Below are 142,237 nucleotides of genomic sequence, written 5' to 3' on the forward strand. Positions count from 1 at the left end.
CTCACAAGCACAGCCAGCAGCCAGGAGCCTGCCACTGGCCTAGGAGGCACACAGCCTGCTGTGACCTCACAAGCACAGCCAGCAGCCAGGAGCCTGCCACTGGCCTAGCAGGCACTCAGCCTCCTCTGACCTCACAAGCACAGCCAGCAGCCAGGAGCCTGTCGCTGGCCTAGGAGGCATTGAGGCTGCTGTGACCTCCCAAGCACAGCCAGCAGCCATGAGCCTGCCACTGGCCTAGGAGGCACTGAGGCTGCTGTGACCTCACAAGCACAGCCAGCAGACAGGAGCCTGTCATTGGCCTAGGAGGCACTGAGACTGCTGTGACCTCACAAGCACAGCCAGCAGCCATGAGCCTGCCACTGGCCTAGGAGGCACTGAGGCTGCTGATACCTCCCAAGCACAGCCAGCAGCCATGAGCCTGCCACTGGCCTAGGAGGCACTGAGGCTGCTGTGACCTCACAAGCACAGCCAGCAGACAGGAGCCTGTCATTGGCCTAGGAGGCACTGAGACTGCTGTGACCTCACAAGCACAGCCAGCAGCCATGAGCCTGTCACTGGCCTAGGAGGCACTCAGGCTGCTGTGACCTCACAAGCACAGCCAGCAGCCAGGAGCCTGCCACTGGCCTAGGAGGCACTCAGGCTGCTGTGACCTCACAAGCTCTGCCAGCAGCCATGAGCCTCCCACTGGCCTGGGAGGCAGTCAGGCATCTGTGACGTCACAAGCACAGCCAGCTGCCAGGAGCCTGCCACTGGACTCGGAGGCACTCAGCCTGCTGTGACTTCACAAGCACAGCCAGCAGCCAGGAGCCTGCCACTGGACTGGGAGGCACTGAGCCTGCTGTGACCTCACAAGCACAGCCAGCTGCCATGAGCCTGCCACTGGCCGAGGGGGCAATCAGGCAGCTGTGACCTCACAAGCACAGCCAGCAGCCAGGAGCTTGCCACTGGCCTAGGAGACAGTTAGGCTGCTGTGACCTCACAAGTAGACCCAGCAGCCATGATCCTGCCACTGGCCTAGGAGGCACTCAGCCTCCTCTGACCTCCCAAGCACAGCCAGCAGCCAGGAGCCTGTCGCTGGCCTAGGAGGCACTGAGGCTGCTGTGACCTCCCAAGCACAGCCAGCAGCCATGAGCATGCCACTGACCTAGGAGGCACTGAGGCTGCTGTGACCTCACAAGCACAGCCAACAGGGGGCGCTGCACATTATCGTATGAGGCACTGAGCCTGCTGATACCTCCCAAGCACAGCCAGCAGCCAGGAGCCTGCCACTGGCCTAGGAGGCACTGAGACTGCTGTGACCACTCAAGCTCAGCCAGCAGCCAGGAGCCTCCCACTGGCCTAGGAGGCACGGAGGATTCTGTGACGTCACAAGCACAGCCAGCAGCCAGGAGCCTGCCACTGGCCTAAGAGGCACTCAGGCTGCTGTGACCTCACAAGCAGAGCCAGCAGGTGGGGCAGCACACTAAAGTATGAGGCACTGAGGCTGCTGTGACCACACAAGCACAGCCAGCAGCCAGGAGCCTGCCTCTGGCCAAGTAGGCACACAGCCTGCTGTGACCTCACAAGCACAGCCAGCAGGTGGGGCTACACACTAACGTATGAGGCACTGAGGCTGCTGTGGCCTCACAAGCACAGCCAGCAGCCATGAGCCTGTCACTGGCCTCGGAGGCACTGAGGCTGCTGTGACTTCACAAGCACAACCAGCAGGTGGGGCTGTACACTAAAGTATGAGGCACTGAGCCTGCTGTGACCTCACAAGCTCATCCAGCAGCCAGGAGCCTGCCTCTGGCCTAGGAGGCACACAGCCTGCTGTGACCTCACAAGCACAGCCAGCAGCCATGAGCCTGCGACTGGCCTAGGAGGCACTGAGGCTGCTGTGACGTCACAAGCACAGCCAGCAGCCAGGAGCCTGCCACTGGCCTAGGAGGCACGGAGGATTCTGTGACGTCACAAGCACAGCCAGCAGCCAGGAGCCTGCCACTGGCCTAAGAGGCACTCAGGCTGCTGTGACCTCACAAGCAGAGCCTGCAGGTGGGGCGGCACACTAAAGTATGAGGCACTGAGGCTGCTGTGACCACACAAGAACAGCCAGCAGCCAGGAGCCTGCCACTGGCCTAGGAGGCACTGAGGCTGCTGTGACCTCACAAGCACAGACAGCAGGTGGGGCTGCACACTAACGTATGAGGAACCGAGGCTGCTGTGGCCTCACAAGCACAGCCAGCAGCCAGGAGCCTGCCACTGGACTCGGAGGCACAGAGGCTGCTGTGACCTCCCAAGCACAGCCAGCAGCCAGGAGCCTGCCACTGGCCTAGGAGGCACTGAGGCTGCTGTGACGTCACAAGCTCAGCCAGCAGCCAGGAGTCTGTCTCTGGCCTAGGAGGCACTCAGGCTGCTGTGACCTCACAAGCACAGCCAGCAGCCAGGAGCCTGCCACTGGCCTAGGAGGCACTCAGGCTGCTGTGACCTCACAAGCACAGCCAGCAGCCAGGAGCTTGCCACTGGCCTAGGAGACAGTTAGGCTGTTGTGACCTCACAAGTAGACCCAGCAGCCATGAGCCTACCACTGGCATAGGAGGCAATCAGGCTGTTGTGACCTCCCAAGCACAGCCAGCAGGGGGCGCTGCTCATTACCCAGGGGGCATTGATGCCGCTGTGACCTGCCAAGCACAGCCACCAGCCATGAGCCTGCCACTGGCCTAGGAGGCACTCAGCCTCCTCTGACCTCACAAGCACAGCCAGCAGCCAGGAGCCTGTCGCTGGCCTAGGAGGCACTGAGGCTGCTGTGACCTCCCAAGCACAGCCAGCAGCCAGGAGCCTCCCACTGGCCTAGGAGGCACTGAGACTGCTGTGACCACTCAAGCTCAGCCAGCAGCCAGGAGCCTCCCACTGGCCTAGGAGGCACGGAGGATTCTGTGACGTCACAAGCACAGCCAGCAGCCAGGAGCCTGCCACTGGCCTAAGAGGCACTCAGGCTGCTGTGACCTCACAAGCACAGCCAGCAGGTGGGGCGGAACACTAAAGTATGAGGCACTGAGGCTGCTGTGACCACACAAGAACAGCCAGCAGCCAGGAGCCTGCCTCTGGCCAAGTAGGCACACAGCCTGCTGTGACCTCACAAGCACAGCCAGCAGGTGGGGCTGCACACTAATGTATGAGGCACTGAGGCTGCTGTGGCCTCACAAGCACAGCCAGCAGCCATGAGCCTGTCACTGGCCTCGGAGGCACTGAGGCTGGTCTGACTTCACAAGCACAACCAGCAGGTGGGGCTGTACACTAAAGTATGAGGCACTGAGCCTGCTGTGACCTCACAAGCTCATCCAGCAGCCAGGAGCCTGCCTCTGGCCTACGAGGCACACAGCCTGCTGTGACCTCACAAGCACAGCCAGCTGCCATGAGCCTGCGACTGGCCTAGGAGGCACTGAGGCTGCTGTGAGCTCACAAGCACAGCCAGCAGCCAGGAGCCTGCCACTGGCCTAGGAGGCACGGAGGCTGCTGTGATCACACAAGCACAGCCAGCAGCCAGGAGCCTGTCGCTGGCCTAGGAGGCACTGAGGCTGCTGTGACCTCCCAAGCACAGCCAGCAGCCATGAGCCTGCCACTGGCCTAGGAGGCACTGAGGCTGCTGTGACCTCAAAAGCACAGCCAACAGGGGGCGCTGCACACTATCGTATGAGGCACTGAGCCTGCTGATACCTGCCAAGCACAGCCAGCAGCCAGGAGCCTGCCACTGGCCTAGGAGGCACTCAGCCTGCTGTGACCTCCCAAGCACAGCCAACAGCCATGAGCCTGGCACTGGCCTAGGAGGCATTGAGGCAGCTGTGACCTCACAAGCACAGCCAGCAGGTGGGGCTGCACACTAACCTATGAGGCACTGAGGCTGCTGTGACCTCACAAGCACAGCCAGCAGCCATGAGCCTGCCACTGCCCTCGGAGGAACTGAGGATGCTGTGACCTCACAAGCACAGTCAGCAGCCATGAGCCTGCCACTGACCTCGGACGCACTCAGGCTGCTCTGACGTCACAAGCTCAGCCAGCAGCCAGGAGCCTGCCACTGGCCGAAGAGGCACTCAGGCTGCTGTGACCTCACAAGCAGAGCCAGCAGGTGGGGCGGCACACCAAAGTATGAGGCACTGAGGCTGCTGTGACCACACAAGCACAGCCAGCAGCCAGGAGCCTGCCTCTGGCCAAGTAGGCACACAGCCTGCTGTGACCTCACAAGCACAGCCAGCAGGTGGGGCTGCACACTAACGTATGAGGCACTGAGGCTGCTGTGGCCTCACAAGCACAGCCAGCAGCCATGAGCCTGTCACTGGCCTCGGAGGCACTGAGGCTGCTCTGACTTCACAAGCACAACCAGCAGGTGGGGCTGCACACTAACGTATGAGGCACTGAGCCTGCTGTGACCTCACAAGCTCATCCAGCAGCCAGGAGCCTGCCACTGGCCTAGGAGGCACAGAGCCTGCTGTGACCTGCCAAGCACAGCCAACAGCCAGGAGCCTGCCACTGGCCTAGGAGGCACGGAGGCTTCTGTGAGGTCCCAAGCACAGCCACCTGCCAGGAGCCTGCCACTGGACTCGGAAGCACTCAGCCTGCTGTGACCTCACAAGCACAGTCAGCAGCCATGAGCCTGCCACTGGCCTAGGAGACAGTTAGGCTGCTGTGACCTCACAAGAACAACCAGCAGCCATGAGCCTGCCACTGGCCTAGGAGGCACTGAGGCTGCTGTGACCTCAAAAGCACAGCCAGCAGACAGGAGCCTGTCATTGGCCTAGGAGGCACTGAGGCTGCTGTGACCTCACTACCACAGCCAGCAGCCATGAGCCTGCCACTGGCCTAGGAGGCACACAGCCTGCTGTGACCTCACAAGCACAGCCAGCAGCCAGGAGCCTGCCACTGGCCTAGCAGGCACTCAGCCTCCTCTGACCGCACAAGCACAGCCAGCAGCCAGGAGCGTGTCGCGGGCCTAGGAGGCACTGAGGCTGCTGTGACCTTCCAAGCACAGCCAGCAGCCATGAGCCTGCCACTGGCCTAGCAGGCACTCAGGCTGCTGTGACCTCACAAGCACAGCCAGCAGCCATGAGCCTGCCACTGGCCTAGGAGGCACTCAGGCTGCTGTGACCTCCCAAGCACAGCCAGCAGCCATGAGCCTGCCACTGGCCTAGGAGGCACTGAGGCTGCTGTGACCTCACAAGCTCAGCCAACAGGGGGCGCTGCACACTATCGTATGAGGCACTGAGCCTGCTGATACCTCCCAAGCACAGCCAGCAGCCAGGAGCCTGCCACTGGCCTAGGAGGCACTGAGACTGCTGTGACCACTCAAGCTCAGCCAGCAGCCAGGAGCCTCCCACTGGCCTAGGAGGCACGGAGGATTCTGTGATGTCACAAGCACAGCCAGCAGCCAGGAGCCTGCCACTGGCCTAAGAGGCACTCAGGCTGCTGTAACCTCACAAGCAGAGCCAGCAGGTGGGGCGGAACACTAAAGTATGAGGCACTGAGGCTGCTGTGACCACACAAGAACAGCCAGCAGCCAGGAGCCTGCCTCTGGCCAAGTAGGCACACAGCCTGCTGTGACCTCACAAGCACAGCCAGCAGGTGGGGATGCACACTAATGTATGAGGCACTGAGGCTGCTGTGGCCTCACAAGCACAGCCAGCAGCCATGAGCCTGTCACTGGCCTCGGAGGCACTGAGGCTGCTGTGACTTCACAAGCACAACCAGCAGGTGGGGCTGTACACTAAAGTATGAGGCACTGAGCCTGCTGTGACCTCACAAGCTGATCCAGCAGCCAGGAGCCTGCCTCTGGCCTACGAGGCACACAGCCTGCTGTGACCTCACAAGCACAGCCAGCTGCCATGAGCCTGCGACTGGCCTAGGAGGCACTGAGGCTGCTGTGAGCTCACAAGCACAGCCAGCAGCCAGGAGCCTGCCACTGGCCTAGGAGGCACGGAGGCTGCTGTGATCACACAAGCACAGCCAGCAGCCAGGAGCCTGTCGCTGGCCTAGGAGGCACTGAGGCTGCTGTGACCTCCCAAGCACAGCCAGCAGCCATGAGCCTGCCACTGGCCTAGGAGGCACTGAGGCTGCTGTGACCTCAAAAGCACAGCCAACAGGGGGCGCTGCACACTATCGTATGAGGCACTGAGCCTGCTGATACCTGCCAAGCACAGCCAGCAGCCAGGAGCCTGCCACTGGCCTAGGAGGCACTCAACCTGCTGTGACCTCCCAAGCACAGCCAACAGCCATGAGCCTGGCACTGGCCTAGGAGGCACTGAGGCAGCTGTGACCTCACAAGCACAGCCAGCAGGTGGGACTGCACACTAACCTATGAGGCACTGAGACTGCTGTGACCTCACAAGCACAGCCAGCAGCCAGGAGCCTGCCACTGCCCTCGGAGGAACTGAGGATGCTGTGACCTCACAAGCACAGTCAGCAGCCATGAGCCTGCCACTGACCTCGGACGCACTCAGGCTGCTGTGACGTCACAAGCTCAGCCAGCAGCCAGGAGCCTGCCACTGGCCGAAGAGGCACTCAGGCTGCTGTGACCTCACAAGCAGAGCCAGCAGGTGGGGCGGCACACTAAAGTATGAGGCACTGAGGCTGCTGTGACCACACAAGCACAGCCAGCAGCCAGGAGCCTGCCTCTGGCCAAGTAGGCACACAGCCTGCTGTGACCTCACAAGCACAGCCAGCAGGTGGGGCTGCACACTAAGGTATGAGGCACTGAGGCTGCTGTGGCCTCACAAGCACAGCCAGCAGCCATGAGCCTGTCACTGGCCTCGGAGGCACTGAGGCTGCTCTGACTTCACAAGCACAACCAGCAGGTGGGGCTGTACACTAAAGTATGAGGCACTGACCTGCTGTGACCTCACAAGCTCATCCAGCAGCCAGGAGCCTGCCACTGGACTAGGAGGCACACAGCCTGCTGTGACCTGCCAAGCACAGCCAGCAGCCATGAGCCTGCCACTGGCCTAGGAGTCACTGAGGCTGCTGTGACCTCCCAAGCACAGCCAACAGCCAGGAGCCTGTCGCTGGCCTAGGAGGCACGGAGGATTCTGTGACGTCACAAGCACAGCCAGCTGCCAGGAGCCTGCCAGTGGCCTCGGAGGCACTCAGCCTGCTGTGACCTCACAAGCACAGCCAGCAGCCAGGAGCCTGCCACTGGCCGAGGAGACACTGAGGCTGCTGTGACCTCACAAGCACAGCCAGCAGCCAGGAGCCTGCCTCTGGCCTAGTAGGCACTCAGGCTGCTGTGACCTCCCAAGCACAGCCATCAGCCAGGAGCCTGCCACTGGCCTAGGAGGCACTCAGCCTGCTGTGACCTCCCAAGCACAGCCAACAGCCATGAGCCTGGCACTGGCCTAGGAGGCACTGAGGCAGCTGTGACCTCAGAAGCACAGCCAGCAGGTGGGGCTGCACACTAACCTATGAGGCACTGAGGCTGCTATGACCTCCCAAGCACAGCCAGCAGCCAGGAGCCTGCTTCTGCTCTCGGAGGTACTGAGGATGCTGTGACCTCACAAGCACAGTCAGCAGCCAGGAGCCTGCCACTGACCTCGGACGCACTCAGGCTGCTGTGATGTCACAAGCTCAGCCAGCAGCCAGGAGCCGGCCACTGGCCTAGGAGGCACGGAGGCTTCTGTGAGGTCCCAAGCACAGCCACCTGCCAGGAGCCTGCCACTGGACTTGGAAGCACTCAGCCTGCTATGACCTCACAAGCACAGTCAGCAGCCATGAGCCTGCCACTGGCCTAGGAGACAGTTAGGCTGCTGTGACCTCCCAAGAACAACCAGCAGCCATGAGCCTGCCACTGGCCTAGGAGACAGTTAGGCTGCTGTGACCTCCCAAGAACAACCAGCAGCCATGAGCCTGCCACTGGCCTAGGAGGCACTGAGGCTGCTGTGACCTCACAAGCACAGCCAGCAGACAGGAGCCTGCCACTGGCCTAGGAGGCACTGAGGCTGCTGTGACCTCACAAGCACAGCCAACAGGGGGCGCTGCACACTATCGTATGAGGCACTGAGCTTGCTGATACCTCCCAAGCACAGCCAACAGCCATGAGCCTGCCAATGGCCTAGGAGGCACTGAGGCTGCTGTGACCACTCAAGCTCCGCCAGCAGCCAGGAGCCTCCCACTGGCCTAGGAGGCACGGAGGATTCTGTGACGTCACAAGCACAGCCAGCAGCCAGGAGCCTGCCACTGGCCTAAGAGGCACTCAGGCTGCTGTGACCTCACAAGCAGAGCCAGCAGGTGGGGCGGCACACTAAAGTGTGAGGCACTGAGGCTGCTGTGACCACACAAGCACAGCCAGCAGCCAGGAGCCTGCCTCTGGCCAAGTAGGCACACAGCCTGCTGTGACCTCACAAGCACAGCCAGCAGGTGGGGCTGCACACTAACGTATGAGGCACTGAGGCTGCTGTGGCCTCACAAGCACAGCCAGCAGCCATGAGCCTGTCACTGGCCTCGGAGGCACTGAGGCTGCTGTGACTTCACAAGCACAACCAGCAGGTGGGGCTGTACACTAAAGTATGAGGCACTGAGCCTGCTGTGACCTCACAAGCTCATCCAGCAGCCAGGAGCCTGCCTCTGGCCTAGGAGGCACACAGCCTGCTGTGACCTCACAAGCACAGCCAGCAGCCATGAGCCTGCGACTGGCCTAGGAGGCACTGAGGCTGCTGTGACGTCACAAGCACAGCCAGCAGCCAGGAGCCTGCCACTGGCCTAGGAGGCACGGAGGATTCTGTGACGTCACAAGCACAGCCAGCAGCCAGGAGCCTGCCACTGGCCTAAGAGGCACTCAGGCTGCTGTGACCTCACAAGCAGAGCCTGCAGGTGGGGCGGCACACTAAAGTATGAGGCACTGAGGCTGCTGTGACCACACAAGAACAGCCAGCAGCCAGGAGCCTGCCACTGGCCTAGGAGGCACTGAGGCTGCTGTGACCTCACAAGCACAGACAGCAGGTGGGGCTGCACACTAACGTATGAGGAACCGAGGCTGCTGTGGCCTCACAAGCACAGCCAGCAGCCAGGAGCCTGCCACTGGACTCGGAGGCACAGAGGCTGCTGTGACCTCCCAAGCACAGCCAGCAGCCAGGAGCCTGCCACTGGCCTAGGAGGCACTGAGGCTGCTGTGACGTCACAAGCTCAGCCAGCAGCCAGGAGTCTGTCTCTGGCCTAGGAGGCACTCAGGCTGCTGTGACCTCACAAGCACAGCCAGCAGCCAGGAGCCTGCCACTGGCCTAGGAGGCACTCAGGCTGCTGTGACCTCACAAGCACAGCCAGCAGCCAGGAGCTTGCCACTGGCCTAGGAGACAGTTAGGCTGTTGTGACCTCACAAGTAGACCCAGCAGCCATGAGCCTACCACTGGCATAGGAGGCAATCAGGCTGTTGTGACCTCCCAAGCACAGCCAGCAGGGGGCGCTGCTCATTACCCAGGGGGCATTGATGCCGCTGTGACCTGCCAAGCACAGCCACCAGCCATGAGCCTGCCACTGGCCTAGGAGGCACTCAGCCTCCTCTGACCTCACAAGCACAGCCAGCAGCCAGGAGCCTGTCGCTGGCCTAGGAGGCACTGAGGCTGCTGTGACCTCCCAAGCACAGCCAGCAGCCAGGAGCCTCCCACTGGCCTAGGAGGCACTGAGACTGCTGTGACCACTCAAGCTCAGCCAGCAGCCAGGAGCCTCCCACTGGCCTAGGAGGCACGGAGGATTCTGTGACGTCACAAGCACAGCCAGCAGCCAGGAGCCTGCCACTGGCCTAAGAGGCACTCAGGCTGCTGTGACCTCACAAGCACAGCCAGCAGGTGGGGCGGAACACTAAAGTATGAGGCACTGAGGCTGCTGTGACCACACAAGAACAGCCAGCAGCCAGGAGCCTGCCTCTGGCCAAGTAGGCACACAGCCTGCTGTGACCTCACAAGCACAGCCAGCAGGTGGGGCTGCACACTAATGTATGAGGCACTGAGGCTGCTGTGGCCTCACAAGCACAGCCAGCAGCCATGAGCCTGTCACTGGCCTCGGAGGCACTGAGGCTGCTGTGACTTCACAAGCACAACCAGCAGGTGGGGCTGTACACTAAAGTATGAGGCACTGAGCCTGCTGTGACCTCACAAGCTCATCCAGCAGCCAGGAGCCTGCCTCTGGCCTACGAGGCACACAGCCTGCTGTGACCTCACAAGCACAGCCAGCTGCCATGAGCCTGCGACTGGCCTAGGAGGCACTGAGGCTGCTGTGAGCTCACAAGCACAGCCAGCAGCCAGGAGCCTGCCACTGGCCTAGGAGGCACGGAGGCTGCTGTGATCACACAAGCACAGCCAGCAGCCAGGAGCCTGTCGCTGGCCTAGGAGGCACTGAGGCTGCTGTGACCTCCCAAGCACAGCCAGCAGCCATGAGCCTGCCACTGGCCTAGGAGGCACTGAGGCTGCTGTGACCTCAAAAGCACAGCCAACAGGGGGCGCTGCACACTATCGTATGAGGCACTGAGCCTGCTGATACCTGCCAAGCACAGCCAGCAGCCAGGAGCCTGCCACTGGCCTAGGAGGCACTCAGCCTGCTGTGACCTCCCAAGCACAGCCAACAGCCATGAGCCTGGCACTGGCCTAGGAGGCATTGAGGCAGCTGTGACCTCACAAGCACAGCCAGCAGGTGGGGCTGCACACTAACCTATGAGGCACTGAGGCTGCTGTGACCTCACAAGCACAGCCAGCAGCCATGAGCCTGCCACTGCCCTCGGAGGAACTGAGGATGCTGTGACCTCACAAGCACAGTCAGCAGCCATGAGCCTGCCACTGACCTCGGACGCACTCAGGCTGCTCTGACGTCACAAGCTCAGCCAGCAGCCAGGAGCCTGCCACTGGCCGAAGAGGCACTCAGGCTGCTGTGACCTCACAAGCAGAGCCAGCAGGTGGGGCGGCACACCAAAGTATGAGGCACTGAGGCTGCTGTGACCACACAAGCACAGCCAGCAGCCAGGAGCCTGCCTCTGGCCAAGTAGGCACACAGCCTGCTGTGACCTCACAAGCACAGCCAGCAGGTGGGGCTGCACACTAACGTATGAGGCACTGAGGCTGCTGTGGCCTCACAAGCACAGCCAGCAGCCATGAGCCTGTCACTGGCCTCGGAGGCACTGAGGCTGCTCTGACTTCACAAGCACAACCAGCAGGTGGGGCTGCACACTAACGTATGAGGCACTGAGCCTGCTGTGACCTCACAAGCTCATCCAGCAGCCAGGAGCCTGCCACTGGCCTAGGAGGCACAGAGCCTGCTGTGACCTGCCAAGCACAGCCAACAGCCAGGAGCCTGCCACTGGCCTAGGAGGCACGGAGGCTTCTGTGAGGTCCCAAGCACAGCCACCTGCCAGGAGCCTGCCACTGGACTCGGAAGCACTCAGCCTGCTGTGACCTCACAAGCACAGTCAGCAGCCATGAGCCTGCCACTGGCCTAGGAGACAGTTAGGCTGCTGTGACCTCACAAGAACAACCAGCAGCCATGAGCCTGCCACTGGCCTAGGAGGCACTGAGGCTGCTGTGACCTCAAAAGCACAGCCAGCAGACAGGAGCCTGTCATTGGCCTAGGAGGCACTGAGGCTGCTGTGACCTCACTACCACAGCCAGCAGCCATGAGCCTGCCACTGGCCTAGGAGGCACACAGCCTGCTGTGACCTCACAAGCACAGCCAGCAGCCAGGAGCCTGCCACTGGCCTAGCAGGCACTCAGCCTCCTCTGACCGCACAAGCACAGCCAGCAGCCAGGAGCGTGTCGCGGGCCTAGGAGGCACTGAGGCTGCTGTGACCTTCCAAGCACAGCCAGCAGCCATGAGCCTGCCACTGGCCTAGCAGGCACTCAGGCTGCTGTGACCTCACAAGCACAGCCAGCAGCCATGAGCCTGCCACTGGCCTAGGAGGCACTCAGGCTGCTGTGACCTCCCAAGCACAGCCAGCAGCCATGAGCCTGCCACTGGCCTAGGAGGCACTGAGGCTGCTGTGACCTCACAAGCTCAGCCAACAGGGGGCGCTGCACACTATCGTATGAGGCACTGAGCCTGCTGATACCTCCCAAGCACAGCCAGCAGCCAGGAGCCTGCCACTGGCCTAGGAGGCACTGAGACTGCTGTGACCACTCAAGCTCAGCCAGCAGCCAGGAGCCTCCCACTGGCCTAGGAGGCACGGAGGATTCTGTGATGTCACAAGCACAGCCAGCAGCCAGGAGCCTGCCACTGGCCTAAGAGGCACTCAGGCTGCTGTAACCTCACAAGCAGAGCCAGCAGGTGGGGCGGAACACTAAAGTATGAGGCACTGAGGCTGCTGTGACCACACAAGAACAGCCAGCAGCCAGGAGCCTGCCTCTGGCCAAGTAGGCACACAGCCTGCTGTGACCTCACAAGCACAGCCAGCAGGTGGGGATGCACACTAATGTATGAGGCACTGAGGCTGCTGTGGCCTCACAAGCACAGCCAGCAGCCATGAGCCTGTCACTGGCCTCGGAGGCACTGAGGCTGCTGTGACTTCACAAGCACAACCAGCAGGTGGGGCTGTACACTAAAGTATGAGGCACTGAGCCTGCTGTGACCTCACAAGCTGATCCAGCAGCCAGGAGCCTGCCTCTGGCCTACGAGGCACACAGCCTGCTGTGACCTCACAAGCACAGCCAGCTGCCATGAGCCTGCGACTGGCCTAGGAGGCACTGAGGCTGCTGTGAGCTCACAAGCACAGCCAGCAGCCAGGAGCCTGCCACTGGCCTAGGAGGCACGGAGGCTGCTGTGATCACACAAGCACAGCCAGCAGCCAGGAGCCTGTCGCTGGCCTAGGAGGCACTGAGGCTGCTGTGACCTCCCAAGCACAGCCAGCAGCCATGAGCCTGCCACTGGCCTAGGAGGCACTGAGGCTGCTGTGACCTCAAAAGCACAGCCAACAGGGGGCGCTGCACACTATCGTATGAGGCACTGAGCCTGCTGATACCTGCCAAGCACAGCCAGCAGCCAGGAGCCTGCCACTGGCCTAGGAGGCACTCAACCTGCTGTGACCTCCCAAGCACAGCCAACAGCCATGAGCCTGGCACTGGCCTAGGAGGCACTGAGGCAGCTGTGACCTCACAAGCACAGCCAGCAGGTGGGACTGCACACTAACCTATGAGGCACTGAGACTGCTGTGACCTCACAAGCACAGCCAGCAGCCAGGAGCCTGCCACTGCCCTCGGAGGAACTGAGGATGCTGTGACCTCACAAGCACAGTCAGCAGCCATGAGCCTGCCACTGACCTCGGACGCACTCAGGCTGCTGTGACGTCACAAGCTCAGCCAGCAGCCAGGAGCCTGCCACTGGCCGAAGAGGCACTCAGGCTGCTGTGACCTCACAAGCAGAGCCAGCAGGTGGGGCGGCACACTAAAGTATGAGGCACTGAGGCTGCTGTGACCACACAAGCACAGCCAGCAGCCAGGAGCCTGCCTCTGGCCAAGTAGGCACACAGCCTGCTGTGACCTCACAAGCACAGCCAGCAGGTGGGGCTGCACACTAAGGTATGAGGCACTGAGGCTGCTGTGGCCTCACAAGCACAGCCAGCAGCCATGAGCCTGTCACTGGCCTCGGAGGCACTGAGGCTGCTCTGACTTCACAAGCACAACCAGCAGGTGGGGCTGTACACTAAAGTATGAGGCACTGACCTGCTGTGACCTCACAAGCTCATCCAGCAGCCAGGAGCCTGCCACTGGACTAGGAGGCACACAGCCTGCTGTGACCTGCCAAGCACAGCCAGCAGCCATGAGCCTGCCACTGGCCTAGGAGTCACTGAGGCTGCTGTGACCTCCCAAGCACAGCCAACAGCCAGGAGCCTGTCGCTGGCCTAGGAGGCACGGAGGATTCTGTGACGTCACAAGCACAGCCAGCTGCCAGGAGCCTGCCAGTGGCCTCGGAGGCACTCAGCCTGCTGTGACCTCACAAGCACAGCCAGCAGCCAGGAGCCTGCCACTGGCCGAGGAGACACTGAGGCTGCTGTGACCTCACAAGCACAGCCAGCAGCCAGGAGCCTGCCTCTGGCCTAGTAGGCACTCAGGCTGCTGTGACCTCCCAAGCACAGCCATCAGCCAGGAGCCTGCCACTGGCCTAGGAGGCACTCAGCCTGCTGTGACCTCCCAAGCACAGCCAACAGCCATGAGCCTGGCACTGGCCTAGGAGGCACTGAGGCAGCTGTGACCTCAGAAGCACAGCCAGCAGGTGGGGCTGCACACTAACCTATGAGGCACTGAGGCTGCTATGACCTCCCAAGCACAGCCAGCAGCCAGGAGCCTGCTTCTGCTCTCGGAGGTACTGAGGATGCTGTGACCTCACAAGCACAGTCAGCAGCCAGGAGCCTGCCACTGACCTCGGACGCACTCAGGCTGCTGTGATGTCACAAGCTCAGCCAGCAGCCAGGAGCCGGCCACTGGCCTAGGAGGCACGGAGGCTTCTGTGAGGTCCCAAGCACAGCCACCTGCCAGGAGCCTGCCACTGGACTTGGAAGCACTCAGCCTGCTATGACCTCACAAGCACAGTCAGCAGCCATGAGCCTGCCACTGGCCTAGGAGACAGTTAGGCTGCTGTGACCTCCCAAGAACAACCAGCAGCCATGAGCCTGCCACTGGCCTAGGAGACAGTTAGGCTGCTGTGACCTCCCAAGAACAACCAGCAGCCATGAGCCTGCCACTGGCCTAGGAGGCACTGAGGCTGCTGTGACCTCACAAGCACAGCCAGCAGACAGGAGCCTGCCACTGGCCTAGGAGGCACTGAGGCTGCTGTGACCTCACAAGCACAGCCAACAGGGGGCGCTGCACACTATCGTATGAGGCACTGAGCTTGCTGATACCTCCCAAGCACAGCCAACAGCCATGAGCCTGCCAATGGCCTAGGAGGCACTGAGGCTGCTGTGACCTCAAAAGCACAGCCAGCAGACAGGAGCCTGTCATTGGCCTAGGAGGCACTGAGGCTGCTGTGACCTCACTACCACAGCCAGCAGCCATGAGCCTGCCACTGGCCTAGGAGGCACACAGCCTGCTGTGACCTCACAAGCACAGCCAGCAGCCAGGAGCCTGCCACTGGCCTAGCAGGCACTCAGCCTCCTCTGACCGCACAAGCACAGCCAGCAGCCAGGAGCGTGTCGCGGGCCTAGGAGGCACTGAGGCTGCTGTGACCTTCCAAGCACAGCCAGCAGCCATGAGCCTGCCACTGGCCTAGCAGGCACTCAGGCTGCTGTGACCTCACAAGCACAGCCAGCAGCCATGAGCCTGCCACTGGCCTAGGAGGCACTCAGGCTGCTGTGACCTCCCAAGCACAGCCAGCAGCCATGAGCCTGCCACTGGCCTAGGAGGCACTGAGGCTGCTGTGACCTCACAAGCTCAGCCAACAGGGGGCGCTGCACACTATCGTATGAGGCACTGAGCCTGCTGATACCTCCCAAGCACAGCCAGCAGCCAGGAGCCTGCCACTGGCCTAGGAGGCACTGAGACTGCTGTGACCACTCAAGCTCAGCCAGCAGCCAGGAGCCTCCCACTGGCCTAGGAGGCACGGAGGATTCTGTGATGTCACAAGCACAGCCAGCAGCCAGGAGCCTGCCACTGGCCTAAGAGGCACTCAGGCTGCTGTAACCTCACAAGCAGAGCCAGCAGGTGGGGCGGAACACTAAAGTATGAGGCACTGAGGCTGCTGTGACCACACAAGAACAGCCAGCAGCCAGGAGCCTGCCTCTGGCCAAGTAGGCACACAGCCTGCTGTGACCTCACAAGCACAGCCAGCAGGTGGGGATGCACACTAATGTATGAGGCACTGAGGCTGCTGTGGCCTCACAAGCACAGCCAGCAGCCATGAGCCTGTCACTGGCCTCGGAGGCACTGAGGCTGCTGTGACTTCACAAGCACAACCAGCAGGTGGGGCTGTACACTAAAGTATGAGGCACTGAGCCTGCTGTGACCTCACAAGCTGATCCAGCAGCCAGGAGCCTGCCTCTGGCCTACGAGGCACACAGCCTGCTGTGACCTCACAAGCACAGCCAGCTGCCATGAGCCTGCGACTGGCCTAGGAGGCACTGAGGCTGCTGTGAGCTCACAAGCACAGCCAGCAGCCAGGAGCCTGCCACTGGCCTAGGAGGCACGGAGGCTGCTGTGATCACACAAGCACAGCCAGCAGCCAGGAGCCTGTCGCTGGCCTAGGAGGCACTGAGGCTGCTGTGACCTCCCAAGCACAGCCAGCAGCCATGAGCCTGCCACTGGCCTAGGAGGCACTGAGGCTGCTGTGACCTCAAAAGCACAGCCAACAGGGGGCGCTGCACACTATCGTATGAGGCACTGAGCCTGCTGATACCTGCCAAGCACAGCCAGCAGCCAGGAGCCTGCCACTGGCCTAGGAGGCACTCAACCTGCTGTGACCTCCCAAGCACAGCCAACAGCCATGAGCCTGGCACTGGCCTAGGAGGCACTGAGGCAGCTGTGACCTCACAAGCACAGCCAGCAGGTGGGACTGCACACTAACCTATGAGGCACTGAGACTGCTGTGACCTCACAAGCACAGCCAGCAGCCAGGAGCCTGCCACTGCCCTCGGAGGAACTGAGGATGCTGTGACCTCACAAGCACAGTCAGCAGCCATGAGCCTGCCACTGACCTCGGACGCACTCAGGCTGCTGTGACGTCACAAGCTCAGCCAGCAGCCAGGAGCCTGCCACTGGCCGAAGAGGCACTCAGGCTGCTGTGACCTCACAAGCAGAGCCAGCAGGTGGGGCGGCACACTAAAGTATGAGGCACTGAGGCTGCTGTGACCACACAAGCACAGCCAGCAGCCAGGAGCCTGCCTCTGGCCAAGTAGGCACACAGCCTGCTGTGACCTCACAAGCACAGCCAGCAGGTGGGGCTGCACACTAAGGTATGAGGCACTGAGGCTGCTGTGGCCTCACAAGCACAGCCAGCAGCCATGAGCCTGTCACTGGCCTCGGAGGCACTGAGGCTGCTCTGACTTCACAAGCACAACCAGCAGGTGGGGCTGTACACTAAAGTATGAGGCACTGACCTGCTGTGACCTCACAAGCTCATCCAGCAGCCAGGAGCCTGCCACTGGACTAGGAGGCACACAGCCTGCTGTGACCTGCCAAGCACAGCCAGCAGCCATGAGCCTGCCACTGGCCTAGGAGTCACTGAGGCTGCTGTGACCTCCCAAGCACAGCCAACAGCCAGGAGCCTGTCGCTGGCCTAGGAGGCACGGAGGATTCTGTGACGTCACAAGCACAGCCAGCTGCCAGGAGCCTGCCAGTGGCCTCGGAGGCACTCAGCCTGCTGTGACCTCACAAGCACAGCCAGCAGCCAGGAGCCTGCCACTGGCCGAGGAGACACTGAGGCTGCTGTGACCTCACAAGCACAGCCAGCAGCCAGGAGCCTGCCTCTGGCCTAGTAGGCACTCAGGCTGCTGTGACCTCCCAAGCACAGCCATCAGCCAGGAGCCTGCCACTGGCCTAGGAGGCACTCAGCCTGCTGTGACCTCCCAAGCACAGCCAACAGCCATGAGCCTGGCACTGGCCTAGGAGGCACTGAGGCAGCTGTGACCTCAGAAGCACAGCCAGCAGGTGGGGCTGCACACTAACCTATGAGGCACTGAGGCTGCTATGACCTCCCAAGCACAGCCAGCAGCCAGGAGCCTGCTTCTGCTCTCGGAGGTACTGAGGATGCTGTGACCTCACAAGCACAGTCAGCAGCCAGGAGCCTGCCACTGACCTCGGACGCACTCAGGCTGCTGTGATGTCACAAGCTCAGCCAGCAGCCAGGAGCCGGCCACTGGCCTAGGAGGCACGGAGGCTTCTGTGAGGTCCCAAGCACAGCCACCTGCCAGGAGCCTGCCACTGGACTTGGAAGCACTCAGCCTGCTATGACCTCACAAGCACAGTCAGCAGCCATGAGCCTGCCACTGGCCTAGGAGACAGTTAGGCTGCTGTGACCTCCCAAGAACAACCAGCAGCCATGAGCCTGCCACTGGCCTAGGAGACAGTTAGGCTGCTGTGACCTCCCAAGAACAACCAGCAGCCATGAGCCTGCCACTGGCCTAGGAGGCACTGAGGCTGCTGTGACCTCACAAGCACAGCCAGCAGACAGGAGCCTGCCACTGGCCTAGGAGGCACTGAGGCTGCTGTGACCTCACAAGCACAGCCAACAGGGGGCGCTGCACACTATCGTATGAGGCACTGAGCTTGCTGATACCTCCCAAGCACAGCCAACAGCCATGAGCCTGCCAATGGCCTAGGAGGCACTGAGGCTGCTGTGACCACTCAAGCTCCGCCAGCAGCCAGGAGCCTCCCACTGGCCTAGGAGGCACGGAGGATTCTGTGACGTCACAAGCACAGCCAGCAGCCAGGAGCCTGCCACTGGCCTAAGAGGCACTCAGGCTGCTGTGACCTCACAAGCAGAGCCAGCAGGTGGGGCGGCACACTAAAGTGTGAGGCACTGAGGCTGCTGTGACCACACAAGCACAGCCAGCAGCCCGGAGCCTGCCTCTGGCCTAGGAGGCACTCAGGCTGCTGTGACCTCACAAGCACAGCCAGCAGCCAGGAGCCTGCCACTGGCCTAGGAGGCACTCAGGCTGCTGTGACCTCACAAGCACAGCCAGCTGCCATGAGCCTGCCACTGGCCTAGGAGGCAATCAGGCTGCTGTGACCTCACAAGCACAGCCAGCAGCCAGGAGCTTGCCACTGGCCTAGGAGACAGTTAGGCTGTTGTGACCTCACAAGTAGACCCAGCAGCCATGAGCCTACCACTGGCCTAGGAGGCAATCAGGCTGTTGTGACCTCCCAAGCACAGCCAGCAGGGGGCGCTGCTCATTACCCAGGGGGCATTGATGCCGCTGTGACTTGCCAAGCACAGCCACCAGCCATGAGCCTGCCACTGGCCTAGGAGGCACTCAGCCTCCTCTGACCTCACAAGCACAGCCAGCAGCCAGGAGCCTGTCGCTGGCCTAGGAGGCACTGAGGCTGCTGTGACCTCCCAAGCACAGCCAGCAGCCAGGAGCCTCCCACTGGCCTAGGAGGCACTGAGACTGCTGTGACCACTCAAGCTCAGCCAGCAGCCAGGAGCCTCCCACTGGCCTAGGAGGCACGGAGGATTCTGTGACGTCACAAGCACAGCCAGCAGCCAGGAGCCTGCCACTGGCCTAAGAGGCACTCAGGCTGCTGTGACCTCACAAGCAGAGCCAGCAGGTGGGGCGGAACACTAAAGTATGAGGCACTGAGGCTGCTGTGACCACACAAGAACAGCCAGCAGCCAGGAGCCTGCCTCTGGCCAAGTAGGCACACAGCCTGCTGTGACCTCACAAGCACAGCCAGCAGGTGGGGCTGCACACTAATGTATGAGGCACTGAGGCTGCTGTAGCCTCACAAGCACAGCCAGCAGCCATGAGCCTGTCACTGGCCTCGAAGGCACTGAGGCTGCTGTGACTTCACAAGCACAACCAGCAGGTGGGGCTGTACACTAAAGTATGAGGCACTGAGCCTGCTGTGACCTCACAAGCTCATCCAGCAGCCAGGAGCCTGCCTCTGGCCTACGAGGCACACAGCCTGCTGTGACCTCACAAGCACAGCCAGCTGCCATGAGCCTGCGACTGGCCTAGGAGGCACTGAGGCTGCTGTGAGCTCACAAGCACAGCCAGCAGCCAGGAGCCTGCCACTGGCCTAGGAGGCACGGAGGCTGCTGTGATCACACAAGCTCAGCCAGCAGCCAGGAGCCTCCCACTGGCCTAGGAGGCACGGAGGATTCTGTGACGTCACAAGCACAGCCAGCAGCCAGGAGCCTGCCACTGGCCTAAGAGGCACTCAGGCTGCTGTGACCTCACAAGCAGAGCCAGCAGGTGGGGCGGAACACTAAAGTATGAGGCACTGAGGCTGCTGTGACCACACAAGAACAGCCAGCAGCCAGGAGCCTGCCTCTGGCCAAGTAGGCACACAGCCTGCTGTGACCTCACAAGCACAGCCAGCAGGTGGGGCTGCACACTAATGTATGAGGCACTGAGGCTGCTGTGGCCTCACAAGCACAGCCAGCAGCCATGAGCCTGTCACTGGCCTCGAAGGCACTGAGGCTGCTGTGACTTCACAAGCACAACCAGCAGGTGGGGCTGTACACTAAAGTATGAGGCACTGAGCCTGCTGTGACCTCACAAGCTGATCCAGCAGCCAGGAGCCTGCCTCTGGCCTACGAGGCACACAGCCTGCTGTGACCTCACAAGCACAGCCAGCTGCCATGAGCCTGCGACTGGCCTAGGAGGCACTGAGGCTGCTGTGAGCTCACAAGCACAGCCAGCAGCCAGGAGCCTGCCACTGGCCTAGGAGGCACGGAGGCTGCTGTGATCACACAAGCACAGCCAGCAGCCAGGAGCCTGTCGCTGGCCTAGGAGGCACTGAGGCTGCTGTGACCTCCCAAGCACAGCCAGCAGCCATGAGCCTGCCACTGGCCTAGGAGGCACTGAGGCTGCTGTGACCTCAAAAGCACAGCCAACAGGGGGCGCTGCACACTGTCGTATGAGGCACTGAGCCTGCTGATACCTGCCAAGCACAGCCAGCAGCCAGGAGCCTGCCACTGGCCTAGGAGGCACTCAGCCTGCTGTGACCTCCCAAGCACAGCCAACAGCCATGAGCCTGGCACTGGCCTAGGAGGCACTGAGGCAGCTGTGACCTCACAAGCACAGCCAGCAGGTGGGGCTGCACACTAACCTATGAGGCACTGAGGCTGCTGTGACCTCACAAGCACAGCCAGCAGCCAGGAGCCTGCCACTGCCCTCGGAGGAACTGAGGATGCTGTGACCTCACAAGCACAGCCAGCAGCCATGAGCCTGCCACTGACCTCGGACGCACTCAGGCTGCTGTGACGTCACAAGCTCAGCCAGCAGCCAGGAGCCGGCCACTGGCCTAGGAGGCACTGAGGCTTCTGTGATGTCCCAAGCACAGCCACCTGCCAGGAGCCTGCCACTGGACTCGGAAGCACTCAGCCTGCTATGACCTCACAAGCACAGCCAGCAGCCAGGAGCCTGTCGCTGGCCTAGGAGGCACTGAGGCTGCTGTGACCTCACAAGAACAACCAGCAGCCATGAGCCTGCCACTGGCCTAGGAGGCACTGAGGCTGCTGTGACCTCACAAGCACAGCCAGCAGCCAAGAGCCTGCCACTGGCCTAGGAGGCACTGATGCTGCTGTGACCTATCAAGCACAGCCAGCAGCCAGGAGCCTCCCACTGGCCTAGGAGGCATGCAGGATTCTGTGACGTCACAAGCACAGCCAGCAGCCAGGAGCCTGCCACTGCCCTAAGAGGCACTCAGGCTGCTGTGACCTCACAAGCACAGCCAGCAGGTGGGGCGGCACACTAAAGTATGAGGCACTGAGGCTGCTGTGACCACACAAGCACAGCCAGCAGCCAGGAGCATGCCTCTGGCCGAGGAGGCACAGCCTGCTGTGACCTCTCAAGCACAGCCAGCAGCCATGAGCCTGCCACTGGCCTAGGAGGCACTGAGGTTGCTGTGACCTCACAAGCACAGCCAGCAGCCATGAGCATGTCACTGGCCTAGGAGGCACGGAGGCTGCTGTGACCTCACAAGCACAGCCAGCAGCCATGAGCCTGCCAGTGGCCTAGGAGGCACTCAGGCTGCTGTGACCTCACAAGCACAGCCAGCAGCCAGGAGCCTGCCACTGGCCTAGGAGGCACTGAGGCTGCTGTGACCTCACAAGCACAGCCAACAGGGGGCGCTGCACACTATCGTATGAGGCACTGAGCCTGCTGATACCTCCCAAGCACAGCCAGCAGCCATGAGACTGCCACTGGCCTAGGAGGCACTGAGGCTGCTGTGACCACTCAAGCTCAGCCAGCAGCCAGGAGCCTGCCACTGGCCTAGGAGGCACGGCGGATTCTGTGACGTCACAAGCACAGCCAGCAGCCAGGAGCCTGCCACTGGCCTAAGAGGCACTGAGGCTGCTGTGGCCTCACAAGCACAGCCAGCAGCCATGAGCCTGCCACTGGCCTAGGAGGAGCTGAGGCTGCTGTGACCTCACAAGCACAGCCAGCAGGTGGGGCTGCACACTAACGTATGAGGCACCCAGGCTGCTGTGGCCTCACAAGCACAGCCAGCAGCCAGGAACCTGGCACTGGCCTAGGAGGCACTCATGCTGCTGTGACCTCCCAAGCACAGCCAGCAGCCATGAGCCTGCCACTGGCCTAGGAGGCACTCAGGCTGCTGTGACGTCACAAGCTCAGCCAGCAGCCAGGAGTCTGTCTCTGGCCTAGGAGGCACTCAGGCTGCTGTGACCTCACAAGCTCTGCCAGCAGCCAGGAGCCTCCCACTGGCCTGGGAGGCACTCAGGCGTCTGTGACGTCACAAGCACAGCCAGCTGCCAGGAGCCTGCCACTGGACTCGGAGGCACTCAGCCTGCTGTGACCTCACAAGCACAGCCAGCAGCCAGGAGCCTGCCACTGGACTGGGAGGCACTCAGCCTGCTGTGACCTCACAAGCACAGCCAGCAGCCATGAGCCTGCCACTGGCCTAGGAGGCACGGAGGATTCTGTGACGTCACAAGCACAGCCAGCAGCCAGGAGCCTGCCACTGGCCTCGGAGGCACTCAGCCTGCTGTGACCTCACAAGCACAGCCAGCAGCCAGGAGCCTGCCACTGGCCTAGGAGACACTGAGGCTGCTGTGACCTCACAAGCACAGCCAGCAGCCAGGAGCCTGCCTCTGGCCTAGTAGGCTCTCAGGCTGCTGTGACCTCACAAGCTCAGCCAGCAGCCAGCAGCCTGCCACTGGCCTAGGAGGCACTCAGCCTGCTGTGACCTCCCAAGCACAGCCAACAGCCATGAGCCTGGCACTGGCCTAGGAGGCACTGAGGCAGCTGTGACCTCACAAGCACAGCCAGCAGGTGGGGCTGCACACTAACCTATGAGGCACTGAGACTGCTGTGACCTCACAAGCACAGCCAGCAGCCAGGAGCCTGCCACTGCCCTCGGAGGAACTGAGGCTGCTGTGACCTCACAAGCACAGTCAGCAGCCATGAGCCTGCCACTGACCTCGGACGCACTCAGGCTGCTGTGACGTCACAAGCTCAGCCAGCAGCCAGGAGCCGGCCACTGGCCTAGGAGGCACTGAGGCTTCTGTGATGTCCCAAGCACAGCCACCTGCCAGGAGCCTGCCACTGGACTCGGAAGCACTCAGCCTGCTATGACCTCACAAGCACAGCCAGCAGCCAGGAGCCTGTCGCTGGCCTAGGAGGCACTGAGGCTGCTGTGACCTCCCAAGCACAGCCAGCAGCCATGAGCCTGCCACTGGCCTAGTAGGCACTGAGGCTGCTGTGACCTCACAAGCACAGCCAGCAGACAGGAGCCTGTCATTGGCCTAGGAGGCACTGATGCTGCTGTGACCTCCCAAGCACAGCCAGCAGGCAGGAGCCTGCCACTGGCCTAGGAGGCACTGAGGCTGCTGTGACCTCACAAGCACAGCCAGCAGCCATGAGCCTGCCACTGGCCTAGGAGGCACTCAGCCTGCTGTGACCTCACAAGCACAGCCAACAGGGGGCGCTACACACTATCGTATGAGGCACTGAGCCTGCTGATACCTCCCAAGCACAGCCAGCAGCCAGGAGCCTGCCACTGGCCTAGGAGGCACGGAGGTTTCTGTGACGTCACAAGCACAGCCAGCAGCCAGGAGCCTGCCACTGGCCTAAGAGGCACTCAGGCTGCTGTGACCTCACAAGCAGAGCCAGCAGGTGGGGCGGCACACTAATGTATGAGGCACTGAGGCTGCTGTGGCCTCACAAGCACAGCCAGCAGCCATGAGCCTGTCACTGGCCTCGGAGGCACTGAGCCTGCTGTGACCTCACAAGCTCATCCAGCAGCCAGGAGCCTGCCTCTGGCCTAGGAGGCACACAGTCTGCTGTGACCTCACAAGCACAGCCAGCAGCCATGAGACTGCGACTGGCCTAGGAGGCACTGAGGCTGCTGTGACCTCCCAAGCACAGCCAGCAGCCAGGAGCCTGCCACTGGCCTAGGAGGCACTCAGCCTGCTGTGACGTCACAAGCTCAGCCAGCAGCCAGGAACCTGGCACTGGCCTAGGAGGCACTGAGGCTGCTGTGACCTCACAAGCACAGCCAGCAGCCAGGAGCCTGCCACTGGCCTAGGAGGCACTCAGGCTGCTGTGACCTCACAAGCTCTGCCAGCAGCCAGGAGCCTCCCACTGGCCTGGGAGGCACTCAGGCGTCTGTGACGTCACAAGCACAACCAGCTGCCAGGAGCCTGCCACTGGACTCGGAGGCACTCAGCCTGCTGTGACCTCACAAGCACAGCCAGCTGGCATGAGCCTGCCACTGGCCGAGGACGCAATCAGGCTGCTGTGACCTCACAAGCACAGCCAGCAGCCAGGAGCTTGCCACTGGCCTAGGAGACAGTTAGGCTGCTGTGACCTCACAAGTAGACCCAGCAGCCACGATCCTGCCACTGGCCTAGGAGGCAATCAGGCTGTTGTGACCTCCCAAGCACAGCCAGCAGGGGGCGCTGCTCATTACCCAGGGGGCATTGATGCCGCTGTGACCTGCCAAGCACAGCCAGCAGCCATGAGCCTGCCACTGGCCTAGGAGGCACTCAGCCTCCTCTGACCTCCCAAGCACAGCCAGCAGCCAGGAGCCTGTCGCTGGCCTAGGAGGCACTGAGGCTGCTGTGACCTCCGAAGCACAGCCAGCAGCCATGAGCCTGCCACTGGCCTAGGAGGCACTCAGGCTGCTGTGACGTCACAAGCTCAGCCAGCAGCCAGGAGTCTGTCTCTGGCCTAGGAGGAACTCAGGCTGCTGTGACCTCACAAGCTCTGCCAGCAGCCAGAAGCCTCCCACTGGCCTGGGAGGCACTCAGCCTGCTGATACCTCCCAAGCATAGCCAGCAGCCATGAGCCTGCCACTGGCCTAGGAGGCACTCAGGCTGCTGTGACCTCAAAAGCACAGCCAACAGGGGGCGCTGCACACTATCGTATGAGGCACTGAGCCTGCTGATACCTGCCAAGCACAGCCAGCAGCCAGGACCCTGCCACTGGCCTAGGAGGCACTCAACCTGCTATGACCTCCCAAGCACAGCCAACAGCCAGGAGCCTGGCACTGGCCTAGGAGGCACTGAGGCAGCTGTGACCTCACAAGCACAGCCAGCAGGTGGGGCTGCACACTAACCTATGAGGCACTGAGGCTGCTGTGACCTCACAAGCACAGCCAGCAGCCAGGAGCCTGCCACTGCCCTCGGAAGAACTGAGGATGCTGTGACCTCACAAGCACAGTCAGCAGCCATGAGCCTGCCACTGACCTCGGACGCACTCAGGCTGCTGTGACGTCACAAGCTCAGCCAGCAGCCAGGAGCCTGCCACTGGCCTAAGAGGCACTCAGGCTGCTGTGACCTCACAAGCAGAGCCAGCAGGTGGGGCGGCACACTAAAGTATGAGGCACTGAGGCTGCTGTGACCACACAAGCACAGTCAGCAGCCAGGAGCCTGCCTCTGGCCAAGTAGGCACACAGCCTGCTGTGACCTCACAAGCACAGCCAGCAGGTGGGGCTGCACACTAATGTATGAGGCACTGAGGCTGCTGTGGCCTCACAAGCACAGCCAGCAGCCATGAGCCTGCCACTGGCCTCGGAGGAGCTGAGGCTGCTGTGACCTCACAAGCACAGCCAGCAGGTGGGGCTGCACACTAACGTATGAGGCACCCAGGCTGCTGTGGCCTCACAAGCACAGCCAGCAGCCAGGAACCTGGCACTGGCCTAGGAGGCACTCATGCTGCTGTGACCTCCCAAGCACAGCCAGCAGCCATGAGCCTGCCACTGGCCTAGGAGGCACTCAGGCTGCTGTGACGTCACAAGCTCAGCCAGCAGCCAGGAGTCTGTCTCTGGGCTAGGAGGCACTCAGGCTGCTGTGACCTCACAAGCTCTGCCAGCAGCCAGGAGCCTCCCACTGGCCTGGGAGGCACTCAGGCGTCTGTGACGTCACAAGCACAGCCAGCTGCCAGGAGCCTGCCACTGGACTCGGAGGCACTCAGCCTGCTGTGACTTCACAAGCACAGCCAGCAGCCAGGAGCCTGCCACTGGCCTAGGAGGCACTGAGGCTGCTGTGACCTCCCAAGCACAGCCAACAGCCAGGAGCCTCCCACTGGCCTAGGAGGCACGGAGGATTCTGTGACGTCACAAGCACAGCCAGCAGCCAGGAGCCTGCCACTGGCCGAGGAGGCACTCAGCCTGCTGTGACCTCACAAGCACAGCCAGCAGCTAGGAGCCTGCCACTGGACTGGGAGGCACTCAGCCTGCTGTGACTTCACAAGCACAGCCAGCAGCCAGGAGCCTGCCACTGGACTGGGAGGCACTCAGGCTGCTGTGACCTCACAAGCACAGCCAGCTGCCATGAGCCTGCCACTGGCCGAGGACGCAATCAGGCTGCTGTGACCTCACAAGCACAGCCAGCAGCCAGGAGCTTGCCACTGGCCTAGGAGACAGTTAGGCTGCTGTGACCTCACAAGTAGACCCAGCAGCCATGAGCCTGCCACTGGCCTAGGAGGCAATCAGGCTGTTGTGACCTCCCAAGCAAAGCCAGCAGGGGGCGCTGCTCATTACCCGGTGGCATTGATGCCGCTGTGACCTGCCAAGCACAGCCAGCAGTCATGAGCCTGCCACTGGCCTAGGAGGCACTCAGCCTCCTCTGACCTCACAAGCACAGCCAGCAGCCAGGAGCCTGTCGCTGGCCTAGGAGGCACTGAGGCTGCTGTGACCTCCCAAGCACAGCCAACAGGGGGCGCTGCACACTATCGTATGAGGCACTGAGCCTGCTGATACCTGCCAAGCACAGCCAGCAGCCAGGACCCTGCCACTGGCCTAGGAGGCACTCAACCTGCTATGACCACCCAAGCACAGCCAGCAGCCAGGAGCCTGCCACTGGCCTAGGAGGCACTGAGGCAGCTGTGACCTCACAAGCACAGCCAGCAGGTGGGGCTGCACACTAACCTATGAGGCACTGAGGCTGCTGTGACCTCACAAGCACAACCAGCAGCCAGGAGCCTGCCACTGCCCTCGGAGGAACTGAGGATGCTGTGACCTCACAAGCACAGTCAGCAGCCATGAGCCTGCCACTGACCTCGGACGCACTTAGGCTGCTGTGACCTCACAAGCTCAGCCAGCAGCCAGGAGCCTGCCACTGGCCTAAGAGGCACTCAGGCTGCTGTGACCTCACAAGCAGAGCCAGCAGGTGGGGCGGCACACTAAAGTATGAGGCACTGAGGCTGCTGTGACCACACAAGCACAGTCAGCAGCCAGGAGCCTGCCTCTGGCCAAGTAGGCACACAGCCTGCTGTGACCTCACAAGCACAGCCAGCAGGTGGGGCTGCACACTAATGTATGAGGCACTGAGGCTGCTGTGGCCTCACAAGCACAGCCAGCAGCCATGAGCCTGTCACTGGCCTCGGAGGCACTGAGGCTGGTCTGACTTCACAAGCACAACCAGCAGGTGGGGCTGTACACTAAAGTATGAGGCACTGAGCCTGCTGTGACCTCACAAGCTCATCCAGCAGCCAGGAGCCTGCCACTGGACTAGGAGGCACACAGCCTGCTGTGACCTGCCAAGCACAGCCAGCAGCCATGAGCCTGCCACTGGCCTAGGAGGCACTGAGGCTGCTGTGACCTCCCAAGCACAGCCAACAGCCAGGAGCCTCCCACTGGCCTAGGAGGCACGGAGGATTCTGTGACGTCACAAGCACAGCCAGCTGCCAGGAGCCTGCCACTGGCCTCGGAGGCACTCAGCCTGCTGTGACCTCCCAAGCACAGCCAGCAGCCAGGAGCCTGCCACTGGCCGAGGAGACACTGAGGCTGCTGTGACCTCACAAGCACAGCCAGCAGCCAGGAGCCTGCCTCTGGCCTAGTAGGCACTCAGGCTGCTGTGACCTCCCAAGCACAGCCAGCAGCCAGCAGCCTGCCACTGGCCTAGGAGGCACTCAGCCTGCTGTGACCTACCAAGCACAGCCAACAGCCATGAGCCTGGCACTGGCCTAGGAGGCACTGAGGCAGCTGTGACCTCAGAAGCACAGCCAGCAGGTGGGGCTGCACACTAATCTATGAGGCACTGAGGCTGCTGTGACCTCACAAGCACAGCCAGCAGCCAGGAGCCTGCCACTGCCCTCGCAGGAACTGAGGATGCTGTGACCTCACAAGCACAGTCAGCAGCCAGGAGCCTGCCACTGACCTCGGACGCACTCAGGCTTCTGTGACGTCACAAGCTCAGCCAGCAGCCAGGAGCCGGCCACTGGCCTAGGAGGCACGGAGGCTTCTGTGAGGTCCCCAGCACAGCCACCTGCCAGGAGCCTGCCTCTGGACTCGGAAGCACTCAGCCTGCTATGACCTCACAAGCACAGTCAGCAGCCATGAGCCTGCCACTGGCCTAGGAGACAGTTAGGCTGCTGTGACCTCACAAGAACAACCAGCAGCCATGAGCCTGCCACTGGCCTAGGAGGCACTGAGCCTGCTGATACCTCCCAAGCACAGCCAGCAGCCATGAGCCTGCCACTGGCCTAGCAGGCACTCAGCCTCCTCTGACGTCACAAGCACAGCCAGCAGCCAGGAGCCTGCCACTGGCCTAGGAGGCACTGAGACTGCTGTGAGTACTCAAGCTCAGCCAGCAGCCAGGAGCCTGCCACTGGCCTAGGAGGCACGGAGGATTCTGTGACGTCACAAGCACAGCCAGCAGCCAGGAGCCTGCCACTGCCCTAAGAGGCACTCAGGCTGCTGTGACCTCACAAGCACAGCCAGCAGGTGGGGCGGCACACTAAAGTATGAGGCACTGAGGCTGCTGTGACCACACAAGCACAACCAGCAGCCAGGAGCCTGCCTCTGGCCAAGTAGGCACACAGCCTGCTGTGACCTCACAAGCACAGCCAGCAGGTGGGGCTGCACACTAACGTATGAGGCACTGAGGCTGCTGTGGCCTCACAAGCACAGCCAGCAGCCAGGAGCCTGTCACTGGGCTCGGAGGCACTGAGGCTGCTCTGACTTCACAAGCACAACCAGCAGGTGGGGCTGTACACTAAAGTATGAGGCACTGAGCCTGCTGTGACCTCACAAGCTCATCCAGCAGCCAGGAGCCTGCCACTGGCCTAGGAGGCACGGAGGCTGCTGTGACCTCACAAGCACAGCCAGCAGCCAGGAGCCTGCCACTGGCCTAGGAGGCACACAGCCTGCTGTGACCTCCCAACCACAGCCAGCAGGGGGGGCTGCTCATTACCCTGGGGGCACTGATGCTGCTGTGACCTGCCAAGCGCAGGCAGCAGCCATGAGCCTGCCACTGGCCTAGGAGGCACTGAGGCTGCTGTGACCTCACAAGCACAGCCAGCAGCCAGGAGCCTGCCACTGGACTAAGAGGTACTCAAGCTGCTGTGACTGCACAAGCACAGCCAGCAGGCAGGAGCCTGCCACTGGACTGGGAGGCACTCAGGATGCTGTGACATCACAAGCATAGTCATCAGCCAGGAGCCTGCCACTGGCCTAGAAGACAGTTAGGCTGCTGTGACCTCACAAGTAGATCCAGCAGCCATGAGCCTGCCCCTGGCCTAGGAGACACTGAGGCTGCTGTGACCTCCCAAGCACAGCCAGCAGGGGGTGATGCTCATTTCCCATGGGGCACTGATGCTGCTGTGACCTGCCAAGCACAGGCAGCAGCCAGGAGCCTGCCACTGGCCTCGGAGGTACTGAGGCTGCTGTGACCTCCCAAGCACAACCAGCAGGTGGAGCTTGCCACTGGCCTAGGAGGCACTCAGCCTGCTGTGACCTCACAAGCACAGCCAACAGCAGTGAGCCTGCGACTGGCCTAGGAGATACTGAGGCTGCTGTGGCCTCCCAAGCACAGCCAGCTGCCAGGAGCCTGCCACTGGCCTAGCAGGCACTCAGGCTGCTGTGACCTCACAAGCTCAGCCAGCAGCCAGGAGCCTGCCACTGGCCTAGGAGGCACTGAGGCTGCTGTGACCTCACAAGCACAGCCAGCAGCTAGGAGCCTGCCACTGGCCTAGGAGGCACTGAGGCTGCTGTGACCTCACAGGAACAGCCAGCAACCAGGTGCCTGCCACTGGCCTGGCGGCACTGAGGCTGCTGTGACCTCACAAGCACAGCCAGCAGCCATGAGCTTGCCACTGGCTTCGGAGGCATTGAGGCTGCTGTGACCTCACAAGCACAGCCAGCAGGCAGGAGCCTGCCACTGGCCGAGGTGGCAATCAGCCTCCTGTGACCTCCCAAGCACAGCCAACCGCCATGAGCCTACCACTGTCCTAGGAGGCACTGAGGCTGCTGTGAACTCACAAGCACAGCCATCAGGTGGGGCTGCACACTAACGTTTGAGGCATTGAGGCAGCTGTGACCTGACAAGCACAGCCAGCAGCCATGAGCCTGCCACTGGCCTAGCAGGCACTGAGCCTGCTGTGACCTCCCAAGGAGAGCCAACAGCCATGAGCCTGCCACTGGACTCGGAGGCACTGAGGCTGCTGTGACGTCACAAGCTCAGCCAGCAGCCAGGAGCCAGCCACTGGCCTGGGAGGCACTCAGGCTGCTGTGACGTCACAAGCACAGCCAGCAGCCAGCAGCCTGCCACTGGACTCGGAGGCACTCAGCCTGCTGTGACCTCCCAAGCACAGCCAGCAGCCATGAGCCTGCCACTGGCCTAGGAGGCACTCAGGCTGCTGTGACCTCACAAGCAGAGCCAGCAGCCAGGAGCCTGTCGCTGGCCTAGGAGGCAGTGAGGCTGCTGTGACCTACCAAGCACAGGCAGCAGCTAGGAGCCTGCCACTGGCCTAGGAGGCACTCAGGCTGCTGTGACCTCACAAGCTCTGCAAGCAGCCATGAGCCTGCCACTGGCCTAGGAGGCACTGAGGCAGCTGTGACCTCACAAGCACAGCCAGCAGCTAGGAGCCTCCCACTGGCCTAGGAGGCACGGAGGATTCTGTGACGTCACAAGCTCAGCCAGCAGCCAGGAGCCTCCCACTGGCCTAGGAGGCACGGAGGATTCTGTGACGTCACAAGCACAGCCAGCAGCCATGAGCCTGCCACTGGACTCGGAAGTACTCAGCCTGCTGTGACCTCACAAGCACAGCCAGCTGCCAGGAGCCTGCCACTGGACTCGGAGGCACTCAGCCTCCTGTGAGCTCACAAGCACAGCCAGCAGCCAGGAACCTGTCGCTGGCCTAGGAGGCACTGAGGCTGCTGTGACCTCCCAAGCACAGCCAGCAGCCAGGATTCTCCCACTGGCCTAGGAGGCACGGAGGGTTCTGTGACGTCACAAGCTCAGCCAGGAGCCTGGAGCCTCCCACTGGCCTAGGAGACACTGAGGCTGCTGTGACCTCACAAGCACAGCCAGCAGGCGGCGCTAAACACTAATGTATGAGGCACTGAGGCTGCTGTGACCTCCCAAGCACAGCCAGCAGCCAGGAGCCTGCCACTGGCCTAGGAGGCACTGAGGCTTCTGTGAGGTCCAAAGCACAGCCACCTGCCAGGAGCCTGCCACTGGACTCGGAAGCACTCAGCCTGCTATGACCTCACAAGCACAGTCAGCAGCCATGAGCCTGCCACTGGCCTAGGAGACACGGAGGCTGCTGTGACCTCACAAGAACAACCAGCAGTCATGAGCCTGCCACTGGCCTAGGAGGAGCTGAGGCTGCTGTGACCTCACAAGCACAGCCAGCAGACAGGAGCCTGTTATTGGCCTAGGAGGCACTGAGGCTGCTGTGACCTCACAAGCAGAGCCAGCAGCCAGGAGCCGGCCACTGGCCTAGGAGGCACACAGCCTGCTCTGACCTCACAAGCACAGCCAGCAGCCAGGAGCCTGCCACTGGCCTAGCAGGCATTCAGCCTCCCCTGACCTCACAAGCACAGCCAGCAGCCAGGAGCCTGTCGCTGGCCTAGGAGGCACTGAGGCTGCTGTGACCTCCCAAGCACAGCCAGCAGCCATGAGCCTGGCACTGGCCTAGGAGGCACTGAGGCTGCTGTGACCTCACAAGCACAGCCAGCAGACAGGAGCCTGTCATTGGCCTAGGAGGCACTGAGGCTGCTGTGACCTCACAAGCACAGCCAGCAGCCAGGAGCCTGCCACTGGCCTAGGTGGCACTGAGGCTGCTGTGACCTCACAAGCACAGCCAGCAGCCATGAGCCTGCCACTGGCCTAGCAGGCACTCAGCCTCCTCTGACGTCACAAGCACAGCCAGCAGCCAGGAACCTGTCGCTGGCCTAGGAGGCACTGAGGCTGCTGTGACCTCACAAGCACAGCCAGCAGCCATGAGCCTGCCACTGGCCTAGGAGGAACTGAGGCTGCTGTGACCTCACAAGCACAGCCAACAGGGGGCGCTGCACTCTATCGTATGAGGCACTGAGCCTGCTGATACCTCCCAAGCACAGCCAACAGCCATGAGCCTGCCACTGGCCTAGGAGGCACTGAGACTGCTGTGAGCACTCAAGCTCAGCCAGCAGCCAGGAGCCTGCCACTGGCCTAGGAGGCACGGAGGATTCTGTGACCTCACAAGCACAGCCAGCACCCAGGAGCCTGCCACTGGCCTAAGAGGCACTCAGGCTGCTGTGACCTCACAAGCAGAGCCAGCAGGTGGGGCGGCACACTAAAGTATGAGGCACTGAGGCTGCTGTGACCACACAAGCACAACCAGCAGCCAGGAGCCTGCCTCTGGCCAAGTAGGCACACAGCCTGCTGTGACCTCACAAGCACAGCCAGCAGGTGGGGCTGCACACTAACGTATGAGGCACTGAGGCTGCTGTGGCCTCACAAGCACAGCCAGCAGCCAGGAGCCTGTCACTGGGCTCGGAGGCACTGAGGCTGCTCTGACTTCACAAGCACAACCAGCAGGTGGGGCTGTACACTAAAGTATGAGGCACTGAGCCTGCTGTGACCTCACAAGCACAGCCAGCAGCCAGGAGCCTGCCACTGGCCTAGGAGGCACGGAGGCTGCTGTGACCTCACAAGCACAGCCAGCAGCCAGGAGCCTGCCACTGGCCTAGGAGGCACACAGCCTGCTGTGACCTCCCAACCACAGCCAGCAGGGGGGGCTACTCATTACCCTGGGGGCACTGATGCTGCTGTGACCTGCCAAGCGCAGGCAGCAGCCATGAGCCTGCCACTGGCCTAGGAGGCACTGAGGCTGCTGTGACCTCACAAGCACAGCCAGCAGCCAGGAGCCTGCCCTGGCCTAGGAGGCACTGATGCTGCTGTGACCTGCCAAGCGCAGGCAGCAGCCATGAGCCTGCCACTGGCCTAGCAGGCACTGAGCCTGCTGTGACCTCACAAGCACAGCCAGCAGGCAGGAGCCTGCCACTGGCCTAGGAGGCACTCAGGCTGCTGTGACCTGACAAGCACAGCCAGCAGCCAGGAGCCTGCCACTGGCCTAGGAGGCACTGATGCTGCTTTAACCTGCCAAGCACAGGCAGCTGCCATGAGCCTGCCACTGGCCTAGCAGGCACTGAGCCTGCTGTGACCTCACAAGCACAGCCAGCAGGCAGGAGCCTGCCACTGGCCTAGGAGGCACTGAGGCAGCTGTGACCTGACAAGCACAGCCAGCAGCCAGGAGCCTGCCTCTGGCCTAGTAGGCACTCTGGCTGCTGTGACCTCCCAAGCACAGCCAGCAGCCAGCAGCCTGCCACTGGCCTAGGAGGCACTCAGCCTGCTGTGACCTCCCAAGCACAGCCAACAGCCATGAGCCTGGCACTGGCCTAGGAGGCACTGAGGCAGCTGTGACCTCAGAAGCACAGCCAGCAGGTGGGGCTGCACACTAACCTATGAGGCACTGAGGCTGCTGTGACCTCACAAGCACAGCCAGCAGCCAGGAGCCTGCCACTGCCCTCGGAGGAACTGAGGATGCTGTGACCTCACAAGCACAGTCAGCAGCCAGGAGCCTGCCACTGACCTCGGACGCACTCAGGCTTCTGTGACGTCACAAGCTCAGCCAGCAGCCAGGAGCCGGCCACTGGCCTAGGAGGCACGGAGGCTTCTGTGAGGTCCCCAGCACAGCCACCTGCCAGGAGCCTGCCTCTGGACTCGGAAGCACTCAGCCTGCTATGACCTCACAAGCACAGTCAGCAGCCATGAGCCTGCCACTGGCCTAGGAGACAGTTAGGCTGCTGTGACCTCACAAGAACAACCAGCAGCCATGAGCCTGCCACTGGCCTAGGAGGCACTGAGCCTGCTGATACCTCCCAAGCACAGCCAGCAGCCATGAGCCTGCCACTGGCCTAGCAGGCACTCAGCCTCCTCTGACGTCACAAGCACAGCCAGCAGCCAGGAGCCTGCCACTGGCCTCGGAGGCACTGAGACTGCTGTGAGCACTCAAGCTCAGCCAGCAGCCAGGAGCCTGCCACTGGCCTAGGAGGCACGGAGGATTCTGTGACGTCACAAGCACAGCCAGCACCCAGGAGCCTGCCACTGGCCTAAGAGGCACTCAGGCTGCTGTGACCTCACAAGCAGAGCCAGCAGGTGGGGCGGCACACTAAAGTATGAGGCACTAAGGCTGCTGTGACCACACAAGCACAACCAGCAGCCAGGAGCCTGCCTCTGGCCAAGTAGGCACACAGCCTGCTGTGACCTCACAAGCACAGCCAGCAGGTGGGGCTGCACACTAACGTATGAGGCACTGAGGCTGCTGTGGCCTCACAAGCACAGCCAGCAGCCAGGAGCCTGTCACTGGGCTCGGAGGCACTGAGGCTGCTCTGACTTCACAAGCACAACCAGCAGGTGGGGCTGTACACTAAAGTATGAGGCACTGAGCCTGCTGTGACCTCACAAGCTCATCCAGCAGCCAGGAGCCTGCCACTGGCCTAGGAGGCACGGAGGCTGCTGTGACCTCACAAGCACAGCCAGCAGCCAGGAGCCTGCCACTGGCCTAGGAGGCACACAGCCTGCTGTGACCTCCCAACCACAGCCAGCAGGGGGGGCTGCTCATTACCCTGGGGGCACTGATGCTGCTGTGACCTGCCAAGCGCAGGCAGCAGCCATGAGCCTGCCACTGGCCTAGGAGGCACTGAGGCTGCTGTGACCTCACAAGCACAGCCAGCAGCCAGGAGCCTGCCCTGGCCTAGGAGGCACTGATGCTGCTTTGACCTGCCAAGCACAGCCAGCAGCCATGAGCCTGCCACTGGCCTAGCAGGCACTGAGCCTGCTGTGACCTCACAAGCACAGCCAGCAGGCAGGAGCCTGCCACTGGCCTAGGAGGCACTGAGGCAGCTGTGACCTGACAAGCACAGCCAGCAGCCAGGAGCCTGCCCTGGCCTAGGAGGCACTGATGCTACTTTGACTTGCCAAGCACAGGCAGCTGCCATGAGCCTGCCACTGGCCTAGCAGGCACTGAGCCTGCTGTGACCTCACAAGCACAGCCAGCAGGCAGGAGCCTGCCACTGGCCTAGGAGGCACTGAGGCAGCTGTGACCTGACAAGCACAGCCAGCAGCCAGGAGCGTGCCACTGGACTCTGAGGCACTGAGGCTGCTGTGACGTCACAAGCTCAGCCAGCAGCCAGGAGCCGGCCACTGGCCTGGGAGGCACAGAGGCTTCTGTGACGTCACAAGCACAGCCAGCAGCCAGGAGCCTGCCACTGGACTCGGAGGCACTCAGGCTGCTGTGACCTCACAAGCACAGCCAGCAGGCAGCGCTGCACACTAAAGTATGAGGCACTGCGGCTGCTGTTACCTCACAAGCACAGGCATCAGCCAGGCGCCTGCCACTGTCCTAGGAGGCACTCAGGCTGCGGTGACCTTACAAGCACAGCCAGCAGGCAGCGCTGCACACTAAAGTATGAGGCACTCAGGCTGCTGTGACCTCACAAGGACAGCCAGCTGCCATGAGCCTACCACTGCCCTAGGAGTCATTCAGGCTGCTGTGACCTCACAAGCACAGCCAGCTGCCAGGAGCCTGCCACTGGCCTAGGAGGCACTGAGGCAGCTGTGACCTCACAAGCACAGCCAGCAGCCAGGAGCCTGCGACTGGCCTAGGAGGCACTGAGGCTGCTGTAATCTCACAAGCACAGCCAACAGCCATGAACCTACCACTGTCCTAGGAGGCACTCATGCTGCTGTGACCTGCCAAGCACAGCCACCAGCCAGAAGCCTACCACTAGCCTAGGAGGCACTGAGGCAGCTGTGACCTCACAAGCAGAGCCAGCAGCCAGGAGCCTCCGACTGGCCTAGGAGGCACTCAGGCTGCTGTGATCTCACAAGCACAGTCAGCAGGGGCCACTGCACACTCACGTATGAGGCAAGGAGCCCACTGTGACCACAGAAGAACAGCCAGCAGCCAGGAACCTGGAACTGGCCTAGGAGGCACTGAGGCTGCTGTGACCTCACAAGCACAGCGAGCAGCCATGAGCCTGCCACTGGCCTAGGAGGCACGGAGGCTGCTGTGACGTCACAAGCACAGCCAGCAGCCATGAGCCTGTCTCTGGCCTAGGAGACACTGAGGCTGCTGTGACCTCACAAGCACAGCCAGCAGCCAGGAGCCTGCCACTGGCCTAGGAGGCACTCAGGCTTCTGTGACATCGCAAGCATAGCCAGCTGCCAGGAGCCTGCCACTGGACTAAGAGGTACTCAAGCTGCTGTGACTTCACAAGCACAGCCAGCAGGCAGGAGCCTGCCACTGGACTGGGAGGCACTCAGGATGCTGTGACCTCACAAGCATAGTCATCAGCCAGGAGCCTGCCACTGGCCTAGAAGACAGTTAGGCTGCTGTGACCTCACAAGTAGATCCAGCAGCCATGAGCCTGCCCCTGGCCTAGGAGACACTGAGGCTGCTGTGACCTCCCAAGCACAGCCAGCAGGGGGTGATGCTCATTTCCCATGGGGCACTGATGCTGCTGTGACCTGCCAAGCACAGGCAGCAGCCAGGAGCCTGCCACTGGCCTCGGAGGTACTGAGGCTGCTGTGACCTCCCAAGCACAACCAGCAGGTGGAGCTTGCCACTGGCCTAGGAGGCACACAGCCTGCTCTGACCTCACAAGCACAGCCAGCAGCCAGGAGCCTGCCACTGGCCTAGCAGGCATTCAGCCTCCCCTGACCTCACAAGCACAGCCAGCAGCCAGGAGCCTGTCGCTGGCCTAGGAGGCACTGAGGCTGCTGTGACCTCCCAAGCACAGCCAGCAGCCATGAGCCTGGCACTGGCCTAGGAGGCACTGAGGCTGCTGTGACCTCACAAGCACAGCCAGCAGACAGGAGCCTGTCATTGGCCTAGGAGGCACTGAGGCTGCTGTGACCTCACAAGCACAGCCAGCAGCCAGGAGCCTGCCACTGGCCTAGGTGGCACTGAGGCTGCTGTGACCTCACAAGCACAGCCAGCAGCCATGAGCCTGCCACTGGCCTAGCAGGCACTCAGCCTCCTCTGACGTCACAAGCACAGCCAGCAGCCAGGAACCTGTCGCTGGCCTAGGAGGCACTGAGGCTGCTGTGACCTCACAAGCACAGCCAGCAGCCATGAGCCTGCCACTGGCCTAGGAGGAACTGAGGCTGCTGTGACCTCACAAGCACAGCCAACAGGGGGGGCTGCACTCTATCGTATGAGGCACTGAGCCTGCTGATACCTCCCAAGCACAGCCAACAGCCATGAGCCTGCCACTGGCCTAGGAGGCACTGAGACTGCTGTGAGCACTCAAGCTCAGCCAGCAGCCAGGAGCCTGCCACTGGCCTAGGAGGCACGGAGGATTCTGTGACGTCACAAGCACAGCCAGCAGCCAGGAGCCTGCCACTGGCCTAAGAGGCACTCAGGCTGCTGTGACCTCACAAGCAGAGCCAGCAGGTGGGGCGGCACACTAAAGTATGAGGCACTGAGGCTGCTGTGACCACACAAGCACAACCAGCAGCCAGGAGCCTGCCTCTGGCCAAGTAGGCACACAGCCTGCTGTGACCTCACAAGCACAGCCAGCAGGTGGGGCTGCACACTAACGTATGAGGCACTGAGGCTGCTGTGGCCTCACAAGCACAGCCAGCAGCCAGGAGCCTGTCACTGGGCTCGGAGGCACTGAGGCTGCTCTGACTTCACAAGCACAACCAGCAGGTGGGGCTGTACACTAAAGTATGAGGCACTGAGCCTGCTGTGACCTCACAAGCACAGCCAGCAGCCAGGAGCCTGCCACTGGCCTAGGAGGCACGGAGGCTGCTGTGACCTCACAAGCACAGCCAGCAGCCAGGAGCCTGCCACTGGCCTAGGAGGCACACAGCCTGCTGTGACCTCCCAACCACAGCCAGCAGGGGGGGCTACTCATTACCCTGGGGGCACTGATGCTGCTGTGACCTGCCAAGCGCAGGCAGCAGCCATGAGCCTGCCACTGGCCTAGGAGGCACTGAGGCTGCTGTGACCTCACAAGCACAGCCAGCAGCCAGGAGCCTGCCCTGGCCTAGGAGGCACTGATGCTGCTGTGACCTGCCAAGCGCAGGCAGCAGCCATGAGCCTGCCACTGGCCTAGCAGGCACTGAGCCTGCTGTGACCTCACAAGCACAGCCAGCAGGCAGGAGCCTGCCACTGGCCTAGGAGGCACTCAGGCTGCTGTGACCTGACAAGCACAGCCAGCAGCCAGGAGCCTGCCACTGGCCTAGGAGGCACTGATGCTGCTTTAACCTGCCAAGCACAGGCAGCTGCCATGAGCCTGCCACTGGCCTAGCAGGCACTGAGCCTGCTGTGACCTCACAAGCACAGCCAGCAGGCAGGAGCCTGCCACTGGCCTAGGAGGCACTGAGGCAGCTGTGACCTGACAAGCACAGCCAGCAGCCAGGAGCGTGCCACTGGCCTAGGAGGCACGGAGGCTGCTGTGATATCACAAGCACGGCCAGCAGCCATGAACCTGCCACTGGCCTAGCAGGCACTGAGCCTGCTGTGACCTCCGAAGGACAGCCAACAGCCATGAGCCTGCCACTGGACTCTGAGGCACTGAGGCTGCTGTGACGTCACAAGCTCAGCCAGCAGCCAGGAGCCGGCCACTGGCCTGGGAGGCACAGAGGCTTCTGTGACGTCACAAGCACAGCCAGCAGCCAGGAGCCTGCCACTGGACTCGGAGGCACTCAGGCTGCTGTGACCTCACAAGCACAGCCAGCAGGCAGCGCTGCACACTAAAGTATGAGGCACTGCGGCTGCTGTTACCTCACAAGCACAGGCATCAACCAGGCGCCTGCCACTATCCTAGGAGGCACTCAGGCTGCTGTGACCTCACAAGCACAGCCACCAGCAGGAGCATCCCACTGGCCTAGGAGGCACTGAGGCTGCTGTGACCTCACAAGCTCAGCCAGCAGCCAGGAGCCTGCGACTGGCCTAGGAGGCACTGAGGCTGCTGTAATCTCACAAGCACAGCCACCAGCCAGAAGCCTACCACTGGCCTAGGAGGCACTGAGGCAGCTGTGACCTCACAAGCAGAGCCAGCAGCCAGGAGCCTGCGACTGGCCTAGGAGGCACTCAGGCTGCTGTGATCTCACAAGCACAGCCAGCAGCCATGAGCCTGTCTCTGGCCTAGGAGACATTGAGGCTGCTGTGACCTCACAAGCACAGCCAGCAGCCAGGAGCCTGCCACTGGCCTAGAAGACAGTTAGGCTGCTGTGACCTCAAAAGTAGATCCAGCAGCCATGAGCCTGCCCCTGGCCTAGGAGACACTGAGGCTGCTGTGACCTCCCAAGCACAGCCAGCAGGGGGTGATGCTCATTTCCCATGGGGCACTGATGCTGCTGTGACCTGACAAGCACAACCAGCAGCCATGAGCCTGCCACTGGCCTAGGAGGCACTCAGCCTGCTGTGACCTCACAAGCACAGCCAGCAGGTGGGGCTGCACTGCAGTGAGCCTGCCACTGGCCTAGGAGGCACTGAGGAAGCTGTGACCTCACAAGCACAGCAAGGAGCCAGGAGCCTGCCACTGGCCTAGGAGGCACTCAGGCTGCTGTGACCTCACAAGCACAGCCAGCAGCCAGGAGCCTGCGACTGGCCTAGGAGATACTGAGGCTGCTGTGGCCTCCCAAGCACAGCCAGCTGCCAGGAGCCTGCCACTGGCCTAGCAGGCACTCAGGCTGCTGTGACCTCACAAGCTCAGCCAGCAGCCAGGAGCCTGCCACTGGCCTAGGAGGCACTGAGGCTGCTGTGACCTCACAAGCACAGCCAGCAGCTAGGAGCCTGCCACTGGCCTAGGAGGCACTGCGGCTGCTGTGACCTCACAGGAACAGCCAGCAACCAGGTGCCTGCCACTGGCCTGGCGGCACTGAGGCTGCTGTGACCTCACAAGCACAGCCAGCAGCCATGAGCCAGCCACTGGCTTCGGAGGCATTGAGGCTGCTGTGACCTCACAAGCACAGCCAGCAGGCAGGAGCCTGCCACTGGCCGAGGTGGCAATCAGCCTCCTGTGACCTCCCAAGCACAGCCAACCGCCATGAGCCTACCACTGTCCTAGGAGGCACTGAGGCTGCTGTGAACTCACAAGCACAGCCATCAGGTGGGGCTGCACACTAACATTTGAGGCATTGAGGCAGCTGTGACCTGACAAGCACAGCCAGCAGCCATGAGCCTGCCACTGGCCTAGGAGGCACGGAGGCTGCTGTAATATCACAAGCACGGCCAGCAGCCATGAACCTGCCACTGGCCTAGCAGGCACTGAGCCTGCTGTGACCTCCCAAGGAGAGCCAACAGCCATGAGCCTGCCACTGGACTCGGAGGCACTGAGGCTGCTGTGAAGTCACAAGCTCACCCAGCAGCCAGGAGCCGGCCACTGGCCTGGGAGGCACTCAGGCTGCTGTGACGTCACAAGCACAGCCAGCAGCCAGGAGCCTGCCACTGGACTCGGAGGCACTCAGCCTGCTGTGACCTCCCAAGCACAGCCAGCAGCCATGAGCCTGCCACTGGCCTAGGAGGCACTCAGGCTGCTGTGACCTCACAAGCAGAGCCAGCAGCCAGGAGCCTGCCACTGTCCTCGGAGGCACTGAGGCTGCTGTGACCTCACAAGCACAGCCAGCAGCTAGGAGCCTGCCACTGGCCTAGCAGGCACTCAGGCTGCTGTGACGTCACAAGCTCAGCCAGCAGCCAGGAGCCGGCCACTGGCCTGGGAGGCACTCAGGCTGCTGTGACGTCACAAGCACAGCCAGCAGCCAGGAGCCTGCCACTGGACTCGGAGGCACTCAGCCTGCTGTGACCTCACAAGCACAGCCAGCAGCCAGGAGCCTGCCACTGGCCTAGGAGGCACTCAGGCTGCTGTGACCTCACAAGCACCGCCAGCAGCCAGGAGCGTGTCGCTGGCCTAGGAGGCACTGAGGCTGCTGTGACCTCACAAGCACAGCCAACAGGGGGCGCTGCACACTAACGTATGAGGCACTGAAGTTGCTGTGACCTCACAACCACAGCCAGCAGCTAGGAGCCTGCCACTGGCCTAGCAGCACTGAGGTTGCTGTGACCTCACAAGCACAGCCAGCAGCTAGGAGCCTGCCACTGGCCTAGCAGGCACTGAGGCTGCTGTGACCTCACAAGCTCTGCCAGCAGCCATGAGCCTCCCACTGGCCTAGGAGGCATTGAGGCAGCTGTGACCTCACAAGCACAGCCAGCAGCCAGGAGCCTGCCACTGACCTCGGACGCACTCAGGTTGCTGTGACGTCACAAGCTCAGCCAGCAGCCAGGAGCCTCCCACTGGCCTAGGAGGCACTCAGGCTGCTGTGACCTCACAAGCTCTGCCAGCAGCCAGGAGACTCCCACTGGCCGGGGTGGCACTCAGGCATCTGTGACGTTACAAGCACAGCCAGCTGCCAGGAGCCTGCCACTGGCCAAAGAGGCACTCAGCCTGCTGTGACTTCACAAGCACAGCCAGCAGCCAAGAGCCTGCCACTGGACTGGGAGGCACTCAGCCTGCTGTGACCTCACAAGCACAGCCAGCTGCCCTGAGCCTGCCACTGGCCGAGGACGCAATCAGGCTGCTGTGACCTCACAAGCAGAACCAGCAGCCATGAGCCTGCCACTGACCTCGGACGCACTCAGGCTGCTGTGACGTCACAAGCTCAGCCAGCAGCCAGGAGCCTGCCACTGGCCTAAGAGGCACTCAGGCTGCTGTGACCTCACAAGCAGAGCCAGCAGGTGGGGCTGCACACTAACGTATGAGGCACTGAGGCTGCTGTGGCCTCACAAGCACAGCCAGCAGCCAGGAGCCTGTCACTGGGCTCGGAGGCACTGAGGCTGGTCTGACTTCACAAGCACAACCAGCAGGTGGGGCTGTACACTAAAGTATGAGGCACTGAGCCTGCTGTGACCTCACAAGCTCATCCAGCAGCCAGGAGCCTGCCACTGGACTAGGAGGCACACAGCCTGCTGTGACCTGCCAAGCACAGCCAGCAGCCATGAGCCTGCCACTGGCCTAGGAGGCACTGAGGCTGCTGTGACCTCCCAAGCACAGCCAACAGCCAGGAGCCTCCCACTGGCCTAGGAGGCACGGAGGATTCTGTGACGTCACAAGCACAGCCAGCTGCCAGGAGCCTGCCACTGGCCTCGGAGGCACTCAGCCTGCTGTGACCTCCCAAGCACAGCCAGCAGCCAGGAGCCTGCCACTGGCCGAGGAGACACTGAGGCTGCTGTGACCTCACAAGCACAGCCAGCAGCCAGGAGCCTGCCTCTGGCCTAGTAGGCACTCAGGCTGCTGTGACCTCCCAAGCACAGCCAGCAGCCAGCAGCCTGCCACTGGCCTAGGAGGCACTCAGCCTGCTGTGACCTCCCAAGCACAGCCAACAGCCATGAGCCTGGCACTGGCCTAGGAGGCACTGAGGCAGCTGTGACCTCAGAAGCACAGCCAGCAGGTGGGGCTGCACACTAACCTATGAGGCACTGAGGCTGCTGTGACCTCACAAGCACAGCCAGCAGCCAGGAGCCTGCCACTGCCCTCGGAGGAACTGAGGATGCTGTGACCTCACAAGCACAGTCAGCAGCCAGGAGCCTGCCACTGACCTCGGACGCACTCAGGCTGCTGTGACGTCACAAGCTCAGCCAGCAGCCAGGAGCCGGCCACTGGCCTAGGAGGCACTGAGGCTTCTGTGATGTCCCAAGCACAGCCACCTGCCAGGAGCCTGCCTCTGGACTCGGAAGCACTCAGCCTGCTATGACCTCACAAGCACAGTCAGCAGCCATGAGCCTGCCACTGGCCTAGGAGACAGTTAGGCTGCTGTGACCTCACAAGAACAACCAGCAGTCATGAGCCTGCCACTGGCCTAGGAGGCACACAGCCTGCTGTGACCTCACAAGCACAGCCAGCAGCCATTAGCCTGCCACTGGCCTAGCAGGCACTCAGCCTCCTCTGACGTCACAAGCACAGCCAGCAGCCAGGAGCCTGTCGCTGGCCTAGGAGGCACTGAGGCTGCTGTGACCTCCCAAGCACAGCCAACAGGGGGCGCTGCACACTATCGTATGAGGCACTGAGCCTGCTGATACCTCCCAAGCACAGCCAGCAGCCATGAGACTGCCACTGGCCTAGGAGGCACTCAACCTGCTATGACCTCCCAAGCACAGCCAACAGGGGGCGCTGCACACTATCGTATGAGGCACTGAGCCTGCTGATACCTGCCAAGCACAGCCAGCAGCCAGGAGCCTGCCACTGGCCTAGGAGGCACGCAACCTGCTATGACCTCCCAAGCACAGCCAACAGCCATGAGCCTGGCACTGGCCTAGGAGGCACTGAGGCAGCTGTGACCTCACAAGCACAGCCAGCAGGTGGGGCTGCACACTAACCTATGAGGCACTAAGGCTGCTGTGACCTCACAAGCACAGCCAGCAGCCAGGAGCCTGCCACTGCCCTCGGAGGAACTGAGGATGCTGTGACCTCACAAGCACAGTCAGCAGCCAGGAGCCTGCCACTGACCTCGGACGCACTCAGGCTGCTGTGACGTCACAAGCTCAGCCAGGAGCCAGGAGCCTGCCACTGGCCTAAGAGGCACTCAGGCTGCTGTGACCTCACAAGCACAGCCAGCAGGTGGGGCGGCACACTAAAGTATGAGGCACTGAGGCTGCTGTGACCACACAAGCACAGCCAGCAGCCAGGAGCCTGCCTCTGGCCAAGTAGGCACACAGCCTGCTGTGACCTCACAAGCACAGCCAGCAGGTGGGGCTGCACACTAATGTATGAGGCACTGAGGCTGCTGTGGCCTCACAAGCACAGCCAGCAGCCATGAGCCTGTCACTGGCCTCGGAGGCACTGAGGCTGGTCTGACTTCACAAGCACAACCAGCAGGTGGGGCTGTACACTAAAGTATGAGGCACTGAGCCTGCTGTGACCTCACAAGCTCATCCAGCAGCCAGGAGCCTGCCACTGGACTAGGAGGCACACAGCCTGCTGTGACCTGCCAAGCACAGCCAGCAGCCATGAGCCTGCCACTGGCCTAGGAGGCACTGAGGCTGCTGTGACCTCCCAGGCACAGCCAACAGCCAGGAGCCTTCCACTGGCCTAGGAGGCACGGAGGATTCTGTGACGTCACAAGCACAGCCAGCTGCCAGGAGCCTGCGACTGGCCTCGGAGGCACTCAGCCTGCTGTGACCTCACAAGCACAGCCAGCAGGTGGGCGGCACACTAAAGTATGAGGCACTGAGGCTGCTGTGGCCTCACAAGCACAGCCAGCAGCCATGAGCCTGTCACTGGCCTCGGAGGCACTGAGGCTGGTCTGACTTCACAAGCACAACCAGCAGGTGGGGCTGTACACTAAAGTATGAGGCACTGAGCCTGCTGTGACCTCACAAGCTCATCCAGCAGCCAGGAGCCTGCCACTGGACTAGGAGGCACACAGCCTGCTGTGACCTGCCAAGCACAGCCAGCAGCCATGAGCCTGCCACTGGCCTAGGAGGCACTGAGGCTGCTGTGACCTCCCAAGCACAGCCAACAGCCAGGAGCCTCCCACTGGCCTAGGAGGCACGGAGGATTCTGTGACGTCACAAGCACAGCCAGCTGCCAGGAGCCTGCCACTGGCCTCGGAGGCACTCAGCCTGCTGTGACCTCCCAAGCACAGCCAGCAGCCAGGAGCCTGCCACTGGCCGAGGAGACACTGAGGCTGCTGTGACCTCACAAGCACAGCCAGCAGCCAGGAGCCTGCCTCTGGCCTTGGAGGCACTCAGGCTGCTGTGACCTCCCAAGCACAGCCAGCAGCCAGCAGCCTGCCACTGGCCTAGGAGGCACTCAGCCTGCTGTGACCTCCCAAGCACAGCCAACAGCCATGAGCCTGGCACTGGCCTAGGAGGCACTGAGGCAGCTGTGACCTCAGAAGCACAGCCAGCAGGTGGGGCTGCACACTAACCTATGAGGCACTGAGGCTGCTGTGACCTCACAAGCACAGCCAGCAGCCAGGAGCCTGCCACTGCCCTCGGAGGAACTGAGGATGCTGTGACCTCACAAGCACAGTCAGCAGCCAGGAGCCTGCCACTGACCTCGGACGCACTCAGGCTGTTGTGACGTCACAAGCTCAGCCAGCAGCCATGAGCCGGCCACTGGCCTAGGAGGCACTGAGGCTTCTGTGATGTCCCAAGCACAGCCACCTGCCAGGAGCCTGCCTCTGGACTCGGAAGCACTCAGCCTGCTATGACCTCACAAGCACAGTCAGCAGCCATGAGCCTGCCACTGGCCTAGGAGACAGTTAGGCTGCTGTGACCTCACAAGAACAACCAGCAGTCATGAGCCTGCCACTGGCCTAGGAGGCACACAGCCTGCTGTGACCTCACAAGCACAGCCAGCAGCCATTAGCCTGCCACTGGCCTAGCAGGCACTCAGCCTCCTCTGACGTCACAAGCACAGCCAGCAGCCAGGAGCCTGTCGCTGGCCTAGGAGGCACTGAGGCTGCTGTGACCTCCCAAGCACAGCCAACAGGGGGCGCTGCACACTATCGTATGAGGCACTGAGCCTGCTGATACCTCCCAAGCACAGCCAGCAGCCATGAGCCTGCCACTGGCCTAGGAGGCACTCAGGCTGCTGTGACCACTCAAGCTCAGCCAGCAGCCAGGAGCCTGCCACTGGCCTAGGAGGCACAGAGGATTCTGTGACGTCACAAGCACAGCCAGCAGCCAGGAGCCTGCCACTGGCCTAAGAGGCACTCAGGCTGCTGTGACCTCACAAGCACAGCCAGCAGGTTGGGCGGCACACTAACGTATGAGGCACTGAGGCTGCTATGGCCTCACAAGCACAGCCAGCAGCCAGGAAACTGGCACTGGCCTAGGAGGCACTGAGGCTGCTGTGACCTCACAAGCACAGCCAGCAGGGGCCGCTGCTCATTACCCAGGGGGCATTGATGCCGCTGTGACCTGCCAAGCACAGCCAGCAGCCATGAGCCTCCCACTGGCCTAGGAGGCACTCAGACTCCTCTGACCTCACAAGCACAGCCAGCAGCCAGGAGCCTGTCGCTGGCCTAGGAGGCACTGAGGCTGCTGTGACCTCACAAGCTCTGCCAGCAGCCATGAGCCTGCCACTAGCCTAGGAGGCACTGAGGCTGCTGTGACCTCACAAGCACAGCCAGGAGGGGGCGCTGCACAGTATCGTATGAGGCACTGAGCCTGCTGATACCTCCCAAGCACAGCCAGCAGCCAGGAGCCTGCCACTGGCCTAGGAGGCACTGAGGCTGTTGTGACCTCCCAAGCACAGCCAGCAGCCAGGAGCCTGCCACTGGCCTAGGAGGCACTGAGGCTGCTGTGACCTCACAAGCACAGCCAGCAGCCAGGAGCCTCCCACTGGCCTAGCAGGCACTCAGCCTCCTCTGACCTCACAAGCACAGCCAGCAGCCAGGAGCCTGTCGCTGGCCTAGGAGGCACTGAGGCTGCTGTGACCTCCCAAGCACAGCCAGCAGCCATGAGCCTGCCACTGGCCTAGGAGGCACTGAGGCTGCTGTGACCTCACAAGCACAGCCAACAGGGGGCGCTGCACTCTATCGTATGAGGCACTGAGCCTGCTGATACCTCCCAAGCACAGCCAGCAGCCAGGAGCCTCCCACTGGCCTAGGAGGCACTCAGGCTGCTGTGACCACTCAAGCTCAGCCAGCAGCCAGGAGCCTGCCACTGGCCTAGGAGGCACGGAGGATTCTGTGACCTCACAAGCACAGCCAGCAGCCAGGAGCCTGCCACTGGCCTAAGAGGCACTCAGGCTGCTGTGACCTCACAAGCACAGCCAGCAGGTGGGGCGGCACACTAACGTATGAGGCACTGAGGCTGCTGTGACCACACAAGAACAGCCAGCAGCCAGGAGCCTGCCTCTGGCCAAGTAGGCACACAGCCTGCTGTGAGCTCACAAGCACAGCCAGCAGCCATGAGCCTGTCACTGGGCTCGGAGGCACTGAGGCTGCTCTGAGTTCACAAGCACAACCAGCAGGTGGGGCTGTACACTAAAGTATGAGGCACTGAGCCTGCTGTGACCTCACAAGCACAGCCAGCAGACAGGAGCCTGTCATTGGCCTAGGAGGCACTGAGGCTGCTTAACCTCACAAGCAGAGCCAGCAGCCAGGAGCCGGCCACTGGCCTAGGAGGCACACAGCCTGCTCTGACCTCACAAGCACAGCCAGCAGCCAGGAGCCTGCCACTGGCCTAGCAGGCACTCAGCCTCCCCTGACCTCACAAGCACAGCAAGCAGCCAGGAGCCTGTCGCTGGCCTAGGAGGCACTGAGGCTGCTGTGACCTCACAAGCACAGCCAGCAGCCAGGAGCCTGTCATTGGCCTAGGAGGCACTGAGGCTGCTGTGACCTCACAAGCACAGCCAGCAGCCAGGAGCCTGTCGCTGGCCTAGGAGGCACTGAGGCTGCTGTGACGTCCCAAGCACAGCCAGCAGCCATGAGCCTGCCACTGGCCTCGGAGGAACTGAGGCTGCTGTGACCTCACAAGCACAGCCAACAGGGGGCGCTGCACACTATCGTATGAGGCACTGAGCCTGCTGATACCTCCCAAGCACAGCCAACAGCCATGAGCCTGCCACTGGCCTAGGAGGCACTGAGACTGCTGTGAGCACTCAAGCTCAGCCAGCAGCCAGGAGCCTCCCACTGGCCTAGGAGGCACGGAGGATTCTGTGACGTCACAAGCACAGCCAGCAGCCAGGAGCCTGCCACTGGCCAAAGAGGCACTCAGGCTGCTGTGACCTCACAAGCAGAGCCAGCAGGTGGGGCGGCACACTAAAATATGAGGCACTGAGGCTGCTGTGACCACACAAGCACAACCAGCCGCCAGGAGCCTGCCTCTGGCCAAGTAGGCACACAGCCTGCTGTGACCTCACAAGCACAGCCAGCAGCCAGGAGCCTGCCACTGGCCTAGGAGGCACTGAGGCTGTTGTGACCTCCCAAGCACAGCCAGCAGCCAGGAGCCTGCCACTGGCCTAGGAGGCACTGAGGCTGCTGTGACCTCACAAGCACAGCCAGCAGCCAGGAGCCTCCCACTGGCCTAGCAGGCACTCAGCCTCCTCTGACCTCACAAGCACAGCCAGCAGCCAGGAGCCTGTCGCTGGCCTAGGAGGCACTGAGGCTGCTGTGACCTCCCAAGCACAGCCAGCAGCCATGAGCCTGCCACTGGCCTAGGAGGCACTGAGGCTGCTGTGACCTCACAAGCACAGCCAACAGGGGGCGCTGCACTCTATCGTATGAGGCACTGAGCCTGCTGATACCTCCCAAGCACAGCCAGCAGCCAGGAGCCTCCCACTGGCCTAGGAGGCACTCAGGCTGCTGTGACCACTCAAGCTCAGCCAGCAGCCAGGAGCCTGCCACTGGCCTAGGAGGCACGGAGGATTCTGTGACCTCACAAGCACAGCCAGCAGCCAGGAGCCTGCCACTGGCCTAAGAGGCACTCAGGCTGCTGTGACCTCACAAGCACAGCCAGCAGGTGGGGCGGCACACTAACGTATGAGGCACTGAGGCTGCTGTGACCACACAAGAACAGCCAGCAGCCAGGAGCCTGCCTCTGGCCAAGTAGGCACACAGCCTGCTGTGAGCTCACAAGCACAGCCAGCAGCCATGAGCCTGTCACTGGGCTCGGAGGCACTGAGGCTGCTCTGACTTCACAAGCACAACCAGCAGGTGGGGCTGTACACTAAAGTATGAGGCACTGAGCCTGCTGTGACCTCACAAGCACAGCCAGCAGACAGGAGCCTGTCATTGGCCTAGGAGGCACTGAGGCTGCTTAACCTCACAAGCAGAGCCAGCAGCCAGGAGCCGGCCACTGGCCTAGGAGGCACACAGCCTGCTCTGACCTCACAAGCACAGCCAGCAGCCAGGAGCCTGCCACTGGCCTAGCAGGCACTCAGCCTCCCCTGACCTCACAAGCACAGCAAGCAGCCAGGAGCCTGTCGCTGGCCTAGGAGGCACTGAGGCTGCTGTGACCTCACAAGCACAGCCAGCAGCCAGGAGCCTGTCATTGGCCTAGGAGGCACTGAGGCTGCTGTGACCTCACAAGCACAGCCAGCAGCCAGGAGCCTGTCGCTGGCCTAGGAGGCACTGAGGCTGCTGTGACGTCCCAAGCACAGCCAGCAGCCATGAGCCTGCCACTGGCCTCGGAGGAACTGAGGCTGCTGTGACCTCACAAGCACAGCCAACAGGGGGCGCTGCACACTATCGTATGAGGCACTGAGCCTGCTGATACCTCCCAAGCACAGCCAACAGCCATGAGCCTGCCACTGGCCTAGGAGGCACTGAGACTGCTGTGAGCACTCAAGCTCAGCCAGCAGCCAGGAGCCTCCCACTGGCCTAGGAGGCACGGAGGATTCTGTGACGTCACAAGCACAGCCAGCAGCCAGGAGCCTGCCACTGGCCAAAGAGGCACTCAGGCTGCTGTGACCTCACAAGCAGAGCCAGCAGGTGGGGCGGCACACTAAAGTATGAGGCACTGAGGCTGCTGTGACCACACAAGCACAACCAGCCGCCAGGAGCCTGCCTCTGGCCAAGTAGGCACACAGCCTGCTGTGACCTCACAAGCACAGCCAGCAGCCATGAGCCTGTCACTGGGCTCGGAGGCACTGAGGCTGCTCTGACTTCACAAGCACAACCAGCAGGTGGGGCTGTACACTAAAGTATGAGGCACTGAGCCTGCTGTGACCTCACAAGCACAGCCAGCAGCCAGGAGCCTGCCACTGGCCTAGGAGGCACGGAGGCTGCTGTGATCTCACAAGCACAGCCAGCAGCCAGGAGCCTGCCACTGGCCTAGGAGGCACTGAGGCTGCTGTGACCTCACAAGCACAGCCAATAGGGGGCGCTGCACACTATCGTATGAGGCACTGAGGCTGCTGATACCTCCCAAGCACAGCCAGCAGCCATGAGCCTGCCACTGGCCTAGGAGGCACTGAGGCTGCTGTGACCACTCAAGCTCAGCCAGCAGCCATGAGACTGCCACTGGCCTAGGAGGCACGGAGGATTCTGTGACGTCACAAGCTCAGCCAGCAGGCAGGAGCCTGCCACTGGCCTAAGAGGCACTCAGGCTGCTGTGGCCTCACAAGCACAGCCAGCAGCCATGAGCCTGCCACTGGCCTAGGAGGAGCTGAGGCTGCTGTGACCTCACAAGCAGAGCCAGCAGGTGGGGCTGCACACTACAGTATGAGGCACTGAGGCTGCTGTGACCTCACAAGCACAGCCAGCAGATGGGGCTGCACACTAACGTATGAGGCACCGAGGCTGCTGTGGCCTCACAAGCACAGCCAGCAGCCATGAGCCTGCCACTGGCCTAGGAGGCACAGAGGCAGCTGTGACCTCCCAAGCACAGCCAGCAGCCAGGAGCCTGCCACTGGCCTAGGAGGCACTCAGGCTGCTGTGACGTCACAAGCTCAGCCAGCAGCCAGGAGTCTGTCTCTGGCCTAGAAGGCACTCAGGCTGCTGTGACCTCACAAGCACAGCCAGCAGCCAGGAGCCTGCCACTGGCGTAGGAGGCACTCAGGCTGCTGTGACCTCACAAGCACAGCCAGCAGCCAGGAGCCTGCCACTGGCCTGGGATGCACTCAGGCGTCTGTGACCTCACAAGCACAGCCAGCAGCCAGGAGCCTGCCACTGGACTCGGAGGCACTCAGCCTGCTGTGACTTCACAAGCACAGCCAGCAGCCAGGAGCCTCCCACTGGACTGGGAGGCACTCAGCCTGCTGTGACCTCACAAGCACAGCCAGCTGCCATGAGCCTGCCACTGTCCTCGGAGGCACTGAGGGTGCTGTGACCTCACAAGCACAGCCAGCAGCCAGGAGCTTGCCACTGGCCTAGGAGACAGTTAGGCTGCTGTGACCTCACAAGTAGACCCAGCAGCCATGAGCCTGCCACTGGCCTAGAAGGCAATCAGGCTGTTGTGACCTCCCAAGCACAGCCAGCAGGGGGCGCTGCTCATTACCCGGGGGCATTGATGCCGCTGTGACCTGCCAAGCACAGCCAGCAGCCAGGAGCCTGCCACTGGCCTAGGAGGCACTCAGCCTCCTCTGACCTCACAAGCACAGCCAGCAGCCAGGAGCCTGTCGCTGGCCTAGGAGGCACTCAGGCTGCTGTGACCTCCCAAGCACAGCCAGCAGCCATGAGCCTGGCACTGGCCTAGGAGGCACTGAGGCAGCTGTGACCTCACAAGCACAGTCAGCAGGTGGGGCTGCACACTAACCTATGAGGCACTGAGCCTGCTGAAACCTCCCAAGCACAGCCAGCAGCCAGGAGCCTGCCACTGGCCTAGGAGGCACTCAGCCTGCTGTGACCTCACAAGCAGAGCCAGCAGGTGGGGCGGCACACTAAAGTATGAGGCACTGAGGCTGCTGTGACCTCACAAGCACAGCCAGCAGCCAGGAGCCTGCCACTGCCATCGGCGGAACTGAGGATGCTGTGACCTCACAAGCACAGTCAGCAGCCATGAGCCTGCCACTGACCTCGGACGCACTCAGGCTGCTGTGACGTCACAAGCTCAGCCAGCAGCCATGAGCCGGCCACTGGCCTAGGAGGCACTGAGGCTTCTGTGATGTCCCAAGCACAGCCACCTGCCAGGAGCCTGCCACTGGACTCGGAAGCACTCAGCCTGCTATGACCTCACAAGCACAGTCAGCAGCCATGAGCCTGCCACTGGCCTAGGAGACACGGAGGCTGCTGTGACCTCACAAGCACAGCGAGCAGCCATGAGCCTGCCACTGGCCTAGGAGGCACTGAGGCTGCTGTGACCTCACAAGCACAGCCAGCAGACCGGAGCCTGTCATTGGCCTAGGAGGCACTGAGGCTGCTGTGACCTCACAAGCAGAGCCAGCAGCCAGGAGCCGGCCACTGGCCTAGGAGGCACACAGCCTGCTCTGACCTCACAAGCACAGCCAGCAGCCAGGAGCCTGCCACTGGCCTAGCAGGCACTCAACCTCCCCTGACCTCACAAGCACAGCCAGCAGCCAGGAGCCTGTCGCTGGCCTAGTAGGCACTGAGGCTGCTGTGACCTCCCAAGCACAGCCAGCAGCCATGAGCCTGCCACTGGCCTAGGAGGCACTGAGGCTGCTGTGACCTCCCAAGCACAGCCAGCAGCCATGAGCCTGGCACTGGCCTAGGAGGCACTGAGGCTGCTGTGACCTCACAAGCACAGCCAGCAGCCAGGAGCCTGCCACTGGCCTAGGAGGCACTGAGGCTGCTGTGACCTCACAAGCACAGCCAGCAGCCATGAGCCTGCCACTGGCCTAGCAGGCACTCAGCCTCCTCTGACGTCACAAGCACAGCCAGCAGCCAGGAGCCTGTCGCTGGCCTGTGATGCACTGAGGCTGCTGTGACCTCCCAAGCACAGCCAGCAGCCATGAGCCTGTCACTGGCCTAGGAGGAACTGAGGCTGCTGTGACCTCACAAGCACAGCCAACAGGGGGCGCTGCACACTATCGTATGAGGCACTGAGCCTGCTGATACCTCCCAAGCACAGCCAACAGCCATGAGCCTGCCACTGGCCTCGGAGGCACTGAGACTGCTGTGAGCACTCAAGCTCAGCCAGCAGCCAGGAGCCTGCCACTGGCCTAGGAGGCACGGAGGATTCTGTGACGTCACAAGCACAGCCAGCAGCCAGGAGCCTGCCACTGGCCTAAGAGGCACTCAGGCTGCTGTGACCTCACAAGCAGAGCCAGCAGGTGGGGCGGCACACTAAAGTATGAGGCACTGAGGCTGCTGTGACCACACAAGCACAACCAGCAGCCAGGAGCCTGCCTCTGGCCAAGTAGGCACACAGCCTGCTGTGACCTCACAAGCACAGCCAGCAGGTGGGGCTGCACACTAACGTATGAGGCACTGAGGCTGCTGTGGCCTCACAAGCACAGCCAGCAGCCAGGAGCCTGTCACTGGGCTCGGAGGCACTGAGGCTGCTCTGACTTCACAAGCACAACCAGCAGGTGGGGCTGTACACTAAAGTATGAGGCACTGAGCCTGCTGTGACCTCACAAGCACAGCCAGCAGCCAGGAGCCTGCCACTGGCCTAGGAGGCACGGAGGCTGCTGTGACCTCACAAGCACAGCCAGCAGCCAGGAGCCTGCCACTGGCCTAGGAGGCACACAGCCTGCTGTGACCTCCCAACCACAGCCAGCAGGGGGGGCTGCTCATTACCCAGGGGGCACTGATGCTGCTGTGACCTGCCAAGCGCAGGCAGCAGCCATGAGCCTGCCACTGGCCTAGGAGGCACTGAGGCTGCTGTGACCTCACAAGCACAGCCAGCAGCCAGGAGCCTGCCCTGGCCTAGGAGGCACTGATGCTGCTTTGACCTGCCAAGCACAGCCAGCAGCCATGAGCCTGCCACTGGCCTAGCAGGCACTGAGGCTGCTGTGACCTCACAAGCACAGCCAGCAGGCAGGAGCCTGCCACTGGCCTAGGAGGCACTGAGGCAGCTGTGACCTGACAAGCACAGCCAGCAGCCAGGAGCCTGCCCTGGCCTAGGAGGCACTGATGCTACTTTGACTTGCCAAGCACAGGCAGCTGCCATGAGCCTGCCACTGGCCTAGGAGGCACGCAGACTCCTCTGACCTCACAAGCACAGCCAGCAGCCAGGAGCCTGTCGCTGGCCTAGGAGGCACTGAGGCTGCTGTGACCTCACAAGCTCTGCCAGCAGCCATGAGCCTGCCACTAGCCTAGGAGGCACTGAGGCTGCTGTGACCTCACAAGCACAGCCAGGAGGGGGCGCTGCACAGTATCGTATGAGGCACTGAGCCTGCTGATACCTCCCAAGCACAGCCAGCAGCCAGGAGCCTGCCACTGGCCTAGGAGGCACTGAGGCTGTTGTGACCTCCCAAGCACAGCCAGCAGCCAGGAGCCTGCCACTGGCCTAGGAGGCACTGAGGCTGCTGTGACCTCACAAGCACAGCCAGCAGCCAGGAGCCTCCCACTGGCCTAGCAGGCACTCAGCCTCCTCTGACCTCACAAGCACAGCCAGCAGCCAGGAGCCTGTCGCTGGCCTAGGAGGCACTGAGGCTGCTGTGACCTCCCAAGCACAGCCAGCAGCCATGAGCCTGCCACTGGCCTAGGAGGCACTGAGGCTGCTGTGACCTCACAAGCACAGCCAACAGGGGGCGCTGCACTCTATCGTATGAGGCACTGAGCCTGCTGATACCTCCCAAGCACAGCCAGCAGCCAGGAGCCTCCCACTGGCCTAGGAGGCACTCAGGCTGCTGTGACCACTCAAGCTCAGCCAGCAGCCAGGAGCCTGCCACTGGCCTAGGAGGCACGGAGGATTCTGTGACCTCACAAGCACAGCCAGCAGCCAGGAGCCTGCCACTGGCCTAAGAGGCACTCAGGCTGCTGTGACCTCACAAGCACAGCCAGCAGGTGGGGCGGCACACTAACGTATGAGGCACTGAGGCTGCTGTGACCACACAAGAACAGCCAGCAGCCAGGAGCCTGCCTCTGGCCAAGTAGGCACACAGCCTGCTGTGAGCTCACAAGCACAGCCAGCAGCCATGAGCCTGTCACTGGGCTCGGAGGCACTGAGGCTGCTCTGACTTCACAAGCACAACCAGCAGGTGGGGCTGTACACTAAAGTATGAGGCACTGAGCCTGCTGTGACCTCACAAGCACAGCCAGCAGACAGGAGCCTGTCATTGGCCTAGGAGGCACTGAGGCTGCTTAACCTCACAAGCAGAGCCAGCAGCCAGGAGCCGGCCACTGGCCTAGGAGGCACACAGCCTGCTCTGACCTCACAAGCACAGCCAGCAGCCAGGAGCCTGCCACTGGCCTAGCAGGCACTCAGCCTCCCCTGACCTCACAAGCACAGCAAGCAGCCAGGAGCCTGTCGCTGGCCTAGGAGGCACTGAGGCTGCTGTGACCTCACAAGCACAGCCAGCAGCCAGGAGCCTGTCATTGGCCTAGGAGGCACTGAGGCTGCTGTGACCTCACAAGCACAGCCAGCAGCCAGGAGCCTGTCGCTGGCCTAGGAGGCACTGAGGCTGCTGTGACGTCCCAAGCACAGCCAGCAGCCATGAGCCTGCCACTGGCCTCGGAGGAACTGAGGCTGCTGTGACCTCACAAGCACAGCCAACAGGGGGCGCTGCACACTATCGTATGAGGCACTGAGCCTGCTGATACCTCCCAAGCACAGCCAACAGCCATGAGCCTGCCACTGGCCTAGGAGGCACTGAGACTGCTGTGAGCACTCAAGCTCAGCCAGCAGCCAGGAGCCTCCCACTGGCCTAGGAGGCACGGAGGATTCTGTGACGTCACAAGCACAGCCAGCAGCCAGGAGCCTGCCACTGGCCAAAGAGGCACTCAGGCTGCTGTGACCTCACAAGCAGAGCCAGCAGGTGGGGCGGCACACGAAAGTATGAGGCACTGAGGCTGCTGTGACCACACAAGCACAACCAGCCGCCAGGAGCCTGCCTCTGGCCAAGTAGGCACACAGCCTGCTGTGACCTCACAAGCACAGCCAGCAGCCAGGAGCCTGCCACTGGCCTAGGAGGCACTGAGGCTGTTGTGACCTCCCAAGCACAGCCAGCAGCCAGGAGCCTGCCACTGGCCTAGGAGGCACTGAGGCTGCTGTGACCTCACAAGCACAGCCAGCAGCCAGGAGCCTCCCACTGGCCTAGCAGGCACTCAGCCTCCTCTGACCTCACAAGCACAGCCAGCAGCCAGGAGCCTGTCGCTGGCCTAGGAGGCACTGAGGCTGCTGTGACCTCCCAAGCACAGCCAGCAGCCATGAGCCTGCCACTGGCCTAGGAGGCACTGAGGCTGCTGTGACCTCACAAGCACAGCCAACAGGGGGCGCTGCACTCTATCGTATGAGGCACTGAGCCTGCTGATACCTCCCAAGCACAGCCAGCAGCCAGGAGCCTCCCACTGGCCTAGGAGGCACTCAGGCTGCTGTGTCCACTCAAGCTCAGCCAGCAGCCAGGAGCCTGCCACTGGCCTAGGAGGCACGGAGGATTCTGTGACCTCACAAGCACAGCCAGCATCCAGGAGCCTGCCACTGGCCTAAGAGGCACTCAGGCTGCTGTGACCTCACAAGCACAGCCAGCAGGTGGGGCGGCACACTAACGTATGAGGCACTGAGGCTGCTGTGACCACACAAGAACAGCCAGCAGCCAGGAGCCTGCCTCTGGCCAAGTAGGCACACAGCCTGCTGTGAGCTCACAAGCACAGCCAGCAGCCATGAGCCTGTCACTGGGCTCGGAGGCACTGAGGCTGCTCTGACTTCACAAGCACAACCAGCAGGTGGGGCTGTACACTAAAGTATGAGGCACTGAGCCTGCTGTGACCTCACAAGCACAGCCAGCAGACAGGAGCCTGTCATTGGCCTAGGAGGCACTGAGGCTGCTTAACCTCACAAGCAGAGCCAGCAGCCAGGAGCCGGCCACTGGCCTAGGAGGCACACAGCCTGCTCTGACCTCACAAGCACAGCCAGCAGCCAGGAGCCTGCCACTGGCCTAGCAGGCACTCAGCCTCCCCTGACCTCACAAGCACAGCAAGCAGCCAGGAGCCTGTCGCTGGCCTAGGAGGCACTGAGGCTGCTGTGACCTCACAAGCACAGCCAGCAGCCAGGAGCCTGTCATTGGCCTAGGAGGCACTGAGGCTGCTGTGACCTCACAAGCACAGCCAGCAGCCAGCAGCCTGTCGCTGGCCTAGGAGGCACTGAGGCTGCTGTGACGTCCCAAGCACAGCCAGCAGCCATGAGCCTGCCACTGGCCTCGGAGGAACTGAGGCTGCTGTGACCTCACAAGCACAGCCAACAGGGGGCGCTGCACACTATCGTATGAGGCACTGAGCCTGCTGATACCTCCCAAGCACAGCCAACAGCCATGAGCCTGCCACTGGCCTAGGAGGCACTGAGACTGCTGTGAGCACTCAAGCTCAGCCAGCAGCCAGGAGCCTCCCACTGGCCTAGGAGGCACGGAGGATTCTGTGACGTCACAAGCACAGCCAGCAGCCAGGAGCCTGCCACTGGCCAAAGAGGCACTCAGGCTGCTGTGACCTCACAAGCAGAGCCAGCAGGTGGGGCGGCACACTAAAGTATGAGGCACTGAGGCTGCTGTGACCACACAAGCACAACCAGCCGCCAGGAGCCTGCCTCTGGCCAAGTAGGCACACAGCCTGCTGTGACCTCACAAGCACAGCCAGCAGCCATGAGCCTGTCACTGGGCTCGGAGGCACTGAGGCTGCTCTGACTTCACAAGCACAACCAGCAGGTGGGGCTGTACACTAAAGTATGAGGCACTGAGCCTGCTGTGACCTCACAAGCACAGCCAGCAGCCAGGAGCCTGCCACTGGCCTAGGAGGCACGGAGGCTGCTGTGATCTCACAAACACAGCCAGCAGCCAGGAGCCTGCCACTGGCCTAGGAGGCACTGAGGCTGCTGTGACCTCACAAGCACAGCCAATAGGGGGCGCTGCACACTATCGTATGAGGCACTGAGGCTGCTGATACCTCCCAAGCACAGCCAGCAGCCATGAGCCTGCCACTGGCCTAGGAGGCACTGAGGCTGCTGTGACCACTCAAGCTCAGCCAGCAGCCATGAGACTGCCACTGGCCTAGGAGGCACGGAGGATTCTGTGACGTCACAAGCTCAGCCAGCAGGCAGGAGCCTGCCACTGGCCTAAGAGGCACTCAGGCTGCTGTGGCCTCACAAGCACAGCCAGCAGCCATGAGCCTGCCACTGGCCTAGGAGGAGCTGAGGCTGCTGTGACCTCACAAGCAGAGCCAGCAGGTGGGGCTGCACACTACAGTATGAGGCACTGAGGCTGCTGTGACCTCACAAGCACAGCCAGCAGATGGGGCTGCACACTAACGTATGAGGCACCGAGGCTGCTGTGGCCTCACAAGCACAGCCAGCAGCCATGAGCCTGCCACTGGCCTAGGAGGCACAGAGGCAGCTGTGACCTCCCAAGCACAGCCAGCAGCCAGGAGCCTGCCACTGGCCTAGGAGGCACTCAGGCTGCTGTGACGTCACAAGCTCAGCCAGCAGCCAGGAGTCTGTCTCTGGCCTAGAAGGCACTCAGGCTGCTGTGACCTCACAAGCACAGCCAGCAGCCAGGAGCCTGCCACTGGCGTAGGAGGCACTCAGGCTGCTGTGACCTCACAAGCACAGCCAGCAGCCAGGAGCCTGCCACTGGCCTGGGATGCACTCAGGCGTCTGTGACCTCACAAGCACAGCCAGCAGCCAGCAGCCTGCCACTGGACTCGGAGGCACTCAGCCTGCTGTGACTTCACAAGCACAGCCAGCAGCCAGGAGCCTCCCACTGGACTGGGAGGCACTCAGCCTGCTGTGACCTCACAAGCACAGCCAGCTGCCATGAGCCTGCCACTGTCCTCGGAGGCACTGAGGGTGCTGTGACCTCACAAGCACAGCCAGCAGCCAGGAGCTTGCCACTGGCCTAGGAGACAGTTAGGCTGCTGTGACCTCACAAGTAGACCCAGCAGCCATGAGCCTGCCACTGGCCTAGAAGGCAATCAGGCTGTTGTGACCTCCCAAGCACAGCCAGCAGGGGGCGCTGCTCATTACCCGGGGGCATTGATGCCGCTGTGACCTGCCAAGCACAGCCAGCAGCCAGGAGCCTGCCACTGGCCTAGGAGGCACTCAGCCTCCTCTGACCTCACAAGCACAGCCAGCAGCCAGGAGCCTGTCGCTGGCCTAGGAGGCACTCAGGCTGCTGTGACCTCCCAAGCACAGCCAGCAGCCATGAGCCTGGCACTGGCCTAGGAGGCACTGAGGCAGCTGTGACCTCACAAGCACAGTCAGCAGGTGGGGCTGCACACTAACCTATGAGGCACTGAGCCTGCTGAAACCTCCCAAGCACAGCCAGCAGCCAGGAGCCTGCCACTGGCCTAGGAGGCACTCAGCCTGCTGTGACCTCACAAGCAGAGCCAGCAGGTGGGGCGGCACACTAAAGTATGAGGCACTGAGGCTGCTGTGACCTCACAAGCACAGCCAGCAGCCAGGAGCCTGCCACTGCCATCGGCGGAACTGAGGATGCTGTGACCTCACAAGCACAGTCAGCAGCCATGAGCCTGCCACTGACCTCGGACGCACTCAGGCTGCTGTGACGTCACAAGCTCAGCCAGCAGCCATGAGCCGGCCACTGGCCTAGGAGGCACTGAGGCTTCTGTGATGTCCCAAGCACAGCCACCTGCCAGGAGCCTGCCACTGGACTCGGAAGCACTCAGCCTGCTATGACCTCACAAGCACAGTCAGCAGCCATGAGCCTGCCACTGGCCTAGGAGACACGGAGGCTGCTGTGACCTCACAAGCACAGCGAGCAGCCATGAGCCTGCCACTGGCCTAGGAGGCACTGAGGCTGCTGTGACCTCACAAGCACAGCCAGCAGACCGGAGCCTGTCATTGGCCTAGGAGGCACTGAGGCTGCTGTGACCTCACAAGCACAGCCAGCAGCCAGGAGCCTGCCACTGGCCTAGGAGGCACTGAGGCTGCTGTGACCTCACAAGCACAGCCAGCAGCCATGAGCCTGCCACTGGCCTAGCAGGCACTCAGCCTCCTCTGACGTCACAAGCACAGCCAGCAGCCAGGAGCCTGTCGCTGGCCTGTGATGCACTGAGGCTGCTGTGACCTCCCAAGCACAGCCAGCAGCCATGAGCCTGCCACTGGCCTAGGAGGAACTGAGGCTGCTGTGACCTCACAAGCACAGCCAACAGGGGGCGCTGCACTCTATCGTATGAGGCACTGAGCCTGCTGATACCTCCCAAGCACAGCCAACAGCCATGAGCCTGCCACTGGCCTAGGAGGCACTGAGACTGCTGTGAGCACTCAAGCTCAGCCAGCAGCCAGGAGCCTCCCACTGGCCTAGGAGGCACGGAGGATTCTGTGACGTCACAAGCACAGCCAGCAGCCAGGAGCCTGCCACTGGCCTAAGAGGCACTCAGGCTGCTGTGACCTCACAAGCAGAGCCAGCAGGTGGGGCGGCACACTAAAGTATGAGGCACTGAGGCTGCTGTGACCACACAAGCACAACCAGCAGCCAGGAGCCTGCCTCTGGCCAAGTAGGCACACAGCCTGCTGTGACCTCACAAGCACAGCCAGCAGGTGGGGCTGCACACTAACGTATGAGGCACTGAGGCTGCTGTGGCCTCACAAGCACAGCCAGCAGCCAGGAGCCTGTCACTGGGCTCGGAGGCACTGAGGCTGCTCTGACTTCACAAGCACAACCAGCAGGTGGGGCTGTACACTAAAGTATGAGGCACTGAGCCTGCTGTGACCTCACAAGCACAGCCAGCAGCCAGGAGCCTGCCACTGGCCTAGGAGGCACGGAGGCTGCTGTGACCTCACAAGCACAGCCAGCAGCCAGGAGCCTGCCACTGGCCTAGGAGGCACACAGCCTGCTGTGACCTCCCAACCACAGCCAGCAGGGGGGGCTGCTCATTACCCAGGGGGCACTGATGCTGCTGTGACCTGCCAAGCGCAGGCAGCAGCCATGAGCCTGCCACTGGCCTAGGAGGCACTGAGGCTGCTGTGACCTCACAAGCACAGCCAGCAGCCAGGAGCCTGCCCTGGCCTAGGAGGCACTGATGCTGCTTTGACCTGCCAAGCACAGCCAGCAGCCATGAGCCTGCCACTGGCCTAGCAGGCACTGAGGCTGCTGTGACCTCACAAGCACAGCCAGCAGGCAGGAGCCTGCCACTGGCCTAGGAGGCACTCAGGCTGCTGTGACCTGACAAGCACAGCCAGCAGCCAGGAGCCTGCCCTGGCCTAGGAGGCACTGATGCTGCTTTGACCTGCCAAGCACAGGCAGCTGCCATGAGCCTGCCACTGGCCTAGCAGGCACTGAGCCTGCTGTGACCTCACAAGCACAGCCAGCAGGCAGGAGCCTGCCACTGGCCTAGGAGGCACTGAGGCAGCTGTGACCTGACAAGCACAGCCAGCAGCCAGGAGCGTGCCACTGGCCTAGGAGGAACGGAGGCTGCTGTGATATCACAAGCACGGCCAGCAGCCATGAACCTGCCACTGGCCTAGCAGGCACTGAGCCTGCTGTGACCTCCGAAGGACAGCCAACAGCCATGAGCCTGCCACTGGACTCTGAGGCACTGAGGCTGCTGTGACGTCACAAGCTCAGCCAGCAGCCAGGAGCCGGCCACTGGCCTGGGAGGCACAGAGGCTTCTGTGACGTCACAAGCACAGCCAGCAGGCAGCGCTGCACACTAAAGTATGAGGCACTGCGGCTGCTGTTACCTCACAAGCACAGGCATCAGCCAGGCGCCTGCCACTGTCCTTGGAGGCACTCAGGCTGCTGTGACCTCACAAGCACAGCCAGCTGCCATGAGCCTGCCACTGGCCTAGGAGTCATTCAGGCTTCTGTGACCTCACAAGCACAGCCAGCTGCCAGGAGCCTGCCACTGGCCTAGGAGGCACTGAGGCAGCTGTGACCTCACAAGCACAGCCAGCAGCCAGGAGCCTGCGACTGGCCTAGGAGGCACTCAGGCTGCTGTAATCTCACAAGCACAGCCAACAGCCATGAACCTACCACTGTCCTAGGAGGCACTCATGCTGCTGTGACCTGCCAAGCACAGCCACCAGCCAGCAGCCTACCACTAGCCTAGGAGGCACTGAGGCAGCTGTGACCTCACAAGCAGAGCCAGCAGCCAGGAGCCTCCGACTGGCCTAGGAGGAACTCAGGCTGCTGTGATCTCACAAGCACAGTCAGCAGGGGCCGCTGCACACTCACGTATGAGGCAAGGAGCCCACTGTGACCACAGAAGAACAGCCAGCAGCCAGGAACCTGGAACTGGCCTAGGAGGCACTGAGGCTGCTGTGACCTCACAAGCACAGCGAGCAGCCATGAGCCTGCCACTGGCCTAGGAGGCACGGAGGCTGCTGTGACCTCACAAGCACAGCCAGCAGCCATGAGCCTGTCTCTGGCCTAGGAGACACTGAGTCTGCTGTGACCTCACAAGCACAGCCAGCAGCCAGGAGCCTGCCACTGGCCTAGGAGGCAATCAGGCTTCTGTGACATCGCAAGCATAGCCAGCTGCCAGCAGCCTGCCACTGGCCTAAGAGGTATTCAAGCTGCTGTGACTTCACAAGCACAGCCAGCAGGCAGGAGCCTGCCACTGGACTGGGAGGCACTCAGGATGCTGTGACCTCACAAGCATAGTCATCAGCCAGGAGCCTGCCACTGGCCTAGAAGACAGTTAGGCTGCAGTGACCTCACAAGTAGATCCAGCAGCCATGAGCCTGCCCCTGGCCTAGGAGACACTGAGGCTGCTGTGACCTCCCCAGCACAGCCAGCAGGGGGTGATGCTCATTTCCCATGGGGCACTGATGCTGCTGTGACCTGCCAAGCACAGGCAGCAGCCAGGAGCCTGCCACTGGCCTCGGAGGTACTGAGGCTGCTGTGACCTCCCAAGCACAACCAGCAGCCATGAGCCTGCCACTGGCCTGGGAGGCACTCAGCCTGCTGTGACCTCACAAGCACAGCCAACAGCAGTGAGCCTGCGACTGGCCTAGGAGATACTGAGGCTGCTGTGGCCTCCCAAGCACAGCCAGCTGCCAGGAGCCTGCCACTGGCCTAGCAGGCACTCAGGCTGCTGTGACCTCACAAGCTCAGCCAGCAGCCAGGAGCCTGCCACTGGCCTAGGAGGCACTGAGGCTGCTGTGACCTCACAAGCACAGCCAGCAGCTAGGAGCCTGCCACTGGCCTAGGAGGCACTGAGGCTGCTGTGACCTCACAGGAACAGCCAGCAACCAGGTGCCTGCCACTGGCTTCGGAGGCATTGAGGCTGCTGTGACCTCACAAGCACAGCCAGCAGGCAGGAGCCTGCCACTGGCCGAGGTGGCAATCAGCCTCCTGTGACCTCCCAAGCACAGCCAACCGCCATGAGCCTACCACTGTCCTAGGAGGCACTGAGGCTGCTGTGAACTCACAAGCACAGCCATCAGGTGGGGCTGCACACTAACGTTTGAGGCATTGAGGCAGCTGTGACCTGACAAGCACAGCCAGCAGCCATGAGCCTGCCACTGGTCTAGGAGGCACGGAGGCTGCTGTAATATCACAAGCACGGCCAGCAGCCATGAACCTGCCACTGGCCTAGCAGGCACTGAGCCTGCTGTGACCTCCCAAGGACAGCCAACAGCCATGAGCCTGCCACTGGACTCGGAGGCACTGAGGCTGCTGTGACGTCACAAGCTCAGCCAGCAGCCAGGAGCCGGCCACTGGCCTGGGAGGCACTCAGGCTGCTGTGACGTCACAAGCACAGCCAGCAGCCAGCAGCCTGCCACTGGACTCGGAGGCACTCAGCCTGCTGTGACCTCCCAAGCACAGCCAGCAGCCATGAGCCTGCCACTGGCCTAGGAGGCACTCAGGCTGCTGTGACCTCACAAGCAGAGCCAGCAGCCAGGAGCCTGTCGCTGGCCTAGGAGGCACTGAGGCTGCTGTGACCTCACAAGCACAGCCAGCAGCTAGGAGCCTGCCACTGGCCTAGCAGGCACTCAGGCTGCTGTGACCTCACAAGCACAGCCAGCAGGCAGGAGCCTGTCGCTGGCCTAGGAGGCACACAGCCTGCTGTGACCTCACAAGCACAACCAACAGGGGGCGCTGCACACTAACGTATGAGGCACTGAGGCTGCTGTGACCTCCCAAGCACAGCCAGCACCCATGAGCCTACCACTGGCCTAGGAGGCACTGAGGTTGCTGTGACCTCACAAGCACAGCCAGCAGCTAGGAGCCTGCCACTGGCCTAGCAGGCACTGAGGCTGCTGTGACCTCACAAGCTCTGCAAGCAGCCATGAGCCTGCCACTGGCCTAGGAGGCACTGAGGCAGCTGTGACCTCACAAGCACAGCCAGCAGCCAGGAGCCTCCCACTGGCCTAGGAGGCACGGAGGATTCTGTGACGTCACAAGCTCAGCCAGCAGCCAGGAGCCTCCCACTGGCCTAGGAGGCACGGAGGATTCTGTGACGTCACAAGCACAGCCAGCAGCCATGAGCTTGCCACTGGACTCGGAAGCACTCAGCCTGCTGTGACCTCACAAGCACAGCCAGCAGCCAGGAACCTGGCACTGGCCTAGGAGGCACTCAGGCTGCTGTGACCTCACAAGCAGAGCCAGCAGCCAGGAGCCTGCCACTGGCCTAGGAGGCACTCTGCCTGCTGTGACCTCACAAGCACAGCCAGCAGCTAGGAGCCTGCCACTGGCCTAGCAGGCACTCAGGCTGCTGTGACCTCACAAGCAGAGCCAGCAGCCAGGAGCCTGCCACTGGCCTAGGAGGCACTGAGGTTGCTGTGACCTCTCAAGCACAGACAGCAGCCAGGAGCCTGCCCCTGGCCCAGGGGGCACGGAGGGTTCTGTGACGTCACAAGCTCAGCCAGGAACCTGGAGCCTCCCACTGGCCTAGGAGACACTGAGGCTGCTGTGACCTCACAAGCACAGCCAGCAGGCGGCGCTGTACACTAATGTATGAGGCACTGAGGCTGCTGTGACCTCCCAAGCACAGCCAGCACCCATGAGCCTGCCACTGGCCTAGGAGTCACTGAGGCTGCTGTGACCTCACAAGCACAGCCACCAGGCAGGAGCCTGCCACTGGCCTAGGAGGCACTCAGGCTGCTGTGACGTCACAAGCTCTGCCAGCAGCCAGGAGCCTGGCACTGGCCTGGGAGGCACTCAGGCTCCTGGGACCTCCCAAGCACAGCCAACAGCCATGAGCCTACCACTGTCCTAGGAGGCACTCAGCCTGCTGTGAGCTGCCAAGCACAGCCACCAGCCAGGAGCCTGCAACTGGCCTAGGAGGCACTGAGGCAGCTGTGACCTCACAAGCACAGCCAGCAGCCAGGAGCCTGCCACTGGCCTAGGAGGCACTGAGGCTGATGTGATCTCACAAGCACAGCCAGCAGGGGGCGCTGCACACTCACGTATGAGGCACGGAGCCTGCGGTGACCAAAAAAGAACAGCCAGCAGCCAGGAACCTGGCACTGGCCTCGGAGACACTGAGGCTGCTGTGGCCTCACAAGCACAGCCAGCAGCCAGGAGCCTGCCACTAGCCTAGGAGGCACGGAGGCTTCTGTGAGGTCCAAAGCACAGCCACCTGCCAGGAGCCTGCCACTGGACTCGGAAGCACTCAGCCTGCTATGACCTCACAAGCACAGTCAGCAGCCATGAGCCTGCCACTGGCCTAGGAGACACGGAGGCTGCTGTGACCTCACAAGAACAACCAGCAGTCATGAGCCTGCCACTGGCCTAGGAGGCACTGAGGCTGCTGTGACCTCACAAGCACAGCCAGCAGACAGGAGCCTGTCATTGGCCTAGGAGGCACTGAGGCTGCTGTAACCTCACAAGCAGAGCCAGCAGCCAGGAGCCGGCCACTGGCCTAGGAGGCACACAGCCTGCTCTGACCTCACAAGCACAGCCAGCAGCCAGGAGCCTGCCACTGGCCTAGCAGGCATTCAGCCTCCCCTGACCTCACAAGCACAGCCAGCAGCCAGGAGCCTGTCGCTGGCCTAGGAGGCACTGAGGCTGCTGTGACCTCCCAAGCACAGCCAGCAGCCATGAGCCTGGCACTGGCCTAGGAGGCACTGAGGCTGCTGTGACCTCACAAGCACAGCCAGCAGACAGGAGCCTGTCATTGGCCTAGGAGGCACTGAGGCTGCTGTGACCTCACAAGCACAGCCAGCAGCCAGGAGCCTGCCACTGGCCTAGGAGGCACTGAGGCTGCTGTGACCTCACAAGCACAGCCAGCAGCCATGAGCCTGCCACTGGCCTAGCAGGCACTCAGCCTCCTCTGACGTCACAAGCACAGCCAGCAGCCAGGAGCCTGTCGCTGGCCTAGGAGGCACTGAGGCTGCTGTGACCTCCCAAGCACAGCCAGCAGCCATGAGCCTGCCACTGGCCTAGGAGGAACTGAGGCTGCTGTGACCTCACAAGCACAGCCAACAGGGGGCGCTGCACTCTATCGTATGAGGCACTGAGCCTGCTGATACCTCCCAAGCACAGCCAACAGCCATGAGCCTGCCACTGGCCTAGGAGGCACTGAGACTGCTGTGAGCACTCAAGCTCAGCCAGCAGCCAGGAGCCTGCCACTGGCCTAGGAGGCACGGAGGATTCTGTGACGTCACAAGCACAGCCAGCAGCCAGGAGCCTGCCACTGGCCTAAGAGGCACTCAGGCTGCTGTGACGTCACAAGCTCTGCCAGCAGCCAGGAGCCTGGCACTGGCCTGGGAGGCACTCAGGCTCCTGGGACCTCCCAAGCACAGCCAACAGCCATGAGCCTACCACTGTCCTAGGAGGCACTCAGCCTGCTGTGAGCTGCCAAGCACAGCCACCAGCCAGGAGCCTGCCACTGGCCTAGGAGGCACGGAGGCTGCTGTGACCTCACAAGCACAGCCAGCAGCCAGGAGCCTGCCACTGGCCTAGGAGGCACACAGCCTGCTGTGACCTCCCAACCACAGCCAGCAGGGGGGGCTACTCATTACCCTGGGGGCACTGATGCTGCTGTGACCTGCCAAGCGCAGGCAGCAGCCATGAGCCTGCCACTGGCCTAGGAGGCACTGAGGCTGCTGTGACCTCACAAGCACAGCCAGCAGCCAGGAGCCTGCCCTGGCCTAGGAGGCACTGATGCTGCTTTGACCTGCCAAGCACAGGCAGCAGCCATGAGCCTGCCACTGGCCTAGCAGGCACTGAGCCTGCTGTGACCTCACAAGCACAGCCAGCAGGCAGGAGCCTGCCACTGGCCTAGGAGGCACTCAGGCTGCTGTGACCTGACAAGCACAGCCAGCAGCCAGGAGCCTGCCACTGGCCTAGGAGGCACTGATGCTGCTTTGACCTGCCAAGCACAGGCAGCTGCCATGAGCCTGCCACTGGCCTAGCAGTCACTGAGCCTGCTGTGACCTCACAAGCACAGCCAGCAGGCAGGAGCCTGCCACTGGCCTAGGAGGCACTGAGGCAGCTGTGACCTGACAAGCACAGCCAGCAGCCAGGAGCGTGCCACTGGCCTAGGAGGCACGGAGGCTGCTGTGATATCACAAGCACGGCCAGCAGCCATGAACCTGCCACTGGCCTAGCAGGCACTGAGCCTGCTGTGACCTCCGAAGGACAGCCAACAGCCAGGAGCCTGCCACTGGACTCTGAGGCACTGAGGCTGCTGTGACGTCACAAGCTCAGCCAGCAGCCAGGAGCCGGCCACTGGCCTGGGAGGCACAGAGGCTTCTGTGACGTCACAAGCACAGCCAGCAGCCAGGAGCCTGCCACTGGACTCGGAGGCACTCAGGCTGCTGTGACCTCACAAGCACAGCCAGCAGGCAGCGCTGCACACTAAAGTATGAGGCACTGCGGCTGCTGTTACCTCACAAGCACAGGCATCAACCAGGCGCCTGCCACTGTCCTAGGAGGCACTCAGGCTGCTGTGACCTCACAAGCACAGCCAGCTGCCATGAGCCTGCCACTGGCCTAGGAGTCATTCAGGCTGCTGTGACCTCACAAGCACAGCCAGCTGCCAGGAGCCTGCCACTGGCCTAGGAGGCACTGAGGCTGCTGTGACCTCACAAGCACAGCCAGCAGCCAGGAGCCTGCGACTGGCCTAGGAGGCACTCAGGCTGCTGTAATCTCACAAGCACAGCCAACAGCCATGAACCTACCACTGTTCTAGGAGGCACTCATGCTGCTGTGACCTGCCAAGCACAGCCACCAGCCAGAAGCCTACCACTGGCCTAGGAGGCACTGAGGCAGCTGTGACCTCACAAGCAGAGCCAGCAGCCAGGAGCCTGCGACTGGCCTAGGAGGCACTCAGGCTGCTGTGATCTCACAAGCACAGTCAGCAGCCATGAGCCTGTCTCTGGCCTAGGAGACATTGAGGCTGCTGTGACCTCACAAGCACAGCCAGCAGCCAGGAGTCTGCCACTGGCCTAGAAGACAGTTAGGCTGCTGTGACCTCAAAAGTAGATCCAGCAGTCATGAGCCTGCCCCTGGCCTAGGAGACACTGAGGCTGCTGTGACCTCCCAAGCACAGCCAGCAGGGGGTGATGCTCATTTCCCATGGGGCACTGATGCTGCTGTGACCTGCCAAGCACAACCAGCAGCCATGAGCCTGCCACTGGCCTAGGAGGCACTCAGCCTGCTGTGACCTCACAAGCACAGCCAGCAGGTGGGGCTGCACTGCAGTGAGCCTGCCACTGACCTAGGAGGCACTGAGGAAGCTGTGACCTCACAAGCACAGCAAGGAGCCAGGAGCCTGCCACTGGCCTAGGAGGCACTCAGGCTGCTGTGACCTCACAAGCACAGCCAGCAGCCAGGAGCCTGCGACTGGCCTAGGAGATACTGAGGCTGCTGTGGCCTCCCAAGCACAGCCAGCTGCCAGGAGCCTGCCACTGGCCTAGCAGGCACTCAGGCTGCTGTGACCTCACAAGCTCAGCCAGCAGCCAGGAGCCTGCCACTGGCTTCGGAGGCATTGAGGCTGCTGTGACCTCACAAGCACAGCCAGCAGGCAGGAGCCTGCCACTGGCCGAGGTGGCAATCAGCCTCCTGTGACCTCCCAAGCACAGCCAACCGCCATGAGCCTACCACTGTCCTAGGAGGCACTGAGGCTGCTGTGAACTCACAAGCACAGCCATCAGGTGGGGCTGCACACTAACGTTTGAGGCATTGAGGCAGCTGTGACCTGACAAGCACAGCCAGCAGCCATGAGCCTGCCACTGGCCTAGGAGGCACGGAGGCTGCTGTAATATCACAAGCACGGCCAGCAGCCATGAACCTGCCACTGGCCTAGGGCACTGAGCCTGCTGTGACCTCCCAAGGACAGCCAACAGCCATGAGCCTGCCACTGGACTCGGAGGCACTGAGGCTGCTGTGACGTCACAAGCTCAGCCAGCAGCCAGGAGCCGGCCACTGGCCTGGGAGGCACTCAGGCTGCTGTGACGTCACAAGCACAGCCAGCAGCCAGGAGCCTGCCACTGGACTCGGAGGCACTCAGCCTGCTGTGACCTCCCAAGCACAGCCAGCAGCCATGAGCCTGCCACTGGCCTAGGAGGCACTGAGGCTGCTGTGACCTCACAAACACAGCCAGCAGCTAGGAGCCTGCCACTGGCCTAGCAGGCACTCAGGCTGCTGTGACGTCACAAGCTCAGCCAGCAGCCAGGAGCCTGCCACTGGACTCGGAGGCACTCAGCCTGCTGTGACCTCCCAAGCACAGCCAGCAGCCATGAGCCTGCCACTGGCCTAGGAGGCACTCAGGCTGCTGTGACCTCACAAGCACCGCCAGCAGCCAGGAGCGTGTCGCTGGCCTAGGAGGCACTGAGGCTGCTGTGACCTCACAAGCACAGCCAACAGGGGGCGCTGCACACTAACGTATGAGGCACTGAGGTTGCTGTGACCTCACAAGCACAGCCAGCAGCTAGGAGCCTGCCACTGGCCTAGCAGCACTGAGGTTGCTGTGACCTCACAAGCACAGCCAGCAGCTAGGAGCCTGCCACTGGCCTAGCAGGCACTGAGGCTGCTGTGACCTCACAAGCACATCAAGCAGCCATGAGCCTCCCACTGGCCTAGGAGGCATTGAGGCAGCTGTGACCTCACAAGCACAGCCAGCAGCCAGGAGCCTGCCACTGACCTCGGACGCACTCAGGTTGCTGTGACGTCACAAGCTCAGCCAGCAGCCAGGAGCCTCCCACTGGCCTAGGAGGCATGGAGGATTCTGTGACGTCACAAGCACAGGCAGCAGCCATGAGCCTGCCACTGGACTCGGAAGCACTCAGCCTGCTGTGACCTCACAAGCGCAGCCAGCTGCCAGGTGCCGGCCACTGGACTCGGAGGTACTCAGCCTCCTGTGAGCTCACAAGCACAGCCAGCAGCCAGGAGCCTGCCACTGGCCTAGGAGGCACTGAGGCTGCTGTGACCTTACAAGCACAGCCAGCAGCCATGAGCCTGCCACTGGCCTAGGAGGTACTCAGGCTGCTGTGACCTTACAAGCACAGCCAGCACCCATGAGCCTGCCACTGGCCTAGGAGGCACTGAGGTTGCTGTGACCTCTCAAGCACAGACAGCAGCCAGGAGCCTGCCACTGGCCTAGGAGGCACTCAGGCTGCTGTGACGTCACAAGCTCTGCCAGCAGCCAGGAGCCTGGCACTGGCCTGGGAGGCACTCAGGCTCCTGGGACCTCCCAAGCACAGCCAACAGCCATGAGCCTACCACTGTCCTAGGAGGCACTCATGATGCTGTGAGCTGCCAAGCACAGCCACCAGCCAGGAGCCTGCAACTGGCCTAGGAGGCACTGAGGCTGCTGTGACCTCACAAGCACAGCCAGCAGCCAGGAGCCTGCCACTGGCCTAGGAGGCACGGAGGCTGCTGTGACCTCACAAGCACAGCCAGCAGACAGGAGCCTGCCACTGGCCTAGGAGGCACTGAGGCTGCTGTGACCTCACAAGCACAGCCAGCAGCCAGGAGCCTGCCACTGGCCTAGGAGGCACTCAGGCTTCTGTGACGTCACAAGCATAGCCAGCTGCCAGGAGCCTGCCACTGTACTGGGAGGCACTCAGGCTGCTGTGACTTCACAAGCATAGCCAGCAGCCAGGAGCCTGCCACTGGACTCGGAGGCACTCAGGTTGCTGTGACCTCACAAACACAGCCAGCAGGGGGCGCTGCTCATTACCCATGGGGCACTGATGCTGCTGTGACCTGCCAAGCACAGGCAGCAGCCATGAGCCTGCCACTGGCCTCGGAGGCACTGCGGCTGCTGTGACCTCCCAAGCACAGCCAGCAGCCAGGAGCCTGCCACTGGCCTAGGAGGCACTGAGGCTGCTGTGACCTCCCAAGCACAGCCAACAGCCATGAGCCTGCCACTGGCCTAGGAGGCACTGAGGCTGCTGTGACCTCACAAGCTCAGCCAGCAGCCAGGAGCCTCCCACTGGCCTGGGAGGCACTCAGGTTTCTGTGACGTCACAAGCACAGCCAGCTGCCATGAGCCTGCCACGGGCAGAGGAGACAATCAGGCTGCTGTGACCTCACAAGCACAGCCAGCAGCCAGGAGCCTGCCACTGGCCTAGGACACAGTTAGGCTGCTGTGACCTCACAAGTAGACCCATCAGCCAGGAGCCTGCCACTGGCCTAGGAGGCACTGAGGCTGCTGTGACCTCCCAAGCACAGCCAGCAGGGGGCGCTGCTCATTACCCGGGTGGCATTGATGCCGCTGTGACCGGGCAAGCACAGCCAGCAGAAAGGAGCCTGCCACTGGCGTAGGAGACACTCAGCCTGCTGTGCCCTCCCAAGCACAGCCAGCTGCCAGGAGCCTGCCACTGGACTCGGAGGCACAGAGGCTGCTGTGACCTCAGAAGCACAGCCAGCAGCCAGGAGCCTGCCACTGGCCTAGGAGACACTGAGGCTGCTGTGACCTCACAAGCACAGCCAGCAGGCAGGAGCCTGCCACTGGCCTAGGAGGCACTCAGGCTTCTGTGCCGTCGCAAGCACAGCCAGCGGCCAGGAGCCTGCCACTGGACTGGGAGGCATTCAGGCTGCTGTGACCTCACAAGCACAGCCAGCAGCCAGGAGCCTGCCACTGGCCGAGGAGGCACTGAGCCTGCTGATACCTCCCAAGCACAGCCAGCAGCCATGAGCCTCCCACTGGCCTAGGAGGCACTCAGCCTCCTGGGACCTCACAAGCACAGCCAACAGCCATGAGCCTACCACTGTCCTAGGAGGCACTCATGCTACTGTGACCTGCCAAGCACAGCCAGCAGCCAGGAGCCTGCCACTGGCCTAGGAGGCACTGAGGCAGCTGTGACCTCAGAAGCACAGCCAGCAGCCAGGAACCTGCGACTGGCCTAGGAGGCACTCAGGCTGCTGTGATCTCACAAGCACAGCCAGCAGGGGGCGCTGCACACTCACGTATGAGGCACGGAGCCTGCGGTGACCACAGAAGAACAGCCAGCAGCCAGGAACCTGCCACTGGCCTAGGAGGCACGGAGGCTGCTGTGACCTCACAAGCACAGCCAGCAGCCATGAGCCTGCCACTGACCTAGGAGGCACTGAGGCTGCTGTGACGTCACAAGCACAGCCAGGAGCCATGAGCCTCCCACTGGCCTAGGAGGCACTCAGGCTTCTGTGACGTCGCAAGCACATCCAGCTGCCATTAGCCTGCCACTGACCTAAGAGGAAGTGAGGCTGCTGTGACTTCACAAGCACAGCCAGCAGCCATGAGCCTGCCACTGTACTGGGAGGCACTGAGGCAGCTGTGACCTCCCAAGCACAGCCAGCAGCCAGGAACTTGCCACTGGCCTAGGAGGCAATCAGGCTGCTGTGACCTCACAAGCACAGCCAGCAGCCAGGAGCCTGCCAGTGGCCTAGGAGACAGTTAGGCTGCTGTGACCTCACAAGCACAGCCAGCAGGGGGCGCTGCTCATTACCCAGGGGCACTGATGCTGCTGTGACCTGCCAAGCACAGCCAGCAGCCATGAGCCTGCCACTGCCCTGGGAGACATTCAGCCTGCTGTGACCTCCCAAGCACAGCCAGCAGCCAGGAGCCTCTCACTGGCCTAGGAGGCACTGAGGCTGCTGTGATCTCACAAGCACAGCCAGCAGCCAGGAGCTTGCCACTGGCCTAGCAGGCACTGAGCCTGCTGTGACCGCACAAGGACAGCCAGCAGCCATGAGCCAGGCACTGGCCTAGGAGGCACTCAGGCTTCTGTGACCTCACAAGCACAGCCAGCAGCCAGGAGCCTGCCACTGGACTTGGAGGCACTCAGCCTGCTGTGACCTCACAAGCACAGGCAGCAGCCATGAGCCTGCCAGTGGCCTAGGAGACAGTTAGGCTGCTGTGACCTCACAAGCACAGCCAGCAGCCAGGAGCCTGCCACTGGCCTAGGAGGCACTCAGCCTGCTGTGACCTCCCAAGCACAGCCAGCAGCCAGGAGCCTGTCGCTGGCCTAGGAGGCACTGAGGCTGCTGTGACCTCACAAGCACGGCCAACAGGGGGCGCTGTACACTAACGTATGAGGCACTGAGGCTGCTGTGACCTCCCAAGCACAGCCAGCAGCCATGAACCTGCCACTGGCCTAGGAGGCACTGAGATTTCTGAGACGTCACAAGCACAGCCAGCTGCTAGGAGCCTGCCACTGGCCTAGGGGACAGTTAGGCTGCTGTGACGTCACAAGCACAGGCAGCAGCCAGGAGCCTGCCCCGGCATAGGAGTCACCCAGGCTGCTGTGATCTCACAAGCACAGCCATCAGGGGGCCCTGCTCATTACCCATGGGGCACTGATGCTGCTGTGACCTGCCAAGCTCAGGGAGCATCCAGGAGCCTGCCACTGGCCTAGGAGGCACTCAGCCTCCTGTGACCTCAAAAGCACAGCCAGCAGCCAGGAGCCTGCCACTGGCCTAGGAGGCATTCAGCCTGCTGTGACCTCTCAAGCACAGCCAGCAGTCATGAGCCTGCCACTGGCCTAGGAGGCACTGAGGCTGCTGTGATCTCACAAGCACAGTCAGCAGGGGGCGCTGCACACTCACGTATGAGGCACTGAGGTTGCTGTGACCTCCCAAGCACAGCCAGCAGCCAGGAGCCTGCCTCTGACCTGCAGGCGCTGAGGCTGCTGTGACCTCACAAGCACAGCCAGCAGCCATGAGCCTCCCACTGGACGAGGAGGCACTCAAGCTGCTGTGACCTCACAAGCACAGCCAGCAGCCAGGAGCCTGCCAGTGGCCTAGGAAGCACTCAGGCTGCTGTGACCTCCCAAGCACAGCCAGCAGCCATGAGCTTGCCACTGGGCTAGGAGGCACTCAGGCAGCTGCGACCTCACAAGCACAGCCAGCAGCCAGGAGCCTGCCACTCGCCTAGGAGGCACTGAGAGTGCTGTGATCTCACAAGCACAGGCAGCAGGTGTCGCTGCACACTAACACATGAGGCACTGATGCTGGTGTGACCAACAACCACAGCCAGCAGCCAGGAACCTGCCACTGGCCTAGGAGGCAGTGAGGCTGCTGTGACCTCACAAGCACAGCCAGCAGCCATGAGCCTGCCACTGGCCGAGGAGGCACTCAGGCTGCTGTGACCTCACAAGCACAGCCAGCAGCCAGGAGCCTCCCACTGGCCTAGGAGGCACTGAGGCTGCTGTGACGTCACAAGCACAGCCAGCAGCCAGGAGCCTGCCACTGGCCTAGGAGGCACTGAGGTTGCTGTGAAGTCACAAGCACAGCCAGCAGCCAGGAGCCTGCGACTGGCCTAGGAGGCACTCAGCCTGCTGTGACTTCACAAGCACAGCCATCTGCCAGGAGCCTGCCACTGGCCTAGGAGGCACTCAGGCTGCTGTGACTTCACAAGCTCAGCCAGCAGCCATGAGCCTGCCACTGGCCTCGGAGGCAGTGAGGCTTCTGTGACCTCACAAGCACAGCCAGCTGCCATGAGCCTGCCACTGGCCGAGGAGGCAATCAGGCTGCTGTGACCTCACAACCACAGCCAGCTGCCAGGAGCCTGCCACTGGACTCGGAAGCACTCAGCCTGCTATGACCTCACAAGCACAGCCAGCAGCCATGAGCCTGTCCCGGCCTAGGAGGCACTCATGCTGCTGTGACCTCCCAAGCACAGCCAGCAGCCAGGAACCTGCCACTGGCCTAGGAGGCAGTGAGGCTGCTGTGACCTCACAAGCACAGCCAGCAGCCATGAGCCTGCCACTGGCCGAGGAGGCACTCAGGCTGCTGTGACCTCACAAGCACAGCCAGCAGCCAGGAGCCTCCCACTGGCCTAGGAGGCACTGAGGCTGCTGTGACGTCACAAGCACAGCCAGCAGCCAGGAGCCTGCCACTGGCCTAGGAGGCACTGAGGTTGCTGTGAAGTCACAAGCACAGCCAGCAGCCAGGAGCCTGCGACTGGCCTAGGAGGCACTCAGCCTGCTGTGACTTCACAAGCACAGCCATCTGCCAGGAGCCTGCCACTGGCCTAGGAGGCACTCAGGCTGCTGTGACTTCACAAGCTCAGCCAGCAGCCAGGAGCCTGCCACTGGCCTCGGAGGCAGTGAGGCTTCTGTGACCTCACAAGCACAGCCAGCTGCCATGAGCCTGCCACTGGCCGAGGAGGCAATCAGGCTGCTGTGACCTCACAACCACAGCCAGCTGCCAGGAGCCTGCCACTGGCCTAGGACACAGTTAGGCTGCTGTGACCTCACAAGTAGACCCAGCAGCCATGAGCCTGTCCCGGCCTAGGAGGCACTCATGCTGCTGTGACCTCCCAAGCACAGCCAGCAGGGGGCGCTGCTCATTACCCAGGGGGCACTGATGCTGCTGTGACCTGCCAAGAACAGCCAGCAGCCATGAGCCTGCCACTGGCCTAAGAGGCACTCAGGCTGCTGTGAGCTCACAAGCACAGCTGTCAGCCAGGAGCCTGCCACTGGTCTAGGAGGAAATCAGGCCTGCTGTGACCTCACAAGCACACCCAACAGCCATGAGCATACCACTGGCCTAGGAGGCACTCATGCTGCTCTGAACTCACAAGCACAGCCAGCAGGTGGCGCTGCACACTAACGTTTGAGGTACTGATGCTGCTTTGACCTCACAAGCACAGCCAGCAGCCAGGAGCCTGCCACTGGCCTAGGAGGCACGGAGGCTGCTGTGACCTCACAAGCACAGCCAGCAGCCAGGAGCCTGCCACTGGCCTAGGAGGCACTGAGGCTGCTGTGACCTCATAAGCACAGCCAGCAGGGGGCGCTGCACACTAACGTTTGAGGCACTGATGCTGCTGTGACCTCACAAGCACAGCCAGCAGCCAGCAGCCTGCCACAGGCCTAGGAGGCAGTCAGGCTGCTCTGACCTCACAAGCACAGCCAGCAGCCAGGAGCCTGCCACTGGCCTCGGAGGCACTGAGGCTGCTGTGAGCTCACAAGCACAGCCAGCAGGAGAGGCTGCACATTAAAGTATGAGGCACTGAGTCTGCTGTGATGTCACAACCACGGCCAGCAGCCATGAGCCTGCCACTAGCCAAAGAGGCACTGAGGCTGCTGTGACCTCACAAGCACAGCCAGCAGCCAGGAGCCTGCCACTGGCCTAGGAGGCACTGAGGCTGCTGTGACCTCACAAGCACAGCCAGCAGGTGGCGCTGCTCACTAACGGTTGAGGTACTGATGCTGCTGTGACCACACAAGCACAGCCAGCAGCCAGGAGCCTGCCACTGGCCTAGGAGGCACTCAGGCTGCTGTGACCTCACAAGCACAGCCACCAGGCAGGAGCCTGCCACGGGCCAAGGAGGCACTGAGGCTGCTGTGACCTCACAGGCACAGCCAGCAGCCATGAACCTGCCACTGGCCTAGGAGGCACTGAGGCTGCTGTGATGTCACAAGCACAGCCAGCAGGCATGAGCTTGCCACTGGCCTAGGAGGCACTCAGGTAGCTGTGACCCCACAAGCACAGCCAGCAGGCATGAGCCTGCCACTGGCCTCGGAGGAACTCAGCCTGCTGTGACCTCACAAGCTCAGCCAGCAGCCATGAACCTGCCAGTGGCCTAGGAAGCACTGAGGCTGCTGTGATCTCACAAGCACAGCCAGCAGGGGGCGCTGCACACTAACGTATGAGGCACTAAGGCTGCTGTGACCAACAAGCACAGCCAGCAGCCATGAGCCTGGCACTGGCCTAGGAGGCACTGAGGCTGCTGTGACCTCACAAGCACAGCCAGCAGCCATGAGCCTGCCAGTGGCCTAGGAGGCAACCAGGCTGCTGTGACCTCCCAACTACAGCCAGCACCCATGAGCCTGCCACTGGCCTAGGAGTCAATGAGGCTGCTGTGACCTACCAAGTACAGATAGCAGGGGCGCTGCATACTAACGTATGAGACACTGAGGCTGCTGTGAACACAGAAAAACAGCCAGCAGCCAGGAACCTGCCACTGGCCTAGGAGGCACTGAGGCTGCTGTGACCTCCCAAGCATAACCAGCAGCCATGAGCCTGCCACTGGCCTAGGAGGCACTGATGCTCCTGTCACCTCACAAACACAGCCAGCAGCCAGGAGCCTGTCACTGGCCTCGGAGGCACTGAGGCTGCTGTGCCCTCACAAGCACAACCAGCAGGTGGGGCGGCACACAAACGTATGAGGCACGGAGGCTGCTGTGATGTCACAGGCACAGCCAGCAGCCATGAGCCTGCCACTGGCCTAGGAGGCACTCAGGCTGCTCTGACCTCACAAGCACAGCCAGCAGCCAGGAGCCTGCCACTGGTCTAGGAGGCACTGAGGCTGCTGTGAGCTCACAAGAACAGTCAGCAGGGGCCACTGCTCACTACCTATGAGGCACGGAGGCTGCTGTGACCTCACAAGCACAGCCACCTGCCAGGAGCCTGCCACTGGCCTAGGAGGCACTCAGGCTGCTGTGACCTCACAAGCACAGGCAGCAGCCAGGAGCCTGCCACTGGCCTAAGAGGCACTCAGGCAGCTGAGACCTCACAACCACAGCCAGCAGCCATGAGCCTCCCACTGGCCTAGGAGGCACTGAGGATGCTGTGACCTCACAAGCACAGCCAGCAGCCATGAACCTGCCACTGGCCTAGGAGGCACTGAGGCTGCTGTGACCTCACAAGCACAGCCAGCAGCCATGAACCTGCCACTGGCCTAGGAGGCACTGATGTTGCTGCGACCTCTCAAGCTCAGCCAGCAGCCAGGAGCCTGCCACTGGCCTAGGAGGCACGGAGGATTCTGTGACGTCACAAGCACAGCCAGCTGCCAGGAGCCTGCCACTGGACTCGGAGGCACGGAGACAGCTGTGACCTCACAAGCACAGCCAGCAGCCATGAGCCTGCCACTGGACTGGGAGGCACTCAGGCAGCTGCGACCTCACAAGCACAGCCAGCAGCCAGGAGCCTGCCACTCGCCTAGGAGGCACTGAGAGTGCTGTGATCTCACAAGCACAGGCGGCAGGTGGCGCTGCACACTAACACATGAGGCACTGATGCTGGTGTGACCAACAACCACAGCCAGCAGCCAGGAACCTGCCACTGGCCTAGGAGGCAGTGAGGCTGCTGTGACCTCACAAGCACAGCCAGCAGCCATGAGCCTGCCACTGGCCGAGGAGGCACTCAGGCTGCTGTGACCTCACAAGCACAGCCAGCAGCCAGGAGCCTCCCACTGGCCTAGGAGGCACTGAGGCTGCTGTGACGTCACAAGCACAGCCAGCAGCCAGGAGCCTGCCACTGGCCTAGGAGGCACTGAGGTTGCTGTGAAGTCACAAGCACAGCCAGCAGCCAGGAGCCTGCGACTGGCCTAGGAGGCACTCAGCCTGCTGTGACTTCACAAGCACAGCCATCTGCCAGGAGCCTGCCACTGGCCTAGGAGGCACTCAGGCTGCTGTGACTTCACAAGCTCAGCCAGCAGCCATGAGCCTGCCACTGGCCTCGGAGGCAGTGAGGCTTCTGTGACCTCACAAGCACAGCCAGCTGCCATGAGCCTGCCACTGGCCGAGGAGGCAATCAGGCTGCTGTGACCTCACAGCCACAGCCAGCTGCCAGGAGCCTGCCACTGGCCTAGGACACAGTTAGGCTGCTGTGACCTCACAAGTAGACCCAGCAGCCTTGAGCCTGTCCCGGCCTAGGAGGCACTCATGCTGCTGTGACCTCCCAAGCACAGCCAGCAGGGGGCGCTGCTCATTATCCAGGGGGCACTGATGCTGCTGTGACCTGCCAAGAACAGCCAGCAGCCATGAGCCTGCCACTGGCCTAAGAGGCACTCAGGCTGCTGTGAGCTCACAAGCACAGCTGTCAGCCAGGAGCCTGCCACTGGTCTAGGAGGAACTCAGGCCTGCTGTGACCTCACAAGCACAGCCAACAGCCATGAGCATACCACTGGCCTAGGAGGCACTCATGCTGCTCTGAACTCAAAAGCACAGCCAGCAGGTGGCGCTGCACACTAACGTTTGAGGTACTGATGCTGCTTTGACCTCACAAGCACAGCCAGCAGCCAGGAGCCTCCCACTGGCCTAGGAGGCACGGAGGCTGCTGTGACCTCACAAGCACAGCCAGCAGCCAGGAGCCTGCCACTGGCCTCGGAGGCACTGAGGCTGCTGTGACGTCACAAGCTAAGCCAGCGGCCATGGTCCTGCCGCTGGCCTAGAAGGCACTGGGGCTGCTGTGGCCTCACAAGCACAGCCAGCAGCCATGAGCCTGCCACTGGCCTGGGAGGCACTCAGGCTTCTGTGACGTCACAAGCACAGCCAGCTGCCAGGAGCCTGACACTGGCCTAGGAGGCACAGGGGATTCTGTGACGTCAGAAGCACAGCCAGCTGCCAGGAGCCTGACACTGGTCAAAGAGGCACTCAGGCTGCTGTGGCCTCACAAACACAGCCAGCAGCCATGAGCCTGCCACTGGCCTCGGAGGAACTCAGCCTGCTGTGACCTCACAAGCTCAGCCAGCAGCCATGAACCTGCCAGTGGCCTAGGAAGCACTGAGGCTGCTGTGATGTCACAAGCACAGCCAGCAGGCATGAGCTTGCCACTGGCCTAGGAGGCACTCAGGCAGCTGTGACCCCACAAGCACAGCCAGCAGGCATGAGCCTGCCACTGGCCTCGGAGGAACTCAGCCTGCTGTGACCTCACAAGCTCAGCCAGCAGCCATGAGCCTGCCAGTGGCCTAGGAGGCAACCAGGCTGCTGTGACCTCCCAACTACAGCCAGCACCCATGAGCCTGCCACTGGCCTAGGAGGCAATGAGGCTGCTGTGACCTACCAAGTACAGAAAGCAGGGGGCGCCGCATACTAACGTATGAGACACTGAGGCTGCTGTGAACACAGAAAAACAGCCAGCAGCCAGGAACCTGCCACTGGCCTAGGAGGCACTGAGGCTGCTGTGACCTCACAAGCACAACCAGCAGCAATGAGCCTGCCACTGGCCTCGGAGGCACTGATGCTCCTGTCACCTCACAAACACAGCCAGCAGCCAGGAGCCTGTCACTGGCCTCGGAGGCACTGAGGCTGCTGTGCCCTCACAAGCACAACCAGCAGGTGGGGCGGCACACTAACGTATGAGGCACGGAGGCTGCTGTGATGTCACAAGCACAGCCAGCAGCCATGAGCCTGCCACTGGCCTAGGAGGCACGGAGGCTGCTGTGACCTCACAAGCACAGCCAGCAGCCTGCCTCTGGCCTAGGAGGCACTGAGGCTGCTGTGACCTCACAAGCACAGCCAGCAGCCAGGAGCCTGCCACTGGCCTAGGAGGCACTGAGGCTGCTGTGACCTCATAAGCACAGCCAGCAGGGGGCGCTGCACACTAACGTTTGAGGCACTGATGCTGCTGTGACCTCACAAGCACAGCCAGCAGCCAGCAGCCTGCCACAGGCCTAGGAGGCAGTCAGGCTGCTCTGACCTCACAAGCACAGCCAGCAGCCAGGAGCCTGCCACTGGCCTCGGAGGCACTGAGGCTGCTGTGAGCTCACAAGCACAGCCAGCAGGAGAGGCTGCACATTAAAGTATGAGGCACTGAGTCTGCTGTGATGTCACAACCACGGCCAGCAGCCATGAGCCTGCCACTGGCCAAAGAGGCACTGAGGCTGCTGTGACCTCACAAGCACAGCCAGCAGCCAGGAACCTGCCACTGGCCTAGGAGGCACTGAGGCTGCTGTGACCTCACAAGCACAGCCAGCAGGTGGCGCTGCTCACTAACGGTTGAGGTACTGATGCTGCTGTGACCACACAAGCACAGCCAGCAGCCAGGAGCCTGCCACTGGCCTAGGAGGCACTGAGGCTGCTGTGACCTCACAAGCACAGCCAGCAGCCAGGAGCCTCCCACGGGCCAAGGAGGCACTGAGGCTGCTGTGACCTCACAGGCACAGCCAGCAGCCATGAACCTGCCACTGGCCTAGGAGGCACTGAGGCTGCTGTGACGTCACAAGCTAAGCCAGCGGCCATGGTCCTGCCGCTGGCCTAGGAGGCACTGAGGCTGCTGTGGCCTCATAAGCACAGCCAGCAGCCATGAGCCTGCCAGTGGCCTAGGAGGCACCGAGGATTCTGTGACGTCACAAGCACAGCCAGCTGCCAGGAGCCTGCCACTGGCCTCGGAGGAACTCAGCCTGCTGTGACCTCACAAGCTCAGCCAGCAGCCATGAACCTGCCAGTGGCCTAGGAAGCACTGAGGCTGCTGTGATCTCACAAGCAGAGCCAGCAGGGGGCGCTGCACACTAATGTATGAGGCACTAAGGCTGCTGTGACCAACAAGCACAGCAAGCAGCCATGAGCCTGGCACTGGCATAGGAGGCACTGAGGCTGCTGTGACCTCACAAGCACAGCCAGAAGCCATGAGCCTGCCAGTGGCCTAGGAGGCAACCAGGCTGCTGTGACCTCCCAACTACAGCCAGCACCCATGAGCCTGCCACTGGCCTAGGTGGCAATGAGGCTGCTGTGACCTACCAAGTACAGATAGCAGGGGGCGCTGCATACTAACGTATGAGACACCGAGGCTGCTGTGAACACAGAAAAACAGCCAGCAGCCAGGAACCTGCCACTGGCCTAGGAGGCACTGAGGCTGCTGTGACCTCCCAAGCACAACCAGCAGCCATGAGCCTGCCACTGGCCTAGGAGGCACTGATGCTCCTGTCACCTCACAAACACAGCCAGCAGCCATGAGCCTGTCACTGGCCTAGGAGGCACTGAGGCTGCTGTGCCCTCACAAGCACAACCAGCAGGTGGGGCGGCACACTAACGTATGAGGCACGGAGGCTGCTGTGATGTCACAAGCACAGCCAGCAGCCATGAGCCTGCCACTGGCCTAGGAGGCACTGAGGTTGCTGTGACCTCACAAGCACAGCCATGAGCCTGCCACTGGCCTAGGAGGTACTGAGGCTGCTGTGACCTCACAAGCACAGCCAGCAGGCGCGGCTGCACACTAACGTATGAGGCACGGAGGCTGCTGTGACCTCACAAGCACAGCCAGCAGCCTGCCTCTGGCCTAGGAGGCACTGAGGCTGCTGTGACCTCACAAGCACAGCCAGCAGCCATGAGCCTGCCACTGGCCTAGGAGGCACTGAGGCTGCTGTGACCTCCCAAGCACAGCCAGCAGGGGGCGCTGCACACTAACATTTGAGGCACTGATGCTGCTGTGACCTCACAAGCACAGCCAGCAGCCAGCAGCCTGCCACAGGCCTAGGAGGCAGTCAGGCTGCTCTGACCTCACAAGCACAGCCAGCAGCCAGGAGCCTGCCACTTGCCGAGGAGGCACTGAGGCTGCTGTGAGCTCACAAGCACAGCCAGCAGGAGAGGCTGCACATTAAAGTATGAGGCACTGAGTCTGTTGTGATGTCACAACCACGGCCAGCAGCCAGGAGCCTGCCACTGGCCTAGGAGGCACTGAGGTTGCTGTGACCTCACAAGCACAGCCAGCAGCCAGGAGCCTGCCAATGGCCTAGGAGGCACTGAGGCTGCTGTGACCTCACAAGCACAGCCAGCAGGTGGCGCTGCTCACTAACGGTTGAGGTACTGATGCTGCTGTGACCACACAAGCACAGCCAGCAGCCAGGAGCCTGCCACTGGCCTAGGAGGCACTGAGGCTGCTGTGACCTCACAAGCACAGCCAGCAGCCAGGAGCCTCCCACAGGCCTAGGAGGCACTGAGGCTGCTGTGACCTCACAGGCACAGCCAGCAGCCATGAGCCTGCCACTGGCCTTGGCTGCACTGAGCCTGCTGTGACTTCACAGGCACAGCCAGCAGCCAGGAACCTGCCACTGGCCTAGGAGGCACTGAGGCTGCTGTGACCTCACAAGCACAGCCAGCAGCCATGAGCCTGCCACTGGCCTTGGATGCACTGAGGCTGCTGTGACCTCACAGGCACAGCCAGCAGCCAGGAGCCGGCCACTGGCCTGGGAGGCACTCAGGCTGCTGTGGCCTCACAAGCACAGCCAGCAGCCATGAGCCTGCCAGTGGCCTTGGAGGCACCCAGGCTGCTGTGACCTCACAAGCACAGCCAACAGCCAGGAGCCTCCCACTGGCCTAGGAAGCACTGAGGCTGCTGTGACCTCACAAGCACAGCCAGGAGCCAGGAGCCTGCCACTGGCCTAGGAGGCACTGAGGCTGCTGTGGCCTCCCAAGCACAGCCAGCAGCCAGGAGCCTGTCGCTGGCCTCGGTGGCACTGAGGCTGCTGTGCCCTCACAAGCACAATCAGCAGGTAGGGCTGCACACTAACGTTTGAGGCAGTGAAGCTGCTGTGATGTCACAAGCACGGCCAGCATCCATGAGCCTGCCACTGGCCTAGGAGGCACTGAGGCTGCTGTGACCTCACAAGCAAAGCCAGGAGCCTGGCACTGGCCTCAGCGGAACTGAGGCTGCTGTGACCTCACAAGTACAGCCAGCAGGTGCGGCTGCACAATAACGTATGAGGCACGGAGGCTGCTGTGACCTCACAAGCACAGCCAGCAGGCAGGAGCCTGCCTCTGGCCTAGGAGGCACTCAGCCTGCTCTTACCTCCCAAGCACAGCCAGCAGCCAGGAGCCTGCCACTGGCCTCGGAGGCACTGAGGCTGCTGTGACCTCACAAGAACAGTCAGCAGGGGCCACTGCTCACTACCTATGAGGCACGGAGGCTGCTGTGACCTCACAAGCACAGCCACCAGCCAGGAGCCTGCCACTGGCCTAGGAGGCACTCAGGCTGCTCTGACCTCACAAGCACAGCCAGCAGGTGGCGCTGCTCACTAACGGTTGAGGTACTGATGCTGCTGTGACCACACAAGCACAGCCAGCAGCCAGGAGCCTGCCACTGGCCTAGGAGGCACTGAATCTGCTGTGACCTCACAAGCACAGCCAGCAGCCAGGAGCCTGTCGCTGGCCTAGGAGGCACTGAGGCTGCTGTGACCTCACAGGCACAGCCAGCAGCCATGAGCCTGCCACTGGCCTTGGCTGCACTGAGGCTGCTGTGACTTCACAGGCACAGCCAGCAGCCAGGAACCTGCCACTGGCCTAGGAGGCACTGAGGCTGCTGTGACCTCACAAGCACAGCCAGCAGCCATGAGCCTGCCACTGGCCTTGGATGCACTGAGGCTGCTGTGACCTCACAGGCACAGCCAGCAGCCATGAGCCTGTCGGTGGCCTAGGAGGCACTGAGGCTGCTGTGGCCTCACAAGCACAGCCAGCAGCCATGAGCCTGCCAGTGGCCTAGGAGACAGTTAGGCTGCTGTGACCTCACAAGCACAGCCAACAGCCAGGAGCCTGCCACTGGCCTAGGAAGCACTGAGGCTGCTGTGACCTCACAAGCACAGCCAGGAGCCAGGAGCCTGCCACTGGCCTAGGAGGCACTGAGGCTGCTGTGGCCTCCCAAGCACAGCCAGCAGCCAGGAGCCTGTCGCTGGCCTCGGTGGCACTGAGGCTGCTGTGCCCTCACAAGCACAATCAGCAGGTAGGGCTGCACACTAACGTTTGAGGCAGTGAAGCTGCTGTGATGTCACAAGCACGGCCAGCATCCATGAGCCTGCCACTGCCCTAGGAGGCACTGAGGCTGCTGTGACCTCACAAGCACAGCCAGGAGCCTGCCACTGGCCTCAGCGGAACTGAGGCTGCTGTGACCTCACAAGTACAGCCAGCAGGTGCGGCTGCACAATAACGTATGAGGCACGGAGGCTGCTGTGACCTCACAAACACAGCCAGCAGGCAGGAGCCTGCCTCTGGCCTAGGAGGCACTCAGCCTGCTCTTACCTCCCAAGCACAGCCAGCAGCCAGGAGCCTGCCACTGGCCTCGGAGGCACTGAGGCTGCTGTGACCTCACAAGAACAGTCAGCAGGGGCCACTGCTCACTACCTATGAGGCACGGAGGCTGCTGTGACCTCACAAACACAGCCAGCAGGCAGGAGCCTGCCTCTGGCCTAGGAGGCACTCAGCCTGCTCTTACCTCCCAAGCACAGCCAGCAGCCAGGAGCCTGCCACTGGCCTCGGAGGCACTGAGGCTGCTGTGACCTCACAAGAACAGTCAGCAGCGGCCACTGCTCACTACCTATGAGGCACGGAGGCTGCTGTGACCTCACAAGCACAGCCACCAGCCAGGAGCCTGCCACTGGCCTAGGAGGCACTCAGGCTGCTCTGACCTCACAAGCACAGCCAGCAGCCAGGAGCCTGCCACTGGCCTCGGAGACACTGAGGCTGCTGTGACCTCACAAGCACAGCCAGCAGGGGCCACTGCTTACTAGCTATGAGGCATTGAGGCTGCTGTGACCTCACAAGCACACCCAGCAGCCATGAGCCTGCCACTAGCCTAGGAGGCACTCAGCCTGCTGTGACCTCACAAGCACAGCCAGCAGCCAGGAGCCTGTCGCTGGCCTAGGAGGCACTGAGGCTGCTGTGACGTCCCAAGCACAGCCAGCAGCCATGAGCCTGCCACTGGCCTCGGAGGAACTGAGGCTGCTGTGACCTCACAAGCACAGCCAACAGGGGGCGCTGCACACTATCGTATGAGGCACTGAGCCTGCTGATACCTCCCAAGCACAGCCAACAGCCATGAGCCTGCCACTGGCCTAGGAGGCACTGAGACTGCTGTGAGCACTCAAGCTCAGCCAGCAGCCAGGAGCCTCCCACTGGCCTAGGAGGCACGGAGGATTCTGTGACGTCACAAGCACAGCCAGCAGCCAGGAGCCTGCCACTGGCCAAAGAGGCACTCAGGCTGCTGTGACCTCACAAGCAGAGCCAGCAGGTGGGGCGGCACACTAAAGTATGAGGCACTGAGGCTGCTGTGACCACACAAGCACAACCAGCCGCCAGGAGCCTGCCTCTGGCCAAGTAGGCACACAGCCTGCTGTGACCTCACAAGCACAGCCAGCAGCCATGAGCCTGTCACTGGGCTCGGAGGCACTGAGGCTGCTCTGACTTCACAAGCACAACCAGCAGGTGGGGCTGTACACTAAAGTATGAGGCACTGAGCCTGCTGTGACCTCACAAGCACAGCCAGCAGCCAGGAGCCTGCCACTGGCCTAGGAGGCACGGAGGCTGCTGTGATCTCACAAGCACAGCCAGCAGCCAGGAGCCTGCCACTGGCCTAGGAGGCACTGAGGCTGCTGTGACCTCACAAGCACAGCCAACAGGGGGCGCTGCACACTATCGTAGGAGGCACTGAGGCTGCTGATACCTCCCAAGCACAGCCAGCAGCCATGAGCCTGCCACTGGCCTAGGAGGCACTGAGGCTGCTGTGACCACTCAAGCTCAGCCAGTAGCCATGAGACTGCCACTGGCCTAGGAGGCACGGAGGATTCTGTGACGTCACAAGCTCAGCCAGCAGCCAGGAGCCTGCCACTGGCCTAAGAGGCACAGAGGCAGCTGTGACCTGCCAAGCACAGCCAGCAGCCAGGAGCCTGCCACTGGCCTAGGAGGCACTCAGGCTGCTGTGACCTGACAAGCTCAGCCAGCAGCCAGGAGTCTGTCTCTGGCCTAGGAGGCACTCAGGCTGCTGTGACCTCCCAACCACAGCCAGCAGGCAGGAGCCTGCCACTGGCCTAGGAGGCACTCAGGCTGCTGTGACCTGACAAGCACAGCCAGCAGCCAGGAGCCTGCCCTGGCCTAGGAGGCACTGATGCTGCTTTGACCTGCCAAGCACAGGCAGCTGCCATGAGCCTGCCACTGGCCTAGCAGGCACTGAGCCTGCTGTGACCTCACAAGCACAGCCAGCAGGCAGGAGCCTGCCACTGGCCTAGGAGGCACTGAGGCAGCTGTGACCTGACAAGCACAGCCAGCAGCCAGGAGCGTGCCACTGGCCTAGGAGGCACGGAGGCTGCTGTGATATCACAAGCACGGCCAGCAGCCATGAACCTGCCACTGGCCTAGCAGGCACTGAGCCTGCTGTGACCTCCCAAGGACAGCCAACAGCCATGAGCCTGCCACTGGACTCTGAGGCACTGAGGCTGCTGTGACGTCACAAGCTCAGCCAGCAGCCAGGAGCCGGCCACTGGACTCGGAGGCACAGAGGCTTCTGTGACGTCACAAGCACAGCCAGCAGCCAGGAGCCTTCCACTGGACTCGGAGGCACTCAGGCTGCTGTGACCTCACAAGCACAGCCAGCAGGCAGCGCTGCACACTAAAGTATGAGGCACTGCGGCTGCTGTTACCTCACAAGCACAGGCATCAGCCAGGCGCCTGCCACTGTCCTAGGAGGCACTCAGGCTGCTGTGACCTCACAAGCACAGCCAGCAGGCAGCGCTGCACACTAAAGTATGAGGCACTCAGGCTGCTGTGACCTCACAAGGACAGCCAGCTGCCATGAGCCTGCCACTGGCCTAGGAGTCATTCAGGCTGCTGTGACCTCACAAGCACAGCCAGCTGCCAGGAGCCTGCCACTGGCCTAGGAGGCACTGAGGCAGCTGTGACCTCACAAGCACAGCCAGCAGCCAGGAGCCTGCGACTGGCCTAGGAGGCACTCAGGCTGCTGTAATCTCACAAGCACAGCCAACAGCCATGAACCTACCACTGTCCTAGGAGGCACTCATGCTGCTGTGACCTGCCAAGCACAGCCACCAGCCAGAAGCCTACCACTAGCCTAGGAGGCACTGAGGCAGCTGTGACCTCACAAGCAGAGCCAGCAGCCAGGAGCCTCCGACTGGCCTAGGAGGCACTCAGGCTGCTGTGATCTCACAAGCACAGTCAGCAGGGGCCGCTGCACACTCACGTATGAGGCAAGGAGCCCACTGTGACCACAGAAGAACAGCCAGCAGCCAGGAACCTGGAACTGGCCTAGGAGGCACTGAGGCTGCTGTGACCTCACAAGCACAGCGAGCAGCCATGAGCCTGCCACTGGCCTAGGAGGCACGGAGGCTGCTGTGACCTCACAAGCACAGCCAGCAGCCATGAGCCTGTCTCTGGCCTAGGAGACACTGAGTCTGCTGTGACCTCACAAGCACAGCCAGCAGCCAGGAGCCTGCCACTGGCCTAGGAGGCACTCAGGCTTCTGTGACATCGCAAGCATAGCCAGCTGCCAGCAGCCTGCCACTGGCCTAAGAGGTACTCAAGCTGCTGTGACTTCACAAGCACAGCCAGCAGGCAGGAGCCTGCCACTGGACTGGGAGGCACTCAGGATGCTGTGACCTCACAAGCATAGTCATCAGCCAGGAGCCTGCCACTGGCCTAGAAGACAGTTAGGCTGCTGTGACCTCACAAGTAGATCCAGCAGCCATAAGCCTGCCCCTGGCCTAGGAGACACTGAGGCTGCTGTGACCTCCCCAGCAGAGCCAGCAGGGGGTGATGCTCATTTCCCATGGGGCACTGATGCTGCTGTGACCTGCCAAGCACAGGCAGCAGCCAGGAGCCTGCCACTGGCCTAGGAGGCACTGAGGCTGCTGTGAACTCACAAGCACAGCCAACAGGCAAGAGCCTGCCACTGGCCTAGGAGGCACTCAGCCTGCTGTGACCTCACAAGCACAGCCAACAGCAGTGAGCCTGCGACTGGCCTAGGAGATACTGAGGCTGCTGTGGCCTCCCAAGCACAGCCAGCTGCCAGGAGCCGGCCACTGGCCTAGCAGGCACTCAGGCTGCTGTGACCTCACAAGCTCAGCCAGCAGCCAGGAGCCTGCCACTGGCCTAGGAGGCACTGAGGCTGCTGTGACCTCACAAGCACAGCCAGCAGCTAGGAGCCTGCCACTGCCCTAGGAGGCACTGAGGCTGCTGTGACCTCACAGGAAAAGCCAGCAACCAGGTGCCTGCCACTGGCCTGGCGGCACTGAGGCTGCTGTGACCTCACAAGCACAGCCAGCAGCCATGAGCTTGCCACTGGCTTCGGAGGCATTGAGGCTGCTGTGACCTCACAAGCACAGCCAGCAGGCAGGAGCCTGCCACTGGCCGAGGTGGCAATCAGCCTCCTGTGACCTCCCAAGCACAGCCAACCGCCATGAGCCTACCACTGTCCTAGGAGGCACTGAGGCTGCTGTGAACTCACAAGCACAGCCATCAGGTGGGGCTGCACACTAACGTTTGAGGCATTGAGGCAGCTGTGACCTGACAAGCACAGCCAGCAGCCATGAGCCTGCCACTGGCCTAGGAGGCACGGAGGCTGCTGTAATATCACAAGCACGGCCAGCAGCCATGAACCTGCCACTGGCCTAGCAGGCACTGAGCCTGCTGTGACCTCCCAAGGACAGCCAGCAGGCAGGAGCCTGCCACTGGACTCGGAGGCACTGAGGCTGCTGTGACGTCACAAGCTCAGCCAGCAGCCAGGAGCCGGCCACTGGCCTGGGAGGCACTCAGGCTGCTGTGACGTCACAAGCACAGCCAGCAGCCAGCAGCCTGCCACTGGACTCGGAGGCACTCAGCCTGCTGTGACCTCCCAAGCACAGCCAGCAGCCATGAGCCTGCCACTGGCCTAGGAGGCACTCAGGCTGCTGTGACCTCACAAGCAGAGCCAGCAGCCAGGAGCCTGTCGCTGGCCTAGGAGGCACTGAGGCTGCTGTGACCTCACAAGCACAGCCAGCAGCTAGGAGCCTGCCACTGGCCTAGCAGGCACTCAGGCTGCTGTGACCTCACAAGCACCACCAGCAGCCAGGAGCCTGTCGCTGGCCTAGGAGGCACTGAGGCTGCTGTGACCTCACAAGCACAACCAACAGGGGGCGCTGCACACTAACGTATGAGGCACTGAGCCTGCTGTGACCTCCCAAGCACAGCCAGCACCCATGAGCCTGCCACTGGCCTAGCAGGCACTGAGGCTGCTGTGACCTCACAAGCTCTGCAAGCAGCCATGAGCCTGCCACTGGCCTAGGAGGCACTGAGGTTTCTGTGACCTCACAAGCACAGCCAGCAGCCAGGAGCCTCCCACTGGCCTAGGAGGCACGGAGGATTCTGTGACGTCACAAGCTCAGCCAGCAGCCAGGAGCCTCCCACTGGCCTAGGAGGCACGGAGGATTCTGTGACGTCACAAGCACAGCCAGCAGCCATGAGCCTGCCACTGGACTCGGAAGCACTCAGCCTGCTGTGACCTCACAAGCACAGCCAGCTGCCAGGAGCCTGCCACTGGACTAGGAGGCACAGAGGCTGCTGTGACCTCCCAAGCACAGCCAGCAGCCATGAGCCTGCCACTGGCCTAGGAGGCACTGAGGCTGCTGTGACCTTACAAGCACAGCCAACAGGGGGCGCTGCACACTAACGTATGAGGCACTGAGCCTGCTGTGACCTCCCAAGCACAGCCAGCAGCCATGAGCCTGCCACTGGCCTAGCAGGCACTCAGGCTGCTGTGACCTCACAAGCACCACCAGCAGCCAGGAGCCTGTCGCTGGCCTAGGAGGCACTGAGGCTGCTGTGACCTCACAAGCACAGCCAGCAGGCGGCGCTCTACACTAATGTATGAGGCACTGAGGCTTCTGTGACCTCCCAAGCACAGGCAGCACCCATGGGCCTGCCACTGGCCTAGGAGGCACTGAGGCTGCTGTGACCTCACAAGCACAGCCACCAGGCAGGAGCCTGCCACTGGCCTAGGAGGCACTCAGGCTGCTGTGACGTCACAAGCTCTGCCAGCAGCCAGGAGCCTGGCACTGGCCTGGGAGGCACTCAGGCTCCTGGGACCTCCCAAGCACAGCCAACAGCCATGAGCCTACCACTGTCCTAGGAGGCACTCAGCCTGCTGTGAGCTGCCAAGCACAGCCACCAGCCAGGAGCCTGCAACTGGCCTAGGAGGCACTGAGGCAGCTGTGACCTCACAAGCACAGCCAGCAGCCAGGAGCCTGCCACTGGCCTAGGAGGCACTGAGGCTGATGTGATCTCACAAGCACAGCCAGCAGGGGGCGCTGCACACTCACGTATGTGGCACGGAGCCTGCGGTGACCAAAAAAGAACAGCCAGCAGCCAGGAACCTGGCACTGGCCTCGGAGACACTGAGGCTGCTGTGGCCTCACAAGCACAGCCAGCAGCCAGGAGCCTGCCACTAGCCTAGGAGGCACGGAGGCTTCTGTGAGGTCCAAAGCACAGCCACCTGCCAGGAGCCTGCCACTGGACTCGGAAGCACTCAGCCTGCTATGACCTCACAAGCACAGTCAGCAGCCATGAGCCTGCCACTGGCCTAGGAGACACGGAGGCTGCTGTGACCTCACAAGAACAGCCAGCAGTCATGAGCCTGCCGCTGGCCTAGGAGGCACTGAGGCTGCTGTGACCTCACAAGCACAGCCAGCAGCCAGGAGCCTGTCATTGGCCTAGGAGGCACTGAGGCTGCTGTGACCTCACAAGCAGAGCCAGCAGCCAGGAGCCGGCCACTGGCCTAGGAGGCACACAGCCTGCTCTGACCTCACAAGCACAGCCAGCAGCCAGGAGCCTGCCACTGGCCTAGCAGGCATTCAGCCTCCCCTGACCTCACAAGCACAGCCAGCAGCCATGAGCCTGTCGCTGGCCTAGGAGGCACTGAGGCTGCTGTGACCTCCCAAGCACAGCCAGCAGCCATGAGCCTGCCACTGGCCTAGGAGGCACTGAGGCTGCTGTGACCTCACAAGCACAGCCAGCAGACAGGAGCCTGTCATTGGCCTAGGAGGCACTGAGGCTGCTGTGACCTCACAAGCACAGCCAGCATCCAGGAGCCTGCCACTGGCCTAGGAGGCACTGAGGCTGCTGTGACCTCACAAGCACAGCCAGCAGCCAGGAGCCTGCCACTGGCCTAGCAGGCACTCAGCCTCCTCTGACGTCACAAGCACAGCCAGCAGCCAGGAGCCTGTCGCTGGCCTAGGAGGCACTGAGGCTGCTGTGACCTCCCAAGCACAGCCAGCAGCCATGAGCCTGCCACTGGCCTAGGAGGAACTGAGGCTGCTGTGACCTCACAAGCACAGCCAACAGGGGGCGCTGCACTCTATCGTATGAGGCACTGAGCCTGCTGATACCTCCCAAGCACAGCCAACAGCCATGAGCCTGCCACTGGCCTAGGAGGCACTGAGACTGCTGTGAGCACTCAAGCTCAGCCAGCAGCCAGGAGCCTGCCACTGGCCTAGGAGGCACGGAGGATTCTGTGACGTCACAAGCACAGCCATCAGCCAGGAGCCTGCCACTGGCCTAAGAGGCACTCAGCCTGCTGTGACCTCACAAGCACAGCGAGCAGGTGGGGCTGCACACTAACGTATGAGGCACTGAGGCTGCTGTGGCCTCACAAGCACAGCCAGCAGCCAGGAGCCTGTCACTGGGCTCAGAGGCACTGAGGCTGCTCTGACTTCACAAGCACAACCAGCAGGTGGGGCTGTACACTAAAGTATGAGGCACTGAGCCTGCTGTGACCTCACAAGCACAGCCAGCAGCCAGGAGCCTGCCACTGGCCTAGGAGGCACGGAGGCTGCTGTGACCTCACAAGCACAGCCAGCAGCCAGGAGCCTGCCACTGGCCTAGGAGGCACACAGCCTGCTGTGACCTCCCAACCACAGCCAGCAGGGGGGGCTACTCTTTACCCTGGGGGCACTGATGCTGCTGTGACCTGCCAAGCGCAGGCAGCAGCCATGAGCCTGCCACTGGCCTAGGAGGCACTGAGGCTGCTGTGACCTCACAAGCACAGCCAACAGCCAGGAGCCTGCCCTGGCCTAGGAGGCACTGATGCTGCTGTGACCTCCCAAGCACAGGCAGCAGCCATGAGCCTGCCACTGGCCTAGCAGGCACTGAGCCTGCTGTGACCTCACAAGCACAGCCAGCAGGCAGGAGCCTGCCACTGGCCTAGGAGGCACTCAGGCTGCTGTGACCTGACAAGCACAGCCAGCAGCCAGGAGCCTGCCACTGGCCTAGGAGGCACTGATGCTGCTTTGACCTGCCAAGCACAGGCAGCTGCCATGAGCCTGCCACTGGCCTAGCAGGCACTGAGCCTGCTGTGACCTCACAAGCACAGCCAGCAGGCAGGAGCCTGCCACTGGCCTAGGAGGCACTGAGGCAGCTGTGACCTGACAAGCACAGCCAGCAGCCAGGAGCGTGCCACTGGCCTAGGAGGCACGGAGGCTGCTGTGATATCACAAGCACGGCCAGCAGCCATGAACCTGCCACTGGCCTAGCAGGCACTGAGCCTGCTGTGACCTCCGAAGGACAGCCAACAGCCATGAGCCTGCCACTGGACTCTGAGGCACTGAGGCTGCTGTGACCTCACAAGCACAGCCAGCAGCCAGGAGCCGGCCACTGGCCTGGGAGGCACAGAGGCTTCTGTGACGTCACAAGCACAGCCAGCAGCCAGGAGCCTGCCACTGGACTCGGAGGCACTCAGGCTGCTGTGACCTCACAAGCACAGCCAGCAGGCAGCGCTGCACACTAAAGTATGAGGCACTGCGGCTGCTGTTACCTCACAAGCACAGGCATCATCCAGGCGCCTGCCACTGTCCTAGGAGGCACTCAGGCTGCTGTGACCTCACAAGCACAGCCAGCAGGCAGCGCTGCACACTAAAAGATGAGGCACTCAGGCTGCTGTGACCTCACAAGGACAGCCAGCTGCCATGAGCCTGCCACTGGCCTAGGAGTCATTCAGGCTGCTGTGACCTCACAAGCACAGCCAGCTGCCAGGAGCCTGCCACTGGCCTAGGAGTCATTCAGGCTGCTGTGACCTCACAAGCACAGCCAGCTGCCAGGAGCCTGCCACTGGCCTAGGAGGCACTGAGGCAGCTGCGACCTCACAAGCAGAGCCAGCAGCCAGGAGCCTCCGACTGGCCTAGGAGGCACTCAGGCTGCTGTGATCTCACAAGCACAGTCAGCAGGGGGCGCTGCACACTCACGTATGAGGCAAGGAGCCCACTGTGACCACAGAAGAACAGCCAGCAGCCAGGAACCTGGAACTGGCCTAGGAGGCACTGAGGCTGCTGTGACCTCACAAGCACAGCGAGCAGCCATGAGCCTGCCACTGGCCTAGGAGGCACGGAGGCTGCTGTGACCTCACAAGCACAGCCAGCAGCCATGAGCCTGTCTCTGGCCTAGGAGACATTGAGGCTGCTGTGACCTCACAAGCACAGCCAGCAGCCAGGAGCCTGCCACTGGCCTAGAAGACAGTTAGGCTGCTGTGACCTCAAAAGTAGATCCAGCAGCCATGAGCCTGCCCCTGGCCTAGGAGACACTGAGGCTGCTGTGACCTCCCAAGCACAGCCAGCAGGGGGTGATGCTCATTTCCCATGGGGCACTGATGCTGCTGTGACCTGCCAAGCACAACCAGCAGCCATGAGCCTGCCCCTGGCCTAGGAGGCACTCAGCCTGCTGTGACCTCACAAGCACAGCCAGCAGGTGGGGCTGCACTGCAGTGAGCCTGCCACTGGCCTAGGAGGCACTGAGGAAGCTGTGACCTCACAGGCACAGCAAGGAGCCAGGAGCCTGCCACTGGCCTAGGAGGCACTCAGGCTGCTGTGACCTCACAAGCACAGCCAGCAGCCAGGAGCCTGCGACTGGCCTAGGAGATACTGAGGCTGCTGTGGCCTCCCAAGCACAGCCAGCTGCCAGGAGCCTGCCACTGGCCTAGCAGGCACTCAGGCTGCTGTGACCTCACAAGCTCAGCCAGCAGCCAGGAGCCTGCCACTGGCCTAGGAGGCACTGAGGCTGCTGTGACCTCACAAGCACAGCCAGCAGCTAGGAGCCTGCCACTGGCCTAGGAGGCACTGAGGCTGCTGTGACCTCACAGGAACAGCCAGCAACCAGGTGCCTGCCACTGGCCTGGCGGCACTGAGGCTGCTGTAACCTCACAAGCACAGCCAGCAGCCATGAGCTTGCCACTGGCTTCGGAGGCATTGAGGCTGCTGTGACCTCACAAGCACAGCCAGCAGGCAGGAGCCTGCCACTGGCCGAGGTGGCAATCAGCCTCCTGTGACCTCCCAAGCACAGCCAACCGCCATGAGCCTACCACTGTCCTAGGAGGCACTGAGGCTGCTGTGAACTCACAAGCACAGCCATCAGGTGGGGCTGCACACTAACGTTTGAGGCATTGAGGCAGCTGTGACCTGACAAGCACAGCCAGCAGCCATGAGCCTGCCACTGGCCCAGGAGGCACGGAGGCTGCTGTAATATCACAAGCACGGCCAGCAGCCATGAACCTGCCACTGGCCTAGCAGGCACTGAGCCTGTTGTGACCTCCCAAGGACAGCCAACAGCCATGAGCCTGCCACTGGACTCGGAGGCACTGAGGCTGCTGTGACGTCACAAGCTCAGCCAGCAGCCAGGAGCCTGCCACTGGCCTGGGAGGCACTCAGGCTGCTGTGACGTCACAAGCACAGCCAGCAGCCAGGAGCCTGCCACTGGACTCGGAGGCACTGAGGCTGCTGTGACCTCCCAAGCACAGCCAGCAGCCATGAGCCTGCCACTGGCCTAGGAGGCACTCAGGCTGCTGTGACCTCACAAGCAGAGCCAGCAGCCAGGAGCCTGCCACTGGCCTAGGAGGCACTGAGGCTGCTGTGACCTTACAAGCACAGCCAGCAGCTAGGAGCCTGCCACTGGCCTAGCAGGCACTCAGGCTGCTGTGACGTCACAAGCTCAGCCAGCAGCCAGGAGCCGGCCACTGGCCTGGGAGGCACTCAGGCTGCTGTGACGTCACAAGCACAGCCAGCAGCCAGGAGCCTGCCACTGGACTCGGAGGCACTCAGCCTGCTGTGACCTCCCAAGCACAGCCAGCAGCCATGAGCCTGCCACTGGCCTAGGAGGCACTCAGGCTGCTGTGACCTCACAAGCACCGCCAGCAGGGGGCGCTGCACACTAACGTATGAGGCACTGAGGTTGCTGTGACCTCACAAGCACAGCCAACAGGGGGCGCTGCACACTAACGTATGAGGCACTGAGGTTGCTGTGACCTCACAAGCACAGCCAGCAGCCAGGAGCCTGCCACTGGCCTAGCAGCACTGAGGTTGCTGTGACCTCACAACCACAGCCAGCAGCTAGGAGCCTGCCACTGGCCTAGCAGGCACTGAGGCTGCTGTGACCTCACAAGCTCTGCCAGCAGCCATGAGCCTCCCACTGGCCTAGGAGGCATTGAGGCAGCTGTGACCTCACAAGCACAGCCAGCAGCCAGGAGCCTGCCACTGACCTCGGACGCACTCAGGTTGCTGTGACGTCACAAGCTCAGCCAGCAGCCAGGAGCCTCCCACTGGCCTAGGAGGCATGGAGGATTCTGTGACGTCACAAGCACAGGCAGCAGCCATGAGCCTGCCACTGGACTCGGAAGCACTCAGCCTGCTGTGACCTCACAAGCGCAGCCAGCTGCCAGGAGCCTGCCACTGGACTCGGAGGCACTCAGCCTCCTGTGAGCTCACAAGCACAGCCAGCAGCCAGGAGCCTGCCACTGGCCTAGGAGGCACTGAGGCTGCTGTGACCTTACAAGCACAGCCAGCAGCCAGGAGCCTGCCACTGGCCTAGGAGGTACTCAGGCTGCTGTGACCTTACAAGCACAGCCAGCACCCATGAGCCTGCCACTGGCCTAGGAGGCACTGAGGTTGCTGTGACCTCTCAAGCACAGACAGCAGCCAGGAGCCTGCCACTGGCCTAGGAGGCACTCAGGCTGCTGTGACGTCACAAGCACAGCCAGCAGCCAGGAGCCTGGCACTGGCCTGGGAGGCACTCAGGCTCCTGGGACCTCCCAAGCACAGCCAACAGCCATGAGCCTACCACTGTCCTAGGAGGCACTCATGCTGCTGTGAGCTGCCAAGCACAGCCACCAGCCAGGAGCCTGCAACTGGCCTAGGAGGCACTGAGGCTGCTGTGACCTCACAAGCACAGCCAGCAGCCAGGAGCCTGCCACTGGCCTAGGAGGCACGGAGGCTGCTGTGACCTCACAAGCACAGCCAGCAGACAGGAGCCTGCCACTGGACTAGGAGGAACTCAGGCTGCTGTGACCTCACAAGCACAGCCAGCAGCCAGGAGCCTGCCACTGGCCTAGGAGGCACTCAGGCTTCTGTGACGTCACAAGCATAGCCAGCTGCCAGGAGCCTGCCACTGTACTGGGAGGCACTCAGGCTGCTGTGACTTCACAAGCATAGCCAGCAGCCAGGAGCCTGCCACTGGACTCGGAGGCACTCAGGTTGCTGTGACCTCACAAACACAGCCAGCAGGGGACGCTGCTCATTACCCATGGGGCACTGATACTGCTGTGACCTGCCAAGCACAGGCAGCAGCCATGAGCCTGCCACTGGCCTCGGAGGCACTGCGGATGCTGTGACCTCCCAAGCACAGCCAGCAGCCATGAGCCTGCCACTGGCCTAGGAGGTACTGAGGCTGCTGTGACCTCACAAGCTCAGCCAGCAGCCAGGAGCCTCCCACTGGCCTGGGAGGCACTCAGGCTTCTGTGACGTCACAAGCACAGCCAGCTGCCATGAGCCTGCCACGGGCCGAGGAGGCAATCAGGCTGCTGTGACCTCACAAGCACAGCCAGCAGCCAGGAGCCTGCCACTGGCCTAGGACACAGTTAGGCTGCTGTGACCTCACAAGTAGACCCATCAGCCAGGAGCCTGCCACTGGCCTAGGAGGCCCTGAGGCTGCTGTGACCTCCCAAGCACAGCCAGCAGGGGGCGCTGCTCATTACCCGGGGGGCATTGATGCCGCTGTGACCGGGCAAGCACAGCCAGCAGAAAGGAGCCTGCCACTGGCGTAGGAGACACTCAGCCTGCTGTGACCTCAGAAGCACAGCCAGCAGCCAGGAGCCTGTCGCTGGCCTAGGAGACACTGAGGCTGCTGTGACCTCACAAGCACAGCCAGCAGGCAGGAGCCTGCCACTGGCCTAGGAGGCACTCAGGCTTCTGTGCCGTCGCAAGCACAGCCAGCGGCCAGGAGCCTGCCACTGGACTGGGAGGCATTCAGGCTGCTGTGACCTCACAAGCACAGCCAGCAGCCAGGAGCCTGCCACTGGCCGAGGAGGCACTGAGCCTGCTGATACCTCCCAAGCACAGCCAGCAGCCAGGAGCCTGCCACTGCCCTAGGAGGCACTCAGCCTCCTGGGACCTCACAAGCACAGCCAACAGCCATGAGCCTACCACTGTCCTAGGAGGCACTCATGCTGCTGTGACCTGCCAAGCACAGCCAGCAGCCAGGAGCCTGCCACTGGCCTAGGAGGCACTGAGGCAGCTGTGACCTCACAAGCACAGCCAGCAGCCAGGAACCTGCGACTGGCCTAGGAGGCACTCAGGCTGCTGTGATCTCACAAGCACAGCCAGCAGGGGGCGCTGCACACTCACGTATGAGGCATGGAGCCTGCGGTGACCACAGAAGAACAGCCAGCAGCCAGGAACCTGCCACTGGCCTAGGAGGCACGGAGGCTGCTGTGACCTCACAAGCACAGCCAGCAGCCATGAGCCTGTCGCTGGCCTAGGAGACACTGAGGCTGCTGTGACTTCACAAGCACAGCCAGCAGCCAGGAGCCTGCCACTGTACTGGGAGGCACTGAGGCTGCTGTGACCTCACAAGCACAGCCAGCAGCCATGAGCCTGCCAATGGCCTAGGAGGTACTGAGGCTGCTGTGACCTCCCAAACACAGCCAGCAGCCATGAGCCTGCCACTGGCCTAGGAGGCACTGAGGTTGCTCTGATCTCACAAGCACAGCCAGCAGCCATGAGCCTGGCACTGGGCTCGGAGGCACTCAGGCTGCTGTGACCTCACAAGCACAGCCAGCAGCCATGAGCCTGCCACTGACCTAGGAGGCACTGAGGCTGCTGTGACGTCACAAGCACAGCCAGCAGCCATGAGCCTCCCACTGGCCTAGGAGGCACTCAGGCTTCTGTGACGTCGCAAGCACATCCAGCTGCCATTAGCCTGCCACTGACCTAAGAGGCAGTGAGGCTGCTGTGACCTCCCAAGCACAGCCAGCAGCCAGGAGCCTCCCACTGGCCTAGGAGGCACTGAGGCAGCTGTGACCTCCCAAGCACAGCCAGCAGCCAGGAACTTGCCACTGGCCTAGGAGGCAATCAGGCTGCTGTGACCTCACAAGCACAGCCAGCAGCCAGGAGCCTGCCAGTGGCCTAGGAGACAGTTAGGCTGCTGTGACCTCACAAGCACAGCCAGCAGGGGGCGCTGCTCATTACCCAGGGGCACTGATGCTGCTGTGACCTGCCAAGCACAGCCAGCAGCCAGGAGCCTCCCACTGGCCTAGGAGGCACTGAGGCTGCTGTGATCTCACAAGCACAGCCAGCAGCCAGGAGCCTGCCACTGGCCTAGCAGGCACTGAGCCTGCTGTGACCTCCCAAGGACAGCCAGCAGCCATGAGCCAGGCACTGGCCTAGGAGGCACTCAGGCTTCTGTGACCTCACAAGCACAGCCAGCTGCCAGGAGCCTGCCACTGGCCTAGGAGGCACTGAGGTTTCTGTGACGTCACAAGCACAGCCAGCTGCCAGGAGCCTGCCACTGGCCTAGGGGACAGTTAGGCTGCTGTGACGTCACAAGCACAGGCAGGAGCCAGGAGCCTGCCCCGGCATAGGAGTCACACAGCCTGCTGTGATCTCACAAGCACAGCCATCAGGGGGCCCTGCTCATTACCCATGGGGCACTGATGCTGCTGTGACCTCACAAGCTCAGGGAGCATCCAGGAGCCTGCCACTGGCCTAGGAGGCACTCAGCCTGCTGTGACCTCAAAAGCACAGCCAGCAGCCAGGAGCCTGCCACTGGCCTAGGAGGCACTCAGCCTGCTGTGACCTCCCAAGCACAGCCAGCAGCCATGAGCCTCCCACTGGCCTAGGAGGCACTGAGGCTGCTGTGATCTCACAAGCACAGTCAGCAGGGGGCGCTGCACACTCACGTATGAGGCACTGAGGCTGCTGTGACCACAGAAGAACAGCCAGCAGCCAGGAGCCTGCCACTGGCCTTGAAGGCACTGAGCCTGCTGTGACCTCACAAGCACAGCCAGCAGCCAGGAGCCTGCCACTGGCCTAGGAGGCACACAGCCTGCTGTGACCTCACAAGCACAGCCAGCAGCCATGAGCCTGACACTGGCCTCGGAGGCACTGAGGCTGCTATGACCTCCCAAGTACAACCAGCAGGTGGGACTGCACACTGAAGTGTGAGACACTGAGGCTGCTGTGACCTCACAAGCACAGCCAGCAGCCAGGAGCCTGCCTCTGGCCTAGGAGGCACTGAGGCTGCTGTGACCTCACAAGCACAGCCGGCAGGTGGCGCTGCACACTAACGTATGAGGCACTGAGGTTGCTGTGACCTCCCAAGCACAGCCAGCAGCCAGGAGCCTGCCTCTGACCTGGAGGCGCTGAGGCTGCTGTGGCCTCACAAGCACAGCCAGCTGCCAGGAGCCTGCCACTGGACTCGGAGGCACTGAGGCTGCTGTGACCTCACAAGCACAGCCAGCAGCCAGGAGCCTCCCACTGGACGAGGAGGCACTCAGCCTGCTGTGACCTCACAAGCACAGCCAACAGCCAGGAGCCTGCCACTGGCCTAGGAAGCACTCAGGCTGCTGTGACCTGCCAAGCACAGCCAGCAGCCATGAGCCTGCCACTGGGCTAGAAGGCACTCAGGCAGCTGCGACCTCACAAGCACAGCCAGCAGCCAGGAGCCTGCCACTTGCCGAGGAGGCACTCAGGCTGCTGCGACCTCACAAGCACAGCCAGCACCCAGGAGCCTGCCACTCGCCTAGGAGGCACTGAGACTGCTGTGACCTCACAAGCACAGCCAGCAGGTGGCGCTGCACACTAACACATGAGGCACTGAGGCTGGTGTGACCAACAACCACAGCCAGCAGCCAGGAACCTGCCACTGGCCTAGGAGGCAGTGAGGCTGCTGTGACCTCACAAGCACAGCCAGCAGCCATGAGCCTGCCACTGGCCTAGGAGGCTCTCAGGCTGCTGTGACCTCACAAGCACAGCCAGCAGCCATGAGCCTGCCACTGACCTAGGAGGCACTGAGGCTGCTGTGACGTCACAAGCACAGCCAGCAGCCATGAGCCTCCCACTGGCCTAGGAGGCACTCAGGCTTCTGTGACGTCGCAAGCACATCCAGCTGCCATTAGCCTGCCACTGACCTAAGAGGCAGTGAGGCTGCTGTGACCTCCCAAGCACAGCCAGCAGCCAGGAGCCTCCCACTGGCCTAGGAGGCACTGAGGCAGCTGTGACCTCCCAAGCACAGCCAGCAGCCAGGAACTTGCCACTGGCCTAGGAGGCAATCAGGCTGCTGTGACCTCACAAGCACAGCCAGCAGCCAGGAGCCTGCCAGTGGCCTAGGAGACAGTTAGGCTGCTGTGACCTCACAAGCACAGCCAGCAGGGGGCGCTGCTCATTACCCAGGGGCACTGATGCTGCTGTGACCTGCCAAGCACAGCCAGCAGCCATGAGCCTGCCACTGCCCTGGGAGACATTCAGCCTGCTGTGACCTCCCAAGCACAGCCAGCAGCCAGGAGCCTCTCACTGGCCTAGGAGGCACTGAGGCTGCTGTGATCTCACAAGCACAGCCAGCAGCCAGGAGCTTGCCACTGGCCTAGCAGGCACTGAGCCTGCTGTGACCGCACAAGGACAGCCAGCAGCCATGAGCCAGGCACTGGCCTAGGAGGCTCTCAGGCTTCTGTGACCTCACAAGCACAGCCAGCAGCCAGGAGCCTGCCACTGGACTTGGAGGCACTCAGCCTGCTGTGACCTCACAAGCACAGGCAGCAGCCATGAGCCTGCCAGTGGCCTAGGAGACAGTTAGGCTGCTGTGACCTCACAAGCACAGCCAGCAGCCAGGAGCCTGCCACTGGCCTAGGAGGCACTCAGCCTGCTGTGACCTCCCAAGCACAGCCAGCAGCCAGGAGCCTGTCGCTGGCCTAGGAGGCACTGAGGCTGCTGTGACCTCACAAGCACGGCCAACAGGGGGCGCTGTACACTAACGTATGAGGCACTGAGGCTGCTGTGACCTCCCAAGCACAGCCAGCAGCCATGAACCTGCCACTGGCCTAGGAGGCACTGAGGTTTCTGAGACGTCACAAGCACAGCCAGCTGCCAGGAGCCTGCCACTGGCCTAGGGGACAGTTAGGCTGCTGTGACGTCACAAGCACAGGCAGCAGCCAGGAGCCTGCCCCGGCATAGGAGTCACCCAGCCTGCTGTGATCTCACAAGCACAGCCATCAGGGGGCCCTGCTCATTACCCATGGGGCACTGATGCTGCTGTGACCTGCCAAGCTCAGGGAGCATCCAGGAGCCTGCCACTGGCCTAGGAGGCACTCAGCCTCCTGTGACCTCAAAAGCACAGCCAGCAGCCAGGAGCCTGCCACTGGCCTAGGAGGCACTCAGCCTGCTGTGACCTCTCAAGCACAGCCAGCAGTCATGAGCCTCCCACTGGCCTAGGAGGCACTGAGGCTGCTGTGATCTCACAAGCACAGTCAGCAGGGGGCGCTGCACACTCACGTATGAGGCACTGAGGTTGCTGTGACCTCCCAAGCACAGCCAGCAGCCAGGAGCCTGCCTCTGACCTGCAGGCGCTGAGGCTGCTGTGACCTCACAAGCACAGCCAGCAGCCATGAGCCTCCCACTGGACGAGGAGGCACTCAAGCTGCTGTGACCTCACAAGCACAGCCAGCAGCCAGGAGCCTGCCAGTGGCCTAGGAAGCACTCAGGCTGCTGTGACCTCCCAAGCACAGCCAGCAGCCATGAGCTTGCCACTGGGCTAGGAGGCACTCAGGCAGCTGCGACCTCACAAGCACAGCCAGCAGCCAGGAGCCTGCCACTCGCCTAGGAGGCACTGAGAGTGCTGTGATCTCACAAGCACAGGCAGCAGGTGGCACTGCACACTAACACATGAGGCACTGATGCTGGTGTGACCAACAACCACAGCCAGCAGCCAGGAACCTGCCACTGGCCTAGGAGGCAGTGAGGCTGCTGTGACCTCACAAGCACAGCCAGCAGCCATGAGCCTGCCACTGGCCGAGGAGGCACTCAGGCTGCTGTGACCTCACAAGCACAGCCAGCAGCCAGGAGCCTCCCACTGGCCTAGGAGGCACTGAGGCTGCTGTGACGTCACAAGCACAGACAGCAGCCAGGAGCCTGCCACTGGCCTAGGAGGCACTGAGGTTGCTGTGAAGTCACAAGCACAGCCAGCAGGCAGGAGCCTGCCACTGGCCTAGGAGGCACTCAGCCTGCTGTGACTTCACAAGCACAGCCATCTGCCAGGAGCCTGCCACTGGCCTAGGAGGCACTCAGGCTGCTGTGACTTCACAAGCTCAGCCAGCAGCCATGAGCCTGCCACTGGCCTCGGAGGCAGTGAGGCTTCTGTGACCTCACAAGCACAGCCAGCTGCCATGAGCCTGCCACTGGCCGAGGAGGCAATCAGGCTGCTGTGACCTCACAAGCACAGCCAGCTGCCATGAGCCTGCCACTGGCCGAGGAGGCAATCAGGCTGCTGTGACCTCACAACCACAGCCAGCTGCCAGGAGCCTGCCACTGGCCTAGGACACAGTTAGGCTGCTGTGACCTCACAAGTAGACCCAGCAGCCATGAGCCTGTCCCGGCCTAGGAGGCACTCATGCTGCTGTGACCTCCCAAGCACAGCCAGCAGGGGGCGCTGCTCATTACCCAGGGGGCACTGATGCTGCTGTGACCTGCCAAGCACAGCCAGCAGCCATGAGCCTGCCACTGGCCTAAGAGGCACTCAGGCTGCTGTGAGCTCACAAGCACAGCTGTCAGCCAGGAGCCTGCCACTGGTCTAGGAGGAACTCAGGCCTGCTGTGACCTCACAAGCACAGCCAACAGCCATGAGCATACCACTGGCCTAGGAGGCACTCATGCTGCTCTGAACTCACAAGCACAGCCAGCAGGTGGCGCTGCACACTAACGTTTGAGGTACTGATGCTGCTTTGACCTCACAAGCACAGCCAGCAGCCAGGAGCATACCACTGGCCTAGGAGGCACGGAGGCTGCTGTGACCTCACAAGCACAGCCAGCAGCCAGGAGCCTGCCACTGGCCTCGGAGGCACTGAGGCTGCTGTGACGTCACAAGCTAAGCCAGCGGCCATGGTCCTGCCGCTGGCCTAGAAGGCACTGGGGCTGCTGTGGCCTCACAAGCACAGCCAGCAGCCATGAGCCTGCCAGTGGCCTAGGAGGCACGGAGGATTCTGTGACGTCACAAGCACAGCCAGCTGCCAGGAGCCTGACACTGGCCAAAGAGGCACGGAGGTTTCTGTGACGTCACAGGCACAGCCAGCTGCCAGGAGCCTGACACTGGCCAAAGAGGCACTCAGGCTGCTGTGGCCTCACAAGCACAGAGAACAGGAGGCGCTGCACACTAACGTAAGAGGCACTGAGGCTGCTGTGACTTCCCAAGCACAGCCAGCAGCCAGGAGCCTGCCACTGGCCTAGGAGGCAATGAGGTTGACGTGACCACTCAAACTCAGCCAGCTTCCAAGAACCTCCCACTGGCCTAGGAGGCACAGGGGATTCTGTGACGTCAGAAGCACAGCCAGCTGCCAGGAGCCTGACACTGGTCAAAGAGGCACTCAGGCTGCTGTGGCCTCACAAACACAGCCAGCAGCCATGAGCCTGCCACTGGCCTCGGAGGAACTCAGCCTGCTGTGACCTCACAAGCTCAGCCAGCAGCCATGAACCTGCCAGTGGCCTAGGAAGCACTGAGGCTGCTGTGATGTCACAAGCACAGCCAGCAGGCATGAGCTTGCCACTGGCCTAGGAGGCACTCAGGCAGCTGTGACCCCACAAGCACAGCCAGCAGGCATGAGCCTGCCACTGGCCTCGGAGGAACTCAGCCTGCTGTGACCTCACAAGCTCAGCCAGCAGCCATGAGCCTGCCAGTGGCCTAGGAGGCAACCAGGCTGCTGTGACCTCCCAACTACAGCCAGCACCCATGAGCCTGCCACTGGCCTAGGAGGCAATGAGGCTGCTGTGACCTACCAAGTACAGAAAGCAGGGGGCGCCGCATACTAACGTATGAGACACTGAGGCTGCTGTGAACACAGAAAAACAGCCAGCAGCCAGGAACCTGCCACTGGGCTATGAGGCACTGAGGCTGCTGTGACCTCACAAGCACAACCAGCAGCAATGAGCCTGGCACTGGCCTAGGAGGCACTGATGCTCCTGTCACCTCACAAACACAGCCAGCAGCCAGGAGCCTGTCACTGGCCTCGGAGGCACTGAGGCTGCTGTGCCCTCACAAGCACAACCAGCAGGTGGGGCGGCACACTAACGTATGAGGCACGGAGGCTGCTGTGATGTCACAAGCACAGCCGGCAGCCATGAGCCTGCCACTGGCCTAGGAGGCACTGAGGCTGCTGTGACCTCACAAGCACAGCCAGGCGCCTGCCACTGGCCTAGGAGGTACTGAGGCTGCTGTGACCTCACAAGCACAGCCAGCAGGCGCGGCTGCACACTAACGTATGAGGCACGGAGGCTGCTGTGACCTCACAAGCACAGCCAGCAGCCTGCCTCTGGCCTAGGAGGCACTGAGGCTGCTGTGACCTCACAAGCACAGCCAGCAGCCAGGAGCCTGCCACTGGCCTAGGAGGCACTGAGGCTGCTGTGACCTCATAAGCACAGCCAGCAGGGGGCGCTGCACACTAACGTTTGAGGCACTGATGCTGCTGTGACCTCACAAGCACAGCCAGCAGCCAGCAGCCTGCCACTGCCCTGGGAGACATTCAGCCTGCTGTGACCTCCCAAGCACAGCCAGCAGCCAGGAGCCTCTCACTGGCCTAGGAGGCACTGAGGCTGCTGTGATCTCACAAGCACAGCCAGCAGCCAGGAGCTTGCCACTGGCCTAGCAGGCACTGAGCCTGCTGTGACCGCACAAGGACAGCCAGCAGCCATGAGCCAGGCACTGGCCTAGGAGGCTCTCAGGCTTCTGTGACCTCACAAGCACAGCCAGCAGCCAGGAGCCTGCCACTGGACTTGGAGGCACTCAGCCTGCTGTGACCTCACAAGCACAGGCAGCAGCCATGAGCCTGCCAGTGGCCTAGGAGACAGTTAGGCTGCTGTGACCTCACAAGCACAGCCAGCAGCCAGGAGCCTGCCACTGGCCTAGGAGGCACTCAGCCTGCTGTGACCTCCCAAGCACAGCCAGCAGCCAGGAGCCTGTCGCTGGCCTAGGAGGCACTGAGGCTGCTGTGACCTCACAAGCACGGCCAACAGGGGGCGCTGTACACTAACGTATGAGGCACTGAGGCTGCTGTGACCTCCCAAGCACAGCCAGCAGCCATGAACCTGCCACTGGCCTAGGAGGCACTGAGGTTTCTGAGACGTCACAAGCACAGCCAGCTGCCAGGAGCCTGCCACTGGCCTAGGGGACAGTTAGGCTGCTGTGACGTCACAAGCACAGGCAGCAGCCAGGAGCCTGCCCCGGCATAGGAGTCACCCAGCCTGCTGTGATCTCACAAGCACAGCCATCAGGGGGCCCTGCTCATTACCCATGGGGCACTGATGCTGCTGTGACCTGCCAAGCTCAGGGAGCATCCAGGAGCCTGCCACTGGCCTAGGAGGCACTCAGCCTCCTGTGACCTCAAAAGCACAGCCAGCAGCCAGGAGCCTGCCACTGGCCTAGGAGGCACTCAGCCTGCTGTGACCTCTCAAGCACAGCCAGCAGTCATGAGCCTCCCACTGGCCTAGGAGGCACTGAGGCTGCTGTGATCTCACAAGCACAGTCAGCAGGGGGCGCTGCACACTCACGTATGAGGCACTGAGGTTGCTGTGACCTCCCAAGCACAGCCAGCAGCCAGGAGCCTGCCTCTGACCTGCAGGCGCTGAGGCTGCTGTGACCTCACAAGCACAGCCAGCAGCCATGAGCCTCCCACTGGACGAGGAGGCACTCAAGCTGCTGTGACCTCACAAGCACAGCCAGCAGCCAGGAGCCTGCCAGTGGCCTAGGAAGCACTCAGGCTGCTGTGACCTCCCAAGCACAGCCAGCAGCCATGAGCTTGCCACTGGGCTAGGAGGCACTCAGGCAGCTGCGACCTCACAAGCACAGCCAGCAGCCAGGAGCCTGCCACTCGCCTAGGAGGCACTGAGAGTGCTGTGATCTCACAAGCACAGGCAGCAGGTGGCACTGCACACTAACACATGAGGCACTGATGCTGGTGTGACCAACAACCACAGCCAGCAGCCAGGAACCTGCCACTGGCCTAGGAGGCAGTGAGGCTGCTGTGACCTCACAAGCACAGCCAGCAGCCATGAGCCTGCCACTGGCCGAGGAGGCACTCAGGCTGCTGTGACCTCACAAGCACAGCCAGCAGCCAGGAGCCTCCCACTGGCCTAGGAGGCACTGAGGCTGCTGTGACGTCACAAGCACAGACAGCAGCCAGGAGCCTGCCACTGGCCTAGGAGGCACTGAGGTTGCTGTGAAGTCACAAGCACAGCCAGCAGGCAGGAGCCTGCCACTGGCCTAGGAGGCACTCAGCCTGCTGTGACTTCACAAGCACAGCCATCTGCCAGGAGCCTGCCACTGGCCTAGGAGGCACTCAGGCTGCTGTGACTTCACAAGCTCAGCCAGCAGCCATGAGCCTGCCACTGGCCTCGGAGGCAGTGAGGCTTCTGTGACCTCACAAGCACAGCCAGCTGCCATGAGCCTGCCACTGGCCGAGGAGGCAATCAGGCTGCTGTGACCTCACAAGCACAGCCAGCTGCCATGAGCCTGCCACTGGCCGAGGAGGCAATCAGGCTGCTGTGACCTCACAACCACAGCCAGCTGCCAGGAGCCTGCCACTGGCCTAGGACACAGTTAGGCTGCTGTGACCTCACAAGTAGACCCAGCAGCCATGAGCCTGTCCCGGCCTAGGAGGCACTCATGCTGCTGTGACCTCCCAAGCACAGCCAGCAGGGGGCGCTGCTCATTACCCAGGGGGCACTGATGCTGCTGTGACCTGCCAAGCACAGCCAGCAGCCATGAGCCTGCCACTGGCCTAAGAGGCACTCAGGCTGCTGTGAGCTCACAAGCACAGCTGTCAGCCAGGAGCCTGCCACTGGTCTAGGAGGAACTCAGGCCTGCTGTGACCTCACAAGCACAGCCAACAGCCATGAGCATACCACTGGCCTAGGAGGCACTCATGCTGCTCTGAACTCACAAGCACAGCCAGCAGGTGGCGCTGCACACTAACGTTTGAGGTACTGATGCTGCTTTGACCTCACAAGCACAGCCAGCAGCCAGGAGCATACCACTGGCCTAGGAGGCACGGAGGCTGCTGTGACCTCACAAGCACAGCCAGCAGCCAGGAGCCTGCCACTGGCCTCGGAGGCACTGAGGCTGCTGTGACGTCACAAGCTAAGCCAGCGGCCATGGTCCTGCCGCTGGCCTAGAAGGCACTGGGGCTGCTGTGGCCTCACAAGCACAGCCAGCAGCCATGAGCCTGCCAGTGGCCTAGGAGGCACGGAGGATTCTGTGACGTCACAAGCACAGCCAGCTGCCAGGAGCCTGACACTGGCCAAAGAGGCACGGAGGTTTCTGTGACGTCACAGGCACAGCCAGCTGCCAGGAGCCTGACACTGGCCAAAGAGGCACTCAGGCTGCTGTGGCCTCACAAGCACAGAGAACAGGAGGCGCTGCACACTAACGTAAGAGGCACTGAGGCTGCTGTGACTTCCCAAGCACAGCCAGCAGCCAGGAGCCTGCCACTGGCCTAGGAGGCAATGAGGTTGACGTGACCACTCAAACTCAGCCAGCTTCCAAGAACCTCCCACTGGCCTAGGAGGCACAGGGGATTCTGTGACGTCAGAAGCACAGCCAGCTGCCAGGAGCCTGACACTGGTCAAAGAGGCACTCAGGCTGCTGTGGCCTCACAAACACAGCCAGCAGCCATGAGCCTGCCACTGGCCTCGGAGGAACTCAGCCTGCTGTGACCTCACAAGCTCAGCCAGCAGCCATGAACCTGCCAGTGGCCTAGGAAGCACTGAGGCTGCTGTGATGTCACAAGCACAGCCAGCAGGCATGAGCTTGCCACTGGCCTAGGAGGCACTCAGGCAGCTGTGACCCCACAAGCACAGCCAGCAGGCATGAGCCTGCCACTGGCCTCGGAGGAACTCAGCCTGCTGTGACCTCACAAGCTCAGCCAGCAGCCATGAGCCTGCCAGTGGCCTAGGAGGCAACCAGGCTGCTGTGACCTCCCAACTACAGCCAGCACCCATGAGCCTGCCACTGGCCTAGGAGGCAATGAGGCTGCTGTGACCTACCAAGTACAGAAAGCAGGGGGCGCCGCATACTAACGTATGAGACACTGAGGCTGCTGTGAACACAGAAAAACAGCCAGCAGCCAGGAACCTGCCACTGGGCTATGAGGCACTGAGGCTGCTGTGACCTCACAAGCACAACCAGCAGCAATGAGCCTGGCACTGGCCTAGGAGGCACTGATGCTCCTGTCACCTCACAAACACAGCCAGCAGCCAGGAGCCTGTCACTGGCCTCGGAGGCACTGAGGCTGCTGTGCCCTCACAAGCACAACCAGCAGGTGGGGCGGCACACTAACGTATGAGGCACGGAGGCTGCTGTGATGTCACAAGCACAGCCGGCAGCCATGAGCCTGCCACTGGCCTAGGAGGCACTGAGGCTGCTGTGACCTCACAAGCACAGCCAGGCGCCTGCCACTGGCCTAGGAGGTACTGAGGCTGCTGTGACCTCACAAGCACAGCCAGCAGGCGCGGCTGCACACTAACGTATGAGGCACGGAGGCTGCTGTGACCTCACAAGCACAGCCAGCAGCCTGCCTCTGGCCTAGGAGGCACTGAGGCTGCTGTGACCTCACAAGCACAGCCAGCAGCCAGGAGCCTGCCACTGGCCTAGGAGGCACTGAGGCTGCTGTGACCTCATAAGCACAGCCAGCAGGGGGCGCTGCACACTAACGTTTGAGGCACTGATGCTGCTGTGACCTCACAAGCACAGCCAGCAGCCAGCAGCCTGCCACAGGCCTAGGAGGCAGTCAGGCTGCTCTGACCTCACAAGCACAGCCAGCAGCCAGGAGCCTGCCACTTGCCGAGGAGGCACTGAGGCTGCTGTGAGCTCACAAACACAGCCAGCAGGAGAGGCTGCACATTAAAGTATGAGGCACTGAGTCTGTTGTGATGTCACAACCACGGCCAGCAGCCATGAGCCTGCCACTGGCCAAAGATGCACTGAGGCTGCTGTGACCTCACAAGCACAGCCAGCAGCCAGGAGCCTGCCACTGGCCTAGGAGGCACTGAGGCTGCTGTGACCTCACAAGCACAGCCAGCAGGTGGCGCTGCTCACTAACGGTTGAGGTACTGAATGCTGCTGTGACCACACAAGCACAGCCAGCAGCCAGGAGCCTGCCACTGGCCTAGGAGGCACTGAGGCTGCTGTGACCTCACAAGCACAGCCAGCAGCCAGGAGCCTCCCACGGGCCAAGGAGGCACTGAGGCTGCTGTGACCTCACAGGCACAGCCAGCAGCCATGAACCTGCCACTGGCCTAGGAGGCACTGAGGCTGCTGTGATGTCACAAGCACAGCCAGCAGGCATGAGCTTGCCACTGGCCTAGGAGGCACTCAGGTAGCTGTGACCCCACAAGCACAGCCAGCAGGCATGAGCCTGCCTCTGGCCTCGGAGGAACTCAGCCTGCTGTGACCTCACAAGCTCAGCCAGCAGCCATGAACCTGCCAGTGGCCTAGGAAGCACTGAGGCTGCTGTGATCTCACAAGCACAGCCAGCAGGGGGCGCTGCACACTGACGTATGAGGCACTAAGGCTGCTGTGACCAACAAGCACAGCAAGCAGCCATGAGCCTGGCACTGGCCTAGGAGGCACTGAGGCTGCTGTGACCTCACAAGCACAGCCAGCAGCCATGAGCCTGCCAGTGGCCTAGGAGGCAACCAGGCTGCTGTGACCTCCCAACTACAGCCAGCACCCATGAGCCTGCCACTGGCCTAGGAGTCAATGAGGCTGCTGTGACCTACCAAGTACAGATAGCAGGGGGCGCTGCATACTAACGTATGAGACACTGAGGCTGCTGTAAACACAGAAAAACAGCCAGCAGCCAGGAACCTGCCACTGGCCTAGGAGGCACTCAGGCTGCTGTGACCTCCCAAGCATAACCAGCAGCCATGAGCCTGCCACTGGCCTAGGAGGCACTGATGCTCCTGTCACCTCACAAACACAGCCAGCAGCCAGGAGCCTGTCACTGGCCTCGGAGGCACTGAGGCTGCTGTGCCCTCACAAGCACAACCAGCAGCTGGGGCGGCACACTAACGTATGAGGCACTGAGTCTGCTGTGATGTCACAACCACGGCCAGCAGCCATGAGCCTGCCACTGGCCTAGGAGGCACTGAGGCTGCTGTGACCTCACAAGCACAGCCAGCAGCCAGGAGCCTGCCACTGGCCTAGGAGGCAGTCATGCTGCTGTGGCCTCACAAACACAGCCAGCAGGTAGCGCTGCACACTAACGGTTGAGGTACTGATGCTGCTGTGACCACACAAGCACAGCCAGCAGCCATGAGCCTGCCACTGGCCTTGGATGCACTGAGGCTGCTGTGACCTCACAGGCACCGCCAGCAGCCAGGAACCTGCCACTGGCCTAGGACGCACTGAGGCTGCTGTGACCTCACAAGCACAGCCAGCAGCCATGAGCCTGCCACTGGCCTTGGATGCACTGAGGCTGCTGTGACCTCACAGGCACAGCCAGCAGCCATGAGCCTGTCGGTGGCCTAGGAGGCACTGAGGCTGCTGTGGCCTCACAAGCACAGCCAGCAGCCAGGAGCCTGCCAGTGGCCTTGGAGGCACTCAGGCAGCTGTGACCTCACAAGCACAGCCAGCAGCCAGGAGCCTCCCACTGGCCTAGGAAGCACTGAGGCTGCTGTGACCTCACAAGCACAGCCAGGAGCCAGGAGCCTGCCACTGGCCTAGGAGGCACTGAGGCTGCTGTGATCTCAGAAGCACAGCCAGCAGCCAGGAGCCTGTCGCTGGCCTCGGTGGCACTGAGGCTGCTGTGCCCTCACAAGCACAACCAGCAGGTAGGGTTGCACACTAACGTTTCAGGCAGTGAAGCTGCTGTGATGTCACAAGCACGGCCAGCATCCATGAGCCTGCCACTGGCCTAGGAGGCACTGAGGCTGCTGTGACCTCACAAGCACAGCCAGGAGCCTGGCACTGGCCTCAGCGGAACTGAGGCTGCTGTGACCTCACAAGTACAGCCAGCAGGTGGGGCTGCACAATAACGTATGAGGCACGGAGGCTGCTGTGACCTCACAAGCACAGCCAGCAGGCAGGAGCCTGCCTCTGGCGTAGGAGGCACTCAGCCTGCTCTTACCTCCCAAGCACAGCCAGCAGCCAGGAGCCTGCCACTGGCCTCGGAGGCACTGAGGCTGCTGTGACCTCACAAGAACAGTCAGCAGGGGCCACTGCTCACTACCTATGAGGCACGGAGGCTGCTGTGACCTCACAAGCACAGCCACCAGCCAGGAGCCTGCCACTGGCCTAGGAGGCACTCAGGCTGCTCTGACCTCACAAGCACAGCCAGCAGCCAGGAGCCTGCCACTGGTCTAGGAGGCACTGAGGCTGCTGTGAGCTCACAAGAACAGTCAGCAGGGGCCACTGCTCACTACCTATGAGGCACGGAGGCTGCTGTGACCTCACAAGCACAGCCACCTGCCAGGAGCCTGCCACTGGCCTTGGAGGCACTCAGGCTGCTGTGACCTCACAAGCACAGCCAGCAGCCAGGAGCCTGCCACTGGCCTAAGAGGCACTCAGGCAGCTGAGACCTCACAACCACAGCCAGCAGCCATGAGCCTGTCGCTGGCCTAGGAGGCACTGAGGATGCTGTGACCTCACAAGCACAGCCAGCAGCCATGAACCTGCCACTGGCCTAGGAGGCACTGAGGCTGCTGTGACCTCACAAGCACAGCCAGCAGCCATGAACCTGCCACTGGCCTAGGAGGCACTGATGTTGCTGCGACCTCTCAAGCTCAGCCAGCAGCCAGGAGCCTCCCACTGGCCTAGGAGGCACGGAGGATTCTGTGACGTCACAAGCACAGGCAGCTGCCAGGAGCCTGCCACTGGACTCGGAGGCACGGAGACAGCTGTGACCTCACAAGCACAGCCAGCAGCCATGAGCCTGCCACTGTACTGGGAGGCACTCAGCCTGCTGTGACCTCACAAGCACAGCCAGCAGCCAGGAGCCTGCCACTTGCCTAGGAGACAGTTATGCTGCTGTGACCTCACAAGTAGACCCAACAGCCCTGAGACTGCCACTGGCCTAGGAGGCACGGAGGCTGCTGTGAGCTCACAAATACAGCTGTCAGCCATGAGCCTGCCACTGGCCTAGGAGGCACTCAGCCTGTTGTGACCTCCCAAGCACAGCCAACAGCCAGCAGCCTGCCACGGGCCTAGTACGCACGGACGCTGCTGTGACCTCACAAGCACAGCCAGCAGGGGGCGCTGCACACTAACGTATCAGGCACTGAGGCCACTGTGACCACGCAAGCACAGCCAGAACCCATGGGCCTGCCACTGGCCTAGGAGGCACTGAGGCTGCTGTGACCACAGAAGAACAGCCAGCAGCCAGGAACCTGCCACTGGCCTAGCAGTCACGGAGGCTGCTGTGACGTCACAAGCACAGCCAGCAGCCAGGTGCCCGTCGCTGGCCTCGAAGGCACTGAGGCTGCTGTGACCTCACAAGCACAGCCAGCAGCCATGAGCCTGTCGCTGGCCTAGGAGACACTGAGGCTGCTGTGACCTCCCAAGCACAGGCAGCAGGCAGGAGCCTCCCACTGTCCTAGGAGGCTCTGAGGCTGCTGTGACCTCACAAGCACAGCCAGCAGCCAGGAGCCCGCCATTGGCCCAGCAGGCACTCAGCCTCCTGTGACCTCACAAGCACAGCCAGCAGCCAGGCGCCTGCCACTGGCCTAGGAGGCACTGAGGCTGCTGTGAGCTCCCAAGCACAGCCAGCACCCATGAGCCTGCCACTGGCCTAGGAGGCACTCAGGCTGCTGTGACCTCCCAAGCATAGCCAACAGGAAGCGCTGCACACTAACGTATGAGGCACTGAGCCTGCTGTGACCTCCCAAGCACAGCTAGCAGCCAGGAGCCTGCCACTGGCCTACGATGCACTGAGGTTGCTGTGACCTCAGAAGCACAGCCAGCAGCCAAGAGCCTCCCACTGGCCAAAGAGGCACTGAGGCTGCTGTGATCTCGCAAGCACAGCCAGCAGCCAGGAGCCTGCCACTGGCCTAGGAGGCAATCAGGCTGCTGTGACCTCACAAGCACAGACAGCAGGTGGGGCTGCACAGTAAAGTATGAGGTACTGAGGCTGCTGTGACGTCACAAGCACAGCCAGCAGCCAGGAGCCTGCCTCTGGCCTAGGAGGCACACAGCCTGCTGTGACCTCACAAGCACAGCCAGCAGCCATGAGCCTGCCACTGGCCTAGGAGGCAGTCATCCTGCTGTGACCTCACAAGCACAGCCAGCACCCATGAGCCTGCCACTGGCCTAGGAGGCACTGAGGCTGCTGTGATCTCAAAAGCACAGCCAGGAGCCTGGCACTGGCCTCAGCGGAACTGAGGCTGCTGTTACCTCACAAGTACAGCCAGCAGGTGCGGCTGCACACTAACGTATGAGGCACTGAGGCTGCTGTGACCACAGAAGAACAGCCAGCAGCCAGTAACCTGTCACTGGCCTCGGAGGCACATAGGCTGCTGTGACGTCACAAGCACGGCCAGCATCCATGAGCCTGCCACTGGCCTAGGAGGCACTGAGGCTGCTGTGACCTCACAAGCACAGCCAGCAGCCTGGCACTGGCCTCAGCGGATCTGAGGCTGCTGTGACCTCACAAGTACAGCCAGGAGGTGGGGCTGCACAATAACGTATGAGGCACTGAGGCTGCTGTGACCTCCCAAGCACAGCCAGTAGGCAGGAGCCTGCCTCTGGCCTAGGAGGCACTCAGCCTGCTGGGACCTCACAAGCACAGCCAATAGCCATGAGCCTGCCACTGGCCTAGGAGGCACTCAGGCTGCTGTGACCTCACAAGCACAGCCAGCAGGTGGCGCTGCACACTTATGTAAGAGGCACTGAGGATGCTGTGACCACTCAATCACAGCCAGCTGCCAGGAGCCTGCCACTGTCCTAGGAGGCACTGAGGCTTTTGTGGCCTCAGAAGTACAGCCAGCACCCATGAGCCCGCCCCTGGCCTAGGAGGCACTGAGGCTGCTGTGACCTCCCAAGCACAGCCAGGAGGGGGCGCTGCTCATTACCCAGGGGGCACTGATGCTGTTGTGACCTGCCAAGCACAGCCAGCAGCCATGAGCCTGCGACTGGCCTAGGAGGCACTGAGGCTGCTGTGACCTCACAAGCACAGCCAGCAGGGGCCACTGCTCACTACCTATGAGGCATTGAGGCTGCTGTGACCTCACAAGCACAGCCACCAGCAGGAGCATCCCACTGTCCCCGCAGGCACTGATGCTGCTGTGACCTCACAAGCACAGCCAGCAGCCATGAGCCTGCCACTGGCCTAGGACGCAATCATGCTGCTGTGACCTCCCAAGTACAGCCAGCCGCCAAGAGCCTGCCACTGGCATAGGAGACAGTTAGGCTGCTGTGACCTCCCAAGCACAGACAGCAGCCATGAGCCTGCCTCTGGCCTAGGAGGCGCTGAGGATGCTGTGACCTCACAAGCACAGCCAGCAGCCATGAGCCTGCCACTGTCCTCAGAGGCACTGAGGCTGCTGCGACCTCCCAAGCACAGCCAGCAGCCATGAGCCTGCCACTGGCCTAGGAGGCACTGAGGCTGCTGTAACCTCACAAGCACAGCCAGCAGGCATGAGCCTGCCACTGTCCTAGGAGGCACTGAGGCTTTTGTGGCCTCAGAAGTACAGCCAGCACCCATGAGCCCGCCCCTGGCCTAGGAGGCACTGAGGCTGCTGTGACCTCCCAAGCACAGCCAGGAGGGGGTGCTGCTCATTACCCAGAGGGCACTGATGCTGTTGTGACCTGCCAAGCACAGCCAGCAGCCATGAGCCTGCGACTGGCCTAGGAGGCACTGAGGCTGCTGTGACCTCACAAGCACAGCCAGCAGGGGCCACTGCTCACTACCTATGAGGCATTGAGGCTGCTGTGACCTCACAAGCACAGCCACCAGCAGGAGCATCCCACTGTCCCCGCAGGCACTGATGCTGCTGTGACCTCACAAGCACAGCCAGCAGCCAGGAGCCTGCCACTGGCCTAGGAGGCACTCAGGCTACGGTATCCTGACAAGCACAGCCAGCAGCCATGAGCCTGCCGCTGGCCTGGGAGGCTCTCAGGCAGCTGAGACCTTACAACCACAGCCAGCAGGGGGCGGTATACACTAACGTATGAGGCACTGAGGCTGCTGTGACCTCACAAGCACAGCCAGCAGCCAGGAGCCTGCCACTGGCATAGGACGCAATCATGCTGCTGTGACCTCCCAAGTACAGCCAGCAGGCAGGAGCCTGCCTCTGACCTAGGAGGCGCTGAGGATGCTGTGACCTCACAAGCACAGCCAGCAGCCAGGAGCCTGCCACTGGCCTAGGAGGCACTGAGGCTGCTGTGACCTCCCAAGCACAGCCAGCAGGCAGGAGCCTCCCACTGGCCTAGGAGGCACTGAGGCTGCTGTGACCTCACAAGCACAGCCAGCAGGCAGTAGCCTGCCACTGGACTCAGAGGCACTGAGGCTGCTGTGACCCCACAAGCACAGTCAGCATCCATGAGCTTGCCACTGGCCTAGGAGGTACTGAGGCTGCTGTGACCTCACAACTAGACCAAGCAGCCATGAGCCTGCCACTGGCCTAGGAGGCACTCAGCCAGCTCTGACCCCCCAAGCACAGCCAGCAGCCATGAGCCTGCCACTGGCCAAGGAGGAACGAGGGCTGCTGTGACCTCACAAGCACAGCCAGCAGGTGGCGCTGCGCACAAACGTATGGGGCACTGAGGCTGCTGTGACCTCACAAGCAGAGCCATCAGCCACGATACTGCCTCTGGTTTCGGAGGCACTCAGCCTGCTGTGACCTCCCAAGCACAGCTAGCAGCCATGAGCCGGCCACTGGCCTAGAAGGCACTGAGGCTGCTGTGACCTCACAAACACAGCCAGCAACCATGAGCCTGCGACTGGCCTAGGAGGCAATCAGGCTGCTGTGACCTCATAAGCTCAGTCAGGAGCCAGGAGCCTCCCACTGGCCTAGGAGGCACTCAGCCTGCTGTGACCTCCCAAGCACAGCCAGCAGCCATGAGCCTGCCACTGGCCTAGGAGGCACTGAGGCTGCTGTGACGTCACAAGCACAGACAGCAGCCAGGAGCCTGCCACTGGCCTAGGAGGCACTGAGGTTGCTGTGACCTCACAAGCAGAGCCAGCAGCCAGGAGCCTGCGACTGGCCTAGGAGGCACTCAGCCTGCTGTGACTTCACAAGCACAGCCATCTGCCAGGAGCCTGCCACTGGCCTAGGAGGCACTCAGGCTGCTGTGACTTCACAAGCTCAGCCAGCAGCCATGAGCCTGCCACTGGCCTCGGAGGCAGTGAGGCTGCTGTGACCTCACAAGCACAGCCAGCAGCCATGAGCCTGCCACTGGCCTAGGAGGCAATCAGGCTGCTGTGACCTCACAACCACAGCCAGCAGCCAGCAGCCTGCCACTGGCCTAGGACACAGTTAGGCTGCTGTGACCTCACAAGTAGACCCAGCAGCCATGAGCCTGTCCCGGCCTAGGAGGCACTCATGCTGCTGTGACCTCCCAAGCACAGCCAGCAGGGGGCGCTGCTCATTGCCCATGGGGCACTGATACTGCTGTGACCTGCCAAGAACAGCCAGCAGCCATGAGCCTGCCACTGGCCTAAGAGGCACTCAGGCTGCTGTGAGCTCACAAGCACAGCTGTCAGCCAGGAGCCTGCCACTGGTCTAGGAGGAACTCAGGCCTGCTGTGACCTCACAAGCACAGCCAGCAGCCATGAGCATACCACTGGCCTAGGAGGCACTCATGCTGCTCTGAACTCACAAACACAGCCAGCAGGAGGCGCTGCACACTAACGTTTGAGGTACTGATGCTGCTTTGACCTCACAAGCACAGCCAGCAGCCATGAGCCTGCCACTGGCCTAGGAGTCACTGAGGCTGCTGTGACCTCACAAGCACAGCCAGCAGCCAGGAGCCTGCCACTGGCCTCGGAGGCACTGAGGTTGCTGTGACGTCACAAGCTAAGCCAGCGGCCATGGTCCTGCCGCTGGCCTAGGAAGCACTGAGGCTGCTGTGATCTCACAAGCACAGCCAGCAGGGGGCGCTGCACACTAATGTATGAGGCACTAAGGCTGCTGTGACCAACAAGCACAGCAAGCAGCCATGAGCCTGGCACTGGCCTAGGAGGCACTGAGGCTGCTGTGACCTCACAAGCACAGCCAGAAGCCATGAGCCTGCCAGTGGCCTAGGAGGCAACCATGCTGCTGTGACCTCCCAACTACAGCCAGCACCCATGAGCCTGCCACTGGCCTAGGAGGCAATGAGGCTGCTGTGACCTACCAAGTACAGATAGCAGGGGGCGCTGCATACTAACGTATGAGACACCGAGGCTGCTGTGAACACAGAAAAACAGCCAGCAACCAGGAGCCTGCCACTGGCCTAAGAGGCACTGAGGCTGCTGTGACCTCCCAAGCACAACCAGCAGCCATGAGCCTGCCACTGGCCTAGGAGGCACTGATGCTCCTGTCACCTCACAAACACAGCCAGCAGCCATGAGCCTGTCACTGGCCTAGGAGGCACTGAGGCTGCTGTGCCCTCACAAGCACAACCAGCAGGTGGGGCGGCACACTAACGTATGAGGCACGGAGGCTGCTGTGATGTCACAAGCACAGCCAGCAGCCATGAGCCTGCCACTGGCCTAGGAGGCACTGAGGTTGCTGTGACCTCACAAGCACAGCCATGAGCCTGCCACTGGCCTAGGAGGTACTCAGGCTGCTCTGACCTCACAAGCACAGCCAGCAGGCGCGGCTGCACACTAACGTATGAGGCACGGAGGCTGCTGTGACCTCACAAGCAGAGCCAGCAGCCTGCCTCTGGCCTAGGAGGCACTGAGGCTGCTGTGACCTCCCAAGCACAGCCAGCAGGGGGCGCTGCACACTAACGTTTGAGGCACTGATGCTGCTGTGACCTCACAAGCACAGCCAGCAGCCAGCAGCCTGCCACAGGCCTAGGAGGCAGTCAGGCTGCTCTGACCTCACAAGCACAGCCAGCAGCCAGGAGCCTGCCACTTGCCGAGGAGGCACTGAGGCTGCTGTGAGCTCACAAGCACAGCCAGCAGGAGAGGCTGCACATTAAAGTATGAGGCACTGAGTCTGTTGTGATGTCACAACCACGGCCAGCAGCCAGGAGCCTGCCACTGGCCTAGGAGGCACTGAGGTTGCTGTGACCTCACAAGCAGAGCCAGCAGCCATGAGCCTGCCACTGGCCTAGGAGGCACTGAGGCTGCTGTGACCTCACAAGCACAGCCAGCAGCCAGGAGCCTCCCACAGGCCTAGGAGGCACTCAGGCTGCTGTGACCTCACAGGCACAGCCAGCAGCCATGAGCCTGCCACTGGCCTTGGCTGCACTGAGGCTGCTGTGACTTCACAGGCACAGCCAGCAGCCAGGAACCTGCCACTGGCCTAGGAGGCACTGAGGCTGCTGTGACCTCACAAGCACAGCCAGCAGCCATGAGCCTGCCACTGGCCTTGGATGCACTGAGGCTGCTGTGACCTCACAGGCACAGCCAGCAGCCATGAGCCTGTCGGTGGCCTAGGAGGCACTGAGGCTGCTGTGGCCTCACAAGCACAGCCAGCAGCCATGAGCCTGCCAGTGGCCTTGGAGGCACCCAGGCTGCTGTGACTTCACAAGCACAGCCAGCAGCCATGAGCCTCCCACTGGCCTCGGAGGAACTCAGCCTGCTGTGACCTCACAAGCACAGCCAGGAGCCAGGAGCCTGCCACTGGCCTAGGAGGCACTGAGGCTGCTGTGATCTCAGAAGCACAGCCAGCAGCCAGGAGCCTGTCGCTGGCCTCGGTGGCACTGAGGCTGCTGTGCCCTCACAAGCACAATCAGCAGGTAGGGCTGCACACTAACGTTTGAGGCAGTGAACCTGCTGTGATGTCACAAGCACGGCCAGCATCCATGAGCCTGCCACTGGCCTAGGAGGCACTGAGGCTGCTGTGACCTCACAAGCACAGCCAGGAGCCTGCCACTGGCCTCAGCGGAACTGAGGCTGCTGTGACCTCACAAGTACAGCCAGCAGGTGCGGCTGCACAATAACGTATGAGGCACGGAGGCTGCTGTGACCTCACAAGCACAGCCAGCAGGCAGGAGCCTGCCTCTGGCCTAGGAGGCACTCAGCCTGCTCTTACCTCCCAAGCACAGCCAGCAGCCAGGAGCCTGCCACTGGCCTCGGAGGCACTGAGGCTGCTGTGACCTCACAAGAACAGTCAGCAGGGGCCACTGCTCACTACCTATGAGGCACGGAGGCTGCTGTGACCTCACAAGCACAGCCACCAGCCAGGAGCCTGCCACTGGCCTAGGAGGCACTCAGGCTGCTCTGACCTCACAAGCACAGCCAGCAGCCAGGAGCCTGCCACTGGCCTCGGAGACACTGAGGCTGCTGTGACCTCACAAGCACAGCCAGCAGGGGCCACTGCTTACTAGCTATGAGGCATTGAGGCTGCTGTGACCTCACAAGCACACCCAGCAGCCATGAGCCTGCCACTAGCCTAGGAGGCACTCAGCCTGCTGTGACCTCACAAGCACAGCCAGCAGCCAGGAGCCTGCCACTGGCCTAGGAGGCACTCAGGCAGCTGAGACCTCACAACCACAGCCAGCAGCCATGAGCCTGTCGCTGGCCTAGGAGGGAATGAGGATGCTGTGACCTCACAAGCACAGTCAGCAGCCATGAACCTGCCACTGGCCTAGCAGGCACTGAGGCTGCTGTGACCTCCCAAGCACAGCCAGCAGCCATGAGCCTACCACTGGCCTAGGAGGCACTGATGTTGCTGCGACCTCTCAAGCTCAGCCACCAGCCAGGAGCCTCCCACTGGCTTGGGAGGCACGGAGGATTCTGTGACGTCACAAGCACAGGCAGCTGCCAGGAGCCTGCCGCTGGCCTCGGAGGCACGGAGGCTGCTGTGGCCTCACAAGCACAGCCAGCAGCCATGAGCCTGCCACTTGCCTAGGAGACAGTTATGCTGCTGTGACCTCACAAGTAGACCCAACAGCCCTGAGACTGCCACTGGCCTAGGAGGCACGGAGGCTGCTGTGAGCTCACAAATACAGCTGTCAGCCAGGAGCCTGCCACTGGCCTAGGAGGCACTCAGGCTGCTGTGACCTCCCAAGCACAGCCAGAAGCCATGAGCCTGCCACGGGCCTACGAGGCACTCAGGCTGCGGTATCCTGACAAGCACAGCCAGCAGCCATGAGCCTGCCACTGGCCTACGATGCACTGAGGTTGCTGTGACCTCAGAAGCACAGCCAGCAGCCAAGAGCCTCCCACTGGCCTAGGAGGCACTGAGGCTGCTGTGATCTCGCAAGCACAGCCAGCAGCCAGGAGCCTGCCTCTGCCCGAGGAGGCAATCAGGCTGCTGTGACCTCACAAGCACAGACAGCAGGTGGGGCTGCACACTAAAGTATGAGGTACTGAGGCTGCTGTGACCTCACAAGCACAGCCAGCAGCCAGGAGCCTGCCTCTGGCCTAGGAGGCACACAGCCTGCTGTGACCTCACAAGCACAGCCAGCAGCCATGAGCCTGCCACTGGCCTAGGAGGCAGCCATGCTGCTGTGACCTCCCAAGCACAGCCAGCACCCATGAGCCTGCCACTGGCCTATGAGGCATTGAGGCTGCTGTGACCTCACAAGCACAGCCACCAGACAGGAGCCTGCCACTGTCCCCGCAGGCACTGAGGCTGCTGGGACCTCACAAGCACAGCCAGCAGCCAGGAGCCTGCCACTGGCCTAGGACGCAATCATGCTGCTGTGACCTCCCAAGTACAGCCAGCCGCCAGGAGCCTGCCACTGGCCTAGGAGACAGTTAGGCTGCTGTGACCTCCCAAGCACATACAGCAGCCAGGAGCCTGCCACTGGCCTAGGAGGCACTGATGCTGCTGTGAACTCACAAGCACAGCCAGCAGCCATGAGCCTGCCACTGTCCTAGGAGGCACTGAGGCTTTTGTGGCCTCAGAAGTACAGCCAGCACCCATGAGCCCGCCCCTGGCCTAGGCGGCACTGAGGCTGCTGTGACCTCCCAAGCACAGCCAGGAGGGGGCGCTGCTCATTACCCAGGGGGCACTGATGCTGTTGTGACCTGCCAAGCACAGCCAGCAGCCATGAGCCTGCGACTAGCCTAGGAGGCACTCAGGCTGCTGTGACCTCACAAGCACAGCCAGCAGGGGCCACTGCTCACTACCTATGAGGCATTGAGGCTGCTGTGACCTCACAAGCACAGCCACCAGCAGGAGCATCCCACTGTCCCTGCAGGCACTGATGCTGCTGTGACCTCACAAGCACAGCCAGCAGCCATGAGCCTGCCACTGGCCTAGGAGGCACTCAGGCTGCGGTATCCTGACAAGCACAGCCAGCAGCCATGAGCCTGCCGCTGGCCTGGGAGGCTCTCAGGCAGCTGAAACCTCACAACCACAGCCAGCAGGGGGCGCTATACACTAACGTATGAGGCACTGAGGCTGCTGTGACCTCACAAGCACAGCCAGCAGCCAGGAGCCTGCCACTGGCATAGGACGCAATCATGCTGCTGTGACCTCCCAAGTACAGCCAGCAACCAGGAGCCTGTCGCTGGCCTCGGAGACACTGAGGCTGCTGTGACCTCAGAAGCACAGCCAGCAGCCAGGAGCCTGCCACTGGCCTAGGAGGCACTGAGGCTGCTGTGACCTCCCAAGCACAGCCAGCACCCATGAGGCCGCCCCTGGCCTAGGAGGCACTGAGGCTGCTGTGGCCTCCCAAGCACAGACAGAAGAGGGCGCTGCTCATAACCCAGGGTGCACTGATGCTGCTGTGACCTGCCAAGCACAGCCAGCAGCCATGAGCCTGCGACTGGCCTAGGAGGCACTGAGGCTGCTGTGACCTCACAAGCACAGCCAGCAACCAGGAGCCTGCCACTGGCCTAGGAGGCACTGAGGCTGCTGTGACCTCACAAGCACAGCCAGCAGCCATGAGCCTGCCACTGGCCTAGGAGGCACTGAGGCTGCTGTGACCTCACAAGCACAGCCAGCAGCCAGGAGCCTGCCACTGGCCTAGGAGGTACTGAGGCTGCTGTGACCTCACAAGCACAGCCAGCAGCCATGAGCCTGCCACTGGCCTAGCAGGCACTGAGGCTGCTGTGATCTCACAAGCACAGCCAACAGGAGGCGCTGCACACTAACGTAAGAGGCACTGAGCCTGCTGTGACCTCCCAAGCACAGCCAGCAGCCAGGGGCCTGCCACTGGCCTAGGAGGCACTGAGATTGCCGTGACCACTCAAACTCAGCCAGCAGCGAAGAGCCTCCCACTGGCCTAAGAGGCACGGAGGATTCTGTGACGTCAAAAGCACAGCCAGCTGCCAGGAACCTGCCACTGGCCAAAGAGGCACTCAGGCTGCTGTGGCCTCCCAAGCACAGCCAGCAGCCATGAGCCTCCCACTGGCCTCGGAGGAACTCAGCCTGCTGTGAGCTCACAAGCACAGCCAGCAGCCATGAACCTGCCTCTGGCCTAGGAGGCACTGAGGCTGCTGTGACCTCACAAGCACAGCCAGCAGCCAGGAGCCTGCCACTGGCCTAGGAGGCACTGAGGCTGCTGTGACCTCCCAAGCACAGCCAGCAGCCAGGAGCCTGCCACTGGCCTAGGAGGCACTGAGGCTGCTGTGACCTCACAAGCACAGCCAGCAGCCATGAGCCTGCCACTGGCCTAGGAGGTACTGAGGCTGCTGTGACCTCCCAAGCACAGCCAGCGGCCATGAGCCTGCGAATGGCCTAGGAGGCACGGAGGATGCTGTAACCTCCCAAACACAGCCAGCAGCCATGAGCCTGCCACTGGCCTCGGGGGAACTCAGGCTGCTGTGACCTCCCAAACACAGCCAGCAGGTTGGGCTGCACACTAATGTATGAGGCACTGAGGCTGCTGTGACCTCACAAGCACAGCCAGCAGCCATGAGCCTGCCACTGGCCTCGGAGGCATGGATGATTCTGTGACGTCACAAGCACAGCCAGCAGCCAGGAGCCTGCCACTGGCCTAGGAGGCACTGAGGCTGCTGTGACCTCACAAGCACAGCCAGCAGCCATGAGCCTGCCACTGGCCTAGGAGGCACTGAGGCTGCTGTGAACTCACAAGCACAGCCAGCAGGCAGGAGCCTGACACTGGCCTAGGAGGCACTGAGGCTGCTGTGACCTCACAAGCACAGCCAGCAGCCATGAGCCTGCCACTGGCCTAGGAGGCACTGAGGCTGCTGTGACCTCACAAGCACAGCCAGCAGCCAGGAGCCTGCCACTGGCCTAGGAGGCACGGAGGATTCTGTGACCTCACAATCACAGCTACCAGGAAGGAGCCTGACACTGTCCTGGGAGGCACTGAGGCGGCTGTGAGCTCACAAGCACAGCCAGCAGCCAGGAGCCTGGCAGTAACCTAGGAGGCACTGAGGCTGCTGTGAGCTCACAAGCACAGCCAGCAGCCAGGAGCCTGCCCCTTCCCTAGGAGGCACGGAGGTTGCTCTGGCCTCACAAGAACAGCCAGCAGGCAGGAGCCTGCCACTGGCCTAGGAGGCACTCAGGCTGCTTTGGCCTCCAAGCACAGCCAACAGCCATGAGCCTCCCACTGGCCTAGGAGGCACTGAGGCTGCTGTGACCTCACAAGCACAGGCAGCAGCCAGGAGCCTGCCACTGGCCTAGGAGGCACTGAGGCTGCTGTGACCTCACAAGCACAGCCAGCAGCCAGGAGCCTGCCACTGGCCTAGGAGGTACTGAGGCTGCTGTGACCTCACAAGCACAGCCAGCAGCCATGAGCCTGCCACTGGCCTAGCAGGCACTGAGGCTGCTGTGATCTCACAAGCACAGCCAACAGGAGGCGCTGCACACTAACGTAAGAGGCACTGAGCCTGCTGTGACCTCCCAAGCACAGCCAGCAGCCAGGGGCCTGCCACTGGCCTAGGAGGCACTGAGATTGCCGTGACCACTCAAACTCAGCCAGCAGCGAAGAGCCTCCCACTGGCCTAAGAGGCACGGAGGATTCTGTGACGTCAAAAGCACAGCCAGCTGCCAGGAACCTGCCACTGGCCAAAGAGGCACTCAGGCTGCTGTGGCCTCCCAAGCACAGCCAACAGCCATGAGCCTCCCACTGGCCTCGGAGGAACTCAGCCTGCTGTGAGCTCACAAGCACAGCCAGCAGCCATGAGCCTGCCTCTGGCCTAGGAGGCACTGAGGCTGCTGTGACCTCACAAGCACAGCCAACAGCCAGGAGCCTGCCACTGGCCTAGGAGGCACTGAGGCTGCTGTGACCTCCCAAGCACAGCCAGCAGCCAGGAGCCTGCCACTGGCCTAGGAGGCACTGAGTCTGCTGTGATGTCACAACCACGGCCAGCAGCCATGAGCCTGCCACTGGCCTAGGAGGTACTGAGGCTGCTGTGACCTCCCAAGCACAGCCAGCAGCCATGAGCCTCCCACTGGCCTCGGAGGAACTCAGCCTGCTGTGAGCTCACAAGCACAGCCAGCAGCCATGAACCTGCCTCTGGCCTAGGAGGCACTGAGGCTGCTGTGACCTCACAAGCACAGCCAGCAGCCAGGAGCCTGCCACTGGCCTAGGAGGCACTGAGGCTGCTGTGACCTCCCAAGCACAGCCAGCAGCCAGGAGCCTGCCACTGGCCTAGGAGGCACTGAGGCTGCTGTGACCTCACAAGCACAGCCAGCAGCCATGAGCCTGCCACTGGCCTAGGAGGTACTGAGGCTGCTGTGACCTCCCAAGCACAGCCAGCGGCCATGAGCCTGCGAATGGCCTAGGAGGCACGGAGGATGCTGTAACCTCCCAAACACAGCCAGCAGCCATGAGCCTGCCACTGGCCTCGGGGGAACTCAGGCTGCTGTGACCTCCCAAACACAGCCAGCAGGTTGGGCTGCACACTAATGTATGAGGCACTGAGGCTGCTGTGACCTCACAAGCACAGCCAGCAGCCATGAGCCTGCCACTGGCCTCGGAGACATGGATGATTCTGTGACGTCACAAGCACAGCCAGCAGCCAGGAGCCTGCCACTGGCCTAGGAGGCACTGAGGCTGCTGTGACCTCACAAGCACAGCCAGCAGCCATGAGCCTGCCACTGGCCTAGGAGGCACTGAGGCTGCTGTGAACTCACAAGCACAGCCAGCAGGCAGGAGCCTGACACTGGCCTAGGAGGCACTGAGGCTGCTGTGACCTCACAAGCACAGCCAGCAGCCATGAGCCTGCCACTGGCCTAGGAGGCACTGAGGCTGCTGTGACCTCACAAGCACAGCCAGCAGCCAGGAGCCTGCCACTGGCCTAGGAGGCACGGAGGATTCTGTGACCTCACAATCACAGCTACCAGGAAGGAGCCTGACACTGTCCTGGGAGGCACTGAGGCGGCTGTGAGCTCACAAGCACAGCCAGCAGCCAGGAGCCTGGCAGTAACCTAGGAGGCACTGAGGCTGCTGTGAGCTCACAAGCACAGCCAGCAGCCAGGAGCCTGCCCCTTCCCTAGGAGGCACGGAGGTTGCTCTGGCCTCACAAGAACAGCCAGCAGGCAGGAGCCTGCCACTGGCCTAGGAGGCACTCAGGCTGCTTTGGCCTCCAAGCACAGCCAACAGCCATGAGCCTCCCACTGGCCTAGGAGGCACTGAGGCTGCTGTGACCTCACAAGCACAGGCAGCAGCCAGGAGCCTGCCACTGGCCTAGGAGGCACTGAGGCTGCTGTGACCTCACAAGCACAGCCAGCAGCCAGGAGCCTGCCACTGGCCTAGGAGGCACTGAGGCTGCTGTGACCTCACAAGCACAGCCAGCAGCCAGGAGCCTGCCACTGGCCTAGCAGGCACTGAGGCTGCTGTGATCTCACAAGCACAGCCAACAGGAGGCGCTGCACACTAACGTAAGAGGCACTGAGCCTGCTGTGACCTCCCAAGCACAGCCAGCAGCCAGGGGCCTGCCACTGGCCTAGGAGGCACTGAGATTGCCGTGACCACTCAAACTCAGCCAGCAGCGAAGAGCCTCCCACTGGCCTAAGAGGCACGGAGGATTCTGTGACGTCAAAAGCACAGCCAGCTGCCAGGAACCTGCCACTGGCCAAAGAGGCACTCAGGCTGCTGTGGCCTCCCAAGCACAGCCAGCAGCCATGAGCCTCCCACTGGCCTCGGAGGAACTCAGCCTGCTGTGAGCTCACAAGCACAGCCAGCAGCCATGAACCTGCCTCTGGCCTAGGAGGCACTGAGGCTGCTGTGACCTCACAAGCACAGCCAGCAGCCAGGAGCCTGCCACTGGCCTAGGAGGCACTGAGGCTGCTGTGACCTCCCAAGCACAGCCAGCAGCCAGGAGCCTGCCACTGGCCTAGGAGGCACTGAGTCTGCTGTGATGTCACAACCACGGCCAGCAGCCATGAGCCTGCCACTGGCCTAGGAGGTACTGAGGCTGCTGTGACCTCCCAAGCACAGCCAGCGGCCATGAGCCTGCGAATGGCCTAGGAGGCACGGAGGATGCTGTAACCTCCCAAACACAGCCAGCAGCCATGAGCCTGCCACTGGCCTCGGGGGAACTCAGGCTGCTGTGACCTCCCAAACACAGCCAGCAGGTTGGGCTGCACACTAATGTATGAGGCACTGAGGCTGCTGTGACCTCACAAGCACAGCCAGCAGCCATGAGCCTGCCACTGGCCTCGGAGGCATGGATGATTCTGTGACGTCACAAGCACAGCCAGCAGCCAGGAGCCTGCCACTGGCCTAGGAGGCACTGAGGCTGCTGTGACCTCACAAGCACAGCCAGCAGCCATGAGCCTGCCACTGGCCTAGGAGGCACTGAGGCTGCTGTGAACTCACAAGCACAGCCAGCAGGCAGGAGCCTGACACTGGCCTAGGAGGCACTGAGGCTGCTGTGACCTCACAAGCACAGCCAGCAGCCATGAGCCTGCCACTGGCCTAGGAGGCACTGAGGCTGCTGTGACCTCACAAGCACAGCCAGCAGCCAGGAGCCTGCCACTGGCCTAGGAGGCACGGAGGATTCTGTGACCTCACAATCACAGCTACCAGGAAGGAGCCTGACACTGTCCTGGGAGGCACTGAGGCGGCTGTGAGCTCACAAGCACAGCCAGCAGCCAGGAGCCTGGCAGTAACCTAGGAGGCACTGAGGCTGCTGTGACCTCCCAAGCACAGCCAGCAGCCATGAGCCTGCCACTGGCCTAGGAGGCACTGAGGCTGCTGTGACCTCACAAGCACAGCCAACAGGGGGCGCTGCACACTATCGTATGAGCCACTGAGCCTGCTGATACCTGCCAAGCACAGCCAGCAGCCAGGAGCCTGCCTCTGGCCTAGGAGGCACTCAGGCTGCTGTGACCTCACAAGCACAGCCACCACCCATGAGCCTGCCACTGGCCTAGGAGGCACTCAGCCAGCTGTGACCTCCCAAGCACAGCCAACAGCCATGAGCCTGCCACTGACCAAGGAGGCACGGAGGCTGCTGTGACCTCACAAGCACAGCATGCAGGTGGCGCTGTACACTAACGTATGAGTCACTGAGGCTGCTGTGACCTCACAAGCACAGCCAGCAGCCAGGAGCCTCCCCCTGGCCTAGGACGCAATCATGCTCCTGTGACCTCCCAAGCACAGCCAGCAGCCAGGAGCCTGCCACTGGCCTAGGAGACAGTTAGGCTGCTGTGACCTCCCAAGCACAGCCAGCAGCCAGGAGCCTGCCTCTGGCCTAGGAGGCGCTGAGGCTGCTGTGACCTCCCAAACACAGCCAGCAGGTTGGGCTGCACACTAATGTATGAGGCACTGAGGCTGCTGTGACCTCACAAGCACAGCCAGCAGCCATGAGCCTGCCACTGGCCTAGGAGGTACTGAGGCTGCTGTGACCTCACAAGCACAGCCAGCAACCAGGAGCCTCCCACTGGCCTAGGAGGCACTCAGGTTGCTGTGACTTCACAAGCACAGCCAGCAGCCAGCAGCCTGCCAGTGGACTGGGAGGCACTCAGGCTGCTGTGACCCATCAAGCACAGCCAGCAGCCAGGAGCCTGCCACTTTCCGAGGAGGTACTGAGGCTGCCGTGACCTCACAAGCACAGCCAGCAGCCATGAGCCTCCCACTGGCCTAGGAGGCACTGAGGCTGCTGTGACCTCACAGGCACAGCCAGCAGCCATGAGCCCGTCGTTGGCCTCGGAGGCACTGAGGCTGCTGTGACGTCACAAGCACAGCCAGCAGCCATGAGCCTGCCACTGGCCAAGCAGGCACTCAGGCTGCTGTGGCCTCAAAAGCACAGCCAGCAGCCATGAGCCTGCCACTGGCCTAGGAGGCACTCAGGCTGCTGTGACCTCACAAGCACAGCCAGCAGGTGGGGCTGCACACTAACGTATGAGGCACTGAGGCTGCTGTGACCTCACAAGCACAGCCAGCAGCCAGGAGCCTACCACTGGCCTCGGAGGCACTCAGCCTGCTGTGACCTCACAAGCACAGCCAGCAGGCAGGAGCCTCCCACTGGCCTAGGAGGCACTGACGTTGCTCTGGCCTCCCAAGCACAGCCAGCAGCCAGGAGCCTGCCACTGGCCTAGCAGGCACTCAGGCTGCTGTGACCTCACAAACACAGCCAGCAGGTGGCGCTGCACACTAAGGTTTGAGGTACTGATGCTGCTGTGACCACACAAGCACAGCCAGCAGCCAGGAACCTGCCAGTGGCCTAGGAGGCACTGAGGCTGCTGTGATCTCACAAGCACAGCCAGCAGGGGGCGCTGCACACTAACGGTTGAGGCACTGAGGCTGCTGTGACCTCACAAGCACACCCAGCAGCCATGAGCCTGCCACTGGCATCGGAGGCACTCAGCCTGCTGTGACCTCACAAGCACAGCCAGCAGGGCTGGCTGCACACTAACATATGAGGCACTGAGTCTGCTGTGATGTCACAAACACAGCCAGCAGCCAGGAGCCTGCTACTGGCCTAGGAGGCACTGAGGCTGCTGTGACCTCTCAAGCACAGCCAGCAGCCAGGAGCCTGCCACTACCCTCGGAGGCACTCAGCCTACTCTGACCTCACAAGCACAGCCAGCAGCCAGGACCCTGCCACTGGCCTAGCAGGCAGTCAGCCTCTTCTGACCTCCCAAGCACAGCCAGCAGCCAGGAGCCTGTCGCTGGCCTAGGAGGCACTGAGGCTGCTGTGACCTCCCAAGCACAGCCAGCAGCCATGAGCCTGCCACTGGCCTAGGAGGCACTGAGGCTGCTGTGACCTCACAAGCACAGCCAACAGGGGGCGCTGCACACTATCGTATGAGCCACTGAGCCTGCTGATACCTGCCAAGCACAGCCAGCAGCCAGGAGCCTGCCTCTGGCCTAGGAGGCACTCAGGCTGCTGTGACCTCACAAGCACAGCCAGCAGCCAGGAGCCTGCCACTGGCCTAGGAGGCACTCAGGCTGCTGTGACCTCCCAAGCACAGCCAGCAGCCATGAGCCTGCCACTGGCCTAGGAGGCACGGAAGCTGCGGTGACCTCACAAGCACAGCCAGCAGGGCTGGCTGCACACTAACATATGAGCCACTGAGGCTGCTGTGACCTCACAAGCACAGCCAGCAGCCAGGATCCTGCCACTGGCCTAGGAGGCACTGAGGCTGCTGTGACCTCACAAACACAGCCAGCAGACAGGAGCCTCTCAGTGGCCTAGGAGGCACTCAGGCTGCTGTGACCTCCCAAGCACAGCCAGCACCCATGAGCCTGCCACTGGCCTAGCAGGCACTCAGGCTGCTGTGATCTCACAAGCACAGCCAGCAGCCCTGAGCCCGTCGCTGGCCTCGGAGGCACGGAGGCAGCTGTGACCTCACAAGCACAGCCAGCAGCCATGAGCCTGTCGCTGGCCTCGGAGGCACTCAAGCTGCTGTGCCCTCACAAGAACAACCAGCACGTGGGGCTGCACACTAACGTATGAGGCACGGAGGCTGCTGTGATGTCACAAGCACAGCCAGCAGGCATGAGCCTGCCACTGGCCTAGGAGGCACTGAGGCTGCTCTGACCTCACAATCGCAGCCATGAGCCTGCCACTGGCCTAGGAGGCACCGAGGCTGCTGTGACCTCACAAGCGCAGCCATGAGCCTGCGACTGGCCTAGGAGGCACTGAGGTTGCTGTAGCCTCCCAAGCACAGCCATCAGCCAGGAGCCTGCCACTGGCCTAGGAGGCACTGAGGCTGCTGTGACCTCACAAGCACAGCCAGCAGCCAGGAAACTGCGACTGGCCTCGGAGGCACTGAGGCTGCTGTGACCTGCCAAGCACAGCCAGCAGCCATGAGCCCGTCGCTGGCCTAGGAGGCACTGAGGCTGCTGTGACCTCACAAGCACAGCCAGCAGCCAGGAGCCTGTCGCTGGCCTCGGAGGCACTCAGGCTGCTGTGCCCTCACAAGAACAACCAGCAAGTGCGGCTGCACACTAACGTATGAGGCACGGAGGCTGCTGTGACCTCACAAGCACAGCCAGTAGCCATTAACCTGGCACTGGCCTAGGAGGCACTCAGGCTGCTGTGACCTCACAAGCACAGCCAGCAGCCAGGAGCCTGCCACTGTCCTAGGAGGCACTCAGCCTGCTGTGACCTCACAAGTACAGGCAACAGCCAGGAGCCTGCCACTGGCCTAGGAGGCATGGAGGATTTCGTGACGTCACAAGCACAGCCAGCAGGGCTGGCTGCACACTAACATATGAGCCACTGAGTCTGCTGTGATGTCACAAACACAGCCAGCAGCCATGAGCCTGCCACTGGCCTAGGAGGCACTCAACCTGCTATGACCTCCCAAGCACAGCCAACAGCCATGAGCCTGGCACTGGCCTAGGAGGCACTGAGGTTGCTGTGGCCTCACAAGCACAGCCAGCAGCCAGGAGACTGCCACTGGCCTAGCAGGCACTCAGGCTGCTGTGACCTCACAAGCACAGCCAGCAGGTGGCGCTGCACACTAAGGTTTGAGGTACTGATACTGCTGTGACCACACAAGCACAGCCAGCAGCCAGGAACCTGCCACTCGCCTAGGAGGCACTCAGGCTGCTGTGACCTCACAAGCACAGCCAGCAGCCCTGAGCCCGTCGCTGGCCTCGGAGGCACTCAGGCAGCTGAGACCTCACAAGCACAGCCAGCAGCCATGAGCCTGTCGCTGGCCTCGGAGGCACTCCGGCTGCTGTGCCCTCACAAGAACAACCAGCACGTGGGGCTGCACACTAACGTATGAGGCACGGAGGCTGCTGTGATGTCACAAGCACAGCCAGCAGCCATGAGCCTGCCACTGGCCTAGGAGGCACTGAGGCTGCTCTGACCTCACAATCGCAGCCATGAGCCTGCCACTGGCCTAGGAGGCACCGAGGCTGCTGTGACCTCACAAGCGCAGCCAGGAGCCTGCGACTGGCCTAGGAGGCACTGAGGTTGCTGTAGCCTCCCAAGCACAGCCATCAGCCAGGAGCCTGCCACTGGCCTAGGAGGCACTGAGGCTGCTGTGACCTCACAAGCACAGCCAGCAGCCAGGAGCCTGTCGCTGGCCTCGGAGGCACTCAGGCTGCTGTGCCCTCACAAGAACAACCAGCAAGTGCGGCTGCACACTAACGTATGAGGCACGGAGGCTGCTGTGACCTCACAAGCACAGACAGTAGCCATTAACCTGGCACTGGCCTAGGAGGCACTCAGGCTGCTGTGACCTCACAAGCACAGCCAGCAGCCAGGAGCCTGCCACTGTCCTAGGAGGCACTCAGCCTGCTGTGACCTCACAAGTACAGGCAACAGCCAGGAGCCTGCCACTGGCCTAGGAGGCATGGAGGATTTCGTGACGTCACAAGCACAGCCAGCAGGGCTGGCTGCACACTAACATATGAGCCACTGAGTCTGCTGTGATGTCACAAACACAGCCAGCAGCCATGAGCCTGCCACTGGCCTAGGAGGCACTCAACCTGCTATGACCTCCCAAGCACAGCCAACAGCCATGAGCCTGGCACTGGCCTAGGAGGCACTGAGGTTGCTGTGGCCTCACAAGCACAGCCAGCAGCCAGGAGACTGCCACTGGCCTAGCAGGCACTCAGGCTGCTGTGACCTCACAAGCACAGCCAGCAGGTGGCGCTGCACACTAAGGTTTGAGGTACTGATACTGCTGTGACCACACAAGCACAGCCAGCAGCCAGGAACCTGCCACTGGCCTAGGAGGCACTCAGGCTGCTGTGACCTCACAAGCACAGCCAGCAGCCCTGAGCCCGTCGCTGGCCTCGGAGGCACTCAGGCAGCTGAGACCTCACAAGCACAGCCAGCAGCCATGAGCCTGTCGCTGGCCTCGGAGGCACTCCGGCTGCTGTGCCCTCACAAGAACAACCAGCACGTGGGGCTGCACACTAACGTATGAGGCACGGAGGCTGCTGTGATGTCACAAGCACAGCCAGCAGCCATGAGCCTGCCACTGGCCTAGGAGGCACTGAGGCTGCTCTGACCTCACAATCGCAGCCATGAGCCTGCCACTGGCCTAGGAGGCACCGAGGCTGCTGTGACCTCACAAGCGCAGCCAGGAGCCTGCGACTGGCCTAGGAGGCACTGAGGTTGCTGTAGCCTCCCAAGCACAGCCATCAGCCAGCAGCCTGCCACTGGCCTAGGAGGTACTGAGGCTGCTGTAACCTCACAAGCACAGCCAGCAGCCAGGAAACTGCGACTGGCCTCGGAGGCACTGAGGCTGCTGTGACTTGCCAAGCACAGCCAGCAGCCATGAGCCCGTCGCTGGCCTAGGAGGCACTGAGGCTGCTGTGACCTCACAAGCACAGCCAACAGCCAGGAGCCTGTCGCTGGCCTCGGAGGCACTCAGGCTGCTGTGCCCTCACAAGAACAACCAGCAAGTGCGGCTGCACACTAACGTATGAGGCACGGAGGCTGCTGTGACCTCACAAGCACAGCCAGTCGCCATTAACCTGGCACTGGCCTAGGAGGCACTGAGGCTGCTGTGACCTCACAAGCACAGCCAGCAGCCATGAGCCTGCCACTGTCCTAGGAGGCACTCAGCCTGCTGTGACCTCACAAGTACAGGCAACAGCCAGGAGCCTGCCACTGGCCTAGGAGGCATGGAGGATTTCGTGACGTCACAAGCACAGCCAGCAGGGCTGGCTGCACACTAACATATGAGCCACTGAGTCTGCTGTGATGTCACAAACACAGCCAGCAGCCATGAGCCTGCCACTGGCCTAGGAGGCACTCAACCTGCTATGACCTCCCAAGCACAGCCAACAGCCATGAGCCTGGCACTGGCCTAGGAGGCACTGAGGCTGCTGTGGCCTCACAAGCACAGCCAGCAGCCAGGAGACTGCCACTGGCCTAGCAGGCACTCAGGCTGCTGTGACCTCACAAGCACAGCCAGCAGCCATGAGCCTGCCACTGGCCTAGGAGGCACTGAGGCTTCTGTGACCTCACAAGCACAGCCAACAGGAGGCGCTGGACACTAACGTATGAGGCACTGAGGCTGCTGTGACCTCACGAGCACAGCCAGCAGGCAGGAGCCTCCCACTGGCCTCGGAGGCACTGAGGCTGATGTGACCTCACAAGCACAGCCAGCAGCCATGAGCCTCCCACTGGCCTAGGAGGCAACGAGGATTTTGTGATGTCACAAGCACAGCCAGCTGCCAGGAGCCTGCCACTGGCCTCGGAGGCACTCAGCCTGCTGTGACCTCACAAGCACAGCCAGCAGCCAGGAGCCTGCCACTGGCCTAGGAGGCACTCAGGCTGCTGTGACCTCACAAGCACAGCCAGCAGCCATGAGCCTGCCATTGGCCTAGGAGGTACTGAGGCTGCTGTGACCTCACAAGCACAGCCAACAGGAGGCGCTGCACACTAACGTATGAGGCACTGAGGTTGCTGTGACCTCACGAGCACAGCCAGCAGGCAGGAGCCTCCCACTGGCCTAGGAGGCACTCAGCCTGCTGTGACCTCAGAAACACAGCCAGCAGCCAGGAGCCTGCCACTGGCCTAGGAGGTACTGAGTCTGCTGTGACCTCACAAGCACAGCCAGCAGCCAGGAGCCTGCCACTGGCCTAGGAGGCACTGAGGCTGCTGTGACCTCCCAAGCACAGCCAGCAGCCAGGAGCCTGCCTCTGGCCTAGGAGGCACTCAGGCTGCTGTGACCTCACAAGCACAGCCAGCACCCATGAGCCTGCCACTGGCCTAGGAGGCACACAGCCTGCTTTAACCTCACAAGCACAGCCAGCAGCCATGAGCCCGTCGCTGGCCTCGGAGGCACTGAGGCTGCTCTGACCTCACAAGCTCATCCAGCAGGGGCGGCTGCACACTAACGTATGAGGCACTCAGGCTGCTGTAACCTCAAAAGCACAGCCAGCAGCCATGAGCCTGCCACTGGCCTAGGAGGCAATCAGGCTGCTGTGGCCTCACAATCATAGGCTGTAGGGAACGGCGATCGGAAGATCTCGCGATGGCACGGAAAGAGGAAGGAAGAGGAAGGATATGACGTAGAGATAGCAGTATGCTTGTAGGGTCATAAGCGAATACATGCGTACAATAAACGCCATTTGCAGCATCCTCATATTGGTGTCAGTGCTCATTGGCCCGGAGGCTGGGGGAGCCTCCGTGCCGTCTCAGGCGAACGGGAGATTGTCGCATCAGAAGGCGACAAGTGGTGACCCCGACGTGATAGCTGAAACGGCGGACCGCAGGCGGTCGAAAGGATCCGGATCATGGACGCGGTAGTTAAGGTTGTACGCGTGGGTGCCCGGGAATGGGTGCTCTCTATGAGAGCGGATGCAGTTACGAACTGCGTCGGGCGGCTCCTGAAAGATGGAGCGATAGTTAGAACAGGGGACATTTTTTCCCCTTCTAACTGGGAGAAGTGCACTCGAGCACTTGCTCAGAGAGCTATGGCCACTAAGAAGGCCGCAGAGCTTAAGACGTGGGGAGACATAACGATCATTTTAGAAAGGACTAGGGAGGAGCTTGAGACCTGGCAGGCTGCCCACGTGGCGCTACACATGTCCGCGGAAATGGCAACACAGACAGCAGCAAACGCAGAGGAGCGAACGGAGGCGATAGAGGAAGAGGCGATAGTAGGGGATGAAGTGAAAACGGAGAGTGTGGAAACAGACATAAAGGAGGAGTCGGTTAATCAAGAACCAGAGCGGGGAGAGGGGGAGGCAAAAACTCCAGAGGCTTACCCAATAACGCCCTCTTCTCCGCCACCGCCGCGGTATCCGTGGAAAGAGATGAGAGCGATGGAAGGGGGAGAACCAGGAGACCTTTGTGGAGACCGAGATATGAAAAAGCCAGAGGCGGGTAGAGGAAAAGAAAGCAAGGTGAAAGTGGAGGAGGCAGAAGAAAAGGAAAGACCGATTATAGTGGATGATCCCCGAGACTGGCTACCGGGGGCCATGATTCGGGTGCAGTGGGAGGACGAAAGAAGAGAAGAAGCAGGGGAAAGACCAGAAGCAGGGGAAAAACTGAGGGTGCCGCACCCGGGAAAAGATGGCGCTGGCCGAGAGAGGAGTGGGCGTCAACCAGCACTGCGGAAGGAGGAGACTGAAGACTCAGGTGCAGCAACTAGGGCGGAGTTCCCCCACCGCAGTCAGAGGCGAAGGAGAAAAAAAAAAAAAAAAAGGGAGGAAAGTCACAAGAGATATGGAGCAGATGTTTATGCTGCTTACAGCTCTGGAACAAGAAACAGCTAAACAAAGAGGGCTATTAGAGGCAACAGCTAAACAAAGAGGGCTATCAGAGACAGCAGCTAAACAAAGAGGGCCATCAGAGACAGCAGGTTCTGCCCAAGCGGGAGGGGGAAAAGAAATTCCCCTAACAGACTGGAAACTGATAGCGACGGAATGTGCCCTGAGTGGCCTCAAGTTTTGTGTGCCAATAGGGGCCTTCCCAGTACGAGTTGCCCCGGGGGCGGGGGGGGCAGTGGAATGGATGCCCTTCGACCCAAAGACGGTACAACAGCTATTGAAAGCAGTGCAAGAACAGGGCCTGCGACACCCGGTGACACAGACGTTGCTGGACGCGGCGCACGCGGGAGGCCTAATACCGTGGGATTGTCGCGCCCTCGCGCGACTGGTTTTATCGCCCACGATGGTCCTTATGTGGAAAGAAGCGTGGACCTCGCGCTTGCAGCAGGCGTTGATGGCCGCACAGGCAGACCCGCAGAACCCACTGGGCCAATCCACCCTACCGCGGTTAAGAGGAAATGATGCGGCCATGGCTACACCCCAGCAGCAGGCAGCGGGCCTGAGACCTCGGGAGATACTGGTGGCAACAGAAGCATCTCGAAAGGCCTTTGATGATATTGGGCCACTGCTGCAGCAGGCAGAGCCATGGACGACTGTGAAGCAGAGAGTGGGAGAGCCGTTTGACAAGTTTTGTGACAGGCTACAGGCAGCAGTAGAACTTGCATCTTTACCAGACGCTGCAAAAGGAGCGGTGATGTTGGAATGTATCAAACAGCAGGGCAACGAGTTGACAAAAGAAATCCTAAGAACAGCGCCTAAGGGAGCAAGTCTAGGGCAGACGATCAAGTACGTATTAGAACACCGGGACAAGACCACAGCCCTACAGATTGCTGCAGCAGTTATGGCAATGCCGGAGGTTAGAGCTAGAGGAGGTCCAAAGGGAGGCCCATGCTTTGGCTGCGGGCGAATGGGCCATTTGAGAGCACAGTGCACGAATAAGGGAAGTTACACGCGCCCAACAAGGGGTATGGGGAGCCTTACATGCTGGGCCTGTGGAAAACCAGGACACAGAGCACGAGATTGTCGGCGGTCGGGAAACGAGAAGCGGGGAGGGCAACTAGGGGGCCACCCCTCCCCGGTGAGCCGGCCTCAAGTAGCCCCCGTCAACAACAACACACCGCTGATGGACAGCTCCAGCGACCAAACTCCGAAGGGAAACCCCGCGTGGCCCTGGTCTTAGGGTGTGAGAAGAGACCCCGAGTGAAAGCGCATCTGATAGGCCCACCAGGGGCGGGTCCTCCTAGCATCCCCTTAATAATGATGCTAGATACGGGGGCAGATGTTACATGTGTGCCCTCGTGGTTGTGGCCATCGAGTTGGCCAGCAAAAGTGGCAAGCTCGTTAGATGGAGTGGGAGGCAGGGCGGAGGCTATGATTTCTGAAACCGATATCACAATTGTATTGGAGGACCCGGATAGGCCTGCTCAGATCATCCGTGTGCGGCCGTACATAACTGCCATAGGGGAACCATTGTTAGGGCGAGATGCCTTATTGCAAAGCGGCTTTCACCTGACAAATTTAGGGAAAGGGCCACTGCCTACCTCCTCGGGGCTCATTTCGCTGTCCCACTGACATGGTGCTCCAATGAGCCTGTGTGGGTAGAGCAGTGGCCATTGACAGGGGACAAATTGGCGGCTGCCCGACAAATAGTAAGTAGAGAACTAGAGCAGGGACACCTGGAGGAAAGCCACAGTCCCTGGAACACTCCTATATTTGTGATACACAAAAAGGATAAGTCTAAATTTCGATTACTGCACGACCTACGAGCGGTAAATCAGCAGATGGAAGCGATGGGTGCCCTCCAGCCAGGGTTGCCACCACCATCAGCAATACCAAAGAATTGGCCAGTGGTGGTGATGGATATCCAAGATTGCTTTTTCTCTATACCATTAGCCCCTCAGGACAAAGCTCGATTTGCCTTCACACTGCCCTCAGAGAATCTGCAGGAGCCAGCAGCGCGATATCAATGGACAGTCCTCCCGCAGGGCATGAAAAATTCACCTACGATTTGTCAGGCGGCAGTAGCTAAGGTATTGCAGCCGGTAAGAGCGCAGTTCCCGCGCGCGCTTGTCATCCATTACATGGACGACCTCCTAATAGCTGCAGAGACCCAGCAAGAAACCGATCAGGCAGAACAGGCAGTAATTAACTGCCTAAATGAAGCGGGATTGTACGTTCAGAAAGCAAAGACGCAAAGGGGAGAATCTGTCGACTATCTGGGAACCACCATCCTCCCCAGAGCTGTGGTCCCACAGCCGATAAAGCTCAATAAAGAGATATGAACGTTGCATGATGTACAGCAATTGGTTGGAGCTCTCCAATGGCTGCGAGGGCTGATAGGTATTCCCAAGGAGTGGATGGAGCCACTGTTCGAGTTGCTCAAGGGCCACAAACCATGGGAACCGAGGCAGATGACACCGAACGCGTTAGAAGCCCTCCGAAAAATAGAAGATCTCATGGCAAAGGGCGGAGTAACGAGATATGACCCGGCCAGACCTATCAATTTGTACGTGGCAGTTACAAGAACAGGAGCCATAGGCGTTCTAGGACAAGGGACACCGGAGCATCCGGAAGTCGTATGGTGGATAGTGTCGAACCAAATAAGTACGGCATACGTCACAATCGTAACAGCGTTGGCACAAATGATACAGAAGGGACGAACCGCCAGCGTTCGGCACTTCGCGAAGGAGCCTGAGTCCATTTACCTGCCGGTAAAAAGGAGTCAATGGGACAGCGTGGTCCAGAAACAAGATAGTATAGCAATAGCTTTAGAAGGATTCCCAGGAACAATCAGATTATCACCTGTGCTGGAGATGTATACACACCTCACCGTCCTTCGGCCCCATCTGAAAGCCCGAGTGCTACGGCGACCTGCACCAGGGCGCACAGTGTTCACCGACGCGTCATCGGTGACCAGGGCAGCGGTTGTTGTGTGGCAAGATCAAAAGGCCCAATGGCACCGAGTGAAGATCAGCGAGCCGGACAGTAGCGTACAGCATCTAGAGGCCCGAGCTGTGGCGCAGGCATTACAAATGTGGCCAGAAGAGCATTTGAATGTAGTGACAGACTCCATGTTCGTCTTTAAATTGTTACACAACATGTCGTATCCCGGATGGGCCGGATCGCCCATTGCGCTAATGCTAGAAGAAGCCCTACAACAACGGCGGGCCACTGCCTCCATTATTCATGTTCGGAGTCATGAGGCAATCCAAGGAGTGTACCAAGAAGGCAACAATAAAGCCGATCAAGTGGCCAAAGGTGTGTGGACAGTCGCAGAAGCAAGGCAGGTGCACGACCTTCTCCATGTTGGTGCAAAAGCACTGGCAAAAAGCTGCAACATCCCCCTCACCACGGCTCGTGAAGTGGTTGCGGCTTGCCCGTATTGCCAAAAAACCCCCCTGTGGGGCGCCGGCATCAACCCCAGGGGGCTGAAAGGAAACCAAATATGGCAAACGGACTTCACAATGTGCCAGCGACTTCGACCACGGCCCTGGCTGGCTGTCACAGTAGACACACACAGCGGTATCATCGTTGCGACCCAACATAAACGAGTCACAGCGCGGGCGGCACAGTTGCATTGGCACACGGCAATGGCCTGGCTGGGTGCCCCAGAAACTATTAAAACAGACAACGGCACGTGTTTCACAGCGCAAAGCACGAGAGAATGGGCCGTACGGTGGGGAATTAAGCTAGTGCACGGTATTGCCTATAATAGCACAGGTCAAGCCATTGTCGAGCGAGCAAACCGCACTTTAAAGCAAAGGATCGAGATTCTTGGGGAGGGGGAGGGATATACACAAAGAATCCCCGCGCACAAACAATCAGAAATAATTATGCGCGCCTTATTCGGTCTGAATCAGTTCATCAGGGGGGAGGAGAACAAGACGCCAGCGGAAAAGCATTGGGTGGTCCGAGCGATGCACGAGGGACCAGAAGTAAAGGTCCGAATCCCGGAAAAAGGGGAATGGGAAGAGGGGTGGCAGCTGGTAGCCCAAGGACGAGGGTATGCAGCGGTCAGGCAGGGAGAAATGGTAAGATGGGTCCCTATGAAGTGGGTGCGCCCAGACCTCAGGGCAAGGACAAGACAGGAAGCAGAGAGTCAGGTGAATTAAAGAATGTCTGAGTTTTATTGCAGGGGAGGACCACCCTGAAAAGCTGATGATCCCTTCTAGCAGCAAAGACAGCAGACAGGAGAAGAAGAACAGATGAGAAAAGGCGCGTGAAACCACAAGAAGAACGCGTAACCAGAAAACCCGAGAAGATGGCAGGGGGGAGCAACCCAAGTAGCTCTCCTCGTAGCGATGCTGGGACTGGGACTCCAAGGGGTGAAAGGCGAACCAATGTTAGCGAAATGGGGTAGTAACAATCTATGGCTCACCTGGCAAACCGGACAGGAAATAAGCAATTTTGCCTGACGTTGGTGGGTGCGGGGCAGCCCTTTTAAGACATGCTTAATAGGGGTCCCATTGAATTTGACCGTAGACCTACCAAAGCTGAGAGAGCATTGACACGTGGAATGTGTCATTGCCCTGGGACCCACAAGAGCTTGACCTTCTGGGTTCAGTAGTGGTAATTGGCTTGGGCTAGGACCATGGGCCAGGCAATTACTAATAGAAGAGTTGCACCTGCTACTGATGCTCGTGCTAGGCATATTAGTATGTAGACTAGTGTTTAGATGCTTGGTAAGACAACTGCTAGAAAAGGGGTGGTCCCACCCACACCCACACTATGAACGCTTAACCCGCGACACGGCAATTTAAAGCAAATAGCATAGTCAAAGCATGGGGAGGGGGAGATGTAGGGAACGGCGATCGGAAGATCTCGCGATGGCATGGAAAGAGGAAGGAAGAGGAAGGATATGACGTAGAGATAGCAGTACGCTTGTAGGTACATAAGCGAATACATGCGTACAATAAACGCCATTTGCAGCATCCTCATATTGGTGTCAGTGCTCATTGGCCCGGAGGCTGGGGGAGCCTCCGTGCCGTCTCAGACGAACGGGAGATTGTCGCATCAGAAGGCGACAATAGGCAGCAGCCAGGAGCCTGCCACTGGCCTAGCAGGCACTCAGGCTGCTGTGACCTCACAAGCACAGCCAGCAGGTGGCGCTGCACACTAACGTTTGAGCTACTGATGCTGCTGTGACCACACAAGCACAGCCAGCAGCCAGGAATCTGCCACTGGCCTAGGAGGCACTCAGGCTGCTGAGACCTCACAAGCACAGCCAGCACCCAGGAGCCTGCCACTGTCCTAGGAGGCACTGAGGCTGCTGTGACCTCACAAGCACAGCCAGCAGCCATGAGCCTGTCGCTGGCCTAGCAGGCACTGAGGCTGCTGTGACCTCACAAGCACAGCCAGCAGCCA

The sequence above is a fragment of the Dromaius novaehollandiae genome, chromosome 10 (genome assembly GCF_036370855.1).
Source record: "Dromaius novaehollandiae isolate bDroNov1 chromosome 10, bDroNov1.hap1, whole genome shotgun sequence".
Classification (NCBI taxonomy): domain Eukaryota; kingdom Metazoa; phylum Chordata; class Aves; order Casuariiformes; family Dromaiidae; genus Dromaius; species Dromaius novaehollandiae.